The following is a 144,179-nucleotide window of genomic DNA, read 5'->3' as shown; positions in this document are numbered from 1 at the left end:
CCGGTGTTGCCCGAGGCTGCCGCCCTACCGGGGAGGCGGCCCCAGACCCAGCTGGCGGGGGCGAGGGGGGGGTACCCCGAGTGCCCGGTGAGCCGCCCTCTGCCTGGCCGCCCGGCTGACTGCAGCGCTGGGTGCCAGCGGCTGGCGGAGGGCTGGGTGAGCGGAAGCGCCCCTGACCCCGAGCCGGTGCTAATTGCCCTGCTGTGGGGTCCGGGCGCGGGCCCCTCGCTCGGAGGAAGGATGCTCTGCGGCGGGGAGCGGGCGCTGCGGAGGAAACGGGGGACCAGCAGCACCTAGGCGCATCCATAATTCATGGAGTGCCAGCAGCAACAAAGGCGAAGAGGGACCAGAACCCGGAGAACAGAATAGCATAAAGCTTTTTAATGGTCTTTTTCTATTAATGTCAAATGGGCGACCGGTTTTCAAGTGGGTGGAAGGGTTCCAAGGCCCCCACAGTTCAGTAGCAAAAGCTAAACGCTGCCATCCCCCACCCCGACCCCCGCTTGATGGAGGGGCTGAGCTGTCCTAGCAGCCACGCGGAGGGTCTGAGGTTCCAGGGGGCATCTGATGCTTCTAAGACGCCGCCTGCTCTTCTGAAAGAGGCTCCTGCAGAAGAATCCAAACCGGCTCGGTGCTGTCGTCGTCGCGTCCCCACAGCTCGGTGTCAGGGACCCTGGCGGAGGCCCCAGAGCGCAGGCTGCAGGGCGCAGGGCGCAGGCTGCAGGGCGCAGGGTGCAGGGCGGCAGGGCGCGGGCGGCAGGGCGCAGGCTGCAGGACGCTGGCTGCAGGGCGCAGGCTGCAGGGCGCAGGGTGTAGGACGCAGGGTGCAGGACGCAGGGTGCAGGGCACAGGGCACAGTCGGGCCTGGCCGCCCTGAGATCTTGCACGCCCGCTCACCATGCGCTCGCTGCCTCAGCTGCTTCCCTTACAAAGCGGAGGCGATGGAATTGTCTGCCTCTTGAGATTATTGGGGTATTTGGGGAACATGTACAGAAGCTCATCAGCTTGTGGAGTATGCGGTTGCTGGTCCGCACAAACCCTGTAATGTGTCCTGGGAGCTTCCGAACTACGTGCTCCCCGCGACCCTCAGAAGTCGCCTCTGTGCGGTGGTATTCGGAGTTTCACGCATGCACATCACAAACACTGTTTTTGTTCTGTACTGGAAGTGCCCGCGAACAATTTCATGTTTTTGAGATTTGTCCATGATGTTCCATGTCGTGTTGGCTCACTTATGCACTGTTTATACAATGCCGTAACCGATTTTTCCAAGCTTCTATCGCTATTCAAAATATGCAATAATTAGGCCTTTCTAACTCTGCTGCTTTGCTTGACCCTACTCTACCTGAACTTGCCTCCACTCCACCTTTTGTTGTCGTCTTTCGTTAAGTTTTTATCTTAATTCCAGTTACCTACAGCATAATATCAATTCCAGGATTACAGTATAGGGATTCAACACTTCCATGCCTCACCTGATGCTCATCACAAGTGCCCTCCTTAATTAATGCCCATCCCCCTTAATTATTTCCCCCATCCCCTCCCCCTCTCCTCTGGGAACCATCCATTTGTCCTCCCCTTCACTCTTCTTTTGTGGATTTTCCAGTCAACTTTCTAGTAAGGAGCCCATACCATGTCCCCAGAAGTATCTTTCCCACTGGATCAACATATCTTAGGCATGGGAAGAAAAAATATCTTCACCAATACTCTGTTCCCACATACCTTCTTTCTTTTTTTTCAAAATTGGTTCATCTTTTTTTTTTTTTTTTAGATTTTTTAAAAAATTTGTTTATTCATGAGAGACACACAGAGAGAGGCAGAGACACAGGCAGAGGGATAAGCAGGCTCCGTGCAGGGAGCCTGACGTGGGACTCGATCCCGGGTATCCAGGATCACACCCCAGACTGAAGGTGGTGCTAAACCGCTAAGCCATCTGGGCTGCCCCCCACACACCTTCTATAGGCAAGTTTTCTCTAAGAGTCTCCCCTTGGACCCAGGAGCACCTCGGAATCATGATGTCTCTTAAGCCTGGTGTATCTTCCCTATAAGTAATATAAATCACTGAGGGCCAGAACTGGGAAAACAATCTTACATACTAAGCAGGGAAAAGGGAAATGCTCTCAGTTATATTGAATATTAGTTCATCACAAAGGAGCTGTACCAATGTCTTAAGATCAAAGAAAATTCAAGGACTCTGCGTGGAATTAGGCCTTAAAAATAGAAGCCCAAGTTTGAATTCAAACTTCATGTTTTCAAATCCCGTTTTTTATTAACTGTTACACAGAGTCTTTCTTTCTCTCAGCAAATAGTGCAGGATAACACTTGGACTGGCTGCTTCAACAGCCAAGAACACTTAACTGCCACATTACCATGCTGCTAGAAACTGAAGCTTATGTGGAAATGAAGCCATTCTGAACGCATTTGCCAGTGGGGAAAATGGGTATTAGTTAATTTAACAATAATAAAACAAAACAAATCCCTAAATCATTTACAGGTATCTTTCCAAAAACACATCTGTTTTGCAAAAATAAGACTCCTGTTTGGGAAGAGTTATATTTCCCTATAACCTTTTTGGTCAACAACTACTTCTCCACGACTGTGTTAAAAAGAGAAAGATCTTGGCATTTCTTTTCACACATGATGAAGTGATGATGGGGATGCATAAAGGGCAATTGTAGCCCGTGATAACAACAAAGTGTGTGAGGCTATTTACTGTAAAGGCATTAGGATTCTCAGCCTACTGCATGTGCCCAGCACAAAGGAAAGTGAGTATTTGATAGCTCTCCAGTTCCTCTGTCTGGGGATTCAGCCAAATGGAATCATCCAGACTCAAACCATACTTTGGGGTCTGAATTTTCTATTTGAGCTGTTGCCACTAATCAAATGAGCCAGGTAAGGGAGGTGTAGAGCTCAGATGCCCCATCCATCAATGTCCTTGGTTGAATTTTGGGATTTGAAACTCTAAATCAGAGGAAGGAGGAAGATTGGCCGGAAAGATGGCAACAGCATGTTCTACTATAGTGCATGAAGGCTTGTCTATACGTTTACGCCTATGAAGGAAACAGAGAAAGAGGAGCCAGATAGAAATCATAGCCAAAGATGGAATGTTGCTGATGGGGAAGCTACACTGTAGGGAATCTCGGGTTGAATATTATTCAGGGCTCAACTGTGAGAGGTCTTGCATACAGCTCGGGACTCCAGGGGCTATGGTGAATGTCCAGGCTCTATTTCCTGTTCCAGTGGTTTTCCTTGTGGAGGCATCCATTCTCCCCCTTGATGGGACTGTCAAGGTATCCTTCCTTCTCCTGGCCAAAAGTGGACCACACTGCACACTGAAAGTGCTACCCTTGAGAGAGGGTTTTTATCACTTCCTGTTACATGGACATACCAAGCTGCTTTGATTTCTGTCCTTCCTGGTTCTTTAGTTTTGTGTGTTTGTGTGGGCTCCTCCATAGCCTTCTGATAAATCCTCCCTTAAAATTAAATCCTCCTCCTTAAAATTTTAAGAAAAATTTTTTCTTAAGTTAACCAATTTCTTTCTCCTAGCTGATGACTCCCTACTATATAAACTTTCCATTTCATGATGCTTTAGTAGCTGAAGAGAAACTTGAAGAATTTGAAAAGCATTCTGAGGATAGTCATAAGAATGATTAGCAGGTGATAGATTTGTGTGGCCTTTTTTTTTTTAGATTTTATTTATTCATGAGAGAGAGAGAGAGAGAGAGAGCGAGAGAGCACAAGCATGTGGACTGGCAGGCAGAGGGAGAGGGAGAGGGAGAAGCAGACTCCCCGCGGAGCAGGGAGCCAGATGTGGCGCTTGATCCTACTACCCTGGGATCATGACCTGAGCGGAAGGCAGGAGCTTAACTGCCTAAGCCACCCAGGCGCCCCTTGTGGGGCCTTTTTAGAGAGTTACAATTCTGTCCTAAGAAAGGAAATTTGAGCTGAGTTAGTTGTCTCTGACTGAGTCTATGCTTGAAAAAAAGATGGAGAGTTGAGGCCATTCTCTTGGAAGCTCATGTGAAAATGTTTCTCCTGAAATATTTTGGCACCTAGGACCAATGTGTCTTTTAAGAGAGAATTCATGTGAAGATTTGCACCTACTTCTCCATTTTTTTTTCATGTAGACATAACAACTTCCTCAAAGAATTGTTTATATTTGTCATCTACAATTCCTCGTCTCCTATTCAATTCATTTTTTCAATCCTCTGGAACCTGGTTGTTGCCCTCATGGCTGACAAAGTCAACTCCAATGAGCCTTTTTCAGATATTGTGTTATCCAGCCTCTTGGCAGTGGTTGACACTATTGACCATTCTTTCCTTCTTGAAGTATTCTCTTGCTGTGGCTCCCATGACTTCCCCTTCTTCTGATGTTTTTCTCTAATTCTCTGGCTGATTATTCACAGCTATGAAGTGTGTGAGTTTAGAGGCCCTTCCTCTGCCCATTCCTTAAACATAGGTATTCTTCGGGGGTTTGATTTAGATGTTCCTTTCTTCATATTCCACAAGGCAATTGGTTATTTTACCTACTCTGTGTTTTCAATTACTCTGATTTGCAGATAACTATTAAATGTGCATCTCTCTCTCTTTCTTTCAGAACTCCCTGAGTGCCACATTCCTATATATAACATCCCTCAAGTATATTCTTTTGGACACATCATGGTCACTTCGAACCTTGCATTTCCAAAACTGATTTATTCCCTTGTATGTCATATTTCAGCAAATGGCAACACCAGCCACCCAATTTTCAAAGTCAGAAACTGTAGCATCTTCCTTGATTCTTTCCTTTCATTAATTCTTCAAAGCCAATAAATCACCAGGACCTTCAGTTCAACCAATTAAAGCATCTCTTACATCTCTCCATTTCTTTCTGGCTCCACTGCCATGTCCCTAGTTCAGTCCATCATCATCTTTCACTACTTGACTACAGTAGCCTTCTAGATAGTTATGCTCTCCTAAAGCTCTCTACCCATACCAGGCAGCTACAGCAAAATCTTTAAAGATTTTATTTATTCATTAGAGAGAGAGAGAGAGAGAGAGAGAGAGAGGGAGGGAGAGAGAGAACAAGAACAAGCATGGGGAGGGGCAGAGGCAGAGGGAGAAGCAGACTCCCATATAAGCAGGGATCCCAATGCTGAGCTTGATCCCAGGACCCACAGATCATGACCTGAGCCAAAGGCAGACACTTAACCATCTGAGCCACCCAGGTGCCCCTCGCTTTTCTATTTAAAACCCATCAGTGCTTCCACTTCCCTTAAGATAAAGCCCAAATCCTCTACAAATATATACATATATTTTTAATTGAAGTTCAATTTGCCAACATATAGTATAACACCCAGTGCTCATCCGTCCCAGCTTTATTTGTTTCCTCCTGCCTCCCTATGCTCCTGGCACAGGATACTTCCTGTATCCTGTTCCCTCTCTCCAGCCTTTCACACATATTCACGCTGCCTGGAATGCTTTTTGTCTTTCCCACTTTCACTTAATTCTTACTCAACTTCCACATCTCTTCTTCTTGGAAGCCTTCCAGGAGTCTGCTCTCTCCTCCTTCTCCCCATTGACTGGGTTAGTGCCTCTAACTCGGTGCTCTGTATTCATGTAAGGTTCTGTTTCTCTCCAATCATATCCCTCATTATAACGTATTGAAATCACCTGTTTTTAGCTCATGACTGTATCATTGGGAGATAGAAGAAAAAACCATGGTTTCCCACCATTCTGCCCACAGTACCTACTTCACAGTCAGTACTCATTTTGCATTTCTTCAATGAATTAATTAATAACATAAAAGAGAATAAGAAAAATGAGCACACCATTCTTTATTACTACCAAGAATACAAGAAGATAAAATATTTAAATGGGAAAAAGGAGAGTTTGATTAAGCTATTTGGGAAATATTTTTGTAATCTTGGGTTAGTAAACATTAGTCTTGCTTTCTCTGTGGAAATGGTGGTACGTCCTTGGGAGACACAAAATACAGAAGTCTCTTACCTGCTTAGGGAAGCAGACAGAAGAAGGGACTAGATGCCATCTCTAAACGTTTGAATTCATTAAAAAAAACTTGCCAAATTTGGGATCTCACTGACTCAACAAAGTGTTACAAGATTATATGTACACTATAAAAACATATATTATTAAAAGGTGAGTAGCTTAAATTCTTAGAGGAATTATTGTAAGTATTCCTTTTCACATATCTTCAACTTCTTTGCTCTTCTTTCTCTTCATCATACTCAGTGAAAACCATAATTTGATTCTTTCTAACACCAACCTACTCTGAGCCCATATCCATGTAGCTGAATGTGCTGGAGAAAATCCCATAACCACATTTTAAAGTCTCAGTTTACAAGGGTGATTTTGAAACTCAAGTGGGCCCCAGGCAACCATAGTGCTTGTCATCGGTTCATTCATCCTTTTATAACCTGGGCAATTAGTTTACACACGTCCTCGCCAAGTCTCCAATATCTCCTCTGCAATCCTCATTTTCAACTGTTAAGTCAGTAAGAAAACTGAGGTTATCTGCAACCAAAACTAAACTTCCCCATACTTTCACCCACCTCATGTGCCTTCCTTCTTGTTACTATAGATGAACTTTCTATGCTTTTTTCTAAAGCCAACATCTTTGCTTCTGGACTAAATCCTTTCTCCTCTCACCTACTTCAAGAATATAACTCCAGTGAATTTGTCCTGTCTCCTTACATAGTCAGTATTTTGCTCTCTAGAACAGATTGTTCATGTCTTACCAAATCTCTTGACCCCATTCCACTCACCAGCTACTAAGATCCTCTTTCTTTGCTCCCTTTTTCATCAAAACTTCTCAAGAGTTGTCTATGCTTTCTGTCTTCAATTCCTCTTCTCTCAAGTTCTCTGGAACCCAGTTCAGTCAAGTTCCACACTAATTGCTCTATCATGTTGATCAATGACCTCCACTTGGCTAAATCTAATGTTTACTAAGCAGTCCTCAGCATCCTAAGCCCATCAGTAGTATTTGACCAGTTGATGGCTCCCTTCTCTTTGATACACTTTTCCACTTTGCATTCAGGATGACACATTCTCTTGTTTTTCTCCTGTATTTATTGGCTAATCCTTCACAATGCCCTTTGGAGATTTCTCCTTTTCCCTCCAAGCTCTTCGTTGCAGAGCCTTGGACCTTTTCTCCATCAACATGTACTCTGCTGGTCATCTAATCAAATCCCATCTTGGAGCACATATGTACATTTCCAGGCTTCATCTCTCTCCTGAGCTTCTGTAAGACTTCTATATCCGACTCCTGATTTGATGTCTCCACTCAGATGTCTGATAGACACCTAAAACTTAATCTGTGCAAGGCTGAACTCCTGATCTTCCTCACTAAAGCTGCTCTAGCCCCAGCTTTCCCCCTCCCAGTATATTGTAATTACATCCTTCCAGTCACTCAGGTCAAAAACCTCAGAGTCATTCTTCAGTTTAATTCATCAGCAAATCCTGTTAGCTCTTCCTTCAAAGTCTATCTGTTCACTTCGCACTGCCCCCACAGCTACCACCCTAACCCAGGCTGTCATGATGTCTTACTATAGCCTCCTGACAAATGGGATCCCCCTGTTTCCACCTTTGCCCCTCAGTCATCCATTCTCAACAAAACTACTAATACAAGTCAGCTCATGTCACATTTGTGCTGAAAACTGTTCCCTGGAGGTAAATATCAGTCTTCACAATGGCCCACAGGGCTCTGCATGATCTAGATTCCTGCTGCCTCTTTGACCTCATCCTCTACTACTATCCCTGGCTCACTCTTCCATAGTAAGGCAAACATGCCAGACCACTCTGAATTAGGGTCTTTGCTATAACTCTTCCCTCTGCTTGGAATGTTCTCCCCATGATTCTTTGTTTGCCTACCTTCCTCCCCTCCCTGAAATATTTACTCAAATTCCACCCACTCACCTTCTGACCATCCTGTACAATATTACCATACCCAGTTTTCTTGATTCTCCCTACCTTGCTCAACTTTGTCTTTTTTTGGTAATAGTATCAATAGAGTTCTAATTTATTTATTATTTTTGTAGTCTATTTTGTGACTCCCTGTAGAATTTACATTCTAAAGGGCAAGGATCCGTGTCTGTTTTGAGGTTGTAACTTTCTCAAACCTCTGGAGCAGAGTTTCTCATCCTCAACACTAAGACCTGTGAACTATAGAGCTTTGCGATGGGGGCTGTTCTGTGCACTGTAGGATGCCTAGCAGAATCCATAACCTCCACCCACTAATTGTCACTCATAGCGCCTAGTTGTGACAACCAGAAATGTCTCAGTCATTGCCAAAAGTCCCTGGGGGGCAAAATAGTCTTCAGCTGAGAACAATGGTTCTAGAAGAGCACCTGCCACTCTTTTTTTTTTTTTGAACGATTTTATTTATTTATTGATAAGAGACACACACATAGAGACATAGGCAGAGGGAAAAGCAGGCTCTGTGTAGGGAGTCTGATGCGGGACTCCATCCCAAGACCCTGGGGATCATGACCTGAGCCAAAGCTGTTGCTCAACCACTGAGCCACCCAAGTGCCCCTCCCTGCCACTCTTAACAACTATTTGTTAGAAAGAAAGAAAGAAAGAAAGAAAGAAAGAAGAAAGAAAGAGAAAGAAAGAAAGAAAGAAAGAAAGAAAGAAAGAAAGAAAGAGAAAGAAGAAAGAAAAAAAAATGAGCAAGTTTAGGCCCATCTATTTCTCTGGGATTTTCCCAGCATTCCTGGTTCACCAGGGTCATCACCAGGACCAGCTTTCATCCTAGGGAAGGAAAAGCTGAATCTTGGGCACTCAAAGGGCTCAATGGCTGGTTCCATTGTTGTTTTTGTGCAAGACAGCCTGTGGGGGAGAAAGATGTAAGTTGAGGGTAGTAAAATAAAATTATGCATCAGAACAAAGACACACTGAGAGGCATGGACCTAGGAAAGTACTGCCTACGAGGGTCAAGAGTTGTGTGGACTTACTCAATAGGATTTCTAGATCTTCGGACACTTAGCACTTTCCCACACTGCTTCCATTTCCTTTTTATAGCCATCTTTGTTTCTCAATATAACTATGAATCAGTTTCAACATCTGGTTCTCCCTAAAATATTAATAATGAAGAAAATATAATAAAAATAGTGTTTGCTGAGCACTTATATGCTAGGCCTAATGTGCTGTCATTTAATTTAAGACAACCTTGTGAGGCAGGTTCTATTATTAGCCCCTATTCTCCGAAGGAGGAAACTGAGGCTCAGAGTTGTTAAGTAATTTGTCTAACCTAGCAAAGCTGGGTTTGAGAATGAGTGGAAACAATATAGTAAATACATTAATATAAGTATATTAGAAGCATATTACACATAACATTACTTATAAATAATAGAGATAGTAAGATAGTATGATCACAGATCCATGCAAAAGTCAGTCTCATTAGTTGACAGCTATAAATATCATCTGAAGCCATTATACTTCTTTTTTCCACAATCAGAAGCCATTATACTTTCTTTTTTTTCTACAGTCAGAAGTATAGAGCTCACCAGATCCTAAGGCAATAATAATTAGAGACTTTTTGCTTGTCCTTTGATTTGAACGTTCATTTTTATTTTCAAAGGAAGACTACTCTGTAGGAAACAATGAGACCATCAGTTCTGTTCAGTGAAAAGACTCAGTGGGCTTTAGCATGATTTGAGAGAGAAGCAAAGGCTGCTCTTACCAACAAGTGTTTTTGCTAATGGATGGGTCCCAGGAGCCAAGATTCCTTTGAGTTTGTTTGTCTGTCTATGATGGCAAAAGGCAAATCATACACATGGTATGAAATTTAAAAACATGGTGGGTGGGGGGCAGATCTAGAGTGAAAAGTAAGCTTCCATCACCTTCTAGTCTCCCCATTCCTCTTTCTAGAGGCAACTCCAGAGTTCAGTTTCTGAATCCTTGCACTCAGTTCTCTGCTTAAACTGGCATGTAGGTGGATTCAGGGCTCCATCCACAGAGGGCTGTCCTGTTTCCAGAGCACAGCCACGTGCCCTTCTCTTCTGATCTCTCAACCAACAGCCCAATTGTCTGAAAGAAAGCTATTGATCAACTGCACATGTGTCCCCTTCACAGCATTCCTCCAGAGCCCTGAGACATTTAACAAGGCCTGGCATTTGTCCCACAAGTCACTGCTCCTTTTCTACCTTCTTGGAAAAATCCTTACTCACAGGTATTTAGTCCTAAAAGCCAAATAAAGTGGAGAAGCACGTGCCACGGCTGGCTTTAAAAAAAAAAAAGTAGTGATCCTTGAGAATTTCCTTTCATATGCACATTTTTCCCCTCCTCTGCTGGGCTCAGATGCCAGCTGTAGGTTGCCATGGTCCGAAGAAGGACCTGTGGGTCTCCCTTGGCAGATGCTGCCACTGTTTTAGCCTGAGGGCCCTGCAGGCAGCCCCTGGCAACATTTTTAATTCAACATCAAACTTCAACTTGAAATTTGAAAAAGAGGGGGAAAATGACAAGATGTCAATGTCTCAGAACCTAGCAAGCAGGACTTGTAAATGTACCCAAACTGGATTGCTTTGAGGTGGGGGGGGGGTTCTCGTTTTTTTGTGGCTGCTGAAAGTGATTCTACCCTACAAAAGGGACTGTGAGGGATGCTGGAAATGCTCAAAGGGGATGCTATGTCTCAAGAAGAGATGTCCAGATCTGGTCAGAGAGCCCTCTAAACAAAGGCAGGTGGATAGCAGTCTAGTTCTGTTCAGTGCAAAGGTCAGTGATAGGCAATTCGTGAAACCATGTATATAAAAGGTGCCATCTTTGGAAAAAGGTGTATGTGCAGATGCACAGCAACAAGTTTGCAAGGCTATCCCCTCAAATTCATAGTTATAAGACTGTATCATATTTTAAAATTTCCCTTTGTGTCTTTCTCTTTTTTTGCAAAGATCCTATATATTACTTTTATATACAAAAATGTTCTTTGAGTAACATTTAAAAATTAAAAAGGTAACAAGGCCAAGTTCCTGTTCCCTTAGCACCCACAGACTCCTAGAATTGAAAACAGCAAGTCCTCAAATGCCTAGGCAGCTGGGCTGATTGTTCAAATTTCCAGCTACATGGGGCCGGGGCTAGCTCGCTTGGCCGTTCCATAATGATACCTTGCCTCTGAGTAGAGCTGCACTGTTCACCAGGGATCTTGTCCTCTCATGTGATCTCACAGCAACTCTGGGAAGTATAGAGAACAGCCACCTTTTTTTCTCAACTTGCATGTAAAGAAACTGAGGCTCGGAGACATTTAGGAGGTAGGCGGTAGCCTTGGACTGAATGCTTGTCTTCAGACTCGAAGTCCACCACATACCTCAAGATATGTGTGCATTTGGAAGCAATCTTATGAAAACCTGACCATACCCTGCTCAGCTGGGGTGGTGGTGAAAAAAAACTTCCTTTAGGACCAGAAGTATAAACTTGAAAATCATTTGAGGCAAAGGCTTCTGAAGGTCAAGCATTTTTGATCTGTGTTAGATGTGCTACTGGGAAAAGAGCTGAAGTTCACTGAAGTGTGCTGTCCTACTGGACCTCCAATGAAGATTTTGCAGGATTTTAAGGGACTGAAATTTTGGCAGGGGCTGTCCCTTGTTCTGGGTTTGGCTGTGATGCTGAGCATGTGCCTGATACACTATGACAATCTTTTTTTTTTTTTTTTGAGAAACAAAAGAATGAATGAACTTGGATCAGCTCTGGGGGCGCTTTAGGGAACAACCTTCTTCCCTTTGCCCATGCTGAGTCTGGTTGTCTGCAAAGGCTCACCTCTGGTCCTCTCTGCTCCTCATCTCCCACCAGACTGACATCCTGCCTGCTGCTTAGAACTTTGACCCAGAAATGAATGGGTGGAGAGTAGAGCTGAGGGAAATGTGGGAGTGTATATGTACATATATATATATGAGGGATGAGTAGTGAAGTTGAAGATGTAAAAAAAAAAAAAGTCTCTTTGCTCCCCTATCTCCCAGAAAAGGAATGCAATTTTCCCTCAATTCTAGCTGCTCTGAGCACTAACTATAAAAATTTTTAGAAATGAGAAACAGAGCTGGTTGATGTCATTTCAAATACAAATGGGTGCGTACATTCAGCCTTTATGATAACTCCCACCTCCCGAGCTCTGGGTTTATTGGCTTTGACTTATTGATAGCGCATCCTGGGGCCTCAAGCCCTCCTTCCCACAGAGCAAAGACTCCATCAGCAACCGCTTTCTCTTCTTGACCCATGAATAATAATGTGGAGGATGATGCCGGTGTTATTATTATCATTTGGTATTTAGCCAACGTCTTTCCCCGAAGTACTTAAAGCACTTTATAGGCATTGCCTTATTATTCCTCACAATACCTCTCTGGAGAGAGGGCGAGGACAGAGATTTGATTTCCATTTCACTGAGAGGAGAAGCTGAGGCCCAGAACAACAAAAAGGGCTGCTCCAAGGTCACGTGGAGGAACCAGGCTGAGGTCAGGAGGAGAACCAAGGGCTTGTAATGGCTGTTTAAGGGCGCCTTCCTGGCCACCCCGGGGGAGAATGAGTCATTAGCTCATTCACTGAGTTGTAAGTGTAATGAGACATTAAAAGGAAACTTTTGGCTGAGGCACATTCTAAAGTGAGGTGCTGGAACCAGATACAAACATTTTCAAAGTAGGTGCCTGAGAAAGCCCTTATTCACCTCAGGGCTGTATGAGCACCATTTTGGGGGGATTAGAGGATTTTTGAAGAGGTTTCTGTACCCCAAGGGGAAGGGTGGGGCTATATTTCACCTACACGCAAGGAAAAAGACTCCAGGGAGACCACTCAAAGAGCTTAAAATGAATCCTTTGCTGCTTCCGATGTACAGTGAAAGGTATGAGCTGTGTCCAAGAAATCTAAGAGCCTGAAGTTGGTTGAAGTGGCCTCTGGTGCTGAATGGAGGGCTGAAACATGGGAAGTAATCGCTCTCCTAGAGGGCAGTGGAGAGAAGAAGGAATGGGTGTTTTCCATGATCAGATATGGACCACGTTTAGGAGAGCATCAGTGTGAGACCACCTTAGATTTTGGCCAGGAGGACCTGCAAAAGAGGCACTGGAAGCTTGGGACAGAAAGTGGAATTCAAGATACCCAGGGCTTTGGATGGAGCTGTAAGCAATCAAACAGAATAGGAATACATTCATTCACATCAAGGAAACTGAAAGAGCAATCTACATTGATGGAGTCTCCAAAGAACACATGAAAGCCCCTCAAGAGAGTCAGCCTTACGCTCCTGCCAAGTCTAACATTAGCGTTGTAGAGGGAGAACGTTACTTCTGTTACCTCCTCTTCCTCAGCCCACCTGGCCCTGCAGGAGCTGGGGTCTGGGGTAGAGAATTAGAGGTACTCACAGAAGCCTATCATATCCAATTCCCCAACTCCAGGTCAAAGGGGGATGGGTCAATATTTGCTTTGTCATATTAGATGTATTTATTAAAACATGGTGGCTGGCCATTTTAATGACCAAATTGGGGCAACATTTTATAAATTAAAGCAACCAAAGCTACTGAAGAGTAAACAAGAGGTCACGAGATCTGCCTAAAGTTTCATACAGCAAAGAGGCTCTTTTGTGCCCTTCAATGCCCAGGGCTCCTACCAGCCTCGGTGGCACACATTTAACCTTTCTCTTTTTTGCAAGACTATACATCACAGTCTGAAACCAGCCCAAATTGAGTACCTCGAGCCTAGCGCGATGTCTTGGTCCATTGCTGGCATTCAAGAAGTAGCTGTTGACCGGCTGATGATGCTTACATACAAGTGTGGGCTATGGGGTCAGACATCTGCTGTTGACTAGCTGCGTGATCTTAGGTGAATTACGTACTTTCCCTGAGTCTCACTTTCTTCATCTGTGAAATAGATCGATAATGCCTCCCTGGGAGGGCATCCGGGGGGGACTGAGGAAGCCTTTTATCATGCTATATACCTTCAAAAATTATTTGTTATATGAGTCACTAGCTCAAATGCTGTCTTGTATTAGGCCTTATTCGCACACGTAAGCCTTATCTTTCCTATCAGATCAGCGACTCCAATGGTATGGCTCAGCTCTCATCCTCCGTACACATGTTAGGCACTCAGTGCCGGGTGGACACCGGTGGTTGCTTAACATTGTCTTTGCCATGAAGATTGCACCATCTGGAAGCTATCTATGGCTACAGAGGAGTATACAGTCAGAAGGGAAGTGCATTTCAGAGATGTAAAGTAATATAGGTGCTCCATTAAGTTGTTGGATGATAAACAATATGAATTTATGAGCCAGTCGATATCCTAAGTGCCTTACATACCATCTCATCGAGTCCTCATACATCCCTATGAAGTAGACTTTATTCTGGCATCCTTTTTTTTTCTTCTTTGTTTGGTTTTGTCTCTTTGTGGCTCAAGGAAATTGAGGTTTAGAGAGGTTAAGTAACTTACTCAAGGTCACACGACTATTATGGGAATGATGGTATTGGAATGCATTAACCAGTACCGGACCCATGAAGTTTACTTTTATGGATTCCCATTTCTCATCTCCCTTATCCATAATTCCAGGGCTAACCTAGTGTGGCATTAGTTGTTTACATGTCTCTTCCTATTATCTATTATTTCTGCAAGCATTTTGACGAGATCGGGCGCGTTCAGGGTGGTATGGCCGTAGACTCTGCAAGCATTTTGAGCACAAGGACCATGTCCTCCTCATGTTTGTGTCTTTGCAGGGCTTTCCTCAGAGCATGTGCTCCATTGATGCTTGTTACATAGTCTGCCGGCCAGATCTCCAACCAAACTATGTATCACATCTGTTCGCTTCCCTCCACTGCCTGCAGCTCCAGTTCAAGCTGCTCACGTCTGCCTTGCAAAACTAGATTCCTACTGACTCTGGCTTATGATGACCTCTGCCTCTCTCCTTGGCCCCTCAAATTTCTATACTGCAACTGCTGTGATCTTTCTATACCATTTATAATGAGAATAACAGCTTGAAAATATTAAACCAAGTTATCATTCTTTTCGTTGTGAAGAACAGTCTCCAACAACTAATCTGCCACTCTAGCCTCTGGTAAGAGTGAACATTGATGTCAGTTCTGGAGGAAAGAAAAACCGAGGCAGGAAATCCTTCTTGACTACCTAACCCAAAATGGGTCCCTCCCTGCCTTGTCTGTTATCCTCTTACCTGCTACTCTCCTTCCTCCAGAGCAATGATCTCCTTCGGGAATTATTTTGTATATTTATTCATTTGCTTGTCCACTGCCTGTCTCCTTACATAGACTAGAAGCTCCCTGGGGAGCGGTTTACTGATATGTATCTGTTGGAGGGAGCACGGAAGAAGGAGGGAGAGAGGAGGAAGGGAGTGTAGAAGGGGAAGAAGGAGGAGAGGAGGAAGGGCCAGTGGAGAGGGAGGAGGGAGGGGCGGCAGGAGGGAGGGGAGAGGGAGCTCAGGGATCTCCAGCAAGAACAGACCGCTTGGTCATCCTCACCTCCTCAGAAACTAGTTCTTGAGCCCTGTAGCAGCTGCTGGTGGTACCCAGCATGGAGACTTTTACCAGGCCCGCACACACCACCCCCAGCTGCTGCACCTGTTGGTGACTACTGTCCCACATACCCGTCCTTGTCTCCAAAGGGCTGGTTTTGGTTGCGGAGGGTGGGGGTGGAGGTGGGGGGGTGGGAGGCGTGAGGGGGGTGGGTCGTGCCTTGGAGTTCATACCATGTCCCCAGGGCAGGTGCAGCATTTGGGTGACTGATGTGGGGGGAGCACCACAGCCTTGCCCCTTTCTGGGGAGAGCAACCTCTGAGATGCAGTTTATCCCGCAGGGCTCCTGGGGTGGGGGGGTGCGGGCGGGATGGGGATCAGGTCTAGGAAACTTTCCCTAAGTCCCATCTTTGGCCAGCTCAGCCCACCCTGCCCTGTTCCTGCCCCCCCCCCCCAGGCTTCCATCGCAGGTTTCTTCTGAAGGCGGTCCCTCCGTGGGTCACTTGCACCGCATCCCCACCGCCGCCTCCGCTGGGCACGAGGGGTGCGGGGAGGGGGGCGCGGCTCCAGCGGGCCCAGAGCCCCAGCAGCGCCATGGTCCTCCTCCCGGCCTCCCAGCCTCCCTGGCCTCCCCGGCCTGACTCAGCCACGCAGATGCCAAGGCTGTGCCACTCAGCGCGCCATCAATTATTGAAAAGCTCTGAAAGGAGGGAATGTAAACGAAGATGAAAGATTCCGACGGAAGACAGTCAGGTCCCCTGGCTTGGGGAGAGCCTCAGCTATCTGGGAAGAAAAGGCATTTTAGTTTCCTGCCGTGGGAAAGCTCCAAATGCTTGGGAGGCTGGAGAAGCAGTTCTGACAGGGACAGGAGAGCGTGGGGACAGGTCTTTTCATCTTCCCCTCTTTGCTGATCAAGAGGCAGGCGCTGCAAATCTCAGGCCTTGCCTGAGACACCTCCCTTCTTGGCTTTTGAGACCCCACAGGGTGGGGAGCTAACCAGGCCCCTGGAAGGTGGCAGCCCCAGACGGGGAGGGATCTGGCCAGAGAGGGTAGCCCTGGGCCTCAGAAAGGATGGAAACTTCTGTGTGGCCCTGAGATGTCAGTACCTTCCCAGCCATCCTCAGAGTGGCGTCAGGCCCCTGCAAGCGAAGGCAGAAGGAGTGAAAACTCCGGTCAGCACTAAAATCAAAGAGGGAACACTTTTAAAGGGGTATTTAAATGAAGTGTTTTCCTCTGAAGCCATTCTCCTTCTCCCTCTTTTGGAGGCCCAGATGCCAAATAACAATTACAAATATTAAAAAAAAAACAATTACAAATATTTACTAAGAATGGGGAATGATGCAGACACTGAGCTAGCATGGGAAATAAATCCTGGCTCCCAACTGAGAAATGCTCAGCAGTGAGTTCAAACTGGCCAGGGACTGTGGTCATGCCAGGGACGTGGCCCTCCTACCACACCTGTGGGTGGAGGTCTTGATTTCTGATTTGGCCTTATTGGGATGCCGGTAGCCTGCAAGCTATTCTCAGGGAGCTTTGCGTGCCCTCCTCCCCGCTGTATCTGTAGCATTGAGAACCATGGGGCTGGGACCTGGAAGGGGCTCAGGTGTGTGTGGAATGAAAGAACCAGTGGGCAGGATAAGTGTGCCGGCTTTGGATGAGCTGATAATCCAGCTCCTTTTCTCACAAGCCGGGTTTCTTAGGCAAGATATCTTGAACTTTTTGAGATGCAGGTTCCTCAACTCTACAGTAAGAGAAAAATGGAATCCTGCTCCCGGGTTTGTGACTGGGTGTGAGCAAGCTGTGTATACAGCCTAGTGAATGGCACAGGGTCAGCACTAGCAGATGGCAGACACTGTCGTTATTTTTTTTTTAAAGATTTATTTATTTATTCATGGGAGACACAGACACAGGCAGAGGGAGAAGCAGGCTCCATGCAGGGAGCCCGACATGGGACTTGATCCCGGGACTCCAGGATCACGCCCTGAGCTGAAGGCAGGTGTTAAACCCAGGGATCCCCAGACACTGTCGTTATTAAAACTTGTATATTTCTTGCGACAGGTGAACAATAAAATCGGGATTTCATAGGAGCAAAAACTGAATTGCAAGGAGATCTGTGAATATGTAAAAATGAAACAGGCCAGTGAAATCCCAGTCATCCTGACCAATCATTGGGAACGCTGTCAGAAAGAAAGAAGGCCATTCTTTGTTGTCATGAAACCTAAAATTGCAATTTTGAAATAAAGGAGGCAGTAATGTGTTACAAAATCCAGTGTGTCTATTCACATCTATTTCAAAAGACTGCAAATTAAATGATCAGAAAAAGATCCTTGAGAAATGGCATGAGGAGAAGAAAGCAAGTTGTCTAATTATGCATTGTGTGAATTATTCCTAATTCGAACATTCAAACATTTAATATAAATGCATCCATTTATAATAAAAACCTAATGATGATTTAAAAGCATCCTATTCAGGTCTGATTTTAAAGTGGAATACTTTTTCCCCTACATGGATTTGATGTGATATGTCTAGGAGAGCCTATGAATATTTATAGCCGGCATAGGAATTACAGGTCCACATCCCTATCATATACACTTCTTACCCAAGCTGAAGGATCCACCCTGCTTCCCCTGGAAAGAAAACCATTACAGTGTAGTTGAAAGTGGGAAAGCCAACAGTCCCTTAAATAAAAGTTGCAGCATCCAGAGGGGCTGCCAGTCTAATAAATTGTTTGTTTAACTGGTTTGGGATGATGAGGCTGACAAGCCAACATGAAGCTTAAAAAGGAAACCTGCCAAGGTGGCCGATATGCCTGGGGCTCAGGCTGCCTCTGGTGCCTCCGTCAGGCACGATGAAATTCTCAGAAGCCCCATATGCTCTGCTGGAAGCTAAGACACCAATCGCTGACCGATGTCAGTCGGAAATCTCAGAAATCTCGCCTAGTCCTCCCCACCGCAGGCAGTCCGGATCTTGGGGCCCAGGGGCTTCTGCTGCACTCAGTGCTGCATCTGGCTGTTCCACCTCTCAGAGGACCACGGGGCGGGGAAGGCATCTCAGATGAGAGCTTGGGGTCTGGGGCAAGGATGTGCCCACATACAAGTGCACTTGGTTTTACTCACTAGCTGCAGTTCTCAAAATAACTTGTGTGTTAAATATATATATATATATATATATATATATATATATATATATATATATATATTTTCTACATTGACTACCTTTTGCCGTGCACTGTAATGTAAAATAATCCTATGGCAAATTGTGCTTTAAAGTAGGGAATGCTTGTGGAAAGCCCTTCTGTAATTATGGGGTGGAGTCTGGCAGGCTCATACTGAGGAGCGGCTTGACAATGAGGTGCATGACCTTTGGGGTCAGATACTCTACATTTTGAGATCGGGTTCTACCATGGAGTTGACGAGGGTTGTTCACCGTAGTTAATTAAGCCTCTGAATAGAGGAAACCTCATCTCTCTCTCTCTCTTTTTTTTAAAGATCTTATTTATTTATTTGAGAGCAAGAGAGTGAGAGAGCACAAGGAGGGTGGAGAGGCAGAGGGAAAAGCAGACTCTGCTGAGCTCAGAGCCTGACATGGGGCTTGATCCCAGGACCCTGAGATCATGACCTGAGCTGAAGGCAGACACTTAACCGACTGAGTCACCCAGGTGCCCCAGAATCTTCACCTCTAAAATGGAGATCATATCTGCCCTGTAAAGGGACTGAGAGAGTGGCAGGAGCACAGGCATAGCAGTGCAGGAAGCCCTCACTAAATGTCAGCACTCGATAGGGCTGATGCTCCTTGAGTGGGAGAGATACCCTGCCAGACTGGGCTGTGTCGAGGCTGTGACTAATACAGGACAGAAGAGAGAGAAAATCCAGCCAGATTTCATTGTTCCTTCCCTGCTCTACAGCCTCTGCATGAGCCTCTGTGAAAGTTCTTATCCACCTTTTCCTGGTTACTTGCATGTCTGTCTGCCTCTGTAAACTGAAGCTCTGAGCATTTTAGTAGATGTTGTGTCACTGCGGCCCAGCACAGTGCCTGGCACACACTGACTATGGAACTGAATTAATTAAAATTGCAATCATAAATGTCTCCAAATGGGGCTTTGAGTACCAAAAAAGAGGGGGAAAGAAGGCCTTGTAAGTTAGGATTCTTTTATTTGTAAGGACAGAAAACCCAATCTAAACTGCCTTAAAAATAGGGAACTGGAAAGTCCAGGAGCAGGGATGGTTCAAACAATGCCGCGAGGAACGGATTTCTCTTCCTTTCTTGGCACTACTTTCCTAGCTTGGCTTCATTTTAAACAGGCTCTTTGCCTCCAGCTAGCAAAATGGCTGCATAGCTCCAGACCTAAACCTTTCCCAGTTCCTAATCCAGCAGGAAAAAAAATCAACAGTTTTTGTCCCTGCCAAACACTCATTACAACTTTAATGTGCTCGTGTGTTCATCTCTACGACTATCCTGATGCCATGAGTTGGTTGGTTCAGACCTGAGCCTCATCCTCTTCCCTCAGTGGGAGGGAAGGATAGGATAACTTGCCTTTAACCATGAATTGGTATTGGCATGTGCTGAATTGGTGTTGGCGTGTGCTCAAGGTTGATCCTTTTTTAAAAAGGTACCTGGAGTTGGTTATTCCAATTAGGCCAGGCCAAGACACCAAGAGAGGATTGCCATCGAAAAGATAGTTTGTTACCTTGTTCCCAAGAGGAGGGAGCCAGCCACACCAAGCAGAACCACACTGGGGAACCACCAGGGAGCAGAGGCAAGAGTAAGGAAAAGAAAGGAGAGGGTAAGAGCCTTTGTTGTGATTTAGAGCAGGGGCATAGTGTCCACTGCAGGAGCCTGATAAAACGAGGTGGATAGGGTATGTATGGATTGGTTTGCATAGTAAAGGGGTGCTCACAAGCAAGTGGTTTTTTTTTTTTTTAATGTTTAAAGATTTGTTTGAGAGAGAGAACGAAAGAGAAAGCATGAGTGGTGAGAAGGAGGGAGAAGCAGATTGCCAAGCAGAGAGCCCGATGTAGTACTTGATTCCAGGACTCTGAGATCATGACCTGAGCTGAAGGCAGGCACTTAACCGAATGAGCCACCCAGGTGCCCCTAGTTGTTTGTTAATTGTAGGAATTAGCTCGCCCTGGAAAGGGCCATCCCTTGCTGAGTCTGCAAGGCCCCAAGATGGCAAAGCATCATGAAATATAGAAAAATTAAAATATGATTAATGCCCTGCTGGGTGGCAAAAAACCAGAGATATCTACTACTAACACCAAAGTGTAACATGGGGGTGTTATCGCATTCATGCACTTAACATTTACTGAGCCTTTCTGACATGCCATACACTGAATTAGGTGCAAGGGACAATAGAAGTGAAAAGAAGCAGGCACAGTCCTGGTATCTTGATTAGAGCCATTGAGCGAGTAATCAAAATTCCTAAGAAGCTTTTTCAGTCCTACTAGGTACTATTCCACATCATGTGGGATCCAGTATTTCATTTTTAAAGACTTTAATCCACTTATTTATTTTAGGCTATCATGATATGGTTAGCCTGGAGATGTATTCTGGACCTCTGGAGAAAAGATTTGATACCCAGAAATAAAAATGCTCTCACAAGTGAGGCTAATCCTGCATGACATGTATAGCATTTTAGAAATCACAAAATGCTTTATTCTTGAGATACCCCGATGGAGACTATTATCATCTCATTTTACAGCTGGGGAAGCTGAGGTTTTAAGAAGAGGTGAAGAGATTTGCCTGAGGATTTATTGCCAGCAATGTGCCAGTCTGGGGCTCAAAACCAAGTCTGGTTCTCATTCTACTTCACCAGTACTTTCCAAACTGTGGGACCTCTACTAGTGGCGCACAGATAGAGCATCCAAATACATGACCTTGCATGGTGAGAAGTTTATTTCCATTCCAATTCTCCTTCAATTCTTGTAGTTGTGCCAAGGACAGGATCTCATATCTGTGCTAATATATCTTTGATATCTTTTACTTGCTAATCAATCTCTCTCTCCCTTTCTCTCTTTTTTCATCGCTCTCTCTTTTGAAACCAAGAAAGTGCAGGACTCAATCCTGGAATCTTTGGAAGGTAAATTAGATAGAGAATCTAGAATAACATCATTTTACTTTATTTATGAAAAATGATACTGGTTTTTAACATTTGTAAAGTTTCTTTATCAAAAAATTGATTTTTGAAGTTAAGAAAGTATTGATTTAAAACAAATGCTAAATAAGTAAGAACATAGGTGGTTCTTACTTGTGGAGATGTACAAGCTATGAAAATGATACCCAGATTACTGCCATTTGGAAATACCACATAGACCAAGCTAGTTGGAAGGAACTTCTGGAAGGAAGAGAGGGTTTCTCTTACTTCTCTCTTGTCGAGGGAGGAAGACGACTGGGTCAGATCCCACTCCGTGTGGCCGACATGGTTTCCTGTCAGACAGTGATTCTCAAGCCAGGCTCACAGACTGATGCCAGTCCAAAAGGTTGTCTCCTGATCCTTTGTGAGAAGAAAAATAAGGACGATGTGAGTATCAGTGTAAGAACACCAGTTATTCTGTCCTAGGTGAGGATGCACTTTATTCTGGAATTACCTCCTCCTCCTCCTCCTTTTTCTGGTTTAAGTGTCCATGTGTTAAATGCCATTGTTTAGGGATCCCTGGGTGGCACAGCGGTTTGGCGCCTGCCTTTGGCCCAGGGCGCGATCCTGGAGACCCAGGATCGAATCCCACGTCGGGCTCCCGGTGCATGGAGCCTGCTTCTCCCTCTGCCTGTGTCTCTGCCTCTCCCTCTCTCTCTGTGACTATCATAAAAAAAAAAAAAATTAAATGCCATTGTTTAATGTTAATATCTTTATTTGGCCAAACAAAAAGGTGGCAATTTTATTTTAACGACCCCCTCTACTTTTTTTTCTGCATATCACTGAACCTCTGCTCTAAGAGACTTCAATTGCAGGAAACAGCTTGCCTTCTATTGTTAGAGGAAAAAGATATTGATAGACTCAGCGTAATAACTGTGGTTGATAGTTAATGCAAAGCAGCAAGCCATAACTCCTTATTGAGCCCAGCTGCTGCTGTTTATCATTGAAGAGATCCTTCTTTCTCTCCAGTGTCACTAAATAAAGATGGGAGATTAGCGAAATAAGATAGCTGTTAAATTAAAGAGGAAAAAAAGTTCAAGTTTCAAGGAGGCTGTTACAAAAACAAACAAATGTAAAGACTAAGCGACCCCCAAACTCTCTCATTGACCAATTTGCAGTTCTCATTGACCTCACAGGCCATCCTGCTTGAGAGCTTGAGACTGGTAAGTAGACAGGCCCCTGAAAGTGCCAGCCCCACCCCCTCTGAGACTCTGATCTTGGAAACGTACATTGGTACAACAGACTAACTCTTTGACCTAACAATTTCTTTTCCACTCATTTGCCTCAGAAAACATCATCACTGGGCACAAATAATGATAAGGATGTTCAACAAAACTATCACTTATGTAGTGGAAAGCTGGATACAACTTAAATATTCAACCTCAACAGACTGGTTGGGTAAATCATGGCACATTCATACACTAGATTATTGTATAAAAACATAAAAATATGCTGTAGGAAAGCACTAAATGCCATGCAAAGATGTTAAGAGTCTATTGCTAAATGAGAGAAGGAAAACAGCGAAACGTGTTCAAACATTGGATATAGTATCTTTTTTTTTTTTTTTTTTTTAAAGATCGGCACAATATGGTCTGGATGGTGAAGTGATGGGTGAGTTCTCTTTTCCTCTTCTAATGTAAAGGTATTTTGTAAAAATGAGGACAGTGAAGACATTGTACTTTTAAAGAAAAAACAGTAGTTTCTTTAAGTGGGGCCTCATTTAACCTGGTTAAAATGGGTCAGCCACCATCAGCATCAGCTTAAAGGTGTGTGTTTGTGGGCTTGCATTTTGCGGTGGTGACGTGGTTCCCCGAGAACCAAAGGGAGACACTAAACCTCTCTGCAAACTCTTTGTAGATTCCCATCTGTGACTTGATAAATATTTGATGCAGTGGCCAGTCAACATCCCTACATTAGTGAAACTTCTGCCCAGGAGCAACTGCACAGCTCTCAGCAATGAGATGGGAGTAAGTTAAAAAGAGTGTATTTATTAGCTACTTCAAAGGATTTGGTTTTTTGAGCTGGCAATTTTGCAGGCTGGATTATTGGCTTGGCTGTCTACTGTGTGATGACCAAAAACCATACTACTAGAAGGAGGAGCTTGCTTCTTCCCTGAATGATATTTTCTTGCCTTTGTGTTCACAGCTCAGGAGGCAAATGCAGCATCAATCACTCCCCTCTCTTGCCCTGGGTTAAACAGCTGTGAACATCGAAAGTGAGTTTAGGATCTGTCCAATAGCCTTGGTGCCAGAAGCCTGGAGTCTAGTCATCCTTTCTGATAATTGTTTTGTGTAATAGGATGGGCTCCTTATTCTCTTTTCACCTCCCTGGTTAAAATTGATAATTAAAAAGTTAGCACTTTCGGGGCACCTGGGTGGTTCAGTTGGTTAAGTATCTGCCTTCAGCTCAGGTCATAATCTCAGGGTCCTGGGATCAAGTCCCCCACTGGGCTCCCTGCTCCTTGTGGAGTCTGCTTCTCCCTCTCCCTCTCCCTCTGTGCTCTCCCTCAACAACCCCCCACCTCACTCTCAAATGAATGAATAAATAAAATCTTAAAAAAAAGTTAGCACTTTTGTTCCTAAATATCTTAGTTGACAAGGAGAATGGGTAAACAAAATGCAGCAGGGCAGAGAAAGGACCTGAAACTAGCGGAAATTAATCCCAACTCTAGAGGTATTCAGAAGGACCTGGGCAAACTTCTACTCATTCTTCAAACCTCTTGGCACTTCTTCCTCGAACTCTGCTAGCATCCCTCTCCACTGTTCCAGGCTTGGTGACCCTCGCTTGAACTTCTAGAGCTTCTGGGCTTCTCCTGCTAGAGCCTGTAGGCTATATTACAGTTACCTACTTGTCTATATCCCTCCTAGGAAACCGAGTTTTCAAGAAGACTGTTCATCACTGCGTTGTATAGGTATCTGGCCCTTTAAAAAGAGCTGAGTAAATATTTACTGAATCAAGTACATTTTTCTTGAAACTGCTGCTGCATAGGACTTAAAGAATTGCAGGATCATAGAGTATCAAGTTTGAAAGTTTCTTTCATTCATTGCTCAATGCCCTGCCCCCCAGAGCTCTCCAGGCAGGCACACTGGACAACTGTAATGACAGTCAGAGGCAGACTAAGGAGGTGATTAAAATAAAATACCAACAGGACAGGTCCTGAACTAAGGTGGGATGGAGTTAATCCAGCTTCCCCTTTTCCTGCAGGGTCCTGAGCTCACCTAATGGTCAAGTAAACCCTACAAAGGTAGCCACTGATAGCAGTTTAGGGCTCTGCTTTTCAAATCAGAGGAACAGAAAGAATGCCAAACAGAGTCCTTGAGCTCTAAAAACATAGACTCTCTTCTGAAGCATCATTTTTACTTGATGACCTGGAGGAAAACTTTATATATATATATATATATATATATATATATATATATATATATATATATATATGCCATATTTATATTTAAGTATATCTTAAATAAAATAAAGTGTTTATATAAATATATAGTATGGAGACAAATATATGTATGATTTTAAAGAGACAGCACAAGACTTTAAAGAAATAGGTCAGAATATTTTGGGCTGAGCCCTCGGACTCCTGGGAGTTAAGAATTCACTTTTGGCCTGATGGGTTACTTTGGTGGAAAAAAATATAAGAAATACTACTGGTTTCACATGCTATCATCTTAGGCACCCTAGAGGCATTTCCAGTTTCACTGGTTTCTTTTGGAGACTGGAAAGTCTTTAAAAACAAAAAGCAATCAGTGCATGATCGTGGCATTTCAGGGGCAGACAGATCTTTCCTAGAGGAGGCCCTGCATTTATAAAGCCCATTCCCTGGAGTGCCATCAGCCCTCAGCAGCCAGTCCCCATCAGGATGGGCACAGTGAATGTAAACTGGATTCAGCTTCGATATTATTTAGGCAAGCAGCTTTGCCTCTCCAAGCCTGAGTTTTCTTGGCTGTAAAGTGAAATGGTGTTGTAAGCCATTGTATAAACAGTAACAAGCTCAGTGCCTAGCTTATAATAAGCAGTTAATAAATAGTTGTTATTATTAGCATTAATTATAAAATTAACATACACCCACTCACATCCCCCCTGAATTTGTGCTAAAATAAAAATGGGAGACCATATGTCTAAATCTTTAAAAGCTACAAACAAGCTAACAAACTGTTCAATATAATAAAATATGTTCTATCCTTGAATACAGATTTTTTTTGTCCCCCGCTTTTTTTTTTAACAAAAATTATTTCATTGTGGTAAGAACACCTAACCTGAGATCGAGAAAACAAATTTTTGTATGACTGAATATCAGCAAACCTGAAAGTTGACCAATCTTTAATTTTTTTCTCTGTTTAGCTGATTTCGGATGCGTGGTAACAATCACCTGCATGATCCATACATTACTATGACTTACTATATACATTCATTTTTTCCCATCTTTTATTTCAGCTAAATCACTAATTACATTGTTATAAAGGATTTTTACATAACTTGTGATCTAATGGTAGTAATGCCAAATTAGTCACCTGTTCTTAAGTCATTGCATTCTCATGTTTTAATTAATTTTAATCTTGAGGAAAGTTGCTGGTAAGCCAAAAGCAACTGAGGTTGTCGATAAAGTTATTGCAGGACGATTTATATTCAGAAATCAACAACGGATTTTACATAAATGTTTCAAATAGTGTGATGGGGTCTCACAATAAATTATTACCAATGAAAGTGGCACAAAATATTCTGATTTAATCATAGAAATCACTATCACTTTGTAAAATAAGATGAAATCAGAGAGAGAGACAAACCATTAGAGACTCTTAATCACAGGAAACAAACTGAGGCTCGCTGGAGGGGAGGGAGTAGGAGGATGGGGTAACTGGGGGATGGACATTAAGGAGGGTACATGATGTAATGAGCACTGGGTGTTATAGAAGATTGATGAATCACGGAACTTTACCTCTGAAATTAATAATACACTATATATTAATTAATTGAACTTAAATAAAAAAAAAAGAAATCACTACCACTTTTACTGCAGTTTCCAATCTCTCTAAAAGCAGTATCTAGATAGAGAAAATATTTCTTAAGTTCTTTTTTTCAAAAAATTTGAGGCTGGAATTATAAGGCGAACCAAAAAAAAAATGACAGTATGTTCTGTGATTATTCAAATCTCTCTTGAATTGACATTATATGTTGATTTATAATAACCCTAAAATAGTTTCAGTGGAAATTAGTTGGGGATTGTTTGTATCTGAACATTCTTTTTTATAGTGCTGCAAACCTTTTTTGTTTACTTGTTCTGATTTTCTAATATTTTATAGGAATGTCACACTTATTACATGCTTTGCATACAGTTTATTTCAGTTTAGAGAAATGATTTTCTCTAAATCAAAAAACAAATGAGTCTTAGAAAGGCAAAATAGTCTAAGTCCTATCAGAGCAAGTGTCGGGAGTTTCTGGAAGCTTTGACTAATATTACTAACAGTAGGCAACAGTTTGCACTAGGTAATTGTGGATTGTGCAAAATCAAAAATCACAGTTTTTTTTAACTTAAAGATCATCTTTTATTTCTTGTACAATTCTAATCCATCTTGTTATTGTGTGTAAATTAAATCTGATTGCTTTAATAGTGTTTCATTAACATTCTCTTTGTGTGTCCAATAGTGGTTGTAGTGACAGATCTGACATGGTTTTCATCATGATGCCTCCTATTTGGGCAGATGGAGAAAATATCTATGCCATCATTGAATTGTTCAAGGATGCCATCACTTATTGGTACAGATGAGAACTTGTTTCTTTTTTCTTTTTTTTTTTAATTTTTATTTATTTATGATAGTCACACACAGAGAGAGAGAGAGGCAGAGACACAGGCAGAGGGAGAAGCAGGCTCCATGCACCGGGAGCCCGACGTGGGATTCGATCCCGGGTCTCCAGGATCGCGCCCTGGGCCAAAGGCAGGCGCCAAACCGCTGGGCCACCCAGGGATCCCGAGAACTTGTTTCTTAATAAGAAATTCAAATGGTGCATTGTCCATCATTCACAAAAAGATTGCTCCTTACTCACCACTATTATCAGTAGCTAGCCCTCATCATTTTTTTTAAATCAGTGCCTAAAAGTCAGTTATTTTTTGCGATTCTATGTTTTATATTGGGCATCACCAATAAACTACTCATTAATTTTAATATCTTCTATTTTTTTAAAAGATTTTATTTATTTATTCATGAGAGACACAGAGAGAAGAGGCAGAGACACAGGCAGAGAGAGAAGTAGGCTCCATGCAGGGAGCCGGATGTGGGACTCGATCTCAGAACTCCAGGATCACGCCCTGAGCCAAAGGCAGACGCTCAACCACTGAGCCACCCAGGAAGCCCTGATATCTTTTATTTTCATCTTTTGATAGTTTGACAGTATGTAAGATGAATATTAATATAATCTACCCTACTATAAACTAAAGTACTGATTAATGTTTAGAATTATATGTGTAATTTATTCACTCAACTTTCAATACTGTTTAGCATTCTCTTCCCTTTACGTGATTTTCAAGAGGTTAGCTTTTATCTATCTATATATTGGTTATTCTGGCATCAAATTTTGAAGTTATTTTTTCTACTAAGTTAGAAACTTTCCATTGTTTTCTATGAATATTGTGCTGTTCTTGTCACATGCTGGTTACATATACAACATCTACTACTATTCTCTTAAAAATAATCACAGCAATATTTTACAACCCTATTTACTCATTTATGAATTTCCTTGTTGATTACTCTTGTTTAGTTACTGTTACTTTAGACATTTTTGTAGTTCTGGTATTTGCATAGGCAGGTTTTTTGTGTTGTTTTGTTTATTTATGTATTTTTCGTTGTAAGTAACATTGTGTGTTCTTTTAATTGAGAACCTAAGTATTTCCACTCCCATATACTTTCCTTGGCCAGAGCAGCTTGTGAAGACTGGCTGGGAAATGTGTAGTAACACTAACAAAATACAGTCTTTCAACTTAAAATTAACAAAGTTTCTGCAGTTTCTCCTTTTGAATAAACATTTTATTATAGTATGAAATATTACATTTCCTCCCATCTTTATCCAATGGAAATGTCTTCTTTTTGGTAAAGATTTTATTTATTCATTTGGCAGAGAGATAGAGCCAGTGAGCACAGGCAGGGGGAATGGTAGAGGGAGAGGGAGAAGCAGGCTCCCCACTGAGCAGGGAGCCGGTGCAGGGCTTGATCTCAGGACCCCAGGATCATGACCTGAGCTGAAGGCAAACGCTTAACTGACTGAGCCACCCAGGCACCCCCAGTGGAAAATTCTTTTCCAATAATTTGAATCAACTTATGTTGACCTGGAAGCATTCTCATGATTTAAAAAGATCATGACAGACTTTTTGTAGGGTCACTTTCCGATAAACAGTAAAGATTCAAAATTTTAATTTTTCTCATCCAATTTGCCAATTTTTGGGGGTAATTTCTTTATTGTCTAATGGGCAGGCCGGAATTGTGTTTGTTTCTTCTAGTTGTGAATTTTTTTTTTATTTTTTTAAAGTTCTGATTCTTTCTCAGAACTTTTTTTTTTTTTTTTTTAATTTTTATGATAGACATACAGAGAGAGAGACAGGCAGAGACACAGGCAGAGGGAGAAGCAGGCTCCATGCACCGGGAGCCCGACGTGGGATTTGATCCCGGGTCTCCAGGATCACGCCCTGGGCCAAAGGCAGGCGCCAAACCGCTGTGCCACCCAGGGATCCCTCTAGTTGTGAATTTTATATAAAAAATTGTCCTTTTCATTGTCATCTTTTGATCAGGAAAAAAAAAACACCTCTTAGTAATGAATATAGTCACAATTGTTTTATCTGACTTGCGCTGGTTGTAGATTTGTAAGAATACTTTCCTTGCTTATTTTGTTGTTTTGCTCAGTCACTAAGTCTTCGTTCAGTAAATGATTTGTAATGTTTGTAAATTGTATGTGGGTCATGTTTAGCAGAAATCTGTTTACTTTCATTTTTTAAATTTCATCTGCAATTCAAAAAAATTAAGCAGCCCACTTTTTTGTTTTTTCAGCCTGTCCTCTTCTGAGTTCCACTTTCATTATGTGTGGTTATATCCCAATGCCAGCTTGTTCTCATTCTCTGCAATCTATTGGATTAAAAGATTAAATGTAATCATGTTCAAAAGATTCCAAGTTTGCCTCTTCTTCATAAAAAATGTAATTAAAGTAAATGTTAAAATACTGAAAAATTAAAATAATTTTTCCTGTGTGGTCTCAAAAAGTTATTGAAGAGTAAAGAAAATAATAATAATTAATTAACAGTAAAATCTGAACAAAAATTATTCAAATAAAGCTTAGTTACTTGTTTAAAAATTTAATTATATTTTGGGGTGCCTGGGTGGCAAAGTCGGTTAAGACTTCAACTCTTTATTTTAACTCAGGTCATGATCTTAGGGTTATGAGATTGACCCCCTATTGGGAGTGGGTATGGGTGGGTGTGGGTCTCTGCTTAGCAGGGAGTCTGCTTGAGATCCTCTCCTTTTCCCCCACCTCTCTCTCTAAAATCAATCATCAATCAATCAATCAATCAATCTTTACAAAGATTTACTTATATTTTACAAAATATTTTAATAAATATAAAATTGTTTGCAATTCCTGTGTGCATGACCATCAGTTGCTAATGCAAAAAAACTGGGATTATGCTTCATGCTTCAAGCATGCCATGTCTGGACTATGCATAAAAAGGAATTAGGAATGATATTCTTTAATATTGCAAACTGTTCTTTGGCTGCTATATGTAACAACTGCAGTAATTAAGTACTGCAGTAATACTTATAGGTCTGTAAGTAATACTTATAGGTCTGTAAACCAGGACTTAAAGCAAGAAAATACATGCTAAGCACTCCTGGGAAAAGATGCTTTATTATGCAGGAATCTATAACATCAATGATATGCGAGAAGAAGGATTTGACAAGCTAATTAATTTGTCTCTTCTCTTACCTAAGTGCTTCCACAGCTCAAATTTTCCTCACACTCCTAAGCAATCTCCTTCCAGGATGTTGGCAGAACAACCCACAAATCCTCATGACATTTGGCAAAAGTCACCTATTGTTTTTAGAACAGAAGGCGAGATGCAGAGAGAGATTTCCTGTGGCCTAAATGGTGTAAGTCACCAGTGTGGACTATACATTTGTGGCTGTTCTGTGTCAGCAGTGAGTACTCAATCCCTTAGGTTCTTTAATAAATTTACCTTTTCATTGTGTGCTGCTGATTTTTAGACTCTAATACATGAGGTCTGAGGTAGGAGCCTCTCTTCACCAGGCCTAAGGGCTGTCCTGAGCTCAATAAAATATTCAACACGACTTATACATATAATTCATATTTGTAAAATAGACATAGCTTTACCTAACCAGTACCTAAATAAATTATAATGAAAACAGTTTGGTGTTAATTTTCTAGGCATCTTTTATACTAACCTACACATATATATCTATTTTTTACATAAAATTTAAAATATATATAAATTTACACAAATGAGATCATAATATAAAAGCTTTAGTAACCTTTTCCTTCTTAACAATATATTATGCTCGCAATACAAGCATCCATTCAAAAACTGGAAAGAACTCAAATACAAAAGCTAACCTTACACATAAAGGAGCTAGAGAAAAAACAGGAAATGGACCCGACGCCCAGCAGAAGAAGAGAGTTAATTAAAATTCGAGCAGAACTCAACGAAATTGAGACCAGAAGAACTGTGGAACAGATCAATAGAACCAGGAGTTGGTTCTTTGAAAGAATTAATAAGATAGATAAACCATTAGCCAACCTTATTAAAAAGAAGAGAGAGAAGACTCAAATTAATAAAATCATGAATGAGAAAGGAGAGATCACTACCAACACCAAGGAAATACAAACGATTTTAAAAACATATTATGAACAGCTCTACGCCAGTAAATTAGGCAATCTAGAAGAAATGGACGCATTCCTGGAAAGCCACAAACTACCAAAACTGGAACAGGAAGAAATAGAAAACCTGAACAGGCCAATAACCAGGGAGGAAATTGAAGAAGTCATCAAAAACCTCCCAAGACACAAGAGTCCAGGGCCAGATGGCTTCCCAGGGGAATTCTATCAAACGTTTAAAGAAGAAATCATACCTATTCTACTAAAGCTGTTTGGAAAGATAGAAAGAGATGGAGTACTTCCAAATTCGTTCTATGAGGCCAGCATCACCTTAATTCCAAAACCAGATAAAGACCCCACCAAAAAGGAGAATTACAGAACAATATCCCTGATGAACATGGATGCAAAAATTCTCAACAAGATACTAGCCAATAGGATCCAACAACACATTAAGAAAATTATTCACCATGACCAAGTAGGATTTATCCCGGGACACAAGGCTGGTTCAACACTCGTAAAACAATCAATGTGATTCATCATATCAGCAAGAGAAAAACCAAGAACCATATGATCCTCTCATTAGATGCAGAGAAAGCATTTGACAAAATACAGCATCCATTCCTGATCAAAACTCTTCAGAATGTAGGGATAGAGGGAACTTTCCTCGACATCTTAAAAGCCATCTACGAAAAGCCCACAGCAAATATCATTCTCTGGGGAAGCACTGGGAGCCTTTCCCCTAAGATCAGGAACAAGACAGGGATGTCCACTCTCACCACTGCTATTCAACATAGTATTGGAAGTCCTAGCCTCAGCAATCAGACAACAAAAAGACATTAAAGGCATTCAAATTGGCAAAGAAGAAGCCAAACTCTCCCTCTTCGCCGATGACATGATACTCTACATAGAAAACCCAAAAGCCTCCACCCCAAGATTGCTAGAACTCATACAGCAATTTGGTAGCGTGGCAGGATACAAAATCAATGCCCAGAAATCAATGGCATTCCTATACACTAACAATGAGACTGAAGAAAGAGAAATTAAGGAGTCAATCCCATTTACAATTGCACCCAAAAGCATAAGATACCTAGGAATAAACCTAACCAAAGAGGTAAAGGATCTATACCCTAAAAACTATAGAACACTTCTGAAAGAAATTGAGGAAGACACAAAGAGATGGAAAAATATTCCATGCTCGTGGATTGGCAGAATTAATATTGTGAAAATGTCAATGTTACCCAGGGCAATTTACACGTTTAATGCAATCCCTATCAAAATACCATGGACTTTCTTCAGAGAGTTAGAACAAATTATTTTAAGATTTGTGTGGAATCAGAAAAGACCCCGAATAGCCAGGGGAATTTTAAAAAAGAAAACCATATCTGGGGGCATCACAATGCCAGATTTCAGGCTGTTCTACAAAGCTGTGGTCATCAAGACAGTGTGGTCCTGGCACAAAAACAGACACATAGATCAATGGAACAGAACAGAGAACCCAGAAGTGGACCCTGAACTTTATGGTCAACTAATATTCGATAAAGGAGAAAGACTATCCACTGGAAGAAAGACAGTCTCTTCAATAAATGGTGCTGGGAAAATTGGACATCCACATGCAGAAGAATGAAACTAGACCACTCTCTTTCACCATACACAAAGATAAATTCAAAATGGATGAAAGATCTAAATGTGAGACAAGATTCCATCAAAATCCTAGAGGAGAACACAGGCAACACCCTTTTTGAACTTGGCCACAGTAACTTCTTGCAAGATACATCCACGAAAGCAAAAGAAACAAAAGCAAAAATGAACTATTGGGACTTCATCAAGATAAGAAGCTTTTGCACAGCAAAGGATACAGTCAACAAAACTAAAAGACAACCACAGAATGGGAGAAGATATTTGCAAATGACGTATCAGATAAAGGGCTAGTTTCCAAGATCTATAAAGAACTTATTAAACCCAACAGCAAAGAAACAAACAATCCAATCATGAAATGGGCAAAAGACATGAAGAGAAATCTCACAGAGGAAGACATAGACATGGCCAACATGCACATGAGAAAATGCTCTGCATCACTTGCCATCAGGGAAATACAAATCAAAACCACAATGAGATACCACCTCACACCAGTGAGAATGGTGAAAATTAACAAGACAGGAAACAACAAATGTTGGAGAGGATGTGGAGAAAAGGGAACCCTCTTACACTGTTGGTAGGAATGTGAACTGGTGCAGCCACTCTGGAAAACTGTGTGGAGGTTCCTCAAAGAGTTAAAAATAGACCTGCCCTACGACCCAGCAATTGCACTGTTAGGGATTTACCCCAAAGATTCAGATGCAATGAAACGCCGGGACACCTGCACCCCGATGTTTCTAGCAGCAATGTCCACAATAGCCAAACTATGGAAGGAGCCTCGGTGTCCATCGAAAGATGAATGGATAAAGAAGATGTGGTTTATGTATACAATGGAATATTACTCAGCCATCAGAAACGACAAATACCCACCATTTGCTTTGACGTGGATGGAACTGGAGGGTATTATGCTGAGTGAAGTAAGTCAATCAGAGAAAGACAAACAGTGCATGTTCTCATTCATTTGGGGAATATGAATAATAGTGAAAGGAAATAGAAGGGAAGGGAGAAGAAATGTGTGGGAAATATCAGAAAGGGAGACAGAACATAAAGACTCCTAACTCTGGGAAACGAACTAGGGGTGGTGGAAGGGGAGGAGGGCGGGGGGGGGGTGAATGGGTGATGGGCACTGAGGGGGACACTTGACGGGATGAGCACTGGGTGTTATTCTGTATGTTGGTAAATTGAACACCAATAAAAATTAATTTATTAAAAAAAATAAAAAAAATCTGTACAAAATAAAAAAAAACAAAAAAAACAACAACAATATATTATGCACTGCTTTCCACATTGTTACATAATGCTCACCATCAACTTTATCTTATTAATAACTACATGATACAAACTAATTTTTTTTTAGCCAGTTACTACTTAAATGGTTTTTACCCAAACTTTTGCCATGATAAAAATCATACAGCAAATACCCTCATGTAGATGACTTGGTTTTAATTACTTAAAAAAAAAAACCTTTTGGGCAACCCGGATGGCTCAGCGGTTTAGTACCGCCTTCGGCCCAGGGCCTGATCCTGGAGACCTGGGATCGAGTCCCATGTCAGTCTCCCTGCATGGAACTTGCTTCTCTTTCTGCCTGTGTCTCTGCCTCTCTCTCTCTCTCTCTCTCTCTCTCTGTGTGTATGTCTCATGAGTAAATAAATAAAAATCTTTAAAAAAAAAAACCTTTTTACTTTGGAATAATACAGAAACATTACAAAGACAGTACAGAGAGTTACTCTAGATCCTTCATCTATGTTGACATCTTACATAATCAGTATCCATTTGTCAAAACTAAGAAATTAACATTAATTCAACATTATTGGCTAAGTTACAGATTTCATTGGGATTTCACCAATTTTCCACTAACATTCCTCCCTTTTTTATTATTGTGATAAGAACACATAATGTAAGATTTACTCTCTTAACTTCTCAAGTACGCAGTTAAGCATTCTTAACTATAAGCACAATGTTATACATCAGATCTAGAAGTTTTTCATCTTGCATGACTGGGACTTTATACCTGTTGAACAGCAACCCCCCCTATTGTCCACTCCCTCCAGTTCCTGGCACACTCACCATTCTAGGTTCTTAATGCTTTTAAACTCAAGACTGCATTTGGTCAATCACAGTGAATTTATAAATGTTAGAAATGGGCTGTCTATAGTCCCTGCTCCTGTTTTTCATCTTAAGGCTTTCTTGCAGACTTTTCTGGACAACAAAGTTCCAGATGAATATTTCACACTAATGTACCTTGTCTAGGACCCAGGGCAGTCTGATGTATTAATGTGTTAACCTTTAATGTCCAGAAATGGCAGAAAAATTAGAAATCTATATTCATTAGGAATGGCAAATGGAAACTCAAATATGTACATAATGTATATTTAAATATTTTATTTTCATATATTAATTATAAGGAGAGATACATTTATCTACCTTAATTATAAGCAGTATATGCATGCTGCTATTTCCACTTTGTTTGGAACTGAAAAGAGGCAGATATAGGATCAGAATCCTGGTTTGGCTGATACCAATGCCAGCAGTCTTGCCACCATGCCATGCCTTCTAGTAGGTATTAGGATTTGGTGGTAGTTGTGGTTCCTCAAAGAGTTTTTAATTCTTTACAAAATAAGGATTTTTATGCACACCAAACTGATCACAGTGGCCACATGTAAGGAGTGGAGAGAGATTGATAAGAGAAATGGGAATTTTACATCTCTGTGTTGATTAACTTATTTAAATAATGAGTATGGGTTCATGTAGTTCTTGTCAATTTTTAAAAATTAATTAAAAAAACCCTTGTGCATCAGTACTGGGAATACCAAGCAGTACAGCCACTTTTGAAAACAGTTTTAAAAAAATGAAAACAGTTTGAAAGTTGTTAATCAAGTTAAATATACACATACCATATGACCTTGCAATTAATTGCATTCTTAGTTATTCACCCACTAAAAATGAAAGCATATGCCCACAAAAAATCTGTACCCAAAGTTTATAAAGCTTTATTCATAATCCCTAGAAACTGAAAACAATCCATGTGTCCATCTATAGGTGAGCAGATAAACAAGCAGTGGCACATCTTACAAGGGAATATAAGAAGCAACATACTACTGATATGTGTAACAAGGAGGCTGAATTACAAAAGTAATTTGCTAAGCTTAAGAAGTCTGACATAACAGGTTACATATGATTCTGTTTATATAACGTGCACTAAAAGTGAAAACCATAGGGACAGAAATCAGATCAGTGGTTGCTGGGGAGAAGAGGGGGGAACTAATTATATAGTGGCACGAAGGATCTTTTTGGAGTGATGCAAATATTTTTACTTGATTGTATTGGTGGTCACACAATTATGTGTGGATTCATCAGAACCCATTTAAGTTTATATCAAAAAAGGGCTAACTACAGATAAATTATGGTTTATATTACAATTGTATAAAATATAGTGTATAATGTAATAATATTACATATAATATATAGTATATAGTCTAGTGTACACTAATAATTTAAATCCTAGTATATAATTGTTATAGTATATAGTATTACAGTATATAATTATATATTATATAATTGCTAGCATTAAATTATAGAATGTAACTTAATATATACTATAATTTAAATTATGTTATATGTACTATATATATATACTATAACTTATAGTCATATATAGCTATATATGTCTATATCAAGTTAATGTTATTTTAGTAGAAATTATAATTTATAGTTTATATTTTTATTTGTAGTTTATATAATTATATATGGTTTATATACAATTATAGTTTTATTTTATTTTGTTTTTAAAATATTTATTTGAGAAAGAGAGAGGGAGAATGAGCTGGGAGAGGGACAGAAGGAGACTCCCCCTTGAGCAGGGCAGCCCTACATGGGACTTGATCCCAGAACCCCAGGATCATGACTTGAGCAGAAAGCAGCCGCTTAACTGACTGAGCCACCCAGATGCCCTATGGTTTTATTTTAACGTAACATAATTTATATTATAAATCATAGATCAATAAATATAATTTAAAATTTAATAAACAGAGAAAAGGGAGACGTTTCAAACAATTAAGGCTAAAAATGACAATAGTGAATACCTCATAGGGATAAGTTCAGCAGAGTATGGACCATCTGGCAAAGACACAGCAGCAGGAACTGGGTGGTGGGTGCTTATGTGATGATTTCCAAGGTTCCTATTCCTTGTTCTAGATGCTCATCATTGTTCATGCATCTCTCCACTCCAGGAGGCAGCTATTCGCCTATACCTGACTCTCCATGAATTAGAATAAGCCCCTCTTCTATGTGGAGGAGGTGCAGAACCACGGAGCACTCCTTTGCTGGCAGATGGTGCCCTAGTGAACCTCAAGGATGTCTCGGGACAGGCAGAACAAAAAAGATGTGCCTTGTAATAGTCTCAGGTAGGAAGAAGGTAGGAAGAGGGAATCTATCTGCTTAGCTCCATCCTTTTTTCTGTTTCCCACTGGTCATGCTTTATCCTAGGGAGAGTTAACTCTGTTATGCCTCAAGTTACCTCATGCAATCCTTTTAGCAGCCATTTGGGAAGCTAGATTAAATGCACTATGCTTTTTTTTTTTTTTGTAGGTGTTTTAAATTTTATTTATTTATTTATTTATTTATTTATTTATTTATTTATTTATATTCATGATAGGCACACAGTGAGAGAGAGAGAGAGAGAGGCAGAGGCAGAGGGACAAGCAGGCTCCATGCACCGGGAGCCCGACGTGGGACTTGATCCCGGGTCTCCAGGATCGCGCCCTGGGCCAAAGGCAGGCGCCAAACCGCTGCGCCACCCAGGGATCCCGCACTATGCTTTTTTTAAAAAAAAATTTTAAGAGTCTATTTATTTATTTGAGAGAGAGTCAGCACGGGGGGGTGGTGTATGTGGAGGGGCAGAGGGAGAGAGACAAGCAGATTCATACTGAGCTCGGAGTCCAACAGGTGGCTCTATCTCACAACCTTGAGATCGTGACCTGAGCTGAAATCAAGAGTTTGATACTTAGGGATGCCCTGGTGGCTCAGGGTTGAGCATTTGCCTTTGGCTCAGGGCATGATCCTAGAGTCCTGGGATTGAGTCCTGCATCAGGCTCCCTACAGGGAGCCAGCTTCTTCCTCTGCCTATGTCCCTGCCTCTCTGTGTGTCTCTGATGAATAAATAAATAAAATCTTAAAAAAAAAAAGAGTTGGATACTTAAACGACTGAGCCACCCGGGTGCCCTAATGTACTATGCTTTTATAGCATAAGTCCAGATGTGGCAAGAGAAGCAAGAAACCCAGGGCATGTAGCTCTTAGATTTGGCTGCACAGAGGCAGTGGGGAGGAGGGTTCTTGGCTTCTCCCAGAAATGAATGATCAGCCCTGGGTGGCAGATACCTATGGGCTTAAGGGGAATCAGGTCATTACAATGGCAGTCAGGCCAGAACAAGCAGTGGGGTCCTGAAGTTAATGGCACCAAGAGAAGATGAAAAGGCCTAAGATTATAATTCAGGACTCAAAATTATTTGTTGAATAAATGAGTGAACAAATAAATCAATGGAAATGATAGGAAGATGGTAGCAGAGGCAGTGAAGTTTTTAAATCTTCCGAAATCCCCTTAAAAAAAAAAAAAAGAAAACTCTAATGGCAAAATCCAAGGCTCAATGTCAACATCTTTAAAAAATCTAGATGAGGGATCCCTGGGTGGCGCAGTGGTTTGGCGCCTGCCTTTGGCCCAGGGTGCGATCCTGGAGACCCGGGATCGAATCCCATGTCGGGCTCCCGGTGCATGGAGCCTGTTTCTCCCTCTGCCTGTGTCTCTGCCTCTCTCTCTCTCACTGTGTGCCTATCATAAATAAATAAAAAATTAAAAAAAATCTAGATGAACATGATATCTCCATGAACCCAAAATATAAGCAGATGGAAGAAAATCACCGATAACTAAAGACACATTGTATATCCATGCCGCACGAGAGAGCAGTGAGGTATCTGACGATCCTGAGAACAGAACTCCAAAACCGACAATGGGACTTGGTGAAATGCAGAGTGAAGCAATTTGAGAACAACTGGAATGAGGAGGACTTGCGAACACTCCAATAAAGCTGTGGCTGTGTGGGGTCCACGATAAGATGCAAAGATGCTGGTATAGTCTTGGTTCTGTGAACTTTCACAATTACAAAGCCCCCTTTCAGGAGAAAGTTTCACTCCAAGGGTAGAGTTCTAAGAGTAGAACCCCTATGGGGAAGGACAGGGTAGAAGAAAGGAAAAAGAAAGTCTAAATAAAAGAGCAAAGGAACCACATCTCAGGAAGAGAAGGCCATTAGAAAAGAACTCTCTGTGAGGACCTCGTAAGAGGAAGATCTAGAGCACTGAAGCCAGAAAAGCTGTTCAGACTCACCCTTTTTTCACAAAAGACAAACTGAGTTCATATAAAAAGAAACAAATGAATTTGATCATGGTTAAATCCAGTATTAATCTGGATGTGTTAACTTACTTCATTGTGGTAATCATTTTACAATATATATGTATATAAAATCACTGAATTGTATACCTTAAACTTTACACCATATTATACATTAATTGTATCTCAAACTGGGGAAAAAATCCAACACTGTTATCATAGAAAAAATAGCCAATAAAGAACATAATAACCTGCCAACAATGAAAACATATTAGAAAGACATGCTTAAAAACAGATGAAAAATATAACATTATTGCAGGATGAGCTTACAAACTAATAAAACATTAAGAAAATACTACAATCAAAATTAGAAAATCTCAGAAATGAGGCAGGAGAACTCAGAATTAATATTAATTGTTTGAGAAATGGAGACTAAAATGGGACCTAAGGGTGAATAAATATAAGAGATAATAACTGATATAGGAGGTGAAAAGGAGTGAATTTCAACAAATCAAAGAGATTGAAGAGAAAGTGGTAGATATAGAAGGTGAGCCAAGAATATAAACACACATACACCTAGGATGAGTATTCTCCTGTTAGAAGACCTACAAATAAGAAAATAAGAAGTAATGGAAATTGAAAACTAATTTACATTTTAAAAGATAACATTTAGGGATCCCTGGGTGGCGCAGCGGTTTGGAGCCTGCCTTTGGCCCAGGGTGCAATCCTGGAGACCCGGGATCGAATCCCACGTCGGGCTCCCAGTGCATGGAGCCTGCTTCTCCCTCTGCCTATGTCTCTGCCTCTCTCTCTCTCTCTCTCTCTCTCTCTCTCTCTCTCTCTCTTTCTCTCTCTCTCTGTGACTATCATAAATAAATAAAAAAAAATTAAAAAAAATTAAAAGATAACATTTAAGGAAAACTTCCTGAGAAATAGAGATTTGACACTAGTACCTAGGAAATGAATCCTGAATGATCACTATCAAGATATATTCTAGAAGATGTCTGGAGTTTACCAAAAAAGAGAAAAATCATTTGGGCATTTAGTTAAAATATCAAGTGACTTAAGTGACTATCTTTGTACTTTATTCCATAATGAATAGAGCAACATATTGAAAATATTCAAAGAAAGGAAACACTAAGGCAAAGACTTTATATCTAGCCAACACGTTAAAAGTAATGAACATTAGAGAACCAAAGAATATAGCTCCCATGTGGCATTCCTGAGGAATTTACTAAGGAAAGGTTTTTTAGACAACCAAAAGGGAAAGGCATTGATTAAAGGACTAATGATGAGCATAAATATGTAGTTACCCATAAAACTATGATGGCTATAAGGAAAGTACTTGCTCAGTCCACTTGAAAAACAGAATATGGGATGCCTGGGTGGCTCAGCAGTTAAGCGTCTGCCTTTGGCTCAGGGCATGATCCTGGAGTCCTGGGATCGAGTCCCACACTGGGCTCCCTGCATAGAGCTTGCTTCTCCCTCTACCTATGTCTCTGCCTCTCTCTCTCTCTCTCTGTGTCTCTCATGAATAAATAAATAATATCTTTAAAAGAAAAAGAAAAGCAGAATATACTTGTTGATTGTTTTATAGTTACTGATGGGGGTAAAAGGATATTTATTCAAATGAGAAGCTGGTAAATTGGGATGAGAGGAAAGAAATTATTAACTAATTTAAATATTTTGGGGGAACTGATAGAAAATAACAAAAATAAGATGGTGTGTGGGGAAACTAAGATTTCAGCTTCCTTTTTAAAAAAATATTTTATTTATTTATTCATGAGAGACACAGGCAGAGACATAGGTAAAGGGAGAAGCAGGTTCCCTGCAGGGAGCCTGACGCAGGACTTGATCCTAGGACCCCGGGATCATGACCTGAGCCAAAGGCAGACATTCATCTACTGAGCCACCCATATGCCCTTTATTTTAGCTTTAATACAAAACTAACTATTAAAGGGGTACCGAGGTGGCTCAGTTGGTTAAAGCATCCAACTCTTGATCTCAGCTCAGGTCTTGATCTAGGGCTTGTGAGTTCAGGTCCCACCTTGAGCACCAGGCTGGATGTGGAGTCTACTTAAAAATGACAACAACAACAAACTATAATTAAAGTAAGTAAAAATATATTTGAGAAAATGAGTACAATAGACCACATAGAGAAAAATTATTGCTATGAAAGTCTTGTATATATAATATATAGGACAATAGGAATTGAAAAGAATACGATGCAAAGAAGTATATACTACATACTACCATCTGAATTAAAAAGAAGGCAAAATGAGGACATATGTATGTATTTGCTTATTTTTGCAATTAAGAAAGGATAAACCAGAATCTAATACAATTTGTTATATATGGGGATTGAAGAAAATTTCTCTGAGTTACCATTTCATGTGATTTTGACTTTTGAATTACGGCACTGTTTTTACTTATTAAAAAAATCATATCACTGCTCCCCTTCAGCAGCACATATACTAAAAATGTAATGATAACAGAGAAAATTAGCATAGGCCTTGTACAAACACAATCTGTAAATTCATGAGGTTCCATATTTTCATGATGGGTGTTAACTAAACTTATTGTGGTAGTCATTTTGCAATACATACATATTCTTTTTTTTAATCTTATTTATTTATTCATGAGAGAGAGACAGAGAGAGAGAGAAAGAGGCAGAGACACAGGCAGAGGGAGAAGCAGGCTCCATGCAGGGAGTCTGATGTGGGACTCGATCCTGGGACTCCAGGATCATGCCCTGGGCTGAAGGCAGATGCTAAACTGCTGAGCCACCCAGGGATCCCAATACATACATATTCAAATCATTATGTTGTTCACCTGAAACTAACACAATGTCAATTATATCTCAATAAAATTGGAAAAAATAAAAATAATAACATTTTTAAAAATAAAAATAATAATGGGGCATCTGGGTGACTCAGTCCGTTATGCATCTGACTTGGCTCAGGTCATGATCTCCTGGGATTGAAGCCCTCATCAGGCTCCCTGCTCTGAGGAGAGTCTGATTCTCCCTCTCCCTCTGCCCTTCCCCTCCATTTGTGCGTGCTCTCTCTCTCTCTCTCTCCCAAATAAATAAATAAATAAATAAATAAATAAAATCTTTAAAAAATACATAAAATAAAAAGCCCACTACCACAAAGAAAAAAAAAAAGAAATCAACATGGAGAGGAAAACCCTAATTTGAAGAGAAACAAATGAATTTATTTCAAGGTTAAAAGCCTTTTAGACACACCATTACCTTTAGTCGGCTATATTCTAAGGATAAAATAAAAGCTGCACACAATCTTGTACTTTATTAGTAAGTTTATTGTGGTAGAGACATAGTAATTCTGAACTATTCAGTGTATTGTAGGGAGCTGTAAGTAAGCAAATATACTGATGTCGGTGAAAGCCAGGGTTTTCAATGTCGGAAAAAGGAGATAAAAATAGGGACTAGGGGAAAAGAGGAAGGACCCTGTAGTGTTGGATTGGAGTTGGAGGACTGAGATAAATTAGTTATTTAAAATAAAATACACTTCCTGACTCTGTCCCCTGAGAAAGCCCTAGAAGCACCTGCAATGAGCACTCTTCTCACTCAGTTCTTGGTTTCTAACAACTTTTTCTTCCTGAAAAGAACCAGGTCTGATTCCAGATCTGGGCCAAGGAAGGTACAAGATGAGCTTGGGATTTCCTCTGTTAGAAGAACAAAGAAATGCTCAAAAATAGGCAAGTGTCAGAAGGACATAGAAACCAGTTTGAAAGGGCTCCCATTTTGAAGGAGAACACATTTTGGACAAACTGAAGATCAAGAAGCAAGAGAATGGTAATGAACATTCTGAGTTCATCATGATACTCAAGAAAATTGCAGAAGTGTGTGTGAGGGAAACGAAAACACTTTTTCTTCAACAGTGGAATGCCAGCTAATAAATGTAGAAAAAATGATAGATTTTCTTTAAATTGTGGTTTTTGCAATCACTAATACAATAGTTGATTCAGGCAAGCCTTTTTAATGATTGTTAAAGCAGTGGCTGAAAGTTTTGGGGGCACAAGATACTCTCACAGTACAATCCCTCGGGTTACTTCTTAATCACAAAGGAGAAAGATATGTCTTTATGACTGAGAGTGCTACCACACAGCACCCCAATCAACTGATTCAACTTAGTGTGACCTGTGAAAGAACACAGTGACATTATGTGCCTTTTGTTGTGATGCACTGAGAAGAACCCAGCCTCACCCCTGTAGAGCTGTTGCTAAAAATCTTTAACTGGATATAATCTGGAAGAAAAACCAGGCAACTCAAATTGTGGACATTCTATAAAAGCACTGGCCTGGAGATGCCTGGATGGCTCAGTGGTTGAGCGTCTGCCTTTGGCTCAGGTCGTAATCCCTCCGGGGTCCCAGGATTGAGTTCTGCATTGGGATCTCTGTGGGGAGCCTGCTTCTCCCTCTGCCTATGTCTCTGCCTCTCTCTACGTGTCTCTCATGAATAAATAAATAAAATCTTAAAAAAAAAAAAAGCACTGGCCTGGGGCACCTGGACGGCTCAGTTGATTAAGCATCCAACTCTGGTTACGGCTCAGGTCATGATCTTGGGGTTGTGAGACTGAGCCCCAAGCCCCATGTTGGGTACTGTGCCAAGTGTGGAGTCTGCTTAAGACTCACTCTCCTCTCTCCCTCTCCTTCTGTCCCTCCCTGCTGCACTCTGTCTCTCTTTCTCTCAAGTAAATAAATCTTTTATAAAAAAAAAATAATAAAAGAACTGGCCTGAAAGTCAATGACAGGAAAGACCCATCCCCACCCCCAACAAAAGAAGCAGGAGAATTGTTTTGAAATAAAAGAAAGACTGTAGGATGACTTTAAAACAGCATGTAATTCTTGATGAATCCTGGATAAGAACAAAAAGACAAAGACAAACTCAAAAAAGCACCAAAGGATGTTACTGGTTACTCAAAAGAATGTCCTTGTGTCTTAGGAGGTAGATCCTGATGTACTTTGGGGTGAAGCTTCATAAAGTCTCTAACTACTTTTGAAATGATTCAGAAAGAAAGCCCTTATATAGGGGAAAATGTCCAGTGAATGTATGTAGCTGAATGTTAACAACTGATGAATATAAGTGAAGCATATTTAAGCATTCATTGTATTATTTTCTCAACTTTTCTGTATGTTTTCAAATGTTCATAATAAAAGGTTGGGGTGGGGGACAAACATATGGACTGCAGGGAGGTGCAGGACTCCACGGCAATAAATCTGCAGGGTAGCCAGCTAGTGACCCAGGACCTGAGTGACCTGGCCTGAAAAGATGAGCTGTACTGTATCTGCTGGGATCCTTCTGGCTTCAAGTAACAGGATACCCGAGTCAAAGTAGCTAAAACTGTAAGGACATCTAATTATCTCATGTAACAAGAAGTCTAAAGGTGAATGGCTCCAGGGTTGGTTAAATCGTCAACTCAAGGATGTTACAGCCCTCTGTCAGTTCCTCTCTAGTTCTCTTGGCTTTATTTCATATTGTGACTATAAAGTAAACCACACAACCACAGCTTCAAGCATCATATCCTCATATGATATGTCAAAGCCAGCAGGAAGGTCATGGCCTAGCTCTTCCATAGGCTTTGCTCTCTTGTATCAAGGATAAAATTCTTTCCCATAAGCCTCCCCACCCTTCCTGAAGATTCCTCTTCCATCTCTTCGCCCTTCCAAACCAATTTAGTTTCTCACTTGGGGTTGTTCACCTGAACAAAACTAATTGGGAGGGATGGTTGTTGGATAGGCAGCCAACCATGTTTGCCACATGAGCCAGTCACACTCACTTGGTCAGGAATCTGAGCCAAGAAACCTGGCCTGGGCTTGCTGTTAGCACTCAAGCTGGTGGTGAATAGACAACCAGAAGCTGAGTCATGCCCATGGCACACTAGGCTTTGTAGAAACCAAAATTAAGACAAGAAAAAACTCAGGACATCTAGGTGGCTTAGTGGTTGAGCGTCTGCCTTTGGCTCTGGTCATGATCCCAGGGTCTTGGGATTGAGTCCTGTATTGGGCTCCCAATGAGGAGCCAAAATCCCTCTGCCTATGTCTCTGTCTCTCTATCTGTGTCTCTCATGAATAAATAAATAAAATGGTAAAATAAATACCACACAAGAGAAAACTCTATAGAGAGAGTAAGGAAGCTATTTGGTAGGGAAAGGAGAACATAGCACCTGTGCTGAGAAAGGTAGAGTTGCCTTGAGGGCTAGAAACTGCCCCTCAACTGCCTAGATCCCTTGTTTCTTAGTTATGATTTCAGTTCCAGGCCACAGAGAATATACCAGTAAGGACTTATTTGCCAATAACAGAAAAACAAAAAACAAAAAACACCAAGAAACTGCCCTGGCATGAAAGCGCAATTAGTTATAATTGCACAGAAATATCTTAAACTACCCAAGGCAGGAAGTTTGGCTTGCCTGGAAAATGTTAGAACCTTCTCTCTACCTCTTCCTTTGTGTTTCTCTGGAGTTATTTCATCCTTATCTCTGCAGTAGGATATCTTCGCTTGCTGGCCCCATGTTATCCTACATTCATCCACACCTACTAAATTTGTGTTAATGTTTTGACCCCACAAAGAACCCAGGTGATAGTCCCTAGGTCCTGGTTTCAAATTCCCACAGGAAAGAAGCTGAGAGGCCCAAGTGGGGTCAGATGACCAATATACCAAGTCCACAGGCTTCAGGTCACAGCAGACAAGCATGGGACAGGGAGGAAGGTCAGTGCTTGGAGAAAGGGGTCACTGGCCTAGGCTGGAAAGATATCCCCAAAGTTATCCATCATGATCTTTAAGATAGTGGTTTTCAAGTTTTGGGTGGAAATTGGCCCCCCAGGGGGATTGTTAGCAATGTCTGGAAACATTTTTGCTTATCACAACTTAGGGGGTCGGTGTGACCTACATCTAACAGGCAGAGGCTAGGGATGTTGCTAAACATCCTATGATGCTCCCACAACAAAGAACTATCTAGTGCAAAATGTCAATATTGCTGAGATTGAGAACCCCAGCCTCCCTTTTGATTCTAGTTCTTTCAATCAAGTCAAGTATCTGTACCCACAGAGAACAGACCCAGGCCTAGGAAGTCATGGGGCTCAGTTAGTATTTGTGGGGCGGAGAGTGAATGAAAACACCATCATGAGAGTGTGTGGATGCTGATTCCGCTGCTGATTATGTGGGTTCAGGAGGCACGCTCAGTGCAGGAGCACACAAAGGCAGGAGACCGTAGAGTTCTTGCCCTGGGGCGGGGCGGGGGGGCTGTTAGACAGAAAAAGGAGATGTCATAGGCAGAAACATACAAGCAGAAGACAGAAGTATAAACACACACACTTTGGTCTTACAAGTGTTCAAAACACAAACGGCAGCTGCCTAGCCGGTCCCTACTCCTCCCCACACACCATAAGGGAGAGCTGTAATCCTCGCATTCCAAACAGCTGCCAGCTATGATCAGAGTGCCTTTTTTTTTTCCACACTAACTTGTCAGGCAGAAAGGGACAGGCTCCAGGCCACCGGGTTTTGTTTTTGGCGTAGTTAGTTCAACATCTGCTTTCCTTTCCTGAGGAGGGTTGTCAGCCTAAAATCTTAAAAAAAAAAAAAAAAATTCTATAAATGGTACAGAGCAGAGAAGGGTTCAGAAACAAGGAGAAGAAAGAGTTTGTAAGGCTCGACATTTTCCTGAAATTCCTGATAAATCCACGTCTACTATTTGGCAAAAGGAAAGAAGTTTTATGGACTTTGCCCAGCAGAAGGTAGATAATTTAGGGTCTTTGCTGCCCTCTACTGATGGTAACAAAGACTAGCAGGGGGTTCAGAGAGGGAGACAGGCTTTTCAGCAGAGTGCTTCACCCCTTCATTTAATTTTTCAGCACGTATTTACTGAGCTTATACTCTGTGCAGATGCGGGGTGAGGCATTAAATACAGTCGTGAGAAATGCGCACCATGTCCTTGCTCTTATAGTATGTACATTCTAGCAAAGGCGATAGACAGTGTGTAGGTCAACAAATAAGAAGCATTTGAAGGTTGCTTAAAATGCTCTGAAAGTAATGAACAGGGTAACGGGGAGAGGGGACAACTGAAGATTGCATGGGTCGGGAGGTGACACATGAGCTGAGAATGGAAGCGGGAGACAAAGCCAGTAGTGGTGAGAACAGGACCCAACCCAAGACTTTCCAGGCAGTTCCAGAGGTGGGTGTAAATATGGGAGGCAGGAAAGATCTTGGTAATTTCTGGAACCCAGTGTGGAGCAGGGGACAGAGTGGAGGGAAGGCTCCAGATCATGAAGAAAACCTGCAGTCTGCAAAGGAACTTGGATTTTATTCTGAATACATCTCACTCAGTAGAGAAAGGTATTGAAGGTTGCTATTTTTGTTTTTAAAAGATTATTCTTTTGTTTCGTTTATTTTTTTTAATTTTTATTTATTTATGATAGTCACACAGAGAGAGAGGCAGAGACAGAAGCAGGCTCCATGCACTGGGAGCCCACCGTGGGATTCGATCCTGGGTCTCCAGGATCGCGCCCTGGGCCAAAGGCAGGCGCCAAACTGCTGCGCCACCCAGGGATCCCTTTTGTTTCGTTTAAAGTAGGCTCCATGCCAAGCGTGAAGCCCAACACAGGGCTTGAGCTCACGACCCTGAGATCAAGACCTGAGCTGAAATCAAGAGTTGGATGCTTAACCAGCTGAGCTACCCAGGCACCCCTAAAAGATCATTCGTTTTGATGCAACATATTTGCTATAGAACATCAATAAAGATATTTCCAGAAGTACCAGAAAGTTTACAAAGGTAAATGTTAAGTAAATAAGTGAACATGTAATAGGTAAACATACTTTGTCTCCTCTGTGGATAATAATGTCCCTGTGTAGGACCAGGGACAAGACTAGGAGGTAGAGCCAGAGGGGGCTGTGCGGGGGTCAGGCTGGGCCAGAATGATGCTGTTGAGATGGACACAAATGGATGGGCCCGAGGTGCCTTTGGGAGTTGCATCTGCAAGACAAGGAGATGGGCTGCAGGTGGAAGATGATGAGAGTTGCCGAGGCCATGAGGGCAAAAAAAATTGGCCCTGACATGCAATTGAAGAGAAGTGGCATTTGCAGCCTGCGACCCTCTCTCCTTGTGGGCCGGCAGGTGAGGGCCATGCACTGGCACTTGTTCGCTCTCTTTCCTTCTGCTCAGTCTGGGTGATTATACCTGACAGGTCTCAGGGAGGCATTCCTCATAAAAATGGCTGTAAAGCCTTTTGCTAATATGAAGCCTCCCATAAATGTCAGGGGATGAGAATTACAGCCCCGCAGCCTCATAAAAGAGAGAGCGTGTCGTGGCTTGAGGAAGCCACAGCGACTGGGAGGGCACCGAGCTGCCTTTGGAAGCTGTATTTTAGTTTCAGGGAAGAGAGGACAGGAGGAAGTGGAGTGCTGGCCGAGGCCACAGTGGCTCCCAGCCTTTCTTGAAAGGCCCAGTTATCAAGCCTGTCAGCAAAGTCTCCCTGCATCTGGCCTGGGGCTTCTTCAAGGTGAAGTAGAAGAACTCTTAACTTGTTCTTACTTTTAACTAATGAATCTGAACTAAGAGTTGGTCTTCCCAACGGTTCTCTGCAACTGCTCTTACTAACTCAGTCAGGAGGAGTAGGGGTATTAGGGAATCTGGCCTCGGGCAGTCTCTGATTCCGGGGAATAAACAACATACTGCTTCCCACCTCCTCCAGGCCTTGACCCACCTGTCATCTAATTAGTACATGTTCCCCAGGTGTTTTTCCTGCCCTGAGCTGCTCCCCTGCTCACCATCTGCCTGACATCCCTTTGATGTACCCCATATGTCTAACAGCCCCGACCCCAATGCCCTTTATTTCTCCCCTTTTATTTCTCTCTTTACTGTGCATTCAAGATACGGCTCAACATCCCCGGGATCATATGATAAGCATGGCATTGTGCTGAGGTCTTGGAAATGGGGCTGAGGGGCCTGGAAATATGATCTGAAGGCCCTGCTCAGAAGTTACTCATCAAGCTGACTGCCAGCTGGATGAGCAACTTTGAGGAGCACATACACACTCGAAAAGTCGAATAAAAAAATTAACAATGCCTAACATCTATAATGAGGCCTGACTGCATGCCAGGCACCTGCCCGAGGGCCTTATCTCCGGGGTAGGGGGAGGGGCTCTTCAGAATAACCTGAGGAGGTGAGTATGACTGCTATTTTCATTTTCTGTTGCAGGAGCTGAGGTTTGCGGAGGTGGTGAGTGGGGGAACCCTTCTTCAGTGTAAGAGGGCCTGATCCTGAAGCCTGAGCCCTGCTTTGTCTCTGGCCCATCAGTTACGATGACATGAAATTCCTTAGTGGCATGGGGGATATTCTGCATGCTGTTCCCTCTCTGAAGCCATGCTGTCTTTTTTTTTTTTAAGATAGATTTATTTATTTATTCATTCATTCATTCATTTGAGGTGGGGAGGGGCAGAGGGAGTGGGAGAAAGAATCTCAAGCAGCCTACCTCCTGAATGCAGAGCCAGAGGCGGGGCTCGATCTCAGGACCCTGAGATCAGGACCTGAGCCAAAATCAAGAGTCAGACACTCAGCGGAGTGAGCCACCTAGTGCCCCGTGCTGCCTTTGTTTTTTTCCTTTCTCCTACACAACTGCATGTGCACATACACGCACATACACATACACCCCTTGATCTATATGCCCATCCCAACTCTTGGATCTTAGTGCACTTTGACATCGAATCAAAATTATACCAACATTATTGCATGTTCATTGAGAAAGCTTTTTCAAGGGCAAACACCAATAGCTGCAATAACTTCCAATAAACTCCAACAAATAATAACCTCCCCTCCAAACATCAACAAATTTATGGAGCAATTTTCTACATTATAAAACATTTTTATAAGTTTTCCTGTAGATTTTTTATTTACTAAGGTAATAACGATAAATAATAATAGTAAAGTAATAACCCTGTCTTTCTGGCAGAATTAAGTGTTCATTTAAATTTCAGAGCGCAGATCTGAATCATCTTGCAGTTTTGCCTGTATCAAATTTTACCAGTTTTTAGATTGTTTTTGTGAGGGTTCTTCAGTGACTGTTGTTTCTACCAGATCCAACTTTTCTGAAACAGATTTTGCAAATATGCATCTGACGATTTGATCAATTTTTAAAAGAGATTGATTGATGGGCACTGAGGGGGGCTCTTGACGGGATGAGCACTGGGTGTTATGCTATATATTGGCAAATCGAACTCCAATAAAAATATATAAAAGAGATCGATTATTTATTTATTTAGTTAGTTTATTTTAGCAGGGCAGGGGCAGAGAGAGAGAAGCAGACTCTCTGCTGAGCATGGAGCTCAACATGGGGCTCAATCATGACCCTCTGAGATTATGACCCTTAGATCAGGACTGTGGGGTCATGAACTGAGCCAAAACCAAGAGTTAGATACTTTACTGACTGAGCCGCCCAGGCGACTTGATCTTCAGTCAACTTTTAGTCAACAACCACATCTTAGCACATGCAGTCATGGCCATTTTTAGTTTTAATTTGTATTGGTTATTTTTCCCAGAAATACCCATTATAAATCGGACATCAGACTAGTAGGTTGTATTTATTTCTTAGTTACCCCTGAGAAAGTTGAGACCCTTTTATGCAACAGAGAGAGCTAGGTAAAACAGAGGGAAAGATCCAGACATGAGGAGATAAATATAATGAGTGGAGATCAAGTAAAAAGAATAAAATCATATTTATAGTAATGGTAATAGCTACTGTTTATTGAGCACTTACTGTGAACTCTGTTCTAAACATTTCAAATAGGGTTACACTTATTTAACCCTTACAATAATTCTTTGCAGAGATATAATTATTACTTCCATTTTCAGGTGGGAAAGCTTTTGCACAAAGACTGGAAATCAATTGTCCCAAAATACACAGCCAATAGAGGGCAGATGCAGGATTCAAAACCAGGCAGGCTCGTGATGGAGAGTCTGTAGCAGTCCTCGTACATTTATTGTTTACTTCTCAATATTGCAGCATTGAAACACCCTCTGGGACAAAATGGTGACTTAAGTCAAAATGTCCTTCTTTCACCCCATGCTTTTTTGCAATTTGAAAGGGCATGAAGTTTTGATGTTGTGGTGTAAGTGACTGGGCTGTGAGTCAATTACTTAATTTCCACTGTTTTCTATTTTGTTCTAGAAATCCTACAGTATCTGGTAATAACAGATTTCATTAGCAATTTGAATATAATAAATAAAAGTCTAAAACCAGAACAGGTCTATTTAGAATATACATCTGTCCTGCACTGTGTGTGTGTGTGTGTGTGTGTGTGTGTGTGTGTGTGTATACTTACTGTACTCTATACTTGATCTATAAGGTTGGAGAATTTATCCCTATGTATTACCCAAGCTGCCCAAGTCAGAAATCCTAATGTTGCCTAAAACTTCACCTGTCCCACACTGCAATCCAATCCATCACCTAAGTTTTGTTGATTTTATCTTTTGTGGTGGGGGAGGGGGGGTGCAGAGGAGGAGGGAGAGAGAGAATCCCAAACAGGCCCACACCTAGTGTGGAGTCTGATGTGGGACGCAATCTCATGACCCAGGGAGCCAAAATCAAAAGTCAGATGCTTAACCAACTGAGCCACTCAGGTACCATAGTTTAAATAGTTCCTGAACCTATGATCTCTTCTCAATCTTGCTGTCATTATCTCAGCTCAAAGTCTCATCATGGTAAATATTGTCTCCCTAACTTCAGTCCTGCTCTATTTTAACTCCTTATTCTCCCTATAGTCCAAGTGATCATTTTAAGAAGCACATATGATCCTTTCACTCCCCCACCTGAAACTTTTAAATCATTTATCAACTGCAGAGTAGAATATAACCTCACCCACCTTTCCAGCCTGCCCCCTGCCACTCCATGGCACATTGGTCCTAAATGTAGTTCCTAAAATAGCTTCCAAATCACTGTCCCTAATGCATCCTTTCCTAGTCCTTTTTGCTGCCTCAGTTTCCACCTCCACAGCGGAGTTTTCCTCCAAATATAGTCCCCTCTTCTGTGTTTCTGAGTTCTAAGCAGTATGGCATAAATGTTTGGAGCAGACAGAGTCATGTGGAATTGACTGAGTGGCTCACTTATACGTAGGAGTTTGGGCAATTCAGTTAACCTTTCTAATTCTCGTCTGTGAAGTGGGGATAATAAGTAGCTGCCATGTATTATTGTCACGAGGAGTTCGATGAGAAGTTCCATGTAAAATACCTGCATATAGTAATCCCTTTGTAAATACTAGTAATTTGTCTTGGCTAAGATTTGGTTAATCTACCCCCTCTTCTAGACTGTGTACTCCATGGACAATGCCTCTTGCACCTTTAGTAACTAAGATAATTTCTCACACAAAATGAGCATCCATTAAATATTTGCTCAATGGACACATGAATGGATTTGCCAGATGGACAAGTTAATTATCTTCTGAATCCAAAATTAGAACACTTGGTCTGATACATTTTGTGTAATGGAGAAGAGTTCAAGTAACTTCTAAAACAATGAGTTATTATGTTAGCAATAAAGTTATTACCTCACTCTGTCCCAAGACCGGTGGGATGCATAATGACATACTGCAGACATTGAGTTTCATAGATTTTAAGAAAGAGAGCGTTCAGTCAGATTTCACTAAGGAATACAAGATCACGGAGACCTGGGTTCTAGTCCTGTCTCTGCCACTAACTGGATATGTGACCAAGAGAAAGTTTCCTTATCTGGAGACAAAGAATGTTCGGCCAGATTATGTCAGAGATTGCTTTCAGCTCTCCAATAAAGTTCTTTTGTAACTTCTCAAAATTACAGTTGGAGAAATTGTAAATGACAGGTAGTATGCAAAGCAATTGTAATATAAGAGTCTTAAATATTATCTTTCAATGAGGATTCCTGAGATAATGTCATTTTAATTTTGAGAAACAAAAAAAATTTAATAGTATGATTTTGGAGCTGGAATGAGCCATAAGACAAGATTATTGTTAATAAAAGGAAGAGGAAGGCTCCCTCCCACTAATCCAGTAAAAGAAATGCTGTTTACTTTACACAATGGATTTGATGAACTGTTTGTGTTAATAACCAAGTTATTACAAATGTGTCATTGAATATTTTGGGACAAGTCCAAAATACTGAGTTAAACTAGTAAAATGCATATACAGTGGACTTAGATCTAGTCATCTGTGTTAAAGAATCAAAAACTTGCACATAAGTGGGTGACTATTCCAAAGCAAATCCAAATTAGGGTAATCTTAGGGAATGTGATTATCATTTAGTAAGTGGAGGCCTAAGTAATCACATGGAATCCTACTAGGGAAAAATTGTGGAAATAAAACAGACATGGTTGTCTTGAAGCAGTATACTCTACTCTGTGGCTCACAGATCCCACGTGGTCCATGGAATTATCTTAAGAGTCTACAAATTCACGAGCTCATCAACCATTTGTTGTCTGTTGACTGAATCAACCAATGATGCTGATGGTAAAAATGACTTCCTTTCTATTTGTTTTCTATAGAGCAGAATAGAAAAGAACACAACTCTTTAAAATGTCCTTCTTGTTAGGGAAGTAAGGTTAGATATACATGGGAAGAAGAGGTTCTTGTGTAGGGCAAAGAGTTCCCCAATGCAAGGGCAGACACAGATGGTCTAAATGGAGGGTATATATCTCTATTTGGAACAGTGAATTATCAAGCTTTCATGACCCAATGTTATTAAAAATTCAAATAAAATAACTTACTGCCCTTGTTCTGCTTCCAGTCTCATTGAGCTGTTTTCTGGTAATTTTGCTAGCTTTGTTAAGTTTGCCCATGGAGAGGACAGGGACATCTTGCTCACCTGACTATTGTAATTCTCCATAAATAAACTGGCATTCTGGTTTATGGAGATTGGATCTTTCTGTGCTCAGTTTATTTTTTTTTAATATATATTTTTTTAATTTTTTATTTATTTATGATAGTCACACAGAGAGAGAGAGAGAGAGAGAGGCAGGGACACAGGGAGAGGGAGAAGCAGGCTCCATGCACCGGGAGCCCGACGTGGGATTCGATCCCGGGTCTCCAGGATCGCGCCCTGGGCCAAAGGCAGGCGCCAAACCGCTGCGCCACCCAGGGATCCCTCTGTGCTCAGTTTAAAGTGAGTGTTACTGACTTCGGTTTTGGTCTTATTTTGCCAACAAAATCTACTTGGGAGACTGTAAAGCTAGGAGTACAATCCTTAACCACAAGTATTTCCCAAGGTCAAGGGTACCTTTGGAGGTCACTTGGCACTCATGTAACTGAAGCTTTTTTCTAGGGACATTTTGCACTGCTTGCCCTTATCATTGGTAAGCATCTTGTCCCATCCTCTCATTTCATGGACGAACTAAGGTATACATCACAAAATGACTGTGGTTTTTATCCTCTGCACTTAGTTGGCATCATTGAAAACTAGCTTTCTGCAAGCTGATGATATATTTTGAAAAATTTTTTATTTTGAAATAATTCCGGATTTATGCAGGAGACACAAAGTTAGCAGAGATACTCTGCATCTAGTTTCCCCTAATGTTAACAGAGTACATAACCATAGTACATTTATCAAAACTAAGAGGTACAATACTAAGTGAACTACAAGCTTTATTGAGAGTTCATCAGTTTTTTTCACTAGTGTCCTTTTCCTATTCTGGGATGCAATCCAAGATACCATGTTTCATTTAGTTGTCACATTTCCTTTGTTGCCTTAAATTGGTGACAGTTTCTCAGTCCTTACCTTTCTTTGATGACTTACACATCTTTGAAGAGTATTGATCAGGTATTTTGTAGAATGTCCCTCAATTTGTATGTTTGATGTTTCCTTGGGTTTAGACTGCTGTTATGGATCTCAGGGAAGAATGACACAGAAGTCAAGAGCCCTTCTTATCACATGGTATCAGAAGTGCATGCTGTCACTGAAGATATTATCCTGCAGCACTTGGTTGAGATGGTGTGTGCCAGATTTCTCCACCGTTAAGTGTAAACAATATTAGGTAGAGTAAGTCACTAATGTCAACCTACACTCAAGGAAGGGGACATGAGCTCCATCTTTTGGAGGGAGGAATATCAAAGAATTCATTGATGTATCTTAAAACCATCACAGTATTTTATAACTTTTGGGTGGAGATATTTTGAGCCTCTGCCAAATATCCTGTTTCTCTTTATAGTTTCATCCACTAATTTTAGCATGCATCAGAAGAACTTGCCTAGAGAATAATTACTGTAGTATTCTTTTGTTTTCTTCAATCTTTCTACATTTGTTAGAAACAATATTTTTTAATGGATATCTGTTTGTAACCCAGGGTGTTTTGTGACCTGGTATCTTTTTATCTGTCTTCTGACCTTGGTCACCAGGGATAAGTCCTTGTCTTGAGAATCTCTTTTCTTCTAGAAGAGAGATTCACAGGTTTCTTTCCCCCTTTCCTTTGTAGTGATCAGATTTTCTCTAAAATTTGGCATTTAAACAATAGTACATATACCATTGTTGTCAGCTTTCCAACAAAAAAGTCAAACATGAGATTTCTGTTATCTTAATCCATTTTATAGGATGCTCTCTTTAAAAATTTTTTAATTTACAATTTAAGTATAGCTGACATATAATGTTACACTAGTTTCAGGTGCACAATATAGTGATTTGACAGCTTTATAGGTTATGCAATGCTCACTATGTTGAATGTAGTTACCATCTATGACTATAAGGTACGACTACCTTACTCTTTACCTAATTTAGCTTGTGTTGGGATAGCTGGTATCATCAGTTCACTTTACTTTCTTTCTGTTTTTAAAGACTTATTTATTTGAGAGAGCGAGCAAGGTTGTGAGCAGAGGGAGAGATAGAGGGAGAGGGAGAGAGAGAATCTGAAGCAGATTCCCTGCTGAGGGCAGATTCCGCATACGGGGCTCCATCTCAGGATCCTGAGACCATGACCTGAACTGAAATCAAGAGTCCGATGCTTAGCCCACTGGCACACCCAGGTGCCCTGTTTACTTTCCTTTCTTATTTTTTGTCAGACTATAGACTGGAAATGTAGGCAGATACATTAACAGGTTACATTTGTATCAGTTTAAACAGTTTTATGTAGTTCCCTACATTGCAACGTCTCAAAGGCTTAGAATATTTTCTTTGTTAATGGAAAATTTCAAATACTAAAGAATAGAGAGAATAGTATCATAAACTCTCATCTACCTATGACCCACCTTCAGCAATTCTCAACATGCAGTGAGCCTTGTTTCATCTGTAATCCTCTCCCCTGACTTGCAGCTCCCTACTCGTTTATTTTGAACCTAATCACAGGTATTACATTATTTAATCTGAAAGTCTTCAGTAGGTATTAGAATGCTTTTTGTTGTCAACTAGAGATGATAAACAATTCGTGAATTTGCTTGTTAACTTATTTATTGACTGGCAGTGAGCTACATTCAAGAGAAACAAGTTGAAAAAAACATGGATTCAGTCCCTACTCTCTTGGAGACTACATTCAATTGGACATTGAAGTGACAATCTGAGCCACTTTAGCTACTTCACTTGTTAGTTACTTAACTTCTCTTTGTCCCAGTTTCTTGATATGTAAAAAGGGATAGTAATGATAACTTACTTAGAAGATCCTTGTGAAGAACAAATGGATAATTCATGGAAATTTGAGCATCAAGAATGATGATTGATTTTAGTTAATTGAAATGGATTGAATCTATTGAAAACCCATGAGTCCATGCTAAAGCTTAAAGAAAGGAGTCAGAAAAAAACAAATTTGTCTCTAGTTGGGATGGCTATCAAATCACCTTTTTATTTTGAGAGTTCATAAATGAAGGGAAAGAATTAAGCATTTATCCACTTTTTAAAATATAATATATATATATATTTTTATTTACGATAGTCACAGAGAGACAGAGAGAGAGGCAGAGACACAGGCAGTGGAGAAGCAGGCTCCATGCACCGGGAGCCCGACGTGGGATTCGATCCCGGGTCTCCAGGATCGCGCCCTGGGCCAAAGGCAGGCGCTAAACCGCTGCGCCACCCAGGGATCCCACCGTATTTTATAGTTACTAAATAGCTGCTGTTGTTCAAGGAAATCTCCAATTTACAGAATTGTTAGCTGGTAAATGTAGAAGGTAACATAATTAGAAACTTCTTATTTTGCCACCCCCTGAGGAGAACATTGATTTAGGAAAAGACAAAACCACTAAACACCACTAAACCATTTAAGTTAACAGTTGATAGATAGGGTGACCATTCATCCAATTTTATCAGAAATAGCCCTGGTTTCTAACTACAGTCCATATGTAACTATTAATAGTGCAGATAGTATTCTAATTACAATGGAAGGATGTAACTGTCATTACTGTAATCCAGTGTCAATCTCAGCATTATCAAGGGTGGGATAATCAGATATGCGTGGACTTCTTGGTGTGTTATAACTGAAATAAACAACACTACTTATGAAATTTTCTTCATAAAAACGTTCAGTTTATATCTAACCAAGTCTTCACATCTAATTTCCAGCTTACAGAAATACCAGGGTTAAAAGGAGGAATCAGAGAAATCCAGCAGGTGGAACTGGCCTGGTATCTTCAGCAAGTCAGCATCCTGATAAAAGGAACTCTTCTAGATCAAAAGCGACTTAAGCAACATAGCAACCAGATGCATCGAATGGTTCTGAGTTGGATCTTAATTTGGACAAATCAGCTGAAAATGACATCTCAGAGACAGTTGGGGAATGTGACTATGTACCTGGTATCACTGTTAATTTTGTTAGGTGCGAAAATGTTACTTTTGATATGCAGAAAACTGTGGGTCTTTTTTTTTTTTTTAAGAGATATATACTGATGTACTTAGTGGTGGAAGGTTACAATATTCATAATTTACTTTAAAATACTACAGAATTAAAATAAAAAAAGTTGACAGGAAAAGAAATAAGACAATATATGCAAAATGTCATCTACATAATGCTCCATGTTACAATATGTAGTAACAAGTGGTTGGAATGTTAAAAGACATGAAGGGTGCTATAGGAAAAGAATATAATAGAGGATATTACCTAGATGGGCATAGCAGGAGGTCAGATTTTCTCTCTGAAGAATGCTTTCTGGAGGAAGTAAAGTGGATGTCAAGACCTGAAAAAGATAGTATGGCAGATAAGATGGCCCCCAGCGATCCCTGCCTACTGGTTTTCAACTCTTGGGTAATCTCCCCTTGAGTGTGAGCTGGACTGACTTACTGACCTGGTTCTGATGAACAGGATATGTGTAGAAGTGATGAAATTTCACTGCCAACATTGGGCTACTAAAGTCTGTGGCTTCTGTTTTGGGCATTCTCTTTTTCTCTCTCTCCCCCTCCTTCCCTCTTTCCATTTCTCTTTCTCTCTCCCTTTCCTTCTCTCTTTCTTAGATTGCTTATGCTAGGAGAGGCAAACTGCCACATTGTCATCAGCCCCATGGAAAGACCCATGGGTGTATCCTCAGTTGTTAAGAACCTGCAAGGAAGTAACACATGCCAACAACCAGATGAGAGCGTTTAGAAGCAGATCGTTAAACTTCAGGTGAGTCTTCCATCTTGGCTGCCAGCCTGACTGCCATCTGACAAGAGACTTAGAGCCAGGGGCTGCGCCTGGACTCCTGACCCAAGGAAACTTGTGAAATAATAAATTTTGTTGCCTTAAGCTGTTAAATTGTGGGGCAATGTGTTCTACCCAGAAATAGATAACATACAGATAAGGAGTTACCTGAGTGAAAAAAGGCACAAGTAAGCTGCTATGATGATTTTCTGCTCTGATCCTTATGTTGATTTAGTGTGATGTTTACTATTCAGAGACTAATATTGTTCTAGTATCTTGGCTGAGAGCTCAATGTTTTCACATGTACGGGTGACAAAGCTGAAGACTGTCTTGATCTTAAACATTTCGGTGAAGCATTAGCTAGCAAAATGCCCTAGAGCAACTCGGTTAACAAATTTTATTGAGGCTTGTCAATTGTTGCCTAGGCCATGGCAAATGGTTATTTATAAAACCTCACAGCAACTATTTCTTTTTCACATAAAGAAGCTGAAGCCGTGGGAAGTCAAGTAATTTGCCCAGGATTACACAGCCAGTAGTCAGTAGAGCCAGTATGAGAACCCTGTTCTCATTTACTCAAAAACCTGTTAGCAACTGCTGTCCATCTGGCCTCTTAGGTAGTCAGCAAGTGTATCTCCATTTCTGACTTCTCTTTCAGTGTTTCAAAGACAAGTATTTCCAGGAAGGAACAATATAGCTGCACAGCACAGTGGATAGTATTGCTTTATAGGTAAATGAACACTCTACTAGGACTTGGGGATTCAGTGAAGAAAATAGAGTCCTTTCAAAGTATTTCAGTCTAGAGGAAAGAGGAAGAAATGATATATTAGCTATGCTATCTTTGTGGTTTGGGTGAGATGTGGGATATAGAAGTACCCAATTGGTTTTGGTGTAACATAAATCTGTGCTTGAATCCTCGCTTCACTTCTTATTAGCTGTGTGCATGTCACTTCGAGCCAGTTATGTGCTCCCTCAGTTTTTCCATATGTAAAATGGTGACAGAAGCTCTGCCTTGCAGGGCTGTTGAGGAGATTAAAGACAGTGCATGCAAAGTACCCACCATAGGTTTAAGATGGTGCTTAAAAATGGTAGTTATTAAAAAGAAAAGCCTGATTCTGCATTGGAACCATTTTTCAAGATCACTTCTAAAGAAGTTTTAGCTTCATAGCTAAAACTTAAAGCCTTGATACTAATTAGTCTTAAACAAACACCGTCTCTTTACCTCATTTTGATATAGTAAGTTTTAGGGTCCATAATTCAATTGCTGCCAATTGGGCAAAGGTGGTATCTGTTTTTCTGTTCTGTGTAGATAGGCACAGTTTTAGTATCCTGGCTCATCAAGCTTTGAATATTGAAATGTGCATTTGGTCTGCAAAGATCAGATATTTGCAGTATGATTTTTGTAACTATTGAGTGCAAAATAACTGAATTTCAAGCTCAAGTTTATGTGAATAAGTTGTGGCAATGAAAAAATGAAATGAGGGATCCCTGGGTGGCGCAGCGGTTTGGCGCCTGCCTTTGGCCCAGGGCGCGATCCTGGAGACCCGGGATCGAATCCCACATCGGGCTCCCGGTGCATGGAGCCTGCTTCTCCCTCTGCCTGTGTCTCTGCCTCTCTCTCTCTTTCTGTGTGACTATCATAAGTAAATTAAAAAAAAAAAAAAAAGAGAGACCTAACCTCTCACTCTTAGACTCCAGTTTGTTTGAATGTCACATATGTAGTGAAGTTTATTTATTTTTAAAGATTTATTTATTTATTTATTCATGATAAGACAGAGAGAGAGAGAGAGAGCGAGCACGCCAGAGACACAGGCAGAGGGAGAAGCAGGCTCCATGCTGGGAGCCCGACATGGGACTCAATCCCAGGACTCCAGGATCGCGCCCTGGGCCAAAGGCAGGTGCTAAACCGCTGAGCCACCCAGGGATCCCCCTGTAGTGAAATTTAAACCATTCTTTCTTTCACCAACTGATCACCTCAAAACTCTGTTCAGCCCTGATTACACTTTATCACAATTGATTTTGAATATTTTAGTGGGGTTCAGTATAGCAAGTGTTTACTGCAATGTAATTCACATAAAATAAACTTTATCCTTAAAACTGTACAGTTCAGGGCAGCCTGGGTGGCTCAGCAGTTTAGTGCCGCCTTCGGCCCAGGGCATGATGATCCCGGAGACCTGGATGGAGTCCTACATCGGGCTTCCTGCAGGGAGCCTGCTTCTCCCTCTGCCTGTGTCTCTGCCTCTCTGTCTGTCATGAATAAATAAATAAATAAAAATCTTTAAAAAAAAACCCTCTACAGTTCAACGCATTTTAGTATATTACCAAATTGTGCAATACTCATCATCACTATCTAATTCCAGAACATATTCATCATCCAAAAAGTAATCCCATACCAATTGGCAGTCACTCCCTTCACCCCCTGGAAGCCACTAATCTACTTTGTCTGTTTGGATTTGTCTATCCCAGGCAGTTAATATAAAGGGAATCATACAATATGTAGCTTTTTCTGTTTTTCTTTTCTTTTTTCCCCCCACTTAGCAAAATGTTTTCATGGTTCATCTACGTTGTAGCATGTATCAGTACTTCCTTTCCATGACTAATATTCCTTTGTATGGATAGAGCACTTTTTTTTCTTTTTAAATCCACTCATTACTTGATTGGACATTTGGGTGACTTCACTTTTTGGCTATTATGGATAATGCTGCTATAAACACTTAGCACATGTTTTTGTGTGCGTGTCACGTTTTCCATTTTTCTTGGATACGGTCCTTAAGGACGGGGCTTTGCGGCCACACTGCTTTGGGTCTAAGGTCACGCTCTGCCACTTACTAGTTCTGCGAAGTTTCGCGACTTGTCTGCACCTCCGTTTCACTCAGCGGCTGTGGCTCTTCCCGGTTCCCGCCTGCCTGCGTTCGCAGACGTCGGGGAGCGTGTCAAGTCCCTAGGACCGTGCCTGCTGCATGCGGTTAGGTCTGAGTAAAAAGGATCCATTATTTAAAAAAAAAAAAAAAAAAGATCTGTTATCATTTAAATATTTTGATGGGTTTGAAACTCTTTGGTTAGGGTTCATCTGCCTTACGCCTACGAAACCCGGGCCTAAAGATTCATCTTTCAGGTTTTCCCCACCTTTAACAAAAAGAGGAATGAACAGAATTGCCTCTGGGAATCAGGGTGCGCGGATTTCGGACAAGCGTCCCTCGAGGTTGAAGGGCGGATGCTCTGTAGGGTGCAAAGCGAGCAGAGGCTTGCGGTCGCCGCGACCTGCTGACCCCGCCCGCCGGCCGTGCCGCTCGCGAGGACGCGCTTCCGAGCTCGCCGTCTAGCGCCGACCGCGCGGGCCTCAGCGCCCGACTCGGAAAAGCCGGGAGACGCCTCTTGCCACAGCCGCGCCGTGATTGGTGTGGGCGCGGCCCGGGTCGGGTTTTGATTGGCTCTCGCCACGGATCCGCGGGGCCAGTATTGCTAGGAGGGGGCCAACATGGCTTCATAGCTGGCTTTCCTGGAAGCCGGCAGACACGTGGCTACCGCAGCCCGGCGGTCCGCGGGAGGACCCCGTCCTGCTTGCCGCGAGAGGGCGCCGGCGGTTCCTCGTCGCGCCCGTCTCATTTCCCATAAAGCCTCCGAGTGACCAATCACCTGGCTGTCTCGATACCGCTTTCAAAGTCGGCGGGCCCGTCCGCCAATCGTAAGGCGGGTACCGCCCTCAGCCCGAGGATTGATGGAAAGCTGCACCAATCAGCTCGCGGATCTCTGCGCTCTCCGCCTCGCTCGCACGGGATTGACGACGCGTCCGGCCAATAGGGGACGCTCAGTCGGCGGGTGGATGAACGCGGCCCTCTGTAATGGCGGAGCGTGGCGGGGACGGGGGGGACGGTGAGCGATTCAACCCGGGGGAGCTCAGGTAAGGGGCGCTGCCCCCTCTTACATTTCAGCACGGGGGAGTCCCAGGGGCTCCGCCTGCGGCGCGGAGGTCCGCGGTGGGGGGGTGGGCGGAGGAGCCGCGGCGGCTCGGGGCCAGGACCGCATGGGGCTGGCGAAGGGGGAAGGGGAAGGTGGCTTGAATGAGAGAGCCGGGCCGGGGCTGGGCCGCGGCCTCCGGCGCCTTGGGCCGGCGCTGCCCGACGCTTCCGCGGGGCCGCGGCGCCCCTCGCGGGCTGCGGCCTGCGGGCGGGGCCCGGCGTTCCCGCCTCGCGGCGCCGCCTCAGCCGCGTGCCGCCTCCGCCTCGGCGCGGGTCAGCCCCCGTCAGCCGTCCTCAGCCCCCCTCAGCCTCCCTCAGCCTCCCTCCGGGCTCCGCACCGCGGCGGGCCGGGCGTCCCCCCTCGGCCCCCCTCACCCCGCGCTCAGCTCCCGGGACCCCCCGGCCCCTCCTGGCCCAGCCTTGCCCACGCCCTCCGCGGCCCGCGGGGGTCTCCGCGTCTGCCCTGAACCTTCGTCCCCCACGTCGCTTGCTTTTCTGAACTTCCTGTGTGTTTCCTTCCTTTCCCCCCCGCTGTGCTTCTCCGGGCGGCGGTAGGAACCACAGCGGTAGCCGCGGCCGTTTGTTACGTGCTGCTTCTCTGTGCCTTTGGAGTAGTTGCTATTGTCATTCTGCAGGCCACAGGCCAGAGTCCTCTGCAGTTAAGTTACTTGCCCATCTTACAGGTGAGGAAACTGAACCTCGCAGAGGTCGAGGAAGTGGGACGAGGCCGCGTAGGTGGAATCGTGGCTCCAGGAAGTGGCTCGAACCCAGGCGGGCGGGCTCGCAGTCTGGATCGCTCTTCCATACTTTTGCTTACGCCATTGCCCTGAAGAGTGCAGTGACCTTTCTTCCTCTGGTGTCTCAGTGCCTATGGAATTTGCAATTAAGATGTGGTTCCGTAAAGTGTCTTGATAAAGTAAAATTCTTTAGTCAGCGATTTTTGAGGACCAGAGGGACGGAGCTTTATGTATGTTCGGTACATTTTTTTTTTTTTTAAGCCCCCTTGCATGGGGGAAAATGTCATTTCAGATGTTCAGCTCTCATTCTGAATTGTGCCATTGTCAGCGTTTGGAAATGAAAAAGAGCAGTGTAGGTTATGAGGACTCTTTAGCATTGTCTGGAGCTCAAGATGAAATTGTGTAAAGAAATGGGTATTGTTACTCAAGTTTTCAGGAGAAAAAAATCTTCTAAATTATGAATTGTCACACACAAAAATCCTTGTTTGACAGGAATAAAATCTTGTTTTCTTTCAGAGATGAATTTCAAATCCTTTAAACCCCATATGCACACTTTATTTTTTTAAAGATTTAATTTATTTATTCATGAGAGGCAGAGAGACAGGTGGAAGGAGAAACAGGCTCCCTGTGTGGAGCCTGATGCAGGACTCCATCCCAAGACCTGAGGGATCACGCACGACCTGAGCCAAAGGCTGACGCTCCACCACCGCTGAGCCATCCAGTGGCCCCTCCCCACCCCCCCTTAGGTACACTTTAGTAATGAGTGATCAAAGTGCATTGTCAGGGTGGTTCAGTATTAGTGATGGAACGTTTATTCCTGATTGTGCTCTCAAGAGAATAGTTACTTAGCTAGTCATATTGGGAACATTACTTTGCATTTTAGAGCTTCACAATGAGTAGCCTTTTAGACTTTTTTTTTTTTTTTTTTTAAGATTTTATTTATTTATTCATAGACACACACAGAGAGAGGCAGAGACACAGAGGGAGAAGCAGGCTCCATGCAGGGAGCCCGGCGTGGGACTCGATCCCGGGTCTCCAGTATTACACCCCAGGCTGCAGGCGGCGCCAAACCGCTGCGCCACTGGGGCTGCCCCCTTTTAGACTTTATTAATAGTAGCCTAGATATTGTTGTAAAACTGATTTGAATAGGGTTTTAAATTAGGTGTCCTCTTGCGTATATTTTATACCTTGGCCTCTTGGGTTGGAAGTTGCTTCCAGAGCATATTGTAAAAACTATTTCATGTAAATAAAATAATTTATTTTAGCGTTTCTCATGGTTTAAGAGATTATCTATTTTTGTGGCTTCTTTGATGGTAGAAATTGAGCCTTAGTTTTTGTATTTGTATCCTTAATGTATATCATGTTCTGTCTGTAGTAGTGCCTGGCAAATAAGGTATTCAATGGATGTATGGTAAATAAATGAATATAGGAAATTTGGAGATGGTTTCCTTATTGGACCTATATTTTGTGTGTGCTCTGTGACAGTCATTGACCTAGGTACCTGCTGGCATTAGAGTCTCTTGAACCAGACTAGAAACCTTTTGTCCTCAAGGAGCTTCCATGCTACTTAAGACTGATCTAAATTCTAAATTAAAACTAATCTCATCAGATGATCAGCCTGCAAGTGTGAAGAGCCTTTCGCAGGGTCACCGAGTAATTGGCAGGGTCTAGGTCTCTTTACAGCCCTACCACTTAATTTGATTCCCATATACCAGTAGCACCTCTCTATTTTTGCCCCTTCTATTAAAGTACTTGCAGTGTTGTCTTCACTACAGAGGGCGTTGCATATCTGGATAGAATATTTGTAGGGAAATACATTTGTTCTTTTGCGGAAAAAAAGTTATTTTTTTATTCATATAAGAAGCCTTCTGTTTTCCAAAAGGATTGAAAGTGGTAGGGATGCCAGTAACCCACAGTAGATAGAATTTATTCAGAGATTCAAATGCCACCTATCCCTTCACGTTTGAGGACCATTAACAAAACTTCTGTAGAGTCCTGTTTCTGTAGATCCTTTATCTGAGGGCTTTGTTTACCTATTAATGCTTTACATCTTACAACAAGGTACTTGCAATCTCAATTTCCTCAACTGTACAGTGTGCATAAGAGTACACTGGTGCTATCCCTGGCTAGCTGCTTTAAACAAGTTATTTTTTTGTGTCGTAGTTTCAGTGGTGCCAAACTTAACCTTACTGCTTGTCTGAGGATAAAAGAGTTCGTATAAATACTGTCCATATAACTTGCCTAGTATATAAGAAGTATCCAGTTTTCACTCTCATTAAAGGAGTAATGCTTGAACAAGTATCATCCTGGGCACTGGGTTGCAGCAGTACACTAAGAGGAAATTATATACTAGTGGGTAGAGATAATACAGAAGTAAACAAGTGAGGAATTTCTCCATTGCATTTATCATAATTGAAAATTCACATTGAGTAATGAGCCAGAGGGATTGGGAGAGGTTTGGGATGGGAAAAGAGTTTGAGGTAACGTTTGAACTGAGACTGAGTAATGAGCCAGTTATGTAAACATCTGGGGAAAAGCATGCCAGGCAGAGGCTTCAAGGTAATGAACTGTTCAAGTATTTGATCAAAAAAGAAGACTGGAGTCTATAGAGAGGTCAGGTTACAGAGGGGTCAGTTACAGGGAGTCTGATAATAGTAATTATAGTAATATAGCTATTATATAGCTATGGCAATATATAATATAGCTATGGCAATATAGCTAACACTATAGTGTAGCTAACGTTCTAATATTAATACCGTTTAACATCTACTCATCTTCCTATATACTAATGTCATAGCCACAGTAATACTAGCTAATACTTAGTGAAGACTTAACTGCTAGGTGTCGCTCCAAATACTTTACTAGCTCGTTTTCCTCGCAGTTTCTAGTAAGGTTGTTGGGATGAAACTGGTATAAAGAGCTCTGCACGTGTGTCATACAGATCTGAATCAGAAGATGCCAACTTTAGGCTGTTGATGGGGGAAATTCTGTGAATCTTGTCACCATTTTTAGTGGCAGACTTGATAGCTAAGTTGTTTAGTCAAATTGCCAGTGAAGTGTCTTTTCAAGTAGTGCGCTGTGCTAGGTTTTATAGGGGAACGAAAGTAGTGTACCGGATACTATCCTAAATGTTTCACAGGGATTATCTCATTGAACAGAGAGATAGGAGATAGGTTTTATTTCTCTTCCCCTGCTAATTTACATCTGAGTATACTCAAGCTCAGAAATTATGTAACCAGCGTCACAACAAGAAGCAGAGCCCTGATTTGACTTTTCTGTGATTCTAGAGCCTAAACGCTTAACTTCAAGCTGTTAACTAGGAAGTGAAATTCTAAAGAAAGAATTACTGTAAATTTTTCAAAAAGGGAGAGGCAGACTCAAAGGAAATCAGAAGATTAAGGTGCATTTTTAACTCAGTGCTGAAACAGAGTATCTTTCCTTGGCTTTTAATATTTTTCTGCCCAAAGGTTAAGATTTTCTTCAGTAACAATGGCTGTCTTTGGGGGGGTGCCTGTGGTTTGAAGAAGACTAATCATTCTGATACAATCATTGCTGCTTTTTGTAGTCACTATTTTTACCTCATACTTTGTAACCTTGAGTGTACAATCATTTGCAATTTTGGTTAAATACACCTGGTATAATAATTCTTGGATGTGTTTATTTATAGTCCTGGTGTTCTCATGGAAGGCATATTGATTCTTAGGATATTTTTTGTGACAGTTGACCTACAGTGTGGAAAATTTAGAAAGTTCAAAGGATAATCTTAAGCAGAAAGTTGAAAAATGCAGAAAAGTTGGAAGAGCTTGGTGAGGAGAGTATAAAAATTATTATTTTCAAATATACATAAGGAATGTAACTAGTAATCTTGTGAGCACAGAAATGTAAATTTCATGTATAAAGGAGAGAGAGTAGCTACTGAGAAGAATAAGGCGAATTACCTTAAAAATAGTTTTTAGAATATTCTGCATAAGCTACTTGTAAGGTAGCTTGTGTAGGATATCACCTAGGTATTCATCGGTTGATTGCACACATACTGAGACCTACCGTGTGCAGACCTGTGTGCTAGGAATATACAGGGTAGCGGGACAGACCTAATTTCTGCTCTAAAGGGCCTTACGTAGACAGCAGGGCGTAGTGTTTAAGAACCATTTGCCTGTGTTCAAATCCTAGTTTTACTGCTGAACCAGTTGTGAGGTCTTGGGCAAGTGATACTTACCTTTTCTGTGTCTTAATGTCCTCATCTTTAAAATGAAGTTGATCATTTAGTTGAGCTTTGAACAATGTGGGTGATAGGAATGCTGACCCCCAGCCCCCATGCAATTTGAAAATTCAAGCAGAACTTTTGACTCCCCCCAAAACTCATCCATTAATAGCCTGTTCTTGTCTGGAAGCCTTATCCATAACATAAGCAATTGATTAACACATGTTTTGTATGTTATATGTATTGTATACTGTATTCTTACAATAAAGTTAGCTAGAGAAAAGAAAATCATAAGGAGGAGACTATAAGTACCGTACTGAATTTAGTGAAAAACATTTGCTCGTAAGTGGACCTGTGCAGTTAAAACCTGTGTTGTTCAAGGGTCAACTCTAGTGTCTTACGTCATAGGGTTATTATGGTGGTTAAATCACTTAAAAAACAGCTTAGAGCACTGCCTGACATAGAGTAAGCAGAGTTAGTAATTTTTTGAAAAAGCACTTGTAAGAAGAGGTGGATAATACCACCTTAGATGTTACTACCTATCTGTTTAAGTGCCATGGAGAAAACCAAGGTGTTTAGCTAGAGTTTGAAGGATGGAGTGGGGTGCAGTGTAGCAAAAGGCTTTTCATTTAGTTAAAGAATACTTGTGATCTCTGAAGCCACTGCCCACCTCTATCTCCTGTACTTTGTATTTGGAAGTAATTTCAAGAATTTCCAAAAATGAAGGTAATCACCTATTGTTAATATTTTATCTCTTCTGCTATATAATTTGCATGTATGCATGTTCTTTGTTACTCTGAACCATTTGAAAGTAAGATACATATACTATGGCCCTTTACCCCTAAATACTTAAGTGTCTATTTTCTAAGAATTGAGATACTCTCAACTACAACACAGTTATCCGACTTCATAATTTTTTTTTTTTATAAAATTTTATTCATTTATTCATGAGAGACCCAGAGACATAGGGAGAGGGAGAAGCAGGCTCCATGCAAGGAGCCCGACACGGGACTCAATCCTCTGACTCCAGGATCACGCCCTGGGCTGAAGGCAGGCACCAAACTGCTGAGCCACCCAGGGATCCCCCAACTTCATAAATTTACACTGACACAGTACTTATTCTCCATATCCCAAGTGTTATCCTTTGTAATTCAATACGTCCTATATGGCAATTTTTTCTCTTTAGCTTCCTTTAAAATCTAGAACATTTCCACAGCCTTCCTCTTATGTATAACTTTGATAATTGTAAATACCCCCCTTCCTTTTTTCTTCTAAAATTTATTTATTTTAGAGTGTGCACGCATGGACGAGTGGAAGGGGCAGAAAGAGAGGGAGAGAATCTAAAGCAGACGCTCGGTGGAGCATGGAGCCCAACACAGGGCACGTTGATCTCACAACCCTGAGATCATGACCTGAGCTGAAATCAAGAGTCGGACACTTAACCAACTGTGCCACCTTGGTGCCCCTCCTTCCTTTCTTTTTAATGGAACATTCCTCAGTTTGTGTTTGTCTAGTATCTCCTCATTATTAGATTGAGGTTATACATTCTTGCCTGTAATAGGTGATACTGTATCCCTCTCAGTCACATGGTACCCATTTATCCATTTTAGATAGCAATTTTGATCATTTGGTCAGGTTGTTGCCCAGTTTCCTTAATATGTAGTGTTTCTTCATCCTACCCTGCAACTGTAAATAGCATGTGGGGAGATGTCTTAAGACCATCCAAATATCATCCGTATCCAAAGTTCCTCCCAGATTTGGTGACCATTGATCATTCTTACCAGTGTACTTTTTACCATGATGATTGCAAAATGAGGACTTTACAACTCCACTTGCTTTTTTTTTTTTTTTTTAAAGATTTTATTTATTTATTCATAGGAACACAGAGAGAATGAGAGGCAGAGACACAGGCAGAGGGAGAAGCAGGCTCCATGCAGAGCCTGACGTGGGACTTGATCTAGGGTCTCCAGGATCACGCCCTGGGTTGCAGGTGGCGCTAAACCGCTGCGCCACTAGAGCTGCCCCTCCACTTGCTTTTTTTTTTTTTTTTTAATTTTTATTTATTTATGATAGTCACACACAGAGAGAGAGAGAGAGAGGGAGAGAGAGAGAGGCAGAGAGAGAAGCAGGCTCCCTGCACCGGGAGCCCGACGTGGGATTCGATCCCGGGTCTCCAGGATCGCGCCCTGGGCCAAAGGCAGGCGCCAAACCGCTGCGCTACCCAGGGATCCCTGCGCCACCCAGGGATCCCACCTCCACTTGTTTTTAAGGGCCTTTTAAATTTGATTTTAATTAGAGATCAGTAGCTACATTTTATAATTTTGAGAAGGAAAAATTTATGCATTGCTTTCTCACACAGGATGGCTCAACAGCAGGCCTTGAGGTTCCGAGGCCCGGCTCCCCCACCAAATGCAGTGATGCGAGGCCCACCACCTCTTATGCGACCTCCTCCACCATTTGGTATGATGCGAGGCCCTCCACCACCACCTCGGCCCCCTTTTGGACGCCCTCCTTTTGATCCTAATATGCCGCCAATGCCTCCTCCAGGAGGGATTCCTCCACCTATGGGCCCTCCACACCTCCAGGTAAAGAATGTAGAGGTTGCTGTTTCTGTGTCAGTGTTAGTATCGATATTATATATGAGTTTTGCTTAAAAACCAGTTCTTAGTTTCATTGTATAGGAAAATGGGAGCTAAAGAGAACATCCATATGTTAGCATCTTTGTCCAGAAGCAGTGGTAATATAATTAGTACAGAAATTCAGAATGGGAATTTAGATGTTGATAGGAAAAAAACCATACATGTAAAACTAGGATTCAGCAGGGTAGTTCTTACATGCCTTTGTCTCTTGAGAATATAGTAATCTGTCTTTATGAGATATGAAATTTGAAGTCTTAATATATAGAGTGAGCAAAATTTATTTTCATTGATCCATATTGCCAAGAAGTGTAAATGTATGTATATATATTTCTGAGCAGTTCCCCCTAGAAATAATGCCTAGGAGGGAATCTAGAAAGTGACAATAAATACGTAAGTGCAATACTTGGATTTTCTCTCCCTGAGGAGAAAAAAAGGGTTATCTTAAAATTTTAGAAATAGAATTATTGTGGTATTTCTTTAAATAAATGCTTTTTTGGTATTTTAACCTGAGGCATTATATTTCTCTCTAGTTTACATAGACTCATTTATTGTCTAAAATGATGTCATGAAGATATCAACTCTCAAATGTCTACTTTTGAGATTGTATTCTTTTTGTTTGAGTATGTATCTGTTTTCATGTTTATCTAGCCAGCACACCTCTGAAACCGAATATAGTGCTGCCATCTGCCCTCCATTAGCTTAGGTAATCAAGATTGAACTTACTAAAAATAGAAAAGGGTACCGATGTAGTATTTAAGTGAAGTTAATTCAGTCTAGATAGGGTTATATTTATGGAAGAGACACAAGGTTTTAATATTTTGCTAAGTAATTGTATTGCCTTCCAAGTAGTGGATAGTTCCTGTATGCCCCCCCACCCCAGTATTAAATGGTTTTATATTTCTTTGAAGATTAGAATAAGAAATAGCTTTTTGACCTACTGACTCTGGTATAACTTGTAATGATAGGTGGATATATTCTAATTTGTGTCTTTAAGAGTTAAATCTACTTGTGAAATAACCATAAAATGTAATGAACTAATGTAACTCTCTAATGGAAATAAGTCAGATGTTGTAATGTGTTATTTTCAAATGTTGTGATGCATTTCTTCGTCTTGATGGATAAGAGAGTGGTTTTACTTCAAATCCAAATGATTTCCAGCTAATGGTGCATGAAACGTATTTAGGGTGGTTATTTCATAGAATGAAAGTCTGTGTGCTGTTGCTGGAAAGACCAAACTGAATCCAGAAAAACCTGGAGTATGGGAAAGACCGTTTTAGAAAAAGGAAACGCAGTTTCATATTATTAGCATAGTGTTTGTCCCGTTATACAGTTTAAGATACTTTGGATAATTGAATTTTAATGTTACTTATAGATTATAGAGGCATCTTTTAAATTCCTGTTCAGAATCTGTTTTTAAAATACCAGGCCACTTTTCTGCTTTATTAAGTAAGATATAGCAGTTGCAGTTAAATTGTTTGACTCGGGGTCTTGTGTCAGCAATTGTTAAAGAATGACAGTAAAGGAATTGTCAGAGATAGGATTAGATCAGCAGTGGCTCCAGGAAATTTGTTAAAAATTGTAATATATACCATTTAAGTTCTTATTTTCACTAAAAGTAAAATGGATAACTATTTAACTGTCTTTTAAACTTCCTGATGTTTGTGTTTCTAAGCTACATTATTAGTATTATTTGGGAAAAAAAGGAAATGATGAATATTTTCCTACCTTATTATAGTTAACTGTTTTATAGGAAAAGAGAATAAAGGGTTAGGTATAGCTGATTTTTCTTTTTTAGTTCTTACTGTGTTATTTTATGAAATAATGTTTCTCTTATGATTGGTTCCTGTCATAGATGAGGTATGGAGGCATTGGTGTGCTTGGTGTTCAGCAAAATGCTAAATCAGTTTTTTCCTTTTGAAAATAATCCACTGCCCAGGGTCATGAAATAATACAGTTAAAGTATAAAGAATATAGCAAGATTGATTCCTCCATGAGGCTGTAACACAGTGAGGACTCCTGTTAGTATTTTTTAAAAAAATATTCATTCATTCATTCATTCATGAGAAACAGAGAGAGAGAGGCAGAGACACAGGCAACGGGAGAAGCAGGCTGCATGTAGAGAGACGGACGTGGGACTCGATCCCAGGCCTGGGGATCACGCCCTGGGCCATAGGCGGCACTAAACCGCTGAGCCACCCGGGGTGCCACCCTGTTAGTATTTTGATGTATTTCTTTTTAAGTCTGTTTTAGGTAGTCATTTTTTTTAAATAATAAATTTATTTTTTATTGGTGTTCAATTTACCAACATACAGAATAACACCCAGTGCTCATCCCGTCAAGTGCCCCCCTCAGCGAGTAGTCATCTTTGTTAAAGAGAAACTTGTCTTATACAACCTAGATGAATGTATTTGAATGGACTATAAAACTAGTCTCTCTTATATACTACTTTACTATTGGGTAGAATTTAGTCATTTGAAGGAAAAGAAAGATAAATACAAGTGACCATTACTGTTTTCCTTAATCAACAGAGACCACCTTTTATGCCTCCGCCCATGGGAACCATGCCTCCTCCGCCGGGTATGATGTTTCCACCAGGAATGCCTCCTGTGACTGCTCCTGGTACTCCAGCACTGCCTCCTACTGAGGAGATATGGGTTGAAAATAAAACTCCAGATGGGAAGGTAAATTATAAAATATATTTAGGTGGTTATCCTGGCAGATGGAAATCAGTGACTGTTAAAACAAGTCCCAGATAAGCTCTGGATAGGTTAGAACGCCAAGAAAGGCTCACCGGATTGGACTTCTGCACAGACGTAAGGTTGCCTGGAATGCTCACATATGTTTACTTATGATTCTGGAAGCTTGGATTTTAAAGTGTCATGAGGTTTGGTGTTCGCTAGGAGAACTCCCAGAACTCCGCATATAGTAGTACTTACAGCTAAGACTAATTACAGTGAAAGGATCCGAAGCAAAACCAGCAAAGAAAGAAAGGTGTATGGGGCAAAGACTGGAGGAAACCAGGCACAAGCTTCCAAGAGTCCCCTCAGTGGAATCAAATAGAACATAGAACATGTTTAATTCCTTCAGCATGGAATTGTGACGGTACCTGTGAAGTGTTATCTACCACTGAAGCTCGCCTGAGCCAATGAGTACGGGATTTTCAGGGAATGGTGGGAGCCCTCTTAGAATTCTGGTGTCCAAATGCCAGTCACGGGTCAGCTTTGCAAACAGGGCTTTCTATGGAGAGCGGTCTGAGGCCTGCTGTGTTAACTTTGTACACAAAATACAACTTTGGTTTCCTTTTAATGTTCAAGACAGTGTGCTCATAGGACATTAGGGGAAGGGATGAAAAGGGAAAAATTACCTTTAGTATTATAATAAACCAACAGCTAGTTTCCATGTACTTCTTTTTTCTAAGTTTTTTTTTTTTTTTAATACCTTTTAAGACAATATAGTTGCATTAGTGTTTTTTAATGATAGTTGACAGATTCTGGGATACCAACGATTTTGCTTCCTCTGCAGGTTTATTATTATAATGCTCGGACACGTGAATCTGCATGGACCAAACCAGATGGAGTTAAGGTTATTCAGCAGTCAGAACTGACACCTATGCTTGCAGCCCAGGCTCAGGTTCAGGCCCAGGCGCAGGCGCAGGCGCAGGCACAAGCACAAGCTCAAGCGCAGGCCCAGGCCCAGGCCCAGGCTCAGGCCCAGGCTCAGGCACAAGCACAGGCTCAGGCGCAGGCCCAGGTGCAGGCCCAGGTGCAGGCGCAAGTACAAGCACAAGCAGTAGGAGCTTCCACCCCTACAACCAGTAGCCCAGCACCTGCAGTGTCCACTTCAACATCATCATCCACCCCATCCTCTACCACTTCTACCACAACAACTGCCTCTTCGGTTTCGCAGACAGTATCAAGTGAGTACCAGCCAGCATGTATTTTCATTCAGGGGCTAGAGAAATGGACAAGTAGGGACTGCATTGCAAAATGATCCTAGTGTTTCAGGTGTTATCTTTGATTTTATTTAAAATACACATTGACATTAAGATTTTTGGGTTAAAAAAGGAACAGGAATTTACATTAGTAGAAGAAACTATTTGTCCTTTTGGCATTCATGGAGCTAAACCGGGGAGTGCAGAAGTAGCTGTTCATCTTGGCCAATAGTAAAGCTGGGTGCCGAGGGGTTTGTAAAATAAGTGTCTTTGTTCCTGCCTTCCAGGCCTTCCAGTTTTTTTAATTGAGGCAAGCATAACATATGTGGGACAATTAGAAGTGTGCACAGTTATACAGTGAGAATAGAAGGTGTAGGAAGTTAAGAATAGGGAGAGACAAGTAAATGGGTGGACAAACTGGGTTTTGAGGTTGGTCATGAAGGATGGGTGGTAGGACTCGAGTAGGTTTCAAAGTAAAGATATTTTTCAGGTAGAAGGACAGCATGAACAAAGGTCAGGAGATGAGAACAAATACAGTTCATAGGATTGCTAAGAAACTCTTCTGAGTTGGGGGTGGTTATATCGGTTAACATATTTAGAGTGAGACTAGATTACAAAGAGTTTTAAGAACAAATAGGTGAAGGAGGTAGGTTCCGGGGTCCTGTGTAAGTGCAGTGTTCTGGAACATTTTTCTGGTGTTCTTTGTTTTTGCCGTGAGGGTGTTACTGAAATCAGGAAAAATTACTAGGAAGTTTTCATTAATCTCGTTTAGAGGTAAATAGGTCTTAGAATAGGATACAGGTGGATGGATGAAGAGCAGAGATAGAAGCAGTCAGAAAAGTGAGAGAATTTTCAGGTGTCACATCACAGAGGCCCCCCGGGGTAGACCTTTCTGAAAAAGGTGAGAGGGGATTAATAGCAGATTTTAGGAATGGAAAGAGAAGAATTATTAATTAATTTGCTTAAAAGGATGTTGTTTATATTTACACTACTAGTTCCGGGAGGTTTTTTATTTGTGTTTTTATATATATGGTGCTACTTAATTTTAGGATGAGATTGAGCCCAAAAATAATGAAAGAATGATTTTACCAATTAGATTATTTGTTATGATACAGGCATGAAAATACATAGTTAACCCTATAGATAATTAGAAGTTGGATTATTTTGCTACCTGGATAATAGATGAGAATAAGAAAAGTCCCGTAGTTTCAGGGACTTGGGAATTATTAGTGTCTTTTACCCTGTAAGAAAGAAGTGAGAGAGATTTAATAGTAGTAGATTCAAATTGGATTGATAACAAGGAGTAACTGCAGAAGTCAGGTACACCTGATGTAGACTGTAGTGATATATTTTAACGGCTGTACTTGATATATTTTAGAAGTTTGGGGGAAAATGCGCTTAGTAGGAAGATGTAAATAATGCTTTACGAGTTATTTTCTCGTTTAGCTAAGGTGAATTCCGCCATGGAAGTATAACGGACAGGAGCTAGCTGGCTGAGGGGCTTTCCCTTCTTGTAGGCTCGTGCTTCTCAAAACCTGTGTGGTAATGCAGGAAGCTGCCAGTTTTTATGGCATACCTGTGGCGATAGTGGCAGAAGGAGATTAATAAAAGCATTGCAGTTCTCTGTGGATGCTGTGTTGCTTATGCTTTGTTACCTTCCTTCTTAGGAAGGGGAAAGAGCAGTACTTTGTTTTAAAGAAGGTTGGTAGTAGAATACTTCAACTGTCCTGTGTGTATTCTGTTTCTGTATCAGGGTGGTCTATCAATTGGCCCAAAGCTGTCTTGCTGCTATAAACTATTCCTTTCAGAACTCTGGTTTGTCATTTTTTGTACTGCCCTTCGCTGATTGGGAGGCCCTTATTCTAAGAACAGAATAGCAGAAACATGTTCTTTTTACTGCCTTTAGGCATCACTTTTGATGTTCTTTCTGAGTATTCCTGATGTCTGTTTTTATTTCACTTGATTCAGTATCCTGAAGTGTTGTCATACTACAGTCTTAGTATTTCTCCATCTGTTGTAGTCACTTGTCTTTTTAAATTAATATCTGAAGCTGGATTAGTAGTATATTTGAGGCCTAGCGTTTCATTAGTTATTTTAGCAAGAGGAGTTGGCAGGAGTTCAGTGACCATTAAGTCCTAGCTACCATTTTCCCAGTTTTCCATTGAATTCTTTCATTGCCTTTGTGTCTTTCCTCTCATGATTCATGGCCACGATCAGATTTAGAAAATCCTGTGTCAACAGGAGAAATGGGTTGAGTGAATAACTTTTTGCCATCTCTACTGGTGTTCCTTTCCACTTGAAATTTGATACTTCTGTAACTCCTTTTCTTTTCCTGACTACAGTACTTTTTATCTTGCTTCTACTAATTATATCTAAATAATTATTACTATAACATTTTTAAAAATGTAGTTGTATGAACTGCGGTATAGTCCTGTGTATTAATGGAACTAAAAATTATTAAGAAATTTATGTTTTAGCCCCAGTTGAGCATAAACTCATTTTATTGTGTGCAAGTTTGTGAAAAATGCTGATGGAACCCTCCTTCTCAGGGACATTGGGAAGAATAACTAGACATATTTTCAGCCATTACAGTAGATTACAAATGCTAAGTGGTGTATTTATGGGACTGGGCAAATGTTGCATGTAATTTGTATTTTTCATACTGTTCTATAAAATTATATTAATATGATACTGTACCCTAAGGCTAGGTCTATGCTAGACCAACAATTCATTCCTGGGCCCCTGAAGATACTTGTTTGGCCCTGCTGTCTATTTAGCCAAGGTGAGTCCCGCATTAACAAGTATGAAATTGCTCACATCTTCCCAGCCTAAGTGAGTTTTTCATTAGTAGGAGCTGAAAAAGATATAAATTTTGTCAGTTGGATTATTGGGTGGCTTGTATTCAACAGTGTGCTTTCCCTTAGAATAAAATTGGCATAAAGATTGGGAATGCACGGTTTTATTTCATTTAATTTGATAAATTCATTCTTAGTCCAGTACAGGTAGTTTGAAGTTTTTCTTTACATCAAGAAAAAATGAAGTATTTGTTACCAGTGAATTACCAAAATGAATTCTGTTTTGGAACTAAATGGTTTATAAATAAATAATAAAAATGTTTTATAATATTTGAGAACTAAAACTTTTTAAAAAGTATAAAATACGAATTTATTTATTTTGGGAGGGTCACAATTTGATTTTAAATGGGATCCTAGAGATGAAATGTTTTATTTTTGTTACTTAAAAATAATGTAGTAGAGTCAGATTATCCCTAGTTTCACATTCTCTTGGTCTCTCACACTGGAAACCTGAGTTGTTATTATTTTTTCTTTTTCCACTTTTTTATTTTGAAATTATTGTAGAGAAACCTGACTTGTTTTTTACTCCATTTTGTTCATACTCAGTCATCAGTTATTACTTACCTTTTTCTCTGTTCTTCCTTGCTTGGACAATTCCAGAAAGGCTGAAATTGATTTTCCCACCTGTGTTCTTCCTCTTCTTCCCATTCATCTGCCAGATTAATTCATCAAACAAACATTGATTAATCCTTTCCATACAGAAACCTTCATTTTGCCTCTCTTAGACCTTTTCTATACTCACAAAGTCACACAAATAACACATGAATGCATTCTTAGAAAAAAATTGAGACTAATGAAGGATATGTAGCAAAATGTGGAAGGCATTTACAGATGTAATGAGAATATACATTTTGGTGTGCATTCTCCTAGATCAGTTTTCTACACTTACATTAGCTCTTCCCTCTCCCTGCCCAGTGAAGTGCAGACTCCTTAGACTTCTGTCACAGCCTGCTACTTGATGCCTCTGGCCTGCCTCTCCAGCCATAACTCACTGGTTCTTTTGATATGCCTTGTGTTTTATTAGTTGACTGCTTGCCATGTATTTTCTAAACAATTCCTTGTCGTTACCTCCTCTTTGCTTTTACTCACTTTTCTCCCTCCACTGTCATTGTCCTTGTTGAAATCCTAATCTTTCAAGGCCTGTCATCACAGTATACAACTTTCTGTACCCTCTCACAGTTAGAAATGGTCTTTGCGTCTTGATGTACACTCTGCTACATTTATCCCATTTCATTTTGTATTTTAGTTATGTTTGTATTTCATTTAGCTATTTTCAAGCTTCTTGAAGACAGAGACCTTGTTAGAAATTTCTCGCAGTGCATGGAATGGGCTCTTAAGTACTTACTGAATGAGTGAATGATGAATGAATATAGCGAAATGGTTTATGAAGGAGTGATACATATTCTTTTTTTTTATCTTTTATCAGCACCCACAACACAAGATCAGACCCCAAGTTCCGCTGTTTCAGTTGCCACGCCTACAGTTAGTGTTTCAACTCCTGCTCCTACAGCCACACCTGTGCAAACTGTTCCCCAGCCGCATCCCCAGACGTTACCTCCTGCTGTTCCTCATTCAGTACCTCAGCCAGCAGCAGCAATACCTGCTTTTCCACCAGTAATGGTACCTCCGTTTCGTGTTCCCCTTCCTGGCATGCCAATTCCACTTCCAGGTAAACCAATAGATTCTAATAGTCCTTTCCAGCTATGTTTTCATATTGTCAGTTAGTTTGTTCTCATGTGTCTGTTGCATTTGAAATTTGCCTTGAATCTCACCTGTTTGAAATGTTTTTGAAAGATTCATGGCTAACTGCAATATTTTCTCTTCAGTTTTGGTAAATGTCCTTTTTGTTGTTGTTGTTTACATGTCTTAAAATTAGAGCCACATTTGAAGCTACACTCATTTTTGATAATGGCCTCAGTGAGTTAAAAATGATCATCTTTTCATGTAACTATGTTCAAATGCAATATCTTTAAAGGACTGAGTCTGTGAAGTTGAGAACTTAACAGGTCATTAATAGCTAATACATATTGATTTTATACATCGTGCCCTGTTCTAAGCACTTTACATGTAACTAACTCAGTTTTGCAACCATGGTATGAGGTAGGTACACAGATAGGTTAAATTACTTGCCCATGGTCACATAGTAAGTGATCGTGTTGGGATATGAGCTAAGCACTCCAGACCCAAATACCATGCTCTTAATAACTATGTTATACTGGGAAGAAAATGTGTCACTTAACTGTAAGAAATTCATCAAAAGCAAAACCAGAACTTTTCCTTGTAACATTTGTGAAATGAAGCATAACCTGCACCATTTAAATAGTTAACGGTGAGATTGTGAAGTAGAGTTTTTCCTGTAGCGGTTAAAACAATGACAGTGTTGGGCATCCTAATTTGAATGCATTTGCTGTTGGCAAACACAATTAACCCTTAATCTGTGGTCTGTTCTCCTAATATTTCAGTTTGAAGCTTTTCTACATTAGAGAGCTCAAGTTCACAGGGCTAGTTTGTTGCAGAGGTGGATAGAACTTAGGCCCCTTGTCTCCCAATTTCATATTCCTCCCGCTGTCTATTGCTACTTTATTTTTACTAGTTTTTATATAAGAATAGGGTTGTAGTACAGCTGTTTCTTAGATTTGTACATTTTAAAATTATCGTTACTGTTCTAAATTATCTTTTTCCTTGTGACCACTTGGAAAAGAAACAGTCACTTAGGTATTTATTACACCTTAGCAAGAAAGAAACCAGAATTTTAAGAATTAGTGAGGTTTTTTCCCCCTAAGGAAAACCTTTTGCACATTGTTGATGTAGTGTTAGGTAATTAAGTGCCCAATATGTGATGTTTAGGAAACTCAAAACTATTTAAAAGTAAGAGGGAAACCAAAAATGTTTCCTCATACTAGGGATTGCCCTTTTTCTAAATTAAATTTAAGACAAGCTGCTGGATAATTGCCTCTTTGGATATACTCTTGGTAGAAAACCAGGTGATAAATGGAGACTAGGTTGACACTGGTCATGAGCTCTTGAATCTTAGGTGTATTTGGGGTTAAGGACAGTATTCATACCAGCTGCTGGATTCTGAATGATCTGAAGGAGCTTGGGTTGTTAATTCTGTAGAGGGAAGATTGAGGGTTGGGTAGGGTAATCATATTACTGAAGTATTTGAGAGGTTGAGAGGATTTTTATTTTGCTTCGGAAGTTGTTAATAGGACCAGTGGGTGAAAGGTATAGAGTAGCAGAATTGATATCTATAGAATGTTGAATTTTGTCACAATAAAATCCCTTCATTTATAGCTCTGTTTTGATGTCACAGTCTTCTCTGATCCTCATCCCAGGTTTTAGTGGTGACCATTTGACCAAATGAGGTAGTACCTATGAAGTTTAGTCATAAAAAGCATTTAATAAATGGCAGTCACTAATGTCATCTTGTAGGTCATTTGGAAGCGAGCTTGAGGTAGATAATCTGTAAAATTTTGTCCAAGATGCCAAGATTCCTTAGAGTGTTAATGTATAATAGAGAGTAATAATAATAACAATATTTGTCTATGTGGTAAGGCATCTTTGATACTACAAATTCATTTTCTCATTTCCCTTTCAATTCTGTTCTCCTTGGTGCTTTAGTGAGAAAGAAAAGAAAAGAAAAAGATGACTTGTTTTGCTCCTCCCCAGATCTTTTATATACAGTGGGATTGATCTCTTTTTATCAATTTGGCAGTAAGGTAAACAGGAAGGATTTGGATGTTATTTATTCTGGAGCTTTAAGTTCTATCTCTAATAGCAATGTATGGCTCTAATGAGAATGATTAAGGAAGGGATAGTCAAATAAGATGAAGGAAAGGAGTGGAAGAATTACGGGTAAAAAATACAGGAATAAGACTTGGCATTGGGAATAGTAAATTGAATTAAAATTACAGGATGTCTGAAACTATAAAATCTTAGAATATGAAGAAACTTGTCATTGACATTGGAACTCTTCAAAATGCTAAGTGAAATTTTCTAATTTCTTAGTAGAACATAATTTGAGAATAAACTTACAGGAAAATTGAAGATGCTCCCTTTAGGTTCTTTTTAATTTTATTTTTTAAATTTATTTTATTTATTTGAGAGAGAGCATGTGAGCATGAGAAGAGGGAAGGGCAGAAGAAGAGGGAGATAGAGAATCTTAAGCCACCTTCCCCCTGAGTACAGAGCTGGACATGGGGCTTATCTCAGGAATCAGAGATCATCACCACCTGAGCCAAAACCAAATCTGACTGAGCCACCCAGGCACCCCAGATGTCCCTTTAAATAGAAGATTAAAAATTCAGATATATGGCAATTTTGAATCTTATGTATGTAATCATCCTTAAAGAAAACCTTAAGTTTATAGCATGAAAAGAAACACAGATGACCTTTCAGTATGGTCTCTTTGTTGTTAGTCAAATATAGGCATTCTGTGTTGGCCCAGTTGATATTTAACAATGGCACTTAGGCCTAAATATGAATAGGTTTGATTTTCTGTTTTAGATGGATAGTTAAAATTACCTTTTGGGAGTGGTTTTGGAGAACATTGAGAATAAAGTTCATATATGCTAAGAATTGAATTTCTAGTGTTGACTTAATAGGTTCAGTGGTCCTGCAGATGGCAGTATTTATACTAATTTAAACCTAATATGTGGTATAACTTCTTTAACCAAATTAATTTTTGCATTGCTTCTTTTAACATTATGGAAAACAGAACCGTACATATGACTTAACTCAGCATGCTTTTATGATCTAGTGCTTTAGTTTCAGAGGTAGTTGAAAGTTTAGCTTTAATATTCTTTACTTAAAATGGTAATTAAGAAATTAAAGGCATTTTTGAAAAATTGGCAGTATTTTTGTGTGTGCGTGCGTGAACTTAGGTACATTATTTACAAACCCAGGGGTTTAATTTCAATTTTCATCTCTAAATTAAGTGAAATTTCTTTTCCTGTACTTTAGTGGGGAAAATAGTGTATTACTTTAAATTATTGGTACCCCCCCCAAAAAATAAAAAAAAAATAAATTATTGGTACCAAACTAGGTTAAGTATTTTCAACCAAAACAAATAGAAATTAAAACCTAATCCCCAAACCCCTTTTCTTCCTGCCTCCAGCCTTTTCCTTTAAAAGTTTTTTTCTATTTCACACTTAATTTTGGCTTTCTTCAATTAATCAGTCTTAGTTTTCCAGCTTTTCCTTTCATTCCCTTTTTATCACACTGTAATGCATCATGATGAGTCTTCATTCTTCTAAGAACTGTACGTAATTTCCATTCTTTGATAATAGTGCTACTCCTTTAGTTGGCTTAAATAATAGAGGTTTCTGAAATAATCAGCCCATGTAGTCATAAATGATACTAAAGGGGCTATATTTTTCTTCATATGTTAGCCTGCTTCCACATTGTTTCAAGCCTGTGACATTCCACAGAGCAGGCACTGAAAATGGATATTTGTCATTAGTTGAATGCTACCCTTCTTTTCATCTCTGCCCTTTTATTTGAAATATTTGCATTGGAATATTTGGATCCATCTCATGCCTTACTTCCTTTCTCTCACACCCTTCTTTGTCCTATCTTATTCTTTTTCTCCTTCTGCATGGTTATGCTCCATGCCTCAGCTTCTGCATGTAGTTCCCACTTAGCACAGAGAAAGTGTCTTGTCAGTGTCATGCTGCATCTGCCTTTCACTGGTATCTAAGCAACAGCAGCATGGGTTTGATGTCCTGTGGGAAAATGTCCCACACGAGAACTTGTTATATATATATTTAATGAAGGGGCTTCCCTTCATCGATTTTAAACTCTCAAGACTCCTTCAAGTATTATCACAGCTGGTTTGATAAAAAGGTAATTGATGCTATAATTTAGAATTAGTTATCATTGGATTTGGCACCACTTCCCACAAAATGTCAAACAAAAAAGAAATTTTACTCCATTCTTGGTCTTTTTCATTGGAAATTGCATTCTAAATTGTAGTGGTAAATTACTTCCCTGAATCCCAGTGGTAGCCGACATACCATGGCAGCTTTCCAACGTATGCTTGCTTATCCATTTTACAGGTGTAGCAATGATGCAAATAGTCAGCTGCCCGTATGTAAAGACAGTCGCTACCACCAAGACCGGTAATTTTTAAAACCATCTTAGTTTGTTTTGTCTGTAAGTTGGCATGGTAGTGAATGTTGTTGTTTATCCTTTTATTTATTTATTTTTGCCCAAGTGAGTGGATTTTTTTATATTTTTCTTTTTAATGAGCAGTATAAATGCAGTTGTCATATTTGGCCAACACTTAATTTTCCCAATTGCCTGTAGTATTAGCTTCTTTGGTTCACAAAAGCAAATAAGGTCAGATCACTTTATATCTTAATTTTTGTAATAAGTGTAAACAACTTCATTCTCATATTCATAACATTTAATTTTATTTTTGATGTGTGTTTTTAAGTTAAATATAAAAAAATCATTTCCATGTGTAAAGTGATGTGATTATGCTTGCATGCTAGTGAGTATATGTGTGTGAATATTTGTGTGTATAGTATAAACTTAAATTTTAAACTTCTTGAAGACAGCTACCTGAAACTTAAATTCTAGAATAGGATTTGAGGTTTTTTTTTTTTTTCAATTTGGATTCATATACCTTTAATTATTTATATAATGTCAGCTTGTTTAGCTGTCTGATTAAAAAAAATACTAAGCTTGGCTTATCTTTTAAAAAATAGAAACTGCCTTTTTTTTTTTTTTTTTTAAGGAAAAAAACCTAAACTGACAAAGAGTTAACAGGGACACCTGACTTAATCACTTAGTATATTAAAGTGGATTTGATAATAAACTCAGTCATTTACTTTAAAACTGAGAATTTTATTCATACCCTTTTAGGTACCTTAGAACTAGAAGATAATTTTGCCTCAGGAAATAGGCTCAGTAAATGTTTGTTGGCTTGATTTCATTAGAATTTGAGAGATTCTTTATAAAAATATATTTCTGTTCACATGTAGAGAATGTGTCATGATTTTTATAACTTACTGTTAGGACTTCATCATAACTTCGATCCAAATTTTTGACTATTCTTAAGGTACTTCTTGGGTTGAATTTCTGAAATCTAATTGGATTTAAATCTTAGACCTAAACCAGGGAAATAGCATTAAGTAATGAAATCACATTTTATATGATTTGTTGTTTTTGTTCCAACTGGCTCATTCATTTATTAATATTTAATGGAAGATATAGCTCATATTTTAAAGTTTTCATTTTGCATTGCAGTTTGATACTTGGACCTAACTTTGTATTCTTCTTCTTTTAGGTGTATTGCCAGGCATGGCCCCTCCTATCGTACCTATGATACACCCCCAGGTTGCTATTGCAGCTTCCCCTGCTACCTTAGCTGGAGCAACGGCAGTTTCTGAGTGGACTGAATATAAAACAGCAGATGGAAAGACATATTACTATAATAATAGAACATTAGAATCAACCTGGGAAAAACCCCAAGAGCTAAAGGAAAAAGGTACTGTTTTAATGACTTGTTGAGATATAGTAAAAGCCATGGTACTATAAATAGAATGCTGTTTGAAATTTTGAGTTAAATTCCTTTTTAACGCATTTTAAGAATTTGCTAATTCCATCGTTGTTGGATTATTTATTTCTACCAAACTGATAAATATGTATGAATTTAAAAAGCCAGTTCCACTTAGATGTTGGTCTATGATTTTTTTCCATCCAGAGAAATTAAATTATTTATCTGTACACATAATCTATTATTGCAGTTAGGAATTATGTAATTGTTCTCCTGTGTAATTACTGAGATTTTTGATATAAGGAAGAAATGTGTGTATAGCATGTGTTTCTGAAGAAAGAAATAGAGGCCCTTAGGGAGTCTTGGATGAAGAAAACTCATAATTTTCTGTATCGTAAGTTCCTGTTTCTAAGTCTCTTAGTATCTTATCCCTTTGAGCAAAATGAATCATTGCTACAAAGGATGCGTGAGTGACTTGAAAGACTTCCATGTCCCTCTGCAATCAGTGATTCTTCTCTAGTGACAGTTTCCTGATGGGATAGCAAGGTATTTCAACTTGACCATTACATTATATTGAAATTAATCATGATACAAAGAAGAACATTTTATCTTGGTGGTTAATAACTCCTGGTTACAGAGTATCTCCATTCTTTAGTCTCTGAAAGTTCTTGGAAAATTATAACAAAAACCATTGAGTGACATTGTCTTAACTTTGTAATAGAAAAATTGGAGGAGAAGATTAAAGAGCCAATTAAAGAACCTTCTGAAGAACCTCTGCCAATGGAGACGGAGGAGGAGGACCCTAAGGAAGAGCCTATAAAGGAGATAAAGGAGGTAAAGGGCCACGACCGGTTAACTTGGAAGCTAGCATTGATTATTGTCTACAATTTAGTTGTAATTGAAAACTCATCTGATACAGTTTTAGATAATTGTTAATGGTCTGACTTCTGAAATTTTAAGGTTCTTTGAAGTTGGTAATTCAATTTTTCCTTTAAAAGTTTCATTAAATTACTTCTTAGAGTAAATCAAGGCCCCTAGAAAGAAAGGGCCTTGGACCAAGGCATGGACCCAATTCCGGCCTCCTGATGTATAGACTGGCACATGGTAAAAATTAGAAGTACAATTTTTTTTTAAAAAAAGGTTTTATTTATTTATTCATGAGAGACACAGAGAGAGAGAGGCAGAGAGATAGGCAGAGGGAGAAGCAGGCTCCCTGCGGGAAGCTGGATGTGAGACTCGATCCCAGGACTCTAGGATCACGACCTCAGCCAAAGGCAGACAGACGCTCAACTACTGAGCCACCCAGGCATCCCATAAATACAATTTTATATATTTGGGGAATGTTACATTTTATTGGTCTTCTCCTGACATTGGAATGATCTCTAACAGCACTATAAGAGCTCTGCTTTTTGGAAGCTTCCTTTTATTCAGTGAGAGACTAATGATAGTCATGTTTTATTAGTAAGGAAGTTATTAGCAGGAGAAAGAAGGAACCTTAAGTGAAGAGGTCTCATCTAGTTTTCTATCCTAAGTTCTCTAGTTCTGTTCCTAAGCAGATAGTTAGTGAATCTGTAAGATAGGACCATCTGCTGTTGCTGGAGTCTGCTGTTGTAGAATTTGGCTCTGTCTAGGGAGCAAAGTTTTAGAACTTTCTTAGAAGTCCCTACTCACAGTCTGTCCTCACTATGCTAGCAACAGGCCTGATGTTGGTTGTACTTTGAGGTATTTGCAGTATTACTTGTATTTGTGTGAGATTCAGGTATAGTTTTGTGATACTAATTAAATGGGAGTAACCTCATTTCCCTTAGGAGCCCAAAGAGGAAGAGATGACTGAAGAAGAAAAGGCTGCCCAGAAGGCAAAGCCAGTAGCTACTACCCCCATTCCTGGTACTCCATGGTATGTACTTGGCTCAGTTAGTAAGTTACTTTATTTCATTCTTTGATAATTTATTGCCTTATTTGATAAACGGTTTATCATATAGAATGAAACATGCTTTAAAAAATACATACCAAGTAGATATTTTTATCTGGTGAATATTTTGGTTCTTGTTTCTTGTATTTTGGGTGTTCAGACCAAAAACTCAATTGTCTTTCTCCTTTCATTGTAACTGTCTCTTAATTTTTATTGTGCACAATTATAGACTTGAACCACTGTGAGATCCTGAATCTAGTTTTTATTGTGTAAAATAAGTTTTTAAAATTAGTTTAGGGGCAGCCTGGGTGGCTCAGTGGTTTAGCTCTGCCTTCAGCCCAAGGCGTGATTCTGGAGACCCAGGATTGAGTCCCGTGTCAGGCTTCCTGCATGGAGCCCGTTTCTCCCTCTGCCTGTGTCTCTGCCCCCCCCCCCCATGTCTCTCGTGAATAAATAAATAAAATCTTTAAAAAATAAAATTAATTTGGTATATATGCCTACAAAGATGATTACACTTACAGAACTGTGTAAAAATTTTTTTAATTTAAGTGTTTTTCTTTTCTGCTTTGGTTTTCTTTTCTTTCTTTTTTTTCTTTTTTCTCTCTTTTCTTTTCTTTTTTCTTAAAAATTTGTTCATGAGAGACACATAGAGAAAGAGGCAGAGACATAGGCAGAGGGAGAAGCGCAGGTATCCTGCGGGGAGCCCGATGTGGGACTTAAATCCCAGCACTCCAGGATCACACCCTGAGCCGGAGGCCCATGCTCAACCACTGAACCACCCAGGCATCCCTCATTTTTCCTTTTCTTATTCTTCCTGAGTCAGTGCTCTGTCCTGGTCCTGCTGCAGCCCATTTAATCCGTGTACAGTCCACACATTACATAGAGTTGTTCCAGATGTCTTGTAATCTATAGATTCCCCTCCATTGTGTTTTCATTGCATCTTTCCTGTTTTTGGTATTTAAAAAATAAATGTTGGTTACATGGAGACTCAAAATCTGAATGTTACTATTGCATCCCAGTGATACTGTTTCAGTCTTCTATTCCTGAATTTCCTGCAAACTTGCAAGTGTATGCAGATACCTGGTCAGATTCTCATCAGATTTTTAGCAAGACTAATTCATACGTGGACGTTTGGCAGGGTTGGGGGACATTTTTGGTTGTCATAACTTGGAAGGGGTTAATAGCATGTAGTATCTAGTTGTTAGAGGGTAGGGATGCTCCTAAACATCCTACTATGTACAAGAGATCTCCCTACAAGAATTATTTGGCCCAAAATGTCAGTAGTCCTGAGGTTTTCACAGTAATGAGTTGGTTTGGGTATTATAGATTCATAGATTTAAATACATGTTCTTTGCTTCTCTCCAGGATAGTTATTATGCTTACCAAAGTTCACCTGTTTCATCTTGGGCTACGTGAAGCCTCTTAAGATTGACTCCGGGGTTTTTTGTTGCAACCCTGTTCTTTGATACCTACCTTGTTTTCTACTCTGACAAAGATGTTTCTGGCTGTCTCATGTATTTCCTGCACCAGACCTAGATTTGGCCATTTTGCTACGGAGCCTGGTTTCTTTTCCTGGGATGTGGCATTTATAGGATCTAGGGATAGTTGTTATTACTGAATGTCATTTTTTTTTAGACCTCTTTGCTAGACAGATTGAAGATGCACACATTTAAAGACATATCATGAGTTCATATAATTATTTGCAGTTGAGGTTTACTATAAGGTTTTTACTGAACCTCATCATCTAGTTTAAACTCAGTATCGCATTTCTTGCTGAAAATCCTCTTGCTAAGCAATAGCAACATAATTATTTATTTGCTTTTCTCACACACAAGTCACAGAATTACAGTACTAACACTGTCGCTTTTACAGTGTGATACTGAAAACCATTTTTAACTCCTCCCCCACCCCCATTACATTTATGTTCAGGGAATCTTACTCGAGGGGTTCATCACAGATTATTCTGTTTTAAAGTCATTTGGAATAATTGTTTTCTGTATATTTCATTCTACCAACTTGATGCAAAGCCTCATTTTAAAAAATAAAATATTTACAAAATATTTACCACAATTGAAGTTATTAAAATAGTCCGTTCAAAGAATATGTTCCTAGATTATGGTTTCTGCGTTTGTACGTGAAAAGTTGGTAACCAACTCTGAATCTCACCAGTCTGCAACTTCATGGGCCCTCAACAGTTTTCAGATTTGGGTCTGTCCTCAGATTGGTGGAATTTTTCTTTTGGAATTTATTTAATTATTGCTTCTCTTTATCTGTTTTTCCTTTTCTGGAACATTTGTTATTTGCCTGTCACATCTTTTATGTTATCCTCGAAACCTCTTTTTTCTGTATGTTTTATTTTTTTCTGTATGTTTTATATCTATAGTTTTTGTGTCCTGCTTTGAGTTGTTTTCTCATTGATTTGATATTATTAGAAAAGAATACGTGAATCCATAAATACATACATTATGAAAGAATTACATGGAAAAAATTACAGAATTCCACTTTCATCTAGCCTCTTCATTAATAAAAGTTTGGGTACATATGCTTTCTAGACCCTTTGCTATGTTTTATGTACATGTATACAGGATTTATGTGTGGTGGACATGCGTGTTTATAGTGTCTTAAAAACAGTATTCCTGTTTTTTTTTTTTTACTAAATATGTCTCAAATTTTGCTATTTATATATAAATCTATTTGTGATAGCATAGTTTTCTGTAAACGCATAATTTTTCTATAATGAGTTGATTAGGTTGTCCCCCACCCCTCCCCCGCTCTCCCCCATTAACAAAAGTTGCTGTTGCTGTTTAGGACATCCTTAATACATATTTCTTTGTGAACACATTCAGATATTACTGTTGAATTGATTTTTAGAGGTGAAGTTACTGAATCAAATGATTCTGTTATTTAATATTTGGTAGATACTGCTAAGTTAACCTCAGAAAGGTTTTGGCAGTTGGGGGGAGGGAACAAGGCAGGCTGGACTTAGCCAGTTAATATTCTCGGCAATAGCCTGGTAGTACCAATGTTTTCTCCCTCTTATAGTGTGGGCATATTCTGTTTACATCTTGGGTAACCTGTTAAGAAAAAGAATCCTGTTACATTTTCCAGATTGAATTACTGGTGTAATTCAATTTATTTCATGTTGATTGGCCGTGGATTGCTTCCTTCACAGTTTTCCTTGTCCTTTTTATGGACTTGTTTTTTTCTTAATAATAGGGGAGAGCCTTTTTTTTTTTTTTTAGATTGTATTTATTTATTTGAGAGAGCTTAAGTGGTGGGGGTGGGGGAAAGAGACAGGCAGAGGGACAGCAGACTCCCTCTTGAGCGTAGAGCCTGTTGTGGGGCTAAATCCCAGGATCTTGAGATCATGATTTGAGCTGAAGTTAGACACTTAACCTACTAAGCCACCCAAGTGCCCCAGAAAAGATCTTTTCATGCATGCTATTAACTCATTTGATTTTTACATACATTACAGTTTCTCCCTACCTGTTGATTTTCCTTTTAATGTCTTGTCATACATAGATTTTGTATTTCAGTGAGATCATATTTATTGATACCCTAGGGAATATTCCCCCTTGCTGCAACTCTGTGTTCCTAGTGCTTATACAGCCCATCTGCATACATGTAAGACAACTGCTTATCTAAATTATTTTCCAAGTCTGTCAGTGAAAAATGTATTGTCAGTAGAACTTTAATTCCTTAATTATTTCCTATTTCTTGTAAAATGGGTAAATGCTAAACAAATTATTAAGGGTGTGCTTGGTTGGCTCAGTCAGTGGAGCATAGGACTCTTGATCTCAGGATTATAAATTTTAGCCCCGTGTTGGGTATAGAGATTACTTAAAATCTCTTTTTTTTCCTTAAACTTTTTCAAAGATTCTATCTATCTATCTATCTATCTATCTATCTATCTATCTATCTATCTATGTATGTATGTATGTATTTATATGAGACAGAGAAAGAGAGGCAGAGACACAGGCAGAGGGAGAAGCAGGCTACATGCAGGGAGCCTGATGTGGGACTCGATCCCAGGACTCCAGGATCATGCCCTGGGCCAAAGGCAGGCGCTAAACCGCTGAGCCACCCAGGGATCCCCAAAAGATTACTTAAACTCTTAAAAACCAACAACAAATTATTTAGCTAAGCAGGCTATGCCACTTCATTTGGATAATCAGATTTTTATTAGTCTTTGTATTGCTTGATATCTTCAGATGTTGATCTTGAAGTAACGGTTTCTTCAGAGTTAAGCTAGATGTGAAACATGAAGTTTCATATTCCTTACTGATACTGGTATGTTTTACCTAGTATTTCACAACATTAGACTCTTTGTTTTAAAGAAGATCAAAATTAGAAGCATTTTGTATTCCTTAGGGTCAGTAAGCTTTAGTTTCTGGTCCAAGTGGGTTTTTAATGTTTTGACAAAAATTTTTAAAGCTTATGGACTAATTGTAATTTTTTCCATTGCTTCTTGAGATTGCGTCATATGGCTTTAGCTTGCAGTTACTTGTACAGTGTCCTGCAGAGTGCATAGTGAGGGCTGCCTATATTTGCTGTGCTTTCCTTGTGTGTAGTCTGTGTTGGGTTTTAACTTAGGAAAATTGATCTTTCAAGTTTTACTTGGTATTGCATGTACAGAGAGTAGCACAAGGCCACTAGCTCTTGCGTTTCATAGGTTTTTGTTGTTATTCCCAGGGCTTTTTACTCCAGTATTTTATTATGAAAAAATTGAAACCTACAGAAACATTGGAAGCATGTTTCCGGAACAGTGAGCACCGTATATTGACTTAGCTTCTACAATTAACATTTTATCATATTTATCATTTACTTACCATCCCTCATCCCTCATGAATCTGCCAATCATAGCTATTTATTTGATAGGTTAAAAGTCATAGATATTAGTACACTTCACGCCTAAACATTTTATCATGCATTTTATTAGCACAGGGCAGTTTTTAAATAAGAATTCTTTTTTTTTTTTTTAAGATTTTATTTATTCATGATAGTCACACAGAGGCAGAGACATAGGCAGAGGGAGAAGCAGGCTCCATGCAGGGAGCCCGACGTGGGATTCGATCCTGGGTCTCCAGGATCACGCCTTGGGCCAAAGGCAGGTGCCAAACTGCTGCGCCACCCAGGGATCCCTTAAATAAGAATTCTTTGTCCATAATCTTTGTTAATTCTGAAATGTCCTGACAGCTTCTTACTCCACATTTTTTTTTTAAAGATTTTATTTATTTATTCAGGAGGGACACACACAAGAGAGAGAGAAGCAGAGACACACACAGGCAGAGGGAGAAGCAGGCCCCATGCAAGGAGCCCAATGGTGGGATTCGATCACGGGACTCCAGGATCACATTCTGGGCCGAAGGCAGGCGCTAAGCTGCTGAGCCACACAGGCGTCCCTCACTACGAATTTATCGTTAGTACTGATGGAGCTGTATTAGCACATGTTTTGAAGTTAAAATGAATTAGTAAAATACTATATCTTAAAGTTGTTACTGTTGTTAATATTAAACAGTGTTTTAGAAACCAGCATAGAAAATTTAGGGTTAGGTTTTTCCCCCCAATACAGTTAACCATCTAATGAGATGGCTTCAGTATCTCAGGATTATTATTTTTTGAAGATTTTATTTTTAAGTAATCTCTACACCCAACATGAGGCTCATACTCATAACCCTAAGGTCAAGAGTCACATGCTCTCCTGACTGAGTCAACCAGGCATCCCTCTCAGGATTATTCTAATGTAACCTATAACACTCGTCTCCACATCTGCTTTTATATTTATGTTTTTAAAGATTATTTATTTATTTGAGAGAGTGAGGGAGCACATGCATATGAGCATGAACAGCAGGGACAGAGGGGGGAGGGAGAGAGATTTCCAAGTAGACTCCATGCTGAGTGTAGAACTGGACGTGGGGCTCAGTCTCACCACCCCAAGAACATGACCTGAGCTGAAACCAAGAGTCAGATGATTAACTGTGCCCACCCACGTGGCCCCCACACCTGCTTTTAAAATTAATTATAGAGTAAAAAAAAGTTTTGTTTTCCCTAGGATCAGTGAACTTTGGTTTTCTGTTAGATTCCATAACAAAAAAAATGTATCTAGTCCATTTCCACAAAAGATTTTGATTTAGTAGTACATTATACATTTTCTCATTAAAAAAAAAAGGATTTTATTTTTAAGTAATCTCTACACCTAGCATGGAGCTCAGACTTAGAACTCTGAGATCAAGAGTCACATACTTTTCTGACTGAGCCAGCCAGGAACCCCTGTTTCCTAATTTTTCTGTGTTACCAAGTACCGTTGAAGTACAATGAGCTGAAATATTTAAAGTTCATTTCTACAATTGACATAATTTCCAATAACCCCGAAAGTTTTCTTGTGTCTCTTTGTTGTCCTTCCCTCTAATCCAAACCCTAAGGATCCTTCTGCTTTCTGTTATTTTAGGTTGCTTTGTATTTTCTAGAATGTTATGTCAGGAATCATTTAGTATATACTTCTTTTTTGTTTAGCTGCTTCTTAAAAATATGACATTGAGATAATTCATACATCATACAGTTGACTTATTTAAAGCATACAACTCCATGATTTATAATTATTCACAGAGTTGTGCAACCATTACCATATCTAATTTTAGAACAGTTTCATTAGCCATTTTCAGTTTCCCCCCTCCTAGAACTTTAAAAGGTGTTGTTTTACTGTGTTCTTGCCTCTATGGTTTCTGGTAAGGAGTCCATGGTCATTGAACTTGTTTCCCTGTCAGTAGTGTGCCATAGTTTAGAAAACGGCCTAGAAAAGTTAGGGTAGCCCCCCCCCCCCCCAGTAAAGTTAAACATCTGCATAAATGACATTGACAGAAGGCATTTTTTTGTTTTTTTTTTTCCTTTTTTTTAAATTGGAATTTGATTTGCCAACATATAGTATAATACCCAGTGCTCATCCCATCAAGTGCCCCCCTCAGTGCCCATCACCCAGCCACCCCATCCCCCTGCCCACCCTCCCCTTTCATCACCCCTTGTTTGTTTCCCAGTTAGGAGTCTCTCATGTTTTGTCACTCTCTGATTTTTCCCACTCATTTTCTCTCCTTTCCCCTATAATCCCTTTCACTATTTTTTATATTCCCTGTATGAGTGAAACCATATGATTGTCCTTCTCCGATTGACTTACTTCACTCAGCATAATACCCTCCAGTTCTATCCATGTCGAAGCAAATGGTGGGTATTAGTCGTTTCTAATGGCTGAGGAATATTCCATTATATATATAGACCGCATCTTCTTTATTCATTAATCTTTCGATGGTCACCGAGGCTCCTTCCACAGTTTGGCTATTGTGGACATTGTTGCTATAAACATTGGGGTGCAGGTGTTTTGACTTTTCACTGCATCTGTATCTTTGGGGTAAATACCCAGTAGTGCAATTGCTCGGTCGTAGGGTAAACTCTAAGGAACCTCCACACAGTTTTCCAGAGTGGCTGTACCAGTTCACATTCCCACGAACAGTACAAGAGGGTTCCCAGAAAGCATTTTTCTGTAGTTCTTTTTTTTTTTTTTTTTTTTTATTTATTTATGATAGTCACATAGAATGAGAGAGAGAGAGGCAGAGACACAGGCAGAGGGAGAAGCAGGCTCCCTGCACCGGGAGCCCGACGTGGGATTCGATCCCGGGTCTCCAGGATCGCGCCCTGGGCCAAAGGCAGGCGCTAAACCGCTGCGCCACCCAGGGATCCCTCTGTAGTTCTTTAGCTTCCTGAAAGCATATTCTTTTTTTCCTCTCTTTGTTCTTTGGGTGAAATAATTATTGATCTACTTTCTAGTTTACTTATCATTTCCTGTCATCTCCATTCTGTTTTTGAGCCAATCCAAAGAAATTTAATTTCAGTTGTGTATTTTTCTTTTTAATTGTTAAATTTTAATTCTTAAATAGTTAATAGGCAGTGTTATATTGGTTTCAAGTGTGCAATAGAGTGATCCAGAGCTTCCATACAATACTTGGTGCTCATAACAAGTGTACTCCTTAATCCCTATCCCCTGCCCCACCCTCTGGTAACCATCAGGTTGTTCTCTGTGGTTGAGTTTGTTTCTTGGCTTGTCTCTTTCTCGTTTCCTTTGCTTAACTTGTGTGTTTTTCATCTCTAAATGTTTTAGAAATGAAACTTGAACTTTTGAACTATGAGTTTTCAAGGTTTTTGTTTTTTGTTTTTTTTTCCTTCATCTCATGAACTCTAGTTATAATTACTGCTTTAAAAGTCTTTGATTGCGGGGCAGCCCGGGTGGCTCAGCGGTTTAGCGCCATCTTGGGCCTGGGGCATGATCCTGGAGTCCCAGGATTGAGTCCCACATGGGGCTCCCTGCATGGAGCCTGTTTCTCCCTCTGCCTGTGTCTCTGCCTCCCTCTATCTGTGTCTCTTATGAATAAATAAATAAAATCTTTAAAAAAAAGTCTTTATCTCAGCAGAGAGGTTTATCTGATATTTTCAGCATCTAGATCAGCTTGGCTTGGCAGCTGTTGAGCTACTGGTGATAAATACCTGGTTTCTGTTGGGAGTTTTTCCTGCCTGTGCTGCTGCCACCGTGGTACTGTGTGACTGGGGCCCCTCAGGGCAGAGCTTTGAGGGAGGAAAAATGGGAAATTTATGCCCTCACAGTTGCTGTCATAAATAGTGTCTTTCTTTCTTTCTTTCTTTTTTTTAATAGTGTCTTTCTTCTGTACTTATTTTTTAAAAACTATATACAGTCCTTATATTCTTGTTTTTTCTGTTTTGTCTGAACTTCATGTAATTAACAGGAATAGTGAGTTATAGTGGGCTCTGGTGTCATAGTGCAATCAGTATTTCTTATTTTTTAGGCCAGATATAGTAAGGTACTAAAGACCTCATAGTAGTTTGCATTTGAGTATGTAAAATTCTGATTTGGTAAGAAATATTAAGAGATACTACATAATAGGTATTGTGCAATGATCTGTTCTTTAGTTTCTGAACAGCTTAATATACCATTCTTACTTGTTGTCATTAAATTTATTCTTTATGATAGGTTCAGGTGTTGCACAGTTCAATGTTGGACTGCTGTTGTAACCTTAGCCAGTCAGCTCTCCCCTTCAGAAATCATCTTCGGCTCTATAACTATTATGAAATATGAAGGTGTCCTCCCTGCCTCCCCTCCCCTCCCCCTTTAGGCAGGATGACAGTAAAAGACTTACATCTATCACATATGTTCCATAACGTAAGAAACCTGATATGTGAATCAATTTGTAGGTGTGTTGTTTGGACTGGTGATGAGCGGGTCTTCTTTTATAATCCTACCACCCGTCTTTCTATGTGGGACCGACCCGATGATCTGATTGGAAGGGCAGATGTTGACAAAATTATTCAGGAGCCTCCTCATAAAAAAGGAATGGAAGAAGTGAAGAAACTAAGTAAGTTTTAAATTAAGAATTTATCCTCTAATTTTATCATTCTTTTAATATTTTTATAGAAAATATGAAGCCATTTAGGAAAACTTGCTATTTTCAAGGAATATAAGTAATTTAATAAATGGGAAATAGACTGCTATGCTAGTTTGAACTCAGTAGTAGAGATACTAAAATATAGAGAGTTTGGACAACTGTTTTTTATAAAATATTTATATGTATATTTTTTTGACTTTATTAAGATTTTTAGTCCAAAATATATTGGTTCTGCTATGGTTTGTTTGCTTAATAATACTAAAATATTGCTCAGTTGAGCCATTTAGCACTTTGTAACCAGTAATATATTTTTTGAAATAATTAGAACTTTACAGAGTATTTTAAAAATACTTACTAAAGTTCTACAAAATACAAAATTTTATAAGAATATAAAAGCATACTCTTTTAAAGATTTATTTTTATTAGCAAGCTCGTGAGGAGGTGGAGTGGGAGAGAGAAAAAAATCCTAAGCAGACTCCCCACTGAGTGCAGAGCCCAGCTATGACCCTGAGATCATGACCTGAGCTGAAATCAAGAGTCAGATGCTTAACTGACGGTGCCACAAAGGTGCCCCAAAAGCTTACTCTTTTCAAGTAGATGAAATTTAGGGAAAGTAAGTCTTACTCTTGATAATACAGGGACAAAGTTTATTAAGAGATTGTCTTTTAAGGTGTGGAAAGCATTTCACTATATATGACACAGATATTTTTACATCATTTTTATTGCATATTTATCGGTAATTTGCCCTTATATTGACATAATTGTATTTTTATAGGACTCCTCCATCTGCCGTAGAAGCATAAATGAATCCCCTTATACTTCCAATGTAATAAATCCTAATGTATGTCATTCATAATAATTGAGAAATCTTCATGTGTTATATATATATGTGGTGCTACATTTTTGTTTACAAGTCCTTTCTAAATCAGTGAAGCTTTGCCTGCCTGTGCTAAGGATGCTGGGCACCACTTTTTCCCTTCAGCAGTATTCTATTTTATAGCTGTGATACATGACACTATATAACCCTAGTGTTGAACCATGCCAAGGAGGTGTGAGGTTTGCTTTTTTTTTGAATGTTTTTTTTAAATATTTATTTATTTATTATTTATGATAGAGAGAGAGAGAGAGGCAGAGACATAGGAGGAGGGAGAAGCAGGCTCCATGCCAGGAGCCCGACGTGGGACTCGATCCCAGGACTCCAGGATCGTGCCCTGGGCCAAAGGCAGGCGCTAAACCACTGAGCCACCCAGGGATCCCCTATTTTTTTTAATGTTTTCAGATATTTAATTCAGTTATTTGATAAGTACATGTCTCATGAATAAACTTTACAAAGTGAATTCGAAATTTAATGTAAAGGGAAGATAAATTTAGGAAGTACAGAATTGTGTAATCTTTTATAAAGGAGCGTATTATAGGGTGGATATTTTTATATAAATAGTAATTTTTTAAAAGAAAAGATTGTGTAATATGTGCATGTAACTTCATAATAATATTTGTTATGTTTTTGCCAGGACACCCAACCCCTACAATGCTGTCCATCCAAAAGTGGCAGTTTTCTATGAGTGCAAGTGAGTAAACTCTTAAATTGTAGCTATTTTTAATACTATTAAAGCAAGTATTCTGGTAGTGGCTAACGGAAGGATTCAGACTTAAATGTTTTAACTGTTGCTTGCTTATTTTTTATTCTGGCGAAATTTAATTAAATTTGATCTTACAGTTAAAGAGGAACAAGAATTAATGGAAGAACTTAATGAAGATGAACCAGTTAAGGCCAAAAAACGGAAGTAAGTAATACTCACAGTTCATGTAATTCAGGTAGATAATACGTATTTTAAAAGTTGGTTAGGTCACAGTCAGTTTGTGGTCGGGACAGGTAATGTGTATGTTGTTAGGAGACAGAAGTCATGATTGCTCTGTAAGACCTGATACTATAAAACTTTGCTTTAGAATGTAGAAATGGTGTCCCTTTTATTGCTAGATTTTCAGAATATTTGATTACTTAAATATGTATTATAAAGCTAAGTGACATTTTAGGAATAGTTGCGAAATTACTTTCAGACATTCATTAAGCCTAAATTTTACAACAAATCTCCTCCTTACTAGTAGAACCCAACAGAGACCATTCCAGAAATTTCAGACGCACAGACTTCTCTCTCTTTTTATGTACTTGTCACTTAGCTAGTCCTTGGGTCTGTGTCATTACTGCGTGGTGAAGAGGGAACCTGTGAGTTTAGAAAATGCTTTGGGGGAAAGAGATTGCCATACATGGGAGCATTTAGGTTGGCCAGTGCTGTGTAGTTGGTTAAAATTGTAATGTTTCTAATTATGGGGGGTGAAAGGCTGGGGTAGAGGGTATTTGTGTGTTGGGGGGGTGGGGAATGGGACCATTATTTAGCAGCAAAAAGGAAAGTTTGAAGACATTATTAGGAACTGGATGAACTGTAGTCCTTATCTAAAAAGGACAGATTGAATGCAGCCAAATTATGGCAAAAAAATCAGTAAGACAACCCCTTGGAAGGGTGGTTCTTTAAAAAAAAATCATTTAGCAACAACATTAAGAAATTAAGTTATTAAAGAGCATCACTCATAATCAACCAAAGTAATATAGCTGTTTTCATTTTTGCAGTTGACTTTTTAGTTCTTGACCAAATACGTAAATATTTTTATTAGTTGTAATCAACTGATTTTGTGTTCTTGAAAAAAAAATCTAGAATAAGATGTTTGTTTTCTTAATCATTATAAATGACTGTATTCATTCTGTTTATATAATCATAATTTTGGATGTTCCTACAATGTTAAACTTTTAGGTTGTTTTTAATTGTTTGTTCTTATAGACAACTCTGTAAGGTTTTTAACTGCTTTTATCAGGAGAATGTCAAAGAAGTCCTTTATGTGGATTGCCCGAGCTTCTCTATTTAGGTACAAAGTTAAAAGCCTATTTTTCCTGGCTTAGTTTTTCTTTATTTCTTTTATTGAGCTAGATAGTGATAGTTTGTATTGTGACATTTCCATTTAGTGTAATTCTGTAAAGGTTATTTGTTTTCATTAGTTATATTTCTTGGATGTCTTTTAATTCTTTATTTAAATAGTTCTTAAATAAATTATTATAAGAGGGTATATTGTTTGGCAAATTACTTTTACCTGTTTGTTTTGTGCATATCTTAGGTCACAGACTATCTCGCTAAGTTCCTGCAGGTCACGGACTATGTCTTCTATTTCTTTTGATTCATTCCCTAAGTTGCTAATAATCTCTCACTTAATATATTTGTGGGTCAGCCTTAGTTCCATTTAAATCTCCTGGGCTACCTTCACTTCCCTATATAGTATGCTTTTGAAATTGATGATGTTTTTTGTCTTCCTAATTCCCTTAAGTTTGTGGAGGGCATGTGAGCCAATTTTATTTTTATACTTAGCAGATCATATTTAAGAAGGAAGATCTGCTCAGACACACCCTTAACTTAACCTTAACTGAATCACTTACTGTTTTGGATTATTCACATGAATGGGCCTTCTTCATAGTGCAGATGTTTGAGAGGTGACTCCATTTCATGTTTACAATCTCCCTTGAGTGAGAGCAATAGCAACAGGGTTGTCCTTAGCACTCAGGTGCATTTTTGGAGGAAAAAGAAGTAGTTTAGTCATTGATGAACAATTCTAATTCCATCTAACTACTCCTGGGCCTATGTTGCTCTCTGGGACCTGTCCTTCAACTTAAATCTCAACTTACCACCCAGAAAGTGAGTAAAAAAGATGTCAGGTAGGTAAGGTATATATCTCACGTATCCACTTGGCCAAGTTTGCAGATATTTTCATTGTATTTTCAAAATGAATATTTTAGATTACTAAGACTTATACCAATTTTTATTAGATTAAAAAATATTTTATGCATCTATAATGTAAAACATTTTGGAAAATACTGTTTTTCCTATATCATTTCAAGAACTAAAATTATATTTTGTGCTGTTTGTTTCTAACACATAGAGTCTTACTGCAATGTTAGTTTTTTGTTTTTGTTTTCAAAAGTAAGGTAGTTCATTCTGTGTATCAGAGGGAGAGACAGCACAACAATATAGCCATTGTAACATCGTTAGAAGCTCATTGTAACTTTATTATTATTATTATAATGAAAGTTGCTTATCCCTTAGATTTCATTTGAAACCCTCAATATAATTTTTTTTTGCCAAAAATATGCTGCTCAGTAGTGAGTCTTGAATATTCCATTGATTTAAAGATTTTAGTAAGATTCCTTATTAATATATTGTCAGTTGATGCTTTATATTTTATTTTTTTATAGGAGAGACGATAATAAAGACATTGATTCAGAGAAAGAAGCTGCCATGGAAGCTGAAATTAAAGCTGCCCGAGAAAGGGCCATTGTCCCTCTGGAGGCCCGAATGAAGCAGTTCAAGGACATGCTGCTAGAGAGAGGGGTCAGAAAACAATCTTTGGGGGAGATATTTCTGTTTTGTATAAGTAATATAAATATGTCTTGCTAAAAGGTCAAATCTAAGGTTAGTGCTCATGTTGTGGGGGGGGATAAGGGAAGCCTATCAAATTACTGTACTCAAAGGGCCTTTTTCTTGGCTCATCATATCATGTTTAACTAAATGCCATTTTACTATCCTTTTAAATACAAATAACATTTAATATGTATTGGGTCATTACATTTTGGTGAGTAATATAAGATGCGTATTAACAGAGTATTAACATTACAGAGTGGCGGACTACGTGGGATAGGTAAGGTATAAATGACTCTTTAATATTTTCACAATGGCTTTTGGTTAAAGGAGAACTGGTACTTACTGATATTATTAATAAAGTTTAATTGAGAGAGGGTTTCAACCTTTTGGTTATATTCACAGATTCATTTGAGTAAGTATAATTGTTGAATTTAAAATCACAACTGTTCAAAAGATTGGAGCAAGCATGGAAAATCAAAATGCAAATCTTCAAGGCTTTTTCTGATGTACTGATTTTTAAAATGTCACACAGTAGTGGTTATTTTAATGAGTAATTAAGTGTGTGTTATTTCTATATAATATAGAAATGTTCAGAGCCAATTAGTGTGGAAATTTGCTCTTGCTAGCCTCCCACTGCTTGTCATTTATTAGTGATGGAAACTTCAGTATGGTTTTTATTATGTCTCCTTTTTAAGCAGATGTCCTGTAGATTTCAAGGAAAATTATATGACCTTTATGTTTTTAGAGCCAACTTAATTATGAAGCAATACATTTTTATTTTAAAGGTGTCTGCTTTTTCAACATGGGAGAAGGAGTTGCACAAGATAGTTTTTGATCCTCGGTACTTACTTCTCAATCCTAAAGAGAGAAAACAGGTAAAAGGAAAATAACATTTAAGAAATGTATCTCCCTTTGCAGCATAATTTTTACAACATAAAGAATAAACCAGCATCCTCCTCTCCCCTAACACAGTACTTTAAAAACATAGTCTTAAACCTTAGAACACAGTGATCTTCTATGTGGACATTTCTACCTCAGAAATATTTGGATAGTTTTGCCTTTATTGTGGCTGTTGCTACTGCTTCATGAGCATTTTGTCTTTATGCCTTGTACACACTGAGGTTATATTTAAGAAGTTTTCAAAATTCATTTCAAATGTGCTTTTTAATTTACTTTTTCTTCGGCAAATGATGGCAAATTGAGAGTAGAAAAAAATGTCAAAATAGAGATGAGTAGAAAGGAAAAAGAAACACATGCAATCCTACCCAACTGATGGGATCATGACTGAATACTGGTGTTATAACCTTCATGACTATTAGTGCCAATATATGTGTGTGAATGTGTGTGTGTTGCATATAGGCAATATTCAAAGGCACGTTTACGTTTCATGTGCACATTCTACATCAAAGTGGCAGCTGTTAAAATGTCTTTTCATTATACGCTTAAAGAATTGATGGACACTTGAGGGTCTCTGCTGAACTAGAGTTAACACCAATTAGAGTTGCCTGGTTATTGAGTTGCCATTGATTCCCATGATGACTCAGTGATACATATCCTCTCATAGTGATTGCTTCTTCCTCTAAAGCATTGCACACTTCTAACTTAAATAGCTTCTGAATTACCTGGACCACCCTGACACTGATCTCTGTAGAATGGTGAGTATGTTGAACCACTTGCTATAGGACTTTTGGGCTACAAGATTTCATTTGGTAGTCTGTTCTATTATATATTGATAATTTAACGGTTGGAATAATTCTCTACACTGCTTGTACCATTATGCATGTAGGTGTCATCACAAACTTTTTATGAAGAGAGGACATTTATAGTGTGCCAGACCTGTATTTTAGTAGGTGTAATAGAAAAGCATGACTTCCCAGATAACATTTGCATCTGCATTTCAAACGCAGTAGGGCTTTTTTGTGTTTGTTGTTATTTGTTTTAAACTGTGTAATGGTTACATTCTCACCTGGGGTGATGGCCCTATCAAAAAGTATAAATCAGCCTTGATTTTTTACTTCTCTCCACTGTACATTTCAAGTCTGTCAGCAAAATCTACCTCCAAAAGCTTGTAAATACAACTTTTTATTCACCATTTCCCCCACTATCACTGTATTTCAAGCACCGTGACCATTTCTTGGTATCTCTGTAGCCTCTGACTGATCTCTGCTTCTTCCATTCTTGCTTTTTTTTTCAAAGTTTGTTTTATTTGTTTGTTTGTTTATATTATTTATTTATTTATTTATTTATTTATTTATTTATTTATTTATTTATTTAAGACACAGAGAGGCAGAGACATAGGCAGAGGGAGAAACAGGCTCCCTGCAGGAAACCTAATGCAGGACTCAATCCCAGGACCCTGGGACCATGCCCTGAGCCAAAGGCAGATGCTCAACCACTGAGCGACCCAAGCCCCCCATTTTTGCTTTTTCTGTTGTCAAGTTCTTTTTTTTTTTTTTAAGATATTATTTATTTATTCATGAGAGACAGAGAAGCAGAGACATAGGCAGAGTGAGAAGCAGGCTCCATGCAAGGAGCCCGATGTGGGATTCAAACCCGGGAATCCGGGATCACGCTCTGAGCCAAAGGCAGACACTCAACCCCTGAGCCCCTCAGGCATCCCTGTTGTCAAGTTCTTTTTCCACACAGCAGCCAGATTCATTTTAAAGTTTAAGTGACAGGGCAGCCCGGGTGGCTCAGCGGTTTAGTGCCGTCTTGAGCCCAGGGGACCTGGATCCTGGAGACCCGGGATCTAGTCCCATGTCAGGCTCCCTGCATAGAGCCTGTTTCTCCCTCTGCCTGTGTCTCTGCCTCTCTCTCTGTCTGTCTGTCTCTCTCTCTGTGTCTCTCATGAATAAATAAATAAAATCTTAAAAAAAAAATAAAGTTTAAGTGACAGATGAAGGCATTGTTACTGTTGCCTTGCTTAAAAAATGTGCGGTGCTTCCCATTTCGTGTAGGATAAAATTGAAATTCTTTATCATGACTTACGAGATTCTACTTACACTCTTAACCGCATACTTCTTGAAGTTCTTTTCTTAGATTCATTCATCCCAGCCACCCTTATTTTGTTATGCCTTGAACAAGTTAGGCACAATCTGGTATTTGTTTTTCCTGTCTGGAATGTTCTTCCCCCAGGTGTTTGCATGTGCTCCGTCTTTTTATTCAGGTGTTTGTGCGAGTGCCTTCTGATCAGTGTATCTCTTAGCCTTCTTGCTTTTATAGCACTCATAGCTCTGAATGTCTAAAATTATCTTCTGTCATCTCCTAAAAATATAAATATAATATAAATTCTGAGGGCTAGAACTTTGTTTTGTTCATTGCTGTATGTGTAATGCTTGGAGTGATGCTTAACCTAAAATCTCTGGAGGTTTATTTTAAAATTTTTGTGACTTATTCTTCATGCCACTGAGTGTTAACAGTTTCTTACTGAGTTAAATTACAAGTACCTATTGAGAACTAAAATTCTTTCCCAATTTAGGAGGCATTTTTGTAAGCTGATGGTGTTATCTCCTGTTAAGAGAAATTCTTAGAAAGAGGAAAAATAACAAGCATTATTCTGTTTAAATAAAAACTATACCTTTTAAAAGTTCTCATGCTGGTTGAGTAGAATTCTTAGAACTAGAGTGTAAGAAATGAAAAGAGAAGCTAACATTTGGCATTAATCCCTGTACTTTTTCAGTACTTAGTTTTATTATTTGTGTAAGAGGAGAAACCAAGGAGAAACCAATTAAATACTAGGATACGTATTTGCACTTTGTAACTTCATTTCAGAAATGTTTGTTTTGATTTTAAAAAATCTTAACAGTTTAATTGAAAATGTCTTATAATCTAAAAGTACATCTCTTTCACTTTTGTCCTTTTCTAGTTATCTATAGATTTATGTGTATTTTACATCATTATAAAATAAGTATTTTATATAATTATAACCATAAATTTTAACTTTAGATTTTCCTTATATAATTTTTTTTTAATTGGACTTCTTGACCGTTAAGGTGTCTTCCAACTCTTTTTTTTTTTTTTTTTTTGAAGATTTTATTTATTCATGAGAGACACAGGCAGAGGGAGAAGCAGGCTCCATGCAGGGAGCCCGATGTGGGACTTGATCCCAGGTCTCCAGGATCACGCCCTGGGCCGAAGGTGGCGCTAAACTGCTGAGCCATCCAGGCTGCCCTCTTGTTTTTGATAAAAGATCACTTAAGGAGTCAGAAATATTTTTGTTGATTTGTTTTTTGTTTTGATAAGTTTTAAAGTGAATAACAGGGCGGTCCGGGTGGCTCAGCAGTTTAGCACCGCCTTCGACCCTAGAGACCCAGGATTGAGTCCCATGTCAGGCTCCCTGCATGGAGCCTGCTTCTCCCTCTGCCTGTGTCTCTGCCTTTCTCTCTCTCTGTATCTTTCATGAATAAATAAAATCTTAAAAAAATAAAAATAAAAAATAAAGTGAATAACATTTTTCAACAGAATCAGACCATTCCCATATAGGATTTTTGCCTCTGATGTAGAGACTAGTTATGCTAATGCTTTGAAATAAATTGTCTGTTACCTTATTTCAAAATAAACATTTTAAGTAGTATGTGTTATTGAGAGCTTTTTATGATTGATAGTGTTATAATATGGTTTAACATTACCAGGATAGTTACTGTTATCTGGCCAACTTGGCCACTGTTCACTGAGTCAGTATCAAATTATAAATTAAATTGAAGTGAGAATCAAATAATAGAGACCTGTTGAAAAGGAAAAACTATTCCTCTACGCATTAAATACTTGGACATCGATTGTGTAGGTGTTTTTACACATTAGTTCTCTGACAATAGCTGGCTGACCAGCCATTAAATTGAGTTCTAACACCATCGACATGGAGTTAGAATCAGATCCTACAGATTAAGGGCTTAGTCCCACAAGACCTGCCTTCTCTTCAAATGCCAATAACAAGTAATAGGTTCCCAGATTCTGCACCCTTTTGTTCAGTTTGGCTACAAATCAGAGATTCCCATGGTACCCTCCTAAGGTTTAATAATTTGCTCTCATGGCTCACAGAACTCTGGGAAACATTTATATTTACTGGTTTATAATAAAGGATATGTTAAAGGTTACAGTTGAACAGCAGATGATGTATATAGGGTGAGTGAGGTCTGGAAGGGTCCTGGGTGCTGGAGCTTCTGTCTCTGTGAAGTTGGCAGTATACCATTCTCTTGGCACATAGATGTGTTCACCAAGCCAGTAGCTCTCTGAATCCATTTGGTTACAGTTTTTTATGGAGGCAGCTTGATGTTGGCATGATCGATAAATCACTGATCATTTGTGATTGGACTCAGTCACTAGCCTTTGAAAGTTCCAATTCTCTAATGATATGGTTGGTTCCACTGGTAACTGCTGTCCTGTGGTTATGTAGAAGATTCCCAAAAATCACTTCACTGACACTAACTTAAGTATCGTTGAAAGGGCCCTTGTTATGACCAACAACATTGTTCTTTTCACCTTTCTCTATTTCAGATCTATAGGACAAAAGCCAGGTACAATAGTAGATGCCCCTATTGCTCTTATCACTTAGGAAATTATAAAGGTTTTAGGATCTCTGGCCAGAAACCAGGATGAAGACCAAATATATATATTTTATTATTTTTTTTTAATTCCACTTAGCATACAGTGTAATATTAGTTTCTGGTACACAGTGTGGTGATTCAGCACTTTATACAATACCTCATCCTAACAAGTGCCCCTGACCTCTTATCTCCATCATCTGTTTTCACCCATCCTGCCACTTATCTCCCCTCTGGTAACCATCAGTGTGTTCCCTATAGTTAAGAGTCTATTTCTTGGTTTGTCTCTCTTTTCTCTTTACTGATTTGTTTTCTTAAATCCCACATATGAGTAAAATTATTTGGTATCTGTCTTTCTCTGACTTATCTTGCTTAGTGTAATACTCTTTAGCTCCATTTATGTTGTTACAAATGGCAATTTTTGTTCTTTATCAGATATATTTTTTTATTAATATTACACTCAGACTTTTCAAAAACTTGTATTTTGAAGAAAAATAAACATACAGAAAGGTCTAAAAATCATAAGTTTCAAAATTGCCCATACTATGTAATGACCTAGATTAAGACATGGAAATAGTTATGCAAGACAGCTAAGTCCTAAAGGTCTGTACAGCAATAGTGCCTGTAACAAGCAGAACTGCATTGGATGCTCAAAATTTTGCTAAGACAATAGATCTTTTATTAAGTGTTCTTAATATCCCATACAAAATAAGAATAAAAAGGGCTGAGGAATGTTTTGGAGGTGATAGATATGTTTTTGGCATAGACTGTGGTGATGGTTTCTCAAATGTATATTTATCTTCAAACTTAATCAACTTGTATACATTAAATATGTGTAGCTTTTTGTATGTCAGTCATACCTCAATAAAGCGGTGTAAAAAAAGAAAAATGGAATATTACCAACACTCTAGAAGCTGCTTTGGTTTAGACAGTATAGCCTTTTAGAATGGATGATTTTGATTATGTCTGTAAAAGTCAACTAGGAAGTCTTTGAAAATTTGCTGACTTTCATGGTGTTTATTACAACATTTTGTTCACAAGTTGATGTAAGAAAATACTTAAAATAGAGAACATAATAAAGCTGAAGTGTATTGGGAAGCATGACACATATAATTGGGAGAAATTTGGAAGCACAACAGAACTCCTAAGTTTCTTTGAGAAGTTAATCTTAGCTAGTGATTTCTGACCTTGATGTGGGATATTATTCCATAGGAAGGGATGTGAAGTTTTCTTGAGCCTCTGAAGAGAAAGTTAACATAGATTCTCTTGGGTTTTATTTGTAATTTACTACCTTAACAAATAAGAAAGTATATTCCAAGGGGGCACCAGGGTGGCTCATTTGGCTCAGGTCGTGACCTCGAGGTGTGAAGTTGTGCACCATGCAATTGGGCTCCCTGCTCAGTGGGAAGTTGGCTTCTCCTCTCTCTCTTCCCCTCCCCTGTGTACCCTCTCTCACTCTCTAAAATGGAGGAATCTTTAAAAAAAGAAAAAAAAGAAAGTATGTACCAAGAAAGGAGAGAGGAATTGAAAAGAGCCCTCTTTTCCAATTCCGTCAGCATGCAAATTGTAGTGCTATATTTAGAGGGTACTGAAAATGATCTACATGCCTATCGGGAGACCAACGAGATAATGGTAGATATTTCCACACACCTATTAAAGACTAGTAGAGTTATATGGTCTGACCTGGAAAGAAGTATTAAGTGTTTAAAAGAAAACATTTTTTGTTTGACTTTTTCTGAAGATGTGCATGCACACATTTAAAAAGTCAAATAGTTCCATAAGATATGCTAGGAAAGGGATCCCTGGATGGCACAGTGGTTTAGCGCCTGCCTTTGGCCCAGGGCGCGATCCTGGCGACCCGGGATCGAATCCCACGTCGGGCTCCCGGTGCATGGAGCCTGCTTCTCCCTCCGCCTGTGTCTCTGCCCCTCTCTCTCATTCTATGTGACTATCATAAATAAATAAAAATTAAAAAAAAAAAGATATGCTAGGAAAAATATTAGAGGGCTGTCCCAGTTGTGTCTTTCTGAAAACAATTCTTCCAGAGCCTTCTGACATGCTTCATTCTGGACTGGTTGCCCTCAACACCTGAAGTACAGCTGTTACCTTTGGGAATGACCACTCTTTACCACCATCCTGGGATTTCCCTAATCTCTCTTTTTTTTGGGGGGGGGGTTGGGGGGTTCACCTATTTCCTCCATCATAAGTCTTTTCTTTCTTGGTTTACTCCCTTTTGATGCATTCTTTCCCTGTAATAGCTTCTTGGGAGAACATGCATGGGAAGTAAACTTCTGAGGCCTTGCATGTTTGAAAATACCTTTATTGTATACCCTTAATTTGGAATTGTTTGGGTAAGATATTTGAAATTGGAAGTCTTTTTCAGGATTTTGAGTATGTTATTCTTTTTCTGGTTTTCGGTGTTATTTTGGAAGCTGTTACTTGTTCCTTCGTTTATGGATATATTTATTTTTCCTTTTGTAGGCTTTTAGGATCTTCTCTTAGTGTACAGAGTTCTGAAATCTCACTATGATTGTGTGTCTTCGTGGAAGGGGCCCAGTTTGCTGGGCCCTTGGTGGCCCTTCCAGTATGTGAACTTGCATCTCTCAGTTCTGGGAGATTCTCTTGTATTGTTTTTTTTAAATTTGTTTCCACCTATTTACTTTTTCTTTCTGGGACAGAAATTTTGCCCTTGTGGGCTTTTCCTTACACTCTCTTTCTCTTGTTTTCTACTTCTGCTCTTTTAAAAAACAAAAACATTTTGGGTGACTTTCTCATCTTTACAGCCTAATCCTTTAATTTGATTTTTCATTTCTTCTGTCATCCTTTAATTTCTAGGGTTTCTGTTTTCTTTTCCCTGTTTTATGGTTCCAATTTCTTAGTTTTATGAGATTGTTGAGGGTTTGTTTTAAAAATTTTCATTTTCTCCTGTGTCTCTGCGCTTCTCTCTCTCTCTCTCTCTCTCTCTCTCTCTCTCTCTCTCTCTCTCTCTATCATAAATAAAGAAATAAATCTTTAGAAAGGGGGGGTGGGGATCCCTGGGTGGCTCAGCGGTTTGGCACCTGCCTTTGGCCCGCGGCGCAATCCTGGAGTCCCAGGATTGAGTCCCACGTTGGGCTCCCGGCGTGGAGCCTGCTTCTCCCTCCTCCTGTGTCTCTGCCTGTCTCTGTGTCTCTCTCTCTCTCTGTCATAAATAAATAAGTAAATCTTTTAAAAAAATAAAATAAAAAATAAAAAATTTCATTTACCTGCATAGTTTGTTTTCTATTTTGGTTTCTATTTTTTTATGTTGGAGAGTTTCCTTAGATAGTCTTTACAGAGACCCTGGCTGCTCATGATTAGGAATGAAGCACTAAAATGCTCTTTGGGCACTCTGAGTGTCTGAAATGGGGTCCTATGACTTGGCTTAGTATAAAGTATAAAGCATGGATTCTCAATCGGGGCAGTTTTACCCCAGGATACGTTTTAGGTTGTCGAGACTGAGGGGGTGTTATTGGCATCTGGTGGCCAAAGATGCTGTTAAATATCATCTGGCCCATGTGTCCTAAGTGCTGAGGTTGAAAAACCCTGCTGTAGAGTGATAGCCAGTGTGTTGAGGATCTCCTGGTGCAGGTTAGTTTTTTAGGCTGGTCAGATTTTTTAAAAGAACCTTTATAATGTTCTGATGAGGCACAGCCTTACGGCTTTTGTTCTGGGAGAACTCTGTCTTACTCTTTGGTATGTAACTGATTAACTTGCTGTTTTCTCAGTCTTGTCTGCCTCATTTCTAATTTATGTTTCCCCCTAGGCCACAGATACTGCTTTACCTTTCAGAGCAAGGATCAGCAAAACTTTAACATAAAGAGTCAGATAAGAAATATTTTAGCTTCAGGGGCCACATTAGTGTAATCCTGCAGCTCCAGTGCAGGAGGACCCATAAATAGATGTAAAGGATGTAAACATGACTAAATAAAGGTTTACTAATGGATCCTGAATTTTGGATTTCATCTGATGGTCATTTGTCATGAAATGTCATGAAATTTTCTAGTATTTTTTTTCCTAACCATTTAAAAATGTTAAAACTTTTTTTGGGCTGTGCAAAAACAGGCAGCAGGCCAGATTTGGCCAGCAGATTGTGAATTGCCAACCTTTGTTCTAGAGAATAATCACTTGCCTTTTACTGTGAGGTTCAGGAGTGGCAGTGCCCTCCAATAGGTGAAGTTGGCAAGGGAGATCTACTGATTGACTTTTTCTTAAACAGACTGATTAAGATCAGTCTGTCTTTACCCTCACTTCTCTGGATATCTGGTGCTGTCACTTGTGGAGCTTTTTGAGGATTCTCTAATTAAAATTTTTTTAAAAAAAAGATTGGTTTCTTTGTTTTCTTGATTGCTGAGTTACTCAGGTCCACTTTCTCACATCTGCCAAGTCCTTTCCTACTTATACATGTTCTTTTTACCTTTAAGAGTTGCTTTTTCTCTTTTTCCCATTGGCCTGTTCTTGATGGTTTGTAACTTAAAATGTTCTATTGGCATTTTATTGGCATTTGAAGAAAACAGGAAACAGTCATGGCATGCATGTTCAGCATATTGTCTTGTCTATATACATTGTTAAGTGGGGAAAATATTACAGGATATATGTAAAGCATTACATTTTGGTGAAAATAACTATGTCCTAAAGAGAAGCACAGAAATCAATTTAAACTATCTGTTCCAGGTTTTTTCCTAGAAGAGATTTGGAAGGATTCTAATTTCTTTATATTGCCTGAAATTCAATTTGAAATCAGGGAAAATGTATTCAATTTGAAATTAGGGAAAATGAAAATTAAAGATGCTTTTAACTTTCTTCTAGAAATCTAAACAGAGGATTTGTGAGACTTGCTACAGATAACTTATATGTAAATGAAATATGTGTAGTTGGCGCATTTATCTATTCTAGTTCGGACAGAGATATTTATTTAGTATTATAGATTCCATAGTTTGGTAATTAAATGATTTGTATGAAAGACTAACTTGTCAAATTGGTTTATTTTTGTGATAGGTATTTGATCAGTATGTAAAGACGAGGGCAGAGGAAGAACGCAGGGAAAAGAAAAACAAAATAATGCAAGCCAAGGAAGATTTCAAAAAAATGATGGAAGAAGCAAAATTTAATCCGAGGTATATGATTCATTACTTAACATTTCAAAATATCTATGTGCTTTCTCCTAAGATCAGTTAAGAAAATGTGTATCTTTTGGATAATTGGATTATTTGATTATTGGTTGCTGTATTTCCAATCTTCATTCTTAATATATTTCCTTTAGAGGAATCTCTTGTGCCCTTTGAGAGGCATTGGTTTTTGAGAAGGCTACCTTTGTTTTAAAAGCTTCCCTATGAAACGAATTAGGGGTGGTGGAGGGGGAGGAGGGCGGGGGGTGGGGGTGAATGGGTGACAGGCACTGAGGGGGACACTTGACGGGATGAGCACTGGGTGTTATTCTGTATGTTGGTAAATTGAACACCAATAAAAATTAATTTATTAAAAAAAAAAGCTTCCCTATGGGAGTAAATTTCCTTCTGTAGAAACTGGCAAATGATTTAAAAAAGAAAAATCTGTATCTTTTTAAAGTCTGACACATAATAGATTGTAGAATAGGAACATTATTTTGAGTGAATTGAAGTGGTAAAGGACTTCTGCTTTTGTCTGACATTTTCAGTTGATTGTTAATGGGTATTGAATCTGTCTAATGTATAATGGGCTGAAGAAGATGAGACATTTTAAACTTACGTGGCTAATATCGTAACACAATAATGGCATCTATTAGTGGATATTATATGTGCTTTTAAAAGTATATGTACATCTCATACTTATTTTTCAGGTAAGGAAAGTAAGACAAAGTAAATTAGGTAACTTGCCCACGTGAATCTGGGGTTTCAGTTAGATTCCATTGTTAACATTGAATAGGCAAGGGAGAATTACTTTCTTATTTATGGCTTAGTTTTGGCAGTGGTGTTAGGCTGCTATGAACAATTTGTAACATGGAGAATCTCCAACAAAACTGTAGGGTAGAATTATGGAGCATCTGGGTTAAGTGGTACTTTTTGTAAAAATCCATTTTGTTTCAACAGTTGCTTTTGTCATTGGAGATAGAGAAGAGTGATGCAATTTGAGAAAGTGTATTTAGTATTACGATTTTATATTTAAAAGATGAAGAGAAACCTATGGCATTAATACACATTTCAGACAAAGTTAACAGTATTTGTGTTTCTGAAGAATGCAATATTTGTAAGGACGTAATTGAGTCTCTCTCTAAGGCTCTCTAAGAGTTCTTAGGTCTTAATGTTTGGTTAATCAGAAGAGTGAGTTCTTGGGTAAGATACTTGGGAGTGGGTTATTAAAGACATTTTGGGAGGCAGTTGAGGAAATTTGAGCATAGTTTGTTATTACATGATATTAAAGAATTGATAATATTTTTGGGTACTGTGGTTGTGGAGGGAAAAGGATTTACTCTGAGGGAGATACATGGCTGAAATATTTATAGATTAAAGTCTCATGATGTCTGCAACTTGTTTTCAAGTGATTCAGCAAAATACATCTATTTATTAAAAGCATTATGGATCTGGCAATAACTGAAATTCAAGAGATACCCATTTTGTGGATTTGACAGATTAAGTTTGCTGTATCAAGTATCCTGCTAGTGTTCTTTTGGAGCTGATAGAATTGTTTGAGTGATCTGTATTTTGCGGGTTACTTCAAAAAATAAAGCCATGAGGTACATAACTGGAAGTCTCGCACCAGGAACATTGTGCTGTATTGCTATATTAATATATTTAATAGTAGCATAGAGATTAGGACCAATTTTAGTGAGTGGCAGAAAATGAGGAGGAAAAACTTAAAATGGATAAAATAGTGTGCATTAACTTAAGTTCACTTTGAAATGGAAGAAAACCTCTGTCACTAAGCTTTTTAGTAGAGTTTGTAAAGTCCTGGAGCTTATTCTAAGGAAAAGAATGCTTGGGGAGAATTACCTTAATGCCCATTTATACATCTTTTTTCTATTTTGATGGAAAGGTTAAGGCATTCTTCGTAGGGTCAATTCCTGGTCTCCTGCTTCTATTATCCACCTTCAACTCTCCTTGAGAGAAAAAAAAAAATCTCCTCTTACCAAAGCAGTGCTTTTTGGAGTTAAGAGATAAGTCATATAAAAATCTATCTGAATTTAATGCTAAAACTTCATCTTAGTCTTTTCTGTGAAAAATCATAATTATTTACCTATTGTATTACAAGTTATAGAAATACCTATAAAATAATTAAATTCTCACTTTTGTAAGTTGATTTTGCATTTTAAAAAGTTTATTCTTTAATCATAGTAGTAATTGCTCTTCTCTCTTAAGATTATAATGCAAGGTGCTTAATTTACCATAAAAAGAAAACATTTGGGGATCCCTGGGTGGCTCAGTGGTTTGGCACCTGCCTTTGGCCCAGGACGTGATCCTAGAGTCCCGGGATCGAGTTCCGCTTTGGGCTCCCGGCATGGAGCCTGTTTCTCCCTCTGCCTGTGTCTGCCCCTCTCTCTCTCTCTCTCTCTCTCTCTCTCTCTCTCTCTCTCTCTCTCTCTGGCTATCATGAATAAATAAATAAATAAATAAATCTTTAAAAAAGAAAAAGAAAACATTTGATGGACTACATATGATCCCCTTTCTGGGACATCTGTTTTTTACCTAGAAATTTTATTAAAGGTACATACCCATTATTCAAACCAACTGCAATATTTCATTAATGAAATTAGGTATTGTAACATGTAAAAGATTGTTAGAATCTGGATTTGGCTGCCAAAGTGTAAAAGTAGCAAACAATAGCTGTGAGTGATACTTCTAGTTTTCAGTTGCTGTTTTAATTTAAATTCTAAATTTTGAAGTTAACCAGTTTTTTCTTTATAGTGAAAGTTGTAACATAATCTTTATTTTAACACCAGAGAAGATGTGTTTTATAATTGCATTGAAATAGTTAAATAGTTCTTAAAAGGAGAAAGTTAAATTTATTTTTCCCCTCTAAAAAGATGCTAAATGGGGGAGTATTTATTATAAAAGCAAATTATTATTATGCATCAGATATTGAATTCAGATATTAAACTTCAGATATTGGAGTATATCCAAACTGAAAGCTATATTTAAAGCCTTTTATTTGTGAAGAAAATTTTTATGCTGAGCCTCATTAGCCCTCATAGGCCTCATCTTTTTATATAGCCTGCTATATATTACTAACCTTTCACTAAACATACCTTAATTGTGCTTTTTGGATCTCTGCATGTTGATGTTTTCATCCAAACCAGGGAAAGTTTTGATGAGCATTTTTTCTGCTCTGATTCATTTTTTTCCCTTTTAGAAGTCTAATTACACTTATTTAGAGTGTTTGGTATTTTCGCACATGTTCCTGAGACTATCTCCGCCCCCCCAATTTTTTTCTTGCGTATTCTTTTGGTTAGGTAACTGGTACTGATCTAACTTGGAGTCACTGCCTCTTTATTCACTGTCTATTCTTTTGTTAAGCCCATTCAGTGAATTTTTCCTTTCGGTTAACTTTAGGTTCTTTTTTTTCTGTTTTTAATATCTGAAACTTTTTTTTTTTAATTTGTATTTATTTATGATAGTCACACACACAGAGAGAGAGAGAGGCAGAGACATAGGCAGAGGGAGAAGCAGGCTCCATGCACCGGGAGCCTGATGTGGGATTCGATCCTGGGTCTCCAGGATCGCGCCCTGGACCAAAGGCAGGCGCCAAACTGCTGCGCCACCCAGGGTTCCCCTGAAACTTTTTTTCATTCATTAAGACTTTGTTTTTAGTTCTTTGAACCCATTTTTCTTTAATCCTTTCAGTATAATTATAATAGATTATAATATATTAGATTATAAAAGGTTTATCTCTGCCTAGAACAACATCTGGGCATTTGGGGGTTAGTTTCTGTGGATTTAAAGAGTTTTTTGGTGTAGATTATGCATTCTTTGTATGTTGAATGTTTTCTTATTGAATGTTGGAAATTCTGGGTATTTTCTTCACAGGCAGTTCATTTTATTACAGGCTGACCTTAATTTAGCTTTGATTTAAGGTTTTGTCAGTGCATATCTTGGAAGGTGAAAGGTTTTTCAGTGGTCCAGCTTTGTCTCCCTGGTGCACCTTTTGTGGACTTTATTGTTCTAATGTTGTTCTTTTTCTGTACTTCTCAGTTTCTATGTAGCACTTTGGTGGGGAGTGTAGTCTTTGCCTGCTTTGGGACAGTTCAGCCTTGGTGGTCTATTTACTCATGGGGAATTGTTTTGTGGTATAATTATGGGGTACTCTCTTCCAATAGCTTCTTCCTCTGCTATTTTAGCACCCAGACTCTGATCCTTACTGTTTATGGCTATTGAGACCACTATATCCTTGGAGTATAACTTCTTGGGAAATTGTCCCATGGCAAAGGGCAGTTGGGACACTCCTTAGTCTTAGAACTCTTACCTGTTGTCCACTGTTTTAAAATCAGTTGCTTCATAAATTTTGTCTTGTCTTATGATTGTTTCTGGAAGAAGAGCTAATTCAATAAAGTTACTCCTCCATGGATGGAAGCAAGATTCAGCCTTCTTAAGTCTCTGGAAGCACATACATTTTTTTTTGCTCTTTGATGTGTTATCCCCCAGTATCATGCTGATAGTTTGCAAATTGCTAACCACATTTTCACCCTTTAGCCATCTTTTACTCTTTTCTGTAGCTCATTGTTCACTGTTTAGGTAGATAAGGGGCTCAATGATTCTTTGGCACATATTCTTGCTGGCAAAATGGTCTTCTGCTATACCTTTCTACAAGAGAAATAGCTCTACCAAAGTTAGCACACTTGCCATTTTGTTACAGAGCTACTTTTAGTGAATTTGCAGCCAAGCATGCTAAAGATTCAAGATTCAAAGCCATCGAAAAGATGAAAGATCGAGAAGCTTTATTTAATGAATTTGTGGCAGCTGCAAGGAAGAAAGAGAAAGAAGATTCGAAGACCAGAGGTGAGAAGGTAAGATGGTTTTAGTTCCAGCGGTGTGATTAACAGGAGTGTGAATAGAAAGGGACTGATGTGGGGGGCTGTGTTGCTAATCTCATTCAGGAGCATAAATTACAGGACCCACAGTTACTGTTTAGCTTTATAAGTTAACTTTTACGATTGTTTATATGTATGAATTGTCACTTCACTTCCATGATATTTATTTTAATAACGTGGCTAAACTACATAGATTTGCTTTACATTTTATTTTACATTTACAATTTATTAATACTGAGATGCCCAGTAAACCCAGAACTGTTAGATCTGTCTACTCATTGGTGCCTGTTAGATTTCAAGATTCTTAATAAGTGGTAACCTTTAAATTTCAAAAAGCTTTTTTATCTTTTTTGCCTTCTAAAAGATAGCATTTTAGTGAGTTTCTAATCTTTTAGTAAACATATCTTACATATAAATTATTGCTTATCAGAAATAAAGGTCAGCTATTAAAGATTAATGAATTCCAAATGTCATTTGATAACACTATCATTAGTGGAGAGGAGCCCACCACTGGAGAAGCAGGCTGGTGGAGATGGCACCAGTGGTGCGTGAACCATCAAAACATAACAGCCACTCTCCTTAGTGTCCCTATGTGCTTTGTGAATGGAGAAAAAGGAACTCTGAAGCCTAATCATTTTTGGCATTTAAAATGACCTGTTATTCCAGAAAGTTAAAACGTCACGAATTCTATTAAGAAATGTTGTTAGGGGAGTAAAGCACTCTTACTAGGAAAAAGCCTCTTTCACTGTAAATAGCAAATGTTGGGTGAAGTAACTTTTGTCAGAAATACCTGAAATTTCTTGATTTTATAATATATTGGGCTTCAGCCTAGATCCTTCCAGAATTATTTCACTATTAACTTTTTTCCCCCAATGATTATGTCTCAGGAAATGTGCATAATTGAGTGTTGAATTAGAATCACGTCAATGGATTGTTTGCTACTTTTGACTTTCAGTAATAACCTATTTGATTAAAGAAAATCAAGTAATGATACTCTATGTGATTGCTTTTATACAAATTGAATTTTTCTGTTTGCATTTGTAACTAATGTTCTTTTTCTAAACACTTCTTAGTAACTATTTTGTGTTCTGTTTTATAACAAGTGGATAGACTTTACAGTTTTGTACTGTGCTGCTTGTCAATCACTTCAGTCTAACAGCTGTCAATCATTGATACCAAAATATTATGGGATTCCCTAGTGAGGAAAGAATTGGTTTCTCTGTGTGGTGACTTAGCCTCTCACAGCTCCGGTACTTTACATTTTTTTAGTCTTTTCCCTTATGAAATGGTGAGAGTTGTGCCCAGAATATGTTAATTGAAATGAAATAAATAGACATTAAATAAACCTAATATATTCAGCTTTATTTTCTTTTGATTGTAAAATTCTCTAAATTGCAGGTTTCGTTTTGTATCATTACTAAATTTTTTAAAAAGAGGCAGGAAATTACTAAAGTGAAACTTTCTCAGTTGAAAGAATGCAAAATTACTAACTAGACTGTGGAAACAAATCTTTAGGGGTTTAAATATAGTATATTTTATATTTACATTCTGAAAAGTAGCTGGTTAATGAAGTTTTACCACTTTCTTCATGACTTTTACTGTGCTCATTTTTAGGAAGTTTATTGTCTGTACTGGTTTTTAAAAATCACATTTTAACTATGTGTAATTGAATAGTAGGATTAGTGCTTAGTAGCATTGGATTTTTTTTTCTTTATTCTTGTGATTCTCTAGCTGTTTCTTGTAGCATTGAGATAATGCAATTAATAGCTGAATAGTAAAGGTTTAAAGGTAATTATTTGCTGAGTCAAAAACCTATGAAGGACATTGACTTTTGATGAAGTCGCCTTTTTTTTTTCTTTCAGAAGACATATTTCATATAGCTTTTACTGATAACTTTCCATTTTATAAAAGATGCCCCTAAAACTAAGCATTTTATTTTTAAAATGCTTATTTTTACTAAACTGTTTAGTTTGCCAAAATAGCTGCTTTTAAGTGTTTATTATAATTTTTAGTTATAACCAAATTTTATAAAATTACAGTTCAAATAATATGCTTTTTGGAATAACACATTTGAAGTTGCATATAAATAGAGTTAATCCTCATGAAGTTGGCATTTTTCTCTCGACCCTCCCTTAAATTTCAACTTGAACAAGTTAAGCATTTTTGTTACAGTTACAGGCTATGGAGACTACATTTCCTTATTAAACTGAACAACATAGATGGTAAGGTATTTCCATTTGGAGAGAGAAGAAAATAGGGAATATAGGGCCTCAGATTGCTGCTAGTGGCATTTACTTTTTGTTTTTTTAAATTACATTTACAATTGTTAAATAATGCCCATATAGGTAGCAGTTTTGGTAAACCACATAATAGCCTGTCATGATAGTATCCACAGTGGAAGGAAGATTAACTTTATTTTACGTTCACTTTGTTTATATATCACATATTTTTAAACCTATGTGTTAATCCTTTATAGGTTTTGTGTCTAATATGTGAAAATTGTCTTTAAGTCAATATAAATTCCTACGGCTTGGAAGGATTCCTATTTGATACAGCTTGCATGCTTTATTTAACATGAATTTTGTCAACTTTGCTTTGTAGTTATATGCATCTAGGAATTGGGTGTTCATCATGTCAGATACAAAGTAGACAAGATGAACAGGAAAAGTGTTACATCACTATATCAAGTAGCTTCTTTTTTCATTGTCCGGAAATACTGGCTTTATGAGTATTTCTTACTATTCCACACAAAGGCAAGAGCTAAGTTTAGTAGTAAAGAAATCCACAGCTGGTTAGCTTTTGTCTTTTAAAAAATTCTCTGATAGGGAAACTTTTTCTTACAACTTTCGAGGTATTTTCCAGAAAGAACACCGTCCTCCCTTTTAATCCTCTCATAGAGGAAGTGAAGGTTTGAATAGGAAAAAGGAATGATTCCATTCCTAATTTCTCATTCCCTCCGTCAGGTAGGAAGCCAGCATGTTTAACTCCTTTGGGGAGGCGAGGTTCTTGAGATGATCGGAATCCTCTATTAAATTGTTACCTCGTGTGTCTCCCCTGGTAGGGAGTATAAGATAATTTAAGATTAAATTTTAAAACAGGTCCTCAACGGTGCATAAAAAATAAATGCCTACCTTGTCCCTTTCTTCCCTAAAGAAAATGAGAATTACAGTTTGGCAGTGGGGTTCTAAGTACTGTATATGCTAACGCTAAAGGATTAATACCATTTTTACTCTTGGTATAATGTTAACTGACTTGGTACTTGATGGGTTAAGAATGTTAATTCATTAATACTTTTGAATTATATAATGGTAAAGGCATACATGATTAATGACTAAAAAGTACAAAAAATCTGAATATAGTTTGCATAATTATTGATTATAACCATAGAAATTCTGTAATTTTTTTTTTTTTTTTTTTTTTTTTTTAGAAATTCTGTAATTTTTTATGTAAGGGTGCGAACATTGCTTTTTTAAACTAAAATACAAAAATTTACCCTGCTCTTTACCTGTTTTTAAACATTTGACAATTAGTTTCAAGTTCTTAATGAATGAGACTTATTTGTGCTCAGCTTTTTCCAAATTCCCCTGTAGTAACAAGAAATAGGTCATTCTTCCTGTCTTGATGTTACAGTATAGTTTACTGTCAGTTCATAAGCCTGAATCTTACCTAAAAATAAATGTGAATTCTTGTTTTTTATTAAAAAAAAATGGCAGTTCTGAAATGAAAAAGTTAAAAACAACCTAAGAAGATTTTTTTTTCTGTATTTGAATAATTTCATTGGAGAAAATTATTTGTTTTGAATTTGGTAGATTTTAAATGAGAGCTTATATGTGTGTTGATTTTTATATTTTTCCTAAAAGAGCAATTTTGATACTTTTTTACTAAAAAGTATTCTGCTATAAATGCATTTAAAAAGTTACTATTCTTGTCTTTAAGGTAAGTGAATAGTTCTTTCTGCTTACAAACATTTGCATATGAGGAATTTCTCATGGTACATCTCCCCCCTCAATCCCACTGCATGTTTTGAAATACAGATTAAATCGGATTTCTTTGAACTATTATCTAATCATCACTTGGACAGTCAGTCCAGATGGAGCAAAGTAAAAGACAAAGTAGAAAGTGATCCACGTTACAAAGCAGTGGATAGTTCATCAATGAGAGAAGACCTTTTCAAACAGTACATTGAAAAAATAGCCAAGGTAACCATTGTTTTTACTTGTACTGTAAACATGGAATAATAAAAATTGTTTTTGAACAATAAAATTCTTAATTGCATTATAAAGGTATTCACTCCTCTTGGGATTTGGAATTTGTCTTTTTAAAAAAATTATTTTTAAGATTTTATTATTTGAGACCAAGGGCAAGAAGGAGAATAGGAGCAGAAGGGTTGGGGATTATGGCAGAGGCAGAGGGACAAGCAGACCCCCCCCCCGCTGAGCAGGGAAACCAACGTGGGGCTCCCATCCCAGGACCCCGGGATCAGGACCTGAGCTGAAGGCAGATGCTTAACCCACAGCCACCCAGGTCCCCTGGGATTTGGAATTTTTCTTGTTGGTATTCTTAATATAAGGATCTCTAGTAGTTGGTGTGGAAATGAGGTGGTATAGTGTTCAGGTATATTCTTGATAAAAACCAGGGTTGAAATTTTCTGTTTGGTAAACTAGTTATTCTGTGGAAACATATTTTGATAATATAATTTTACTTTTACAGAATTTAGACTCTGAAAAAGAAAAGGAGCTTGAAAGGCAAGCCCGCATTGAGGCAAGCCTTCGAGAACGAGAGAGAGAGGTTCAGAAGGCTCGTTCAGAACAAACAAAAGAAATAGATCGAGAGAGAGAGCAACACAAACGAGAAGAAGCTATCCAGAATTTCAAGGCTCTTTTGTCTGACATGGTATATATTATTCTTGCCCCCCCCCAAAGTATTGGATATTAGAGATCTATTACCTTGTTTAGTGAAAATTTTCATACTCTTTAAATTGACTCTCAGAGATATAATTTGTTAAGTTGTTTTATAAATTACAGTGTTTTCAAATGCAGTTCTTGGTATTAGCACCATTAGAATAGGAAAACCCTAGTTATTTAACACTTTCAGAGGTTAGATATTTTGTGTATATAAAAATTTACAATCCTTTAGTCTCAAAGATAATTTTTTTAAAAGATTTTATTTATTCATGAGAGAGAGAGTGAGAGAGAGAGGCAGAAACCTAGGCAGAGGGAGAAGCAGGCTCCCGCAGGGACCCTGATGCGGAACTTGATCCTGGGATTACGGCCTGAGCTGAAGGCAGACGCTCAGCCACTGAGCCACCCATAATTATCTTATGTCCCTCAAAGACAGTTTTTTAAATCTTGATAGAAATTAAATTATCACATGCTGAATATAAATTAAATAATTAAATTATCACATGCTGAATGCTGTATAATAAACAAGTGTTGAATGTAATTAAACCTTTTTCTTGATGATTTAGGGTCATTACTGTGGTAATGAATTATTATACATGTAGATGGTATAAGATCTAGGACTGGAAGTATACTGACCCCAGGAGATACCCTGGAATTGTTTTGACAAACCCTTCTGCATCACCCAGGGTTGTTGATGTGTGTAGGGTTTTCTCCAGACAGTGAATGCCTGAAGGCTGCTCTGCTGTTCTGCTTGTTTTGTCCTCTCTCCGTGTCACCGTCTCTCCTGCTGTTTCTCCTCCTCTCTTTTGTAAGGGCTCTTTACTACTGTCTCTTCTGATTTCTTTTCTTCTGCTGATCTGTTTTCAGTTTCCTCTTTCATTTCTCTGGACAGTTATAGTCATTTCCTGATTGTTCTCCCTGCTTTTACTTTCCCCAAATTCGTCCTCTTTATTGCAGTCACAGAAATCTTCATAAAAACCAAATACTATTTTGCACTCTTCCTGTGGCTTGCAGAGAGAGAATGTTCTCCTGGCTTCTAGTGGTCGCCTACATTTAAAATTTCGTCTTCCTAGCGTAATATATAGGCTGTTCATTCCTTGACTCACCCACCTTCATATTATGTTATCCTCTGGTTTCCTCTCTTGCCCTCTAAGCTCCAGCCTTTCTGAACTACCTCTAATGAATCATACTTACATTAACGAATCCGTCATTGCTCATGCCAATCCCTCCACCTCGAATGCCTCCTGATGCAAACTCATTCTTCAAGAGAACACTCAAGTATCTCATTTGTGAGGTTGATCTTGGCTCGTTTAAGGCAGATTTGTTTTTCCTATTCCCCTTTGCCACCGTATGTTCAGATACATCTCTGCAGCATATACTACGTGCTGTTGCTGTTATTTGCGTATATGCCTCTTTTTTCTTAAAAAAGTGAGTTGTTTGACGGAAGGCGTAGTGTCTTATTTGTTTTTACAATATCAAGCTTCATGTTTAGCTGACACGTTTTTCAGTGCCTGATAAATGTTGGTTAAATAAATACTTTTGCTTTTTTTTTTCTTACATGTCTTTTCAACCTCTCATATTTCTTAGCATTGGCTGCTGTGTGACTAGCAATAACTTGTGTTGCCATTTGCAGCCATGAAGGGTACCTTTCTGCTGGTTATTGAGCCAGCCTGATCCGTCATACCTTTTCTTATTAGCCATGTTAATTCTTGCTTATGCTGGAAATTGGTAAGTGTACATTTGAGCTCAAGATTTGTTGAGTGTTTTTTTTTCTCCTGTGACCTCTTTAGTACTTCAGTAAGATATTTCCTGTTTTATTTGTACCATTTCTCCTACTGAAAGTTGGCAAGATGTTAAGTTAGAAGCTCTTCCCTTCATCCGTCTCCACCTGTAAATCCATACTTGATAGCTTTAGGTGAGCTCTGAGAGGTGGGCTTTTTGGCTTTAAAGAAGTAGATTTTCAGTGACTGCTTAACTAAGGTGGAATCACCAGTAGCTCCTTTCATTATTAAATGTATCATTTTTAATCTAAGTAAGTAAGCCTTTTATTGTTGAAATATGAGAAGTCTATGGTGATAGAATTTCTTGGTATGTTTTTAGGTACGTTCTTCAGATGTGTCATGGTCTGATACTCGGAGGACTCTGCGGAAAGATCACCGTTGGGAATCTGGATCTTTGTTGGAAAGAGAAGAGAAGGAGAAGCTTTTTAATGAACACATTGAAGCACTTACCAAAAAGAAGAGGGAGCACTTTAGGCAACTTCTGGATGAAACTTCTGCAGTAAGTTCCTCGTTTTCCCTGTTTAAATCTAGATGGACCTTCATGAATAATTCCAAAAGTAAAACATCGATGTGATTATTGGTGTCATGGTGTTTAGATCCATTACTGGAATTCATGGGTTTTATGACCCTTTCTTCTCTGATTTTATTTTTCCTTTTTTTAAGTAAAATGTTAATGGCAGTCTTACTATGTAGAAATTACTTCCTTCTGCAGTTTTCACATTCGTATTTGCTCCTTTGGTAATTCATGTCCCTAGCTGTATGATCATTGGTCCCTTCCAATGATAGGCTTAATAGATTCCATCTTTTGCTTCATCTTCAGTGTGGTACAGTGGCCCCCTTCTACGTACCCTCTGTTCAGGTTTTCTCCTGATTCTCTGATCTCTTTTTGATGATGGTTTCTTTAGAAGTTATGGTGTGATCTGTGGAGTTTGCAAGGCTTGCTAGGTGATAGTCTTAGGCTCATTGAAGTATGGCCATGAAAATAACCCTTGTGGCAAGCCAGAAAGAAATTTCATTAAAGCTGCTTCCCTGTCCTTTAATTAGTCCAGTTAAGTTTGGGCAATACAGGAGGTGGCAGGTCAGTGTGTGATGTCGTGTACCAGGTATGCTCCCCTTTGACCCTCAATAAAAGTGAGTCGTATTTACATTTTTTTATTCACTTGCCTTTCAAAGATTACCTTAACATCCACATGGAAAGAAGTAAAAAAAATCATTAAGGAAGATCCTCGGTGCATTAAGTTCTCCTCCAGCGACAGGGTAAGAGGATTTTGTCTGAGATTTACTTACTGTCAGTTTGTAAATATTAATTGGGTGCTTAACAGTACCACTAGTTTCTTGACCAAAATGTGGAATTGATGGTGTTAGGTGAATAATTTGTAACTGTATGAGAAAGAAATCTGAATTTTAAATTCATATTTTGTACCTTGCATGATACATTAACAAGAAAGCACAGTAGAAACTTAAAAAATTTAATCCTTGGGGTCAAGCCTCTGTTTGGGGATGTTAGAACTTTAATGAAGCTGTGGGGTTTTTTTTACTGTATAGTCGGGTCCCACTAGGGTAATACATTCTCTCTGACAATTGGGACCAGGTGGTCAGAGCCCCGTGAAGTGTGTAGAAGTAGAGTTCCCTTCTGGTACACTCTGCCTCCTGTATGGAAAACAAACTCAAGCTGGGTTCTGAAATAGTGACTGATGGCAAGGGCAGCATAGCTGACCACAGTCTTAGTTTATCCTCGGCTTTTCATTTATTCTCTGTCTCCATCATTGCCCTTTCCTGGTTGATTTCTCCAGGTCTAGGGTGCACAGCCCCATAGATGTAATATTCTTTCCCCTCTTGCTTTTTTAATAAGTTGGGTTTTAGATGTGTGGGCCACAGCATACTCATGGCTGGGAGGGAGTGGTAGACGAACAGCTGATTGATCCACGATCCAGTCTCAGTTTCTAACTTTTCTGATTGTTTGGAATTAGCAGTCTTTTTTTATTTTATTTTTTTGCCCAAAGAGCTTATCCTCATCACTTCCTGTTCCCTTACTAGAAAAGCTAAATGCTTTTGGTGCTAGGTGATATAAATACAATCTATGGAATGGCGAGTTTACCCCACCCCTTAATCTCTTTATTTTTGAGTGTCTACTGCTTGAGGTTGTTAGGAGCAATAGCCTCCTCAGACCCTCAGCATAGCGTCATCCGTAGCAAGCCCTCGAGTTTAGCTACTGCTCATACAGTGTATGGGACCTTGTTCCTGTTTTTTGTTTTTTTTTTTTTAAGATTTATTTATTTATTTATTTATGAGAGAGCGAGAGAGAGAGAGAGAGAGAGGCAGAGACACAGGCAGAGGGAGAAGCAGGCTCCATGCTGGGAGCCCGATGTGGGACTCCAGGATCGCGCCCCGGGCCAAAGGCAAGCGCTAAACCGCTGAGCCACCCAGGGATCCCCTCCTGGTTTCTTTTGGCCTTAAAAAAATGTACATTGTGAATTTTGCATTTCAGTGAATGTTACATGAACAAAAATGCACCTCAGTGGCTTTTTCTTTTGAATTATTTATGATGTGACTTAACTGGTTTAATAAATAATTGATTCTGATTTTGGAATTAGTGACTTTTTTTTTCTAATCTTACTGTCTTTTTGCAGAAAAAACAAAGAGAGTTTGAAGAATACATCAGAGACAAATACATCACAGCCAAAGCTGACTTCAGGACGCTTTTGAAAGAGACCAAATTTATAACCTATAGGTGTGTGTAATGAAATGTTTCATATCAGCAGTCATTGTCTTTACTAGTCCTTACTCTGATGGCCAGAGCATTCTTTGCATTCACACACATGTTGACATTATTAATTTTTAGGAATAAGAAGAAGCAAACTTTTATCAAAGGCCAAATACAGCCCATGTCTACCTTACCTTTTTTTTTTTTTTTTTTTAAAGAAAGGGCCCAGATGTCAATTCTTATTTTGTGTTACCCACCCATCCAGTTTTTTAAACACACTTTTGTTTTTACTTCACTGCTTTTTTAGGAGTACCCATTACTATTTAAGAATTGTGTCTGTGAGGAGACTTTTAAAATAAGTCCTTCACTATTCATTATCTTTGCTTCCTGTGGAGACTATTCAGTGTTATGGAACAGTTTGAAAGCTTGAAATCATCTTATTTAAGCTCAGCAGAAACTATTACTTTTTTTTTTTTTTTCAGACGATAGCAATTTGCTGGATACTTTAAAAATTCTAAATGATAAAATCAGAGTTTTGAAACAAGATTTCTCCGTAACATGCCCAATAGTTCCACATTCCCAACAGTTGACCATCAGGAAAATGAGTTTACATTGCTTAGCGGTCAGTGTGCAGGAAACAGTTTTGTTTCATGCTCTAGTTTTTCTTCCTTTAAGGGAAAAATTGGAAACATCTTAATGAAGGGTATGTGCACGGGAGGATAGATAGTGCTGAGGGTGTGGTTTTTAGGTATTTTGTCATTGGATTTTTTGGTCAGGATCCTTAATGTTTTGCATCAGCTTGGGCTTTTAAATTAGATGTGAAGTAAGACTTCTTTCTACATTTTTATAGTTAATTTAGTGAAAGATGTGAAAGTGAAAGCTTGTGAGAGATGCTGGGATTGGCAGCCCCGCAGACTGAAGTCCTCTGTTCATCCACAGAACAGGTACAGCACGGGCAAGATTTACCCACCCACCCTCAGCCCTGATCTGGAGGGACCACCAGTAGGGGTGGGAGGGTAATTCAGCTTCTGAGGCCCTTTCACTCCTTGGAGTCTTTGCTGAGGCGACTTACAAAGGTGACCACTGCAGTGAAATTTTTCTTAAAAAAAAAATAAAATGGAAACACGATTAGGAACTAGATGGACATTTCCAGCTCATTTCTGAAAGACCTATGAACAGCAGTCAGTAATTCTTGGACTTCTTTTCTGATTTCAGATCCAAAAAGCTAATCCAGGAATCTGATCAGCACCTGAAAGATGTAGAAAAAATTTTGCAGAACGACAAACGGTATCTAGTACTAGACTGTGTGCCCGAGGAGAGGCGTAAACTGATTGTGGCATATGTGGATGACCTCGATCGCCGGGGTCCACCCCCACCTCCCACAGCATCAGAGCCCACGAGACGATCAACAAAATAATTCTCAGTACTCTTCCACAGGGGTATCTGAAGTCAGAACGCTTGCATGAGCCAATTTTCAGGTTTTTACATGTATGTGCATTAGTCAAACTATTGCAGAACCATCTGACGAACAGAAGGAGAAGCATTCGTGAACAGTTTCTGAACAGAGAACACTTTGGAAATAATTTATGCTTTTCTTTGTGTGGCATGACTGACATACATACTCAAATATAGGCTGTCTCTAGTAAATCTAAAATCTCGAAGCTAAAAATCATCCTTTTATAAGAGGTGTGGAAGTCAGTGACTTTTGGTGACGTTCTTTCTAGCAGTGTTAAACATGCAAGACGTAAGAGCATTTGTGGTTTGAACTTGCAAGATGCAAATACCACAGACTCCAAGAAAAACCTAAGTTGGGGTTTGTTTTGTTTTGATTTTGTTTTTTAAAGCGGGTAAAAGAGAAAACACTGAAAATTGAATTCTTATCTTCCAGAGGTTAAGATTATTATAATGGACATACTTTTACCTTTGTCTCTAAAGAACACTTTAGTTTTGTTTGTTCACTTAATGTGCTTTGATTATCCCCTCAGAATTATAGGCCAAGTCTTGTTGTTTAGCCTAAGAGAAGATTTATTTAGTCATTTCTTCTCAGGTATGGAACCACGGTCATAACTAACATGTTGGCCAGAATAGGACTGCTGGCTAAACACGTTTTATTTACCATTAAGTGATCTTTATCAATATTCTGGATTAGACAACAAATTACCTTTCTTGGGTGTTCCCTGTAAACTATACTCCTGTTTGAATGTTAAACTTTTGTTTCTAAAGTTTAATTTTAAGATGTTTGAATGTTCAGTTTATGTATTTGAACTACAATAAACCAACCCTTTTTATATATGTGGATTGTATATGATTATTGTTACAGAATTTATAAAAGAAACTTCTTTTAAATCTGTTCTTAGAAGCTATAGCAAATGTAATTTGGCACAAAGAAAGTTGACTTTACATCTTAAATATCACATAATTTTTAAAGGCTTGCATATAATAAATTATTTGCAATATAAAAGGGAAGGAATGTAAAAAACCATTTTGGTGCTTGGTCTCTTAGCAATATCTTACTGCTTCGTGGCAAGAAGATGCCGATCTCTTTATTTCTTTTCTTGTTTTTGTCTTTTATATTACCATATGGGTGATTGATGCCTTCTTGGCACCCTTTCAGTGTGTCCTGCACATCATACCCTGCACATCATACCCTGACACCCACCTTTGATCCCCCCACTTATTTCTAGCTTTATCTCCCCAGTTTAAAGACTTCTGTGTCTCATTCCTTCGCAGATTTCTCATTTCAGAGTACCACATAAATGCTTAAGAAAAATATGTTACATGTATAATTTCTTTTCCCTGTTATCTCAGACCGGTTGTGATCACAACAAAACAAAATGATTAAGTGCTGATAGATCTGTATTTGCATGTCATGTGCACACAGACACATCACAAGCAGATACAGACTCATCCACACTTATGTTACTTAGTACTTAGCTTAAGTATATTAAGTGCCACAGAAATTATGTATATAGGAGACTGGAATTACCTGACTAAGGTCTTAATCTGTACAACTGATCATTAAGATATCCACCCTCCCCTCCACCCCACCACCACTTTTTTTGCTTTTTTTTTGAAGGTCATTTTTATAATTCCATTGAGTGGCTTTTAAGTTCTGTGAGAAATGAAACTACCGTGTTTGCTTAAAGGAGCACAACTATTCTAGGAATATATAACTGACCTACAAAAGTGAACTTTCTAAAATGCTTTATTTTTCTGAATTCTACACAATGTTGTTTGCCCACTATCTGTTTCTCACAGTTGAAAAGTGTGGAAAAAAATGGTTTGGTGATAACTTATTCTGATTTCTACTTCTTCTGTAAAGTATTTGGGATTGATTGTTCATTTAAGGTGCAAATCAAACTTTACTATGCAAGATTCTTTAAAAGATCAAGTCAGGACTGTGTATTAGGTTCTTAATGAAAAGGTCACTGTAATTACACTGTCTCAGAATGTCCATCTTGATTTGGCACTTACCTGCAAACTCCTTAAAAATACTTGCTTCAGTTTACCCTGAGACCTCTATCAGTGTGAAGCTCTGACCTCCCCAGAAAGCCCCATTGTGCCAAATGATGATTTTGAAAGGAGCGTTCAAGACAAAGATAGCTTTTTAAGTCTCCAAAACTATCTGAAGTAAAGCAATTGTTTTTATTTGTTGATAAGTTAAAATGTCAAACACTGGAAGCTTATATCCAACATTTACTATATAGAATGAACAATCTTCAAATAGTTCATCACAGACAATTTTAAAGGTAATCCCTTTGTATAACTATTGTCTCACCAAACAGTATTTGGATATTTGGGTTAAATTGTACTTTGTGATCTTGTGAGCCTTAAAATAAAATTTGTAATGAACCAAGTAAAATGGAAACAGCCCTATCTTCTGTTAAAAAAAAAAAAAAAAAAAAGCAAACCACAGCCATTTGTAAAGACGAAAAGCAACCCCAAAAACCCACAGACATTTTTTAAAAAATGAAAGTTCCATCCACAGCATGTTTTTATCTTTTAAGTTCTCTGTGGCTCGACCTAAAGGCGGTTTTTTTCTGAGGGAACCCCATCCCTGCAGATACCCTAGAGTTCCATTACAAAGTAATCAAGAATCGTGGATAAGTGTCCTTATATTTAATAGGGAAAGAAATGTATCATAATCATGTTTTGTTGGGTATGCTTTATCTTGCCATAAAGTGAATAGTTACTGGCTTTTACTAGAATTATGCTGGTAATAAATATGTTTGGGGACACAAAATTTAATAGCACTGCTTTTCTCTCTGCATCACCCCTTGTGCTGTTTGTTTTCTGTTCTTAACCAAGTTCTGTCTTGTATCCATGGAGTTTTTCTTTTCCTAATTTTGTTTTCTTTTTTACACTTTCCCTGTTACTCCTGATCATCTTTATAACTAAGACCCTGAGAAATTTTAAGCCTCGGGCAGGATTCAACTTACAGTGTTCAGGAGACAGTACTACTTGACAAGAAGGATGACCATTCCTTCTTCGTACTTGAGGGTTGTATTCAGCAATTACTACCTTGTATCATTAACCATAGCTTCTGCTTCTCTTGACCGAAAGGAGGTATTGGGAGGAACAGGTAATTGGGAGGAGAAGGAAGGGCAGTTTTAACAGTTCTTTCTGCATATCAGAATTTAGAATGTCCTGCTGAGCTGCTAAAGTCCTCAGACTCGAAACCCAAGACTCACAGAGGTGGCTTTGCAAAGTGAAGCAGGTTTTGGGATAAGGCAAAGTGCATTTACTTAAACTGGGCCAAAATAAGCCATGGTTTGAAAGCCCACAATAAGGCAGTGGTCCTTACTCTAACCTTCAGTCATGGAAATTCTGCATGGATTAAGCAAATGAAGAGCACTCCTTAGCACTCATTAATGTGTTTAAAATCTCTTCCGTGGAAGTAGATTTTGAGCTTTGGTTATGTGAAATAAAGTCTGATAAGGGATGCTTAAGGCTAGCAGGATCTGGAGTAAAAGTAAAGGAGTTCAGCTTTTGGCAAAGATGGGCTCTGCTTGAGCCAGTACAAGGTGGTCCTAAGGAGTACCCAGTAAAACCATGATTTTGAACAAGGGACAAAATACTGGAATGTCTAGTCGAGTGTGCCAGAAGCATCTTCACACAACACTTAGATTAATTCTTTGGACTGCCAGTATATAATTCTGAAGTAGAGTCCTTACCCTTACTGTGGTGTTCTTACCAAATCGCACATTTTGAAAATGCATACTGTGAAGCGCTTTTGTAATTCCTAATGTTAGTAATTTTACCCTTAACGTGATAAAGGCTGTAGTATCGACAAGCAGCACTACAAGTAAATTAAATGCAATCATCACAATTTGTTTTGCTTTGAGACTTAACCTATTTATCACAATCTCCTGTCTCCTGATCTTCACGTTCCCAGGGGATAGGGTCATTGTCTTGTACACAAGGGACTGTGTCCCTCTCGTGCCAGAACTGCTCTACATCAGGGAGGATGGGAACCTGTGCCTTCTCAGTTTTCTCTGTGCTGGAGGAGGGAGAGCCAGTTTTCTCTTTCTCTGGTATAGATGTTGGGGACTCAGGAGACGGAGCATTGTCAGGAGGGACCTCCGAGTTACCCGCTGGTGTTTTCTGAGATTCTGAGGCAGTTGGTTGCTTTCTGGTTATCATCCATCTCCATAAGCTTTTCAAATCTTCCTTGAACTCCTCTGACATCACTAGAAAAATCAGAGGATTTGCCGAAGAGATGGAAAACAGGAGGACTTGAGACAGGGCTATAAAGCCTTGTGGTGGGGCCGGGCCTCCAGCTTTCACATGCCATATCCACAGCCAGGCCACCCACTCCGGGAGCCACAGAACAGCGGAGGTGACAGCGATGCTCAGCAACATCACCGTGAGTTGCTTTGAGCGCAGCTGGTTTCTAAGATTCTGAGTCTTAGTTCCCCGCTTTTTACACTGGCCATAAGCTCTCCAGAAATAAAAACTGGCAAAGAGTGACGGGAAGCAAAATGCCAGGAGAGGGTAGAGCTTACCAAACGTTGCCATGAACTCTTCGGCCACGGGGGGTACATCCATGAGGCACACTTCCACCCCTGCGTGAAGCCGGATGGTGCTGAAGAACCATTCTGGCAGCGGCAGCAGGCTAGCCACAGCCCAGATGGCCACCAGCACTGACCAGATGGTGCAGCTGTGGATACTCACTTGCTTGGTGGGATCACTCACATACATGAAGCATACCTTGGCCACTGCAACAATCGTCAGGCTCTTGGCTGCCATGCACGTGTGGATGAACCAGTCAGAGGACTTGCACACAAACCAGCCGAGATCCCAAACACCTTTGAAGTATGCTGTAGCTCGGACGGGTGCAGAAAACAGCAGGAGAGAGAGATCGGCCAGGCTGAGATTCAGAATCAGGGAGTGGATCATGGACGGCTTTCCTTTCCAAGCGCTATGAAGGAGGACACCAATCACGCAAAGGTTCCCCATGAAGCCCACCAGGCAGACGGCGACTAAGAGAGCCGGCACGATGGTCCTCCAGTCCTTGGAGTCAGAGGGCACGTACCCTCCGACAAAGTGGAGGTGAGCAGACACGTTCATGGTGCTGGAGTTGGAGGCGGCGAGGGCAGCTGCCAGCATCACCTCTCCTGCGCAGCTCGTCCTTACAGGAGGTAGCTGCTTCTTGCCTTCCTGCCCCGGCTCTTAAGCTCTTAAGCTCTTAAGCGTAGGAAATAAATAAGCTGTCATCGGTGTCAAATGACACCCCTGAACCCTCCCCTCGCTTGTTTCTTGAGAGCCAAATGTGGAAGAAGGGTGACCGCTCACCTCTGCGCTGTCGCATGCGGTGCACCTTCCACTCCACCGAATGGCAGGCAGCAGGGGCGCTTGGGTGCTGCTCATTAGCAAGCCTTGTGTCAAATCGGCAGCCCCGTGGAGTTAAAACCCCATGTACTCATAAATGATAAATGAGGACGACATACATGTAAGTGGGATATGTTCCTGGGGGGTCACGAGCCAGTCAGGCAATTATTTCCAACCAGCTGTTTCTAAAATCTTGACCGTGGACTGTAATTCAGGAAATGCTGCCTCTGAGCAAGTGACACTTGGCGCCGCAGCCTGCACCAGATTCACCCACGTGCTTGATCCAGGTGGCTCAGGGGTAGGGCCAAGAATAGGCATTTCTGACAAGCTCCCAGTGGATGTGGATGTTGCGGGGGGACCACAGTGTTTAAAGCGTGACCCCGTGAAGCTTCTTCCCCTGCAGAGAGGAGCTGCCGCCTTGACCCAGTTTATATCACTGGCAGCGGCCGCCGCCTGGGATCAAACGCGCAGAGCTGGATAAGGAAAACAAGTGCAGGGGAGTCCTATGTAAAAATCTAATTACAGATGGCTCCAGGTGTTGTGAGGTTTTTAGAAATGGTTTTAGACTCTGAGTTAGACTATGTGGAATATGATCTCAACAGGTGGTGGTGATGAAGGCAACCAAGTGATGGACTAGGCTGCTTTGCAGAGACAAGTCCTAGAGGATTCACCAGGAGCAGAGGAATAAGAGAAGAATAAACAGTCTTTATGCAGGAGGCATTTGAGGCATTTTAAAGAAAGTTACGTGTTAGCGTTGGGACATGAGAAAGTCCTTGGAACAAAATATTCTAGAGCCGGTATTGACACGTTATGGGCAAAGATGCCCTGAAGGCATCAGAGGAGCCAGAATTGTTCAGGAAAAGGAGTCTGTGTCATCGCCGTGAAGACGCGTCCTCCTCCAAGTGTGGCCGAACCAGAAGGGCTGAGTGTCAGACGCTGAGAAGGTGCTGGGCCGGGCGTCCCACCTTTGGGATCCGGTCCTGGCTCTGCTCTCAAACCAGCCTGTCTCTGCAAAGTAAGGGGGTGACGCTTAAGTACTCCTCGAAGCCCCAACCTCCCCGATAAGAACCGATGGCATAAACGGCTCCTGAATATTGGGAGGGCTGTCAGTGTGTCTGTCCACCTTTCCTCTGGAAGGCTGTGCTGCTTCGGGAACAGCAATGTGGGCAGCACCTGGTCCCAGCAATGTAGTGTGTGCACCCCCCAAGGCGCCCCTCATGGGGGCGCAGAGGCCACACCATCCTATGGGGAGGAAATGGGGGGATAGGGAAACTCCTTGAGCACTACTTGGAGTAAATGGATGTCATGTGACTTGGAGATTCCCCCGGCGTGTGTGGAGGACAGCAGTTCAGGGCCAGAAACAGAGACCCCTTGACATCACGGCTTCAAGCTTGTGACGCCCCAGGCTCCTGAACACATGGGACAGACACGAGTTCGAGGAGGCTCTGACGTCACCAAAGTCTGCTCTTTAAATGACAGCAAGGGAAACGAAGCTGTGTCGTGTGGTTCTTCCCCAGTCTGTTACGTGGACTCGGGGGAGGCCTTCCCCGTGCTCCGGCTAGAGACCAAATGTCCGGCCTGAAGGATGCGAAGGCTGAGTTTTCTACATTTTTTTGGAGGTAATGTATTTTAACTTTTTATTTTGAAGACATTGCAAAATCACAGAAAAAAGTGCAAGACCTTTGCAAGTCCCATACTTCATCCAGACTCACCAGTTATGAATACTGAGGTACATTTGCTCCCTCTCTGCATATATACATGTGCCCATATGTATTTATACACACACAAACGTATTACTATTTTTTGAACCTTCTGAGAACTAGAAATGAGTTTTCGAGTGTTCTTCCTGGATCCTCATGAACCACAGAAATCAAAATAGGACCATGTGCTTGTAGCACAGAGGAAGTCTGTCCTTTGGCCAGCCCCAGGACCCAGTCCCACTTGATGCTTTTCTTCTGATCTGTCAGCACTTGTGCATCTAGGTCCCTACAAGCGTGATCTCCAGCTTGTGTCCACTTTTTCGTCATTTCAACATTTTCATCTAAAGGCTAAATGTAATTTAGCAGACCTAAAGGGGAAAAAAACCCACCATATGCATGTGTCTTATATGCAAGTTGACCTTTGTTGGTAACATATTGGCTTAAGTATAGGATTAGATTGTATGCATAGTGGACGTTTGTCGGGTTTCCCTGTTTTTATTTATTTTGGCGAGCTTCCTAGTATGTGAACCCCTTTCCTGTTTGATGGAAGGGATCATGGGAGAAATTCTGTAGGAGAAGTGGACCAAGCAGTAGAATACAGAAATAGTTATTTGGGATGAAAAGTGGAAGCAGCCTCCCTACCCTCAAAATGCTGAAAACAACCCAAATGCCCATAATGGTGAATGGATAAACACATGGCTACATTCATATAGCGAAACACTATTCAGCAATATAAAGGAACGACACATGGGGCGCCTGGGTGGCTGTCGGTTAAGCCTCTGCCTTTGGTTCAGGTCATGATCTCAGGGCCCTGGGATCGAGTCCTGCGTCGGGCTCCCTGCTCCGAGGGGAGTCTGCTACTTCCTCTCCCTTGGTCCCCCTCCCCTGCTCATGCACTCTCTCTCTCTTTGTCAAATAAATACATAAAATCTTAAAAAAATTTTAAAGTCATAAAGGACTTCAACCAGCTTAAACTTCAAAAGAACCCAAACAATGCAAACTAGTGGCTACACTTTTAAGTGGCTTTTAAAATAGTTATAATTCCGGTGTAGAAAACCTACAGTGTTATGTTAGTTTCAGGTGAACTTAAGTGGCTTTTGAAATAAAAGCAGAGCTGAGGGGGCCCTCCTCCCAGGGCTGGGCAAAATTCACCCTACAACTCAGGTCCAGGGAATGGTGAGTGGTAATAACAACCATTTCCTGGGGGAGTCCTAAGTGCCAAGCTTGGTGCTGCACATTTTACACACTGGACCCTCAGGACAGCTCCTGGAGAGGGGTGATGCTACCACTGCCTTCTTATAGATGGTGACCCAGAGACCCGAAATTACTTGCCTGTGGGTCTGTAGGTCACACAGCCAATAGATGACACCCTCATGGGACCTGACCCCAGGCCTAGAGATCTAGAGGTGGTGTTCATAAAGCGGGCGCTATCCTCCCCCCACAACACCAAGGAAGCTGTGAGATACTCACTGTTCTTTAGGCATCATGACTCTGAAAATGGTGGGGTTCACTTCAGCAACATGTATGAAGCCCATGGGCTCTGGGAATACGAAGCTTGTGTGCTTTTCTCTCGGTGCATGTGTACCAAGCCACTCCTGTGTGCGGAACACCAAACACATGTGCTAGGGCTTGGCACCCTGGGTGGTGGAAGGGTCCCTTGTCTTAAGGAGCTGCAATCTAGGTGAAGGGAAGAACCGACGAGCAAGTCCAGGGACAGGGCCATAGGAGGCAGGCTGGGGCGGGGGGTGGTACCTGGAGGGGCTCCAGGGGGGTCCCTGGAGCAAACCAACAGTTGGCGGCGGAGGATCTGGCGCAGGCCTCCTGCAGGCATGAAATCTAAGCTGGGACCTCGGCCCTGCCCCTCCCGCGCGTCTCTGCTGGAGCTTGTGGGTGATGTGCGGGGGGGGGGGGGGGGGCGGGGGGGTACCCTTGCATTATACACAGCAGAAAAGAGCTGATTCATATCAGAGAAGTTAGAACGTCTGAGAGCTCATCCCTCCCTCTGCCTGTGGGTTTGCAGGCCGCAGACGTTGCAGGTGAAGCTCGGGGAGGAGCAGAGTGGATCGGGCTGGGCTTTGGCGGCCAGCTTCGGTGCGTGACCCCGATGAGCCACTCAGCCCGGGCAGTGCAGCCACACGGCAGGTTAGCCCCCAGGGAGCAGGTCCCGGCAGGCCCCTCGCTCCCACTCTCACAACACACAGGTGCTGTCTCCCCTTTGTCGGCGGTTTTGCTATGTTGGGAGTTCCTCTCCCCAGGGCCCCGGTCGTGCTATTTTTGGGGCCACACTTCACCTTGTTTGTGTGCAGTCACTTTGGCCAGGGGTCCTCCTGACTGGCACATCCTGTTATTTCAGGTTTCGTGTCTTGGAGGATTGTTCCAGGCTGCAGATGCGAGCCGAGGGCCAACCTGTGTCTAAGGGAAGAGTTGAGTAGTTCTGGCTGGGGTCTAGGTGGCCACTCCTACAAGACAGCACCACCCCTCCTGTTTCTTTTCTTTTTTTTTTTTTTTAAGATTTTATTTATTTGTTCATGAGAGAGGCAGAGACATAGGCAGAGGGAGAAGCAGGCTCCATGCAGGGAGCCTGATGCAGGACTCGATCCCAGGCCCCCGGGATCACACCCTGAGCTGAAGGCAGACGCTCAACTGCTGAGCCACCCAGATGTCCCCACCCCTCCTGTTTCTGCTGTTGGTTATGTGTCACCTAAGTCACTGTAGGGATGGCTCTCCCGTATATTTCAAATTCCCCAGACTGCGAGTCTAGAGATCTGAACCCTGCTCCCTAAAAAATGAGACTGTTACACCTGCACAGGACCCTTCTGTGTGTGTCAAGGCTTTGTTCCAGATGTGCAGACAGATGCTCTGACCGTGTACGTTGACTTGTCCTTTTTTTTTAAATTTTTTTTGAAATTTATTTATGATAGTCACACACACACACAGAGAGAGAGAGAGAGAGAGAGAAAGAGAGAGGCAGAGACATAGGCAGAGGGAGAAGCAGGCTCCATGCACCGGGAGCCCGACGTGGGATTCGATCCCGGGTCTCCAGGATCGCGCCCTGGGCCAAAGGCAGGCGCTAAACCGCTGCGCCACCCAGGGATCCCCGTTGACTTGTCCTATTGAGGCCCCTGGCGCCTGGGTAGCAGGACATAGGCTGGGATGTACGAGTCTCAGCTGCTGGACTGATGCTTCTTGTCCCTCACATTGTCTTGCACTTCGTCCTGCTGGGGATTTTTGTCTTTGTTGTTAATTCCTATTTTGATTTTATGGAGGATGAAATTTGGGCATAGATGTCAAGGCTCTTTGGAAAGCACAAGGATGTTATAAATATAAGGAGTTCGATGCATCTTGCCTGCTAAGGCAGAGCTTGAAAAAAAAATCACTCCTAGTCTCATTGAAACACAGCTGTGGTCGATATTAAGATGTGTATTCTTCAAACTTTTTTTGTCCTTCCCCAGAATTTGCTTGCTTTTTACAGGATTTGTTGTTAGAATGTAAATGATAATTGTAGCTATGATTTTTGTTGTAATGTAATGAGAGGCCTTAGTCAAAAAGATCCTGGAGAACTCTGTCTCAGGGATTGATTACACCACAGTGAGTTGACGCAGGTCTGCTTCTTGTTGGCGCACGTTCTCTTGGGAGAACAGAGTCTTCTCAGCAAGGAAAAGGGCTGAAATATTTATTCGGGTGCCAAATGGTGAAAATCCTGCTTTGAACACAGTCAGCCCATCCCTGGCTATATTTCTTTTGGTTTTGTAGGCTATCATTTGATGTCGGTCCTTACGGAATGACAGGTCCCATCATTTAGAGGAAAATCTAGTTAAAAAAAAGAAACAAAATTCCATTGCCATGTCAATTTCCTTAACTTTTTTTTTTTTTTTTAAAGAACTGTATTGGGACACCTGGATGGCTCAGCAGCTGAGCATCTACCTTCAGCTCAGGGTGTGATCCCAGAATCTGGGATCGAGTCCCACATCGGGCTCCCTGCAAGGAGCCTGCTTCTCTCTCTACCTCTCTCTCTCTCTCTCTCTGTCTCTCATGAATAAATAAATAAAATCTTAAAAAAAAGAACTGTATTGAGCTGTGATTCACACACCATAAGAGCTCCTCCAAGTGTACAATTCAGTGGTTTTTGGTATTTTACTCTTCACACCTTTGTGTCCATCCTGATGGGATGATTTCCTCAGGTCTGACTAGAGATGTTTCCATGAACGCCAAATCCAGCAGGTGGCGCGTGGCATCATCACAAACATCCAGCTATGGGAGGAATGTGCAATGTTCAGAGACGTGGCATTCGCTTGCTTTCCAGTGGCATATTAGGGAAGAAGAAAGAATATTACCATCCCTGAGTCTGGGATTTGTCTTTCTTTTTAACATGGGAGAGGCAGCTCTTGTGATCTATAGATTGTGTTCTTCTTGTTGACTCTTGGGAGGGGAAAAACAAAAGTTTAAAAGAATTTTATTAAACATCCTTAAGGACTAAATATCATGCTGCAAATCTTTGTAAAAAGAAAACATGTCTGGATGGAGGGGAAGGAAGACAAGAACTTGATGCCAAGTATTTCAACCTGGGTATACCATGTTGGTTCTGGTAGCTTTAAGGCTGAGTGTGTTAACCTACAAAAAAATTAATCTTTTTCAGTCTGTCATTATAAATCCTTGATGAAAGTTCAGGACATCCTTCTAAAACTTTTCTACCTTAGCATTATCTTACCGCCTGCTGAGTACTTATAATTGACAAGAGTTGAAACATGCAAGTTGGAGCCACTCTCGTGAAGTAGGCCTATAATTTTTACTGACAAAATTTCTAAAAATTAGGTAAAGGAGTTGTTAATGTCATCAATTGGTGGAAGAAAGTGAAGCACCCCAGAGATTTTGGCCTGATAGTAGTTACAAAATTGGTTACTTGGTGAACTGAGCTAGACCCTGGATTCCTGATTCTGGTTCCAGCTCCTCCCATCAGATAAGCCTCCCAGTGGGACATCAGTACCTTGAGAGATGATTTCAGGTAATCTGTATTAGTTTTTTATTCGTGCTGTCATAAATTTCCATAAACTTAGCACCTTAAAATAGTACAACCCATCTTATAGTCCTGGAGATCAAAAGTCCTAAAATCAAGTGTCTGAAGGACTGCATTCCTTCTAGGGGCTGTAGGAAGGTGACTGCATTCCTTGGCTTGTGGTCTATCCTCCATCTGCAAAGCTAGCAGCAGAGCATCTCCCTCCAAATACCCCCTCTGACTTCTGCTTTCCTTGCGGCATCTCCTTCTCTGACTCTGAGCCTGCTGCCTCCCTCATATAAAAGACCCCTGTGGCTACACTGGGCCCACTGGATAATCTAGAGTCATCTTCTCTTCTCAAAATTATTACTTTAATCATGTCTGAAAAGTCCTGTTTGCCATATAGGTAGGGTAAGCATTCACAGGTTCCTAGGGTACAGGCATCTTTGTGTGTGGGGGTATTATTCTCTCTTCCATGCATTCTTAAAAAAAGATTGGTGAATTTGGGAAATGCTTGACTACACAAAGTTAAATAGGACTTCTCCGCACTTAAAAAAAAAAAACAACTATTAGAACTTAGATTTGTTGAGACTTTTGTCTTTGTGAAGCACTTTGCTAAATTTTACATGGTTTGCCTAATTATTGTGACAATACTAAGGAGTTCAGTTATTTTTAGGTATCAGATGAAGAAACAGAAGTTCAAAGGTAAATGACTGATGCAAGGTCACATTGCTATAAATGGTAGAGCTAGAATTCAAACTTTTATCTGTCTGATGCTAGAGCTTGAGTCTTGAGGTTCCATGATGTTAATACTCTAATATGTAAGGCAGCGGGTGTGGATGCAGAATTTTCCAGATGAACTTAGCCAGCATTATAGCATCTGACCAGGCTAGTGTTCTTCAGAACTCTTTATGAAATGATACACTTGGTGGCCTTGATAGCAACGTTATCCAGTAGCACTTTCTATGATGATGGCAATAGTCTATATCTACAATTTCTAATATGGTAGCCCTTAGCTGCCTGTGGTGATTAAGCACTTGAAATGCTATTAGAATAGCTGAGGGACTGAATTGTAAATTTTATTTGATTTAAATTACTTACATAGAAATAGTCACATGGGGCTAGTGGCTTCTACACTGGGCAGCACAACTCTTGACTTTTCCCTGTTATTTAAGTTAAACCCAAGCTTGGGTTCATGTAATTACTTTACTTTTGAGCATAATACTCTATTTGACAATTAATTGATATAAAATGCTATTTGAGGAATGGTTGCTGACAGCTTTAGAAAGTGAGAAGGATGTGCTTTTGGGTGGAATATGGCAGTAAAAGAGGATTTCAGGGGTCATAAGAAAAGCCAGTGGAGATTTGCAGACCACTGAGTCCCAGTCTTTGATACAACTATCTTGGTTGTTGGTTAACTGATAGTGTCCTGTAAACATGGATGTCCTCATGGAATTATTCTCAATTGTTCAACAATAATCTATGAAGCCATTCTATTTAACTGTGGGTAAATCAAGGCAGTAGGACTAAGGTCTTGTAAAGTCGTTGAAGCTAGTTTGTTTGGGGAGATAGTATGTACTCTGGTGAAAATCATCCATCGTGTTACATAGGACAATATCATTGGAAATGGAAAGCAAGTACTAAGTTAACACTGTGGTCAATAGTGCTGACTCTTAATTTAGCTATGGAAAACATTTTTATCAGATGAAAGCTAAGGCAGGAGCCCAAAATCTGCAACAGATAAAATGAGAGCCTTTCTGTTTGAAGCAGGGGTTGAGTGAATCATGGTCCAACAGAAGTCCCCCTTACTTCCTATTGAGGCCCTGGAGGTATGTCTCTGAAACTCCAGGGTATATCCGTCATGGAGAATCTAGAAAAAGGGTTAAAAGCTCAGAGTCAGGAGAGCTCCCGGATTTCTCAGGAAACGCTGCACAGGAGAGATGGGATATGACACCTCCCAGATGACTTTATATGCATATTTTCAAATATATGTTGTATGTAATCTCGCAAAGATGCCACTAGATGCCTTTGTAAATTTGCTTTTTCATATTATTTCATAAATAACTTTGAATGATTGATCTACATCTTTAAAATGGCTGCTGAGTGTTCTGTTATATGTTTGTGTGGAGCAGGATATAAGTTTGAGAGGAAGTGGATTTTTTTAGGATCCATGTCACTGATTGAAGCCAGGCCATTCCCGTCAACCTTGGGTGCATTCCTTACCTAGAATCAGACTTAGCAATTACGAAAGGGCCATTCTTGTCCATAAATGCCACATGACACTGGAGATCATTGAATTGGGTTTAAATCTTGCCAGTCATTTGTGTTTCCTGTGTCATGTAGGTACTGTAATCACCTGGACAATTGAATATCGAATCCTTGATTTCTTCACAGTATCCATTACAAGGTCTTTGCCCACTGAATCTTGAGCATTGCATTTCAGGAAGTGACAAATTCGAAGTCAATGTGGTCAATAAGTGATTGGCCTAGGATTTGATCCCAGGTGGTCTGTGTTTGTCATTTGAGCTCCAACGCATTAATGTGTCTCTAACATAAATTTTCTAATAACTGTAACCCCAGGTAATGAATTATCAAAGGGAGTACATGTAATCACAGTTCCATCAAGGACTCTGCGGCCGAGCCCAAACCACTGATGAGCAAGCAGTGCCCCCTGGTGGCAGCTGGAAGTACTGGGTCAGCTGACAGAGAAGAGTGAACCTGATGATCTAAAGGTACTTGCTGAGTGCCGGTAACTGGCAAAAATCGTGGTTGGATGAAGGTTAAGGACTATTGCCGAATGGGACAAAGATGAAAAATACTTTTCATTGGGATCAGGACATCTCAGTATAGCCAGAGGAAAATGAATCCAGAGATTAAAAAAACATTAAAGATGCTTCTGAGGGGGCAGGTGTGCAGTCTTCTAAACTGTGCATTGAGGACCAACAGCTTCGGGCTTCTTGACAGGTCGTTTGAAATGAAGAATCCCAGGTCCCACCCCGTGGTCCCCAAGTCAGAATCAGTGCTTCCCAAGAACCCCAGAGGAACTTATTTGCCCCATAAAGTGTGGGAAATGCTGGCACACAGCAGAAGCGTTGAGCTCTTGGACTGGAGATTTAGATAGAGCTGGAGTGGATCCTGGTTCTGCTCATCCTTAGCTGTGTGCCCTTGAGCTGAGTAACAGGTGCTTCGGGTTTCCCAGCTGTAAGTGAGGAAGGCGGTCAGTACATTCCTGGTTGGGTCATCGTGCAGCAGCCCTCACCGCTGTCACTGCCAACACAGAATGAGGGCTCACACGTTCCAGGCACTGTTCGGAGCTCTTCTTAATGAGATCTTGAAGGCTACATGCCTGGCCATTGGTAAATGCTCACCAGTGGAAAAAATGCTGGATTGTGATGATTGTAATCCTCCTAGGCATGGTCTTAGAGCAAGCTGATGGAAAGGAAACGCCTCCACGGAAGACAGGAAGACTGCAGGTTTGGCAAGTGGGGGCCAGGAGCTTTGAGGGCTGGATGCTGAACCCTGACCTGTCTTTTCATTAGTGACGCAAAAGAGATGATTTAAGATGAAACCAGTTTTCAGAGAGCTTGCTTAATCTAATTGACAACAGGAAATCCATTTAAAACACTGGTTCTGAAACCTTGTGATCCGAGGCTCCCTTTACACTCTTCAAAATTATTGAGGTCCCCCCTTGGAGCTTTTGTTGATGTGGGTTATAGCTGTATCTTCCAGTATTGACCTTATTAGAAGCTAAACGCTGAGATAGATATTAAATATTAACTCATTTAAAGATATGTTAACATAAGTAATAGTTTTTATAAGAAATAACTGCACTTTCTAACATACAAAAACTCTCGGGAGCCGTGTGGAGTGTTGACTGTCTTTGCAAATCTCCTTAATACCTGGTTCAATAGAAGAGCAAAGATTCTCCTATCTGCTTTCCATTCAGTGTGTTGAAGTATCATTCATCATGTAGACTCTAGAAAACTCCACTGTACACTCACGAAAGCAGGAGAGTAGGAAAGGCAAATAACATTTTAGTATTATTAGAAAAGAGCTTTGATCTCATGAGTCTCCTGGAAGGGTCTCAGGGACTCCCAGGAAACTGGTGGTTTAAAAGATGAAACACATTCATTGTAAGTAAATATATGTAGTTGAAGACAAACTATTCTTTGAGATTAATTAATTGCTTAATGGGCCAGAGCTCTGCTGGGACCTCAAGTTGTACTTGAAATGCATGAAACAATTTCTGTAAGCATTAGAATTCTCAGCTTTGCTAATTCGGATTGGTTTTACACACCTGTGGGGTTTATCATATTTCCACAGGAGTCTTTGATTAGGTGCACTTGGCAAATTACCTTTAGATTTCCAGTTCAGCTGTAAAATATTTGGCATTTTACATTCGTGGGCTGTTCTGCTGCTAGTTAGGAATGTGTGATTAACTTGCAGGGTGGGATCAAAGCATGGCTTGGCTTTCCTGTCTTATTTTATCTTTTAGAGAAGAGAGAATGGTGGTAAAAATAGAACAGAAATATCTAATTAAATATGTCTTTCAAAATACAACTGTCAGGGGAGCCTGGCTGGCTCGGTCGGTGGAGCTGTGACTCTTGATCTTGGGGTTGTGAGTTCAAGCCCCATGTTGGGTAGAGAACTTACTTAAAAAACACAATAAATAAATAAAAATGAAAACCCAGATTGAGTTGTCAAAGTGTGTTACATTGGAACGGGCTGTAAAATCTTGGCCTGCAGACTGGGAAGGCCTGGGAAGGTAGTGATTTCCCCTGCTTGGAGGGCTGCATTTGGCATGAGTTCAGTGACAAAGAGCGTCTTGTGTTTTGGCCCCCTTTTCTGTGATGGCTACTTTGAGTACCACGCTGTGTGACAAGAAGTTGTGCATCCAGTCGTTGGGGGGGCTAAGTGCCCTGCTGTCCCTTAAACTTGAGGACCAAATTGATATGCGTTATCATATTCAGGAATATGGGGGACATTATTTCATATTTTCATATTACTATTTTTTTTCTGAAAAAAAAAACCCTCAGGGCTTTGCTATGCAAATGAAGTAATTCTAAATTTTCTT

At 39.8% G+C, this 144,179-nt stretch overlaps 2 protein-coding genes and 1 non-coding gene across 7 annotated transcripts; 2 read left to right on the top strand and 1 right to left on the bottom strand.

Moving 5' to 3' along the window:
• The first annotated feature begins 41,884 nt into the window (after positions 1–41,884).
• On the top strand, positions 41,885–41,993 carry LOC129514304 (U6 spliceosomal RNA). The gene has a single exon (XR_008665379.1). It is a non-coding gene; the product is annotated as a U6 spliceosomal RNA (small nuclear RNA).
• Positions 41,994–62,829: 20,836 nt separating this feature from the next.
• TCERG1 (transcription elongation regulator 1) lies at positions 62,830–127,873 on the top strand. Of its 5 annotated transcripts, XR_008665240.1 has the most exons (24): positions 62,830–62,900; positions 70,256–70,481; positions 73,064–73,216; positions 74,058–74,451; positions 78,748–78,990; positions 83,378–83,440; positions 84,613–84,813; positions 85,544–85,656; positions 86,631–86,719; positions 95,987–96,147; positions 97,689–97,745; positions 97,895–97,961; positions 99,046–99,096; positions 100,472–100,607; positions 101,423–101,512; positions 111,194–111,312; positions 116,021–116,171; positions 120,230–120,394; positions 120,906–121,088; positions 123,197–123,376; positions 124,051–124,134; positions 125,508–125,608; positions 126,432–126,525; positions 126,797–126,930. XR_008665240.1 is itself a non-coding variant. In XM_055331259.1 (23 exons), exons 1-23 carry the CDS (start codon positions 62,842–62,844, stop codon positions 126,996–126,998), a joined length of 3,288 nt encoding a protein of 1,095 aa, XP_055187234.1. In that variant the 5' UTR covers positions 62,830–62,841; the 3' UTR covers positions 126,999–127,873. The 5 variants fall into 5 exon arrangements, 4 of the variants coding, with proteins under 4 accessions (XP_055187234.1, XP_055187237.1, XP_055187236.1 ...); XM_055331259.1 differs by lacking the exon at positions 126,432–126,525 and having other exon boundaries at positions 126,797–127,873; XM_055331262.1 differs by lacking the exons at positions 83,378–83,440; positions 126,432–126,525 and having other exon boundaries at positions 126,797–127,873.
• Positions 127,874–130,933: 3,060 nt separating this feature from the next.
• On the bottom strand, positions 130,934–132,190 carry GPR151 (G protein-coupled receptor 151). The gene has a single exon (XM_055331332.1). The coding sequence runs from the start codon at positions 132,188–132,190 to the stop codon at positions 130,934–130,936; it is 1,257 nt and encodes a 418-aa protein (XP_055187307.1).
• Between the last annotated feature and the right edge of the window lie 11,989 nt (positions 132,191–144,179).

The sequence above is a fragment of the Nyctereutes procyonoides genome, unplaced genomic scaffold, assembly GCF_905146905.1.
Source record: "Nyctereutes procyonoides isolate TBG_1078 unplaced genomic scaffold, NYPRO_anot_genome, whole genome shotgun sequence".
Lineage (NCBI taxonomy): Eukaryota > Metazoa > Chordata > Mammalia > Carnivora > Canidae > Nyctereutes > Nyctereutes procyonoides.
Note: the sequence above shows the minus strand (reverse complement) of the source record. Positions and strands in the feature narration are given on the sequence as shown.

Bases quoted from the DNA above. Each gene is read 5' to 3' on its own strand.
- TCERG1 (XM_055331259.1), top strand. From the start codon at position 62,842: ATGGCGGAGCGTGGCGGGGACGGGGGGGACGGTGAGCGATTCAACCCG. The intron at 62,901-70,255 runs GTAAGGGGCGCT...TTTCTCACACAG, and splicing joins TTCAACCCGGGGGAGCTCAG to GATGGCTCAACAGCAGGCCT. The intron at 74,452-78,747 runs GTGAGTACCAGC...ATCTTTTATCAG, and splicing joins GGTTTCGCAGACAGTATCAA to CACCCACAACACAAGATCAG.
- GPR151 (XM_055331332.1), bottom strand. From the start codon at position 132,190: ATGCTGGCAGCTGCCCTCGCCGCCTCCAACTCCAGCACCATGAACGTG.